The sequence below is a fragment of the Mesocricetus auratus genome, unplaced genomic scaffold, assembly GCF_017639785.1.
Source record: "Mesocricetus auratus isolate SY011 unplaced genomic scaffold, BCM_Maur_2.0 Super-Scaffold_100029, whole genome shotgun sequence".
Taxonomy (NCBI): domain Eukaryota; kingdom Metazoa; phylum Chordata; class Mammalia; order Rodentia; family Cricetidae; genus Mesocricetus; species Mesocricetus auratus.
Window position 1 is genome coordinate 7,385,852 of NW_024429210.1, and position 144,179 is coordinate 7,530,030.

At 41.5% G+C, this 144,179-nt stretch overlaps 3 protein-coding genes and 1 pseudogene across 4 annotated transcripts; 2 read left to right on the top strand and 2 right to left on the bottom strand.

Moving 5' to 3' along the window:
• The first annotated feature begins 253 nt into the window (after positions 1–253).
• On the top strand, positions 254–1,325 carry Fbxo48 (F-box protein 48). Its single transcript, XM_021227319.2, is given in 3 exon segments — positions 254–302; positions 305–558; positions 1,012–1,325. Coding segments are annotated over 3 exon segments (513 nt in total). The 3' UTR covers positions 1,222–1,325.
• A 22,274-nt stretch (positions 1,326–23,599) lies between these two features.
• Positions 23,600–66,486, bottom strand: Plek (pleckstrin). 2 transcript variants are annotated; one of them, XM_013113575.3, is made up of 10 exons: positions 66,305–66,481; positions 51,730–51,885; positions 51,225–51,406; positions 48,843–48,934; positions 44,834–45,018; positions 43,111–43,215; positions 40,258–40,341; positions 33,933–34,002; positions 32,335–32,467; positions 23,600–23,849 (listed from the first exon to the last, which is right to left on the bottom strand). In XM_013113575.3, exons 1-10 carry the CDS (start codon positions 66,344–66,346, stop codon positions 23,846–23,848), a joined length of 1,053 nt encoding a protein of 350 aa, XP_012969029.1. In that variant the 5' UTR covers positions 66,347–66,481; the 3' UTR covers positions 23,600–23,845. The 2 variants fall into 2 exon arrangements, with proteins under 2 accessions (XP_012969029.1, XP_005070462.1); XM_005070405.4 differs by lacking the exon at positions 23,600–23,849 and having other exon boundaries at positions 32,331–32,467; positions 66,305–66,486.
• Positions 34,009–39,152, bottom strand: LOC110340945 (annotated as a pseudogene).
• Positions 66,487–107,528: 41,042 nt separating the features above from the next.
• On the top strand, positions 107,529–132,297 carry Cnrip1 (cannabinoid receptor interacting protein 1). The gene is made up of 3 exons (XM_005070404.4): positions 107,529–108,039; positions 110,242–110,392; positions 131,326–132,297. Exons 1-3 carry the CDS (start codon positions 107,861–107,863, stop codon positions 131,488–131,490), a joined length of 495 nt encoding a protein of 164 aa, XP_005070461.1. The 5' UTR covers positions 107,529–107,860; the 3' UTR covers positions 131,491–132,297.
• The last annotated feature ends 11,882 nt before the right edge of the window (positions 132,298–144,179 follow it).

The following is a 144,179-nucleotide window of genomic DNA, read 5'->3' on the forward strand; positions in this document are numbered from 1 at the left end:
CACGTACAAGTCAGATGCGCAGCCATTTGTTTTATTCACTCCACCTGTCCGTCTTCACAAATACGTGAGACACACAGCAGTGCTTCCGTCTTGCAGACTGATAGGCTGAAGTCAAGAAATGTAAAGTTCTTTAAATCATATCTCAAAACTCTCTGACTCAGAATAGGATGCATGGTTTGGTCTAAAAAGGCTGAGTGTATTTAAACTTTGCCCTTAGGTTACATATGAAGACAGTTGACTAAAATATTGAACTATGACGGGCACTTCCATGAGGAACAGTACTTTGAAAGCTCCTAGTACAGAATGAATTCTGCAGATGCTGAATGCGGAAGTACAGAGAGTCGTAGTAACTTTGTTGAACTGCTGCCTCCAGAAGTCACTTGTAAGATTTTCAGCCATCTCGACATTCAGAGTTTGTGCAGAGCTTCCGAGACATGCTGGAGTTGGCATCGCGCAGTAAGAAACAATGATGCCTTATGGAAAGCTCACTGCTTCACCGCAAGAGCTGTGTGCCAAAGAGAAATAGACGATGACATAAGAAGTGGTTATACCTGGAGGGTAAGTTTAACCTTTGCAGTTTGTCGTGCTTTTGGCATGGTTGTTGTAGCACAGTTAAGAGAACTCTGTAGAGTGTTTTTACTATAGGGGAGTCAGAGTTGAATCGCTATTCTCTCTCTACTTGGTATCGTCTCCACACTTTCTCCCACCCAGCCTTGTATATCTCGTTGTCTCTCAGATCTTGAAGTCAAGAACATCCCTTGTTAATCAGAAGGGAGGTGAAAAGGTCCATTTCTTTTATTCCACCTTATGAAGGCAATACATACAATGGACTGCTCTCTGCATATACCTAACCCATACAACCACACGTGAATTGATTAGTGTGATTATATGTTTATGTCCTTGGCAGTAACCTCAGATCTCCGAATGACTTTCTCTGCTTTCAGACATGCTCACTAGCTAGCCACACTGCCAGAGTTTTGAACGATGATGATGTGTGTGTGTCCCTTTCAGGTAATACTCCTAAGAAATTACCAGAAGAGTAAACTGAAACACGAGTGGCTAAGTGGCAGATACAGCAACATACGTTCTCCTGCTAGCCTGCCAGAGAAACGAATGTGCCCCATGGATGCTGATACATGGGGGGAAATCCTAGACGCAGAACTGGAAAGAGAAGTTGAAAAAATCTCAGTAGGCCTCATGACTTTGATGGCACATAATTAAAATCACTCAGACTGCAAGAGACTTTTGAAAATATGGTAATGTTTTTCTCAGTTTTTAAAATATTGAGCATTTAAAAGAAAACAATTGAATATGAAACTACTTTATTTTGCACTTTAGTTTAAATTTTTCAGGTTTTATGCTGTGAGAAATCATGAAATGTTATTTTTATAAGAAATAATAGAGTGATAGAGTGATTTTGAAATGTTTCATGTGTTTGTGTTAGACTGTAGTATTACTTTAAGTAATACAATTTACTGCAATCTTCTATTTAATTGTCAAGAATTCAGGGGCTACCTGAAGAAACTTAAAGATTCATTATAAATAAGTATAGATGCACACTTATCTCACTTATATCCAGTGAGAATAGTTTGCAGCATATGTAAATTAATAATTAAAATTACATGTTAATAGCTACAGTTTTCACTTCAGTGAAACAGACTGAATTGTCAAACAATGAAAACTATTTCAAAATGTGTTTAACCTAAGGTTTATTTAAACTTGATCTGATCTTGGAGTTGAAACTCTCAGATTAAGATTTACATTATTTTTCTACAAACCTAAGAATAGCCTTAGAAGCTGAGACTGGGTGAAACGTTTGAGAACATCTAAGGACAGATAGAACCACCAAAGGCTGTTTGTTGCCCTAATCAACCGTGTGCCAACATCCTGATAGCACCACCTGGTGGACTCTTACTGCTTCTCCTTTCTTAAGAAAATGAGTTCTCCCAGCCCTATTTGATCTTGTTAAAGTGTATCTTTGAGGGAGGGGACCTCTTTTCAACTTTGTTTCCCTTTTTGCATAAAAGGAGATTATGCAGCAGGGTTCCCTCTACCAGGTTAGCCCACCTGAATCTGGAAACCATAGTAGAAAGTGTCTGCAAATGCGGTCATTTGTATGGGGTTTTCTATAGTTATTATTCCTTACCCTTCTGTTGCTGTGATAAAACATCATGACCAAAAACAGCTTATGGAAGAAAGAGTTTACTTAGCTAATAGTTCCAGAGCAGTAAGAGCCATCACTTCAAGGGAGCGCGGAGTCTAGAGCAGGAAGCTGAGAAATCACATCTTCAACCAAAAGCAGGAAGCAGAGAGCAAACTAGACCGGAGGTGGAGGTGAGGCTTTAAAAGCCTCAACTGTGACACATACTTCCTCCAGCAAGCTGCACCTCCTAAACCTCCCCAGACAGCACTACCAACCAGTATTCAAATACAGAAGCCCTATGGAGAATATCTCTTATCAAGCTACCACAGTTAAAAAAAAAATCTAGGAGGCCAATATTTACTAACTAGACAGCCATCAGAATGATGCCCCATCATATACAAATTCTCTTGTTGCATCACATGGATGATTATTATCTACTAATATCTTAGAGTTGGAAATGATCTTGAAAACCAGGCAGGGCAGTTTCCAAGACTATTCAGTAGTTTCTTGTGAGTACATTGAAGTCTCAGACACCCCGAGTTCAAAAACATCTATTATGGCAGGAGTTTCTCCATTATATTGTAAGACAGTACTCTCCTAGGATTGCTACAGTCCTTAGAAATGCTCCTCAAAACACAACATCCATAGCATTTGTCTGTCATCCTGTTTCTACTGCTAGGACTAGCCTGACTTAGTCCTTCTCTGGGTTTCTAGGTTTGCTATTTGAATGCTTCAAGATAGCCAGCCTGTTTCTTTCTACTGTCTCCTCCCTGTTCCTTCTGACAGTCACATGCCATATTTTCTGGGCCGAGCAGCACTGACTGCTGCTCATGCCCTCTTAGCAAATGTGTGATTGGGAAGGAAGATATCCTGCTGGTCTTATTTAGGAAGAGGTCGTTAAAAAGCACTTTGAAGTCTTGAAAACATGGAAGTGAAACAGTAAGGAGCTTACTGTATGACACCGCATGTATATGTGGGTGTTGTGGGCTGTGTCCCATAATGAGCATTCTCCCTGTCGCCTTTTCCCGCTAATGCAGATTGCCCTAATGAGGGGGAAGCGCCCTTCTCACTCATGACACCCTCTCTCTGTCGGCCTCTGTGTTGAGTCTAAGGGTGGAACGTGACTGAAACTGCCACTTTCTTAAGCTGGAAGGCAGAAGTGATGAAACTGTTTCCTGCTGCCAAGAGAAATAGATTCTCAGTCAGAGAATCCACATCCAACAGAAAAACAAAAGAAGCGGGAAAGAGGGTGTGGTGATAACTATTCAGTCAGTCTGCTTGTCTAAACCAGCACAAATTGCACTTAGAAACCCTACCCATGGGGCTTTCTTACTGTTTTACAAGTGTGTGACACTTGTGGTTTACATTAGTGTCTTAGCTTTGCACTAGGAACCCTACCTGTAGGGCTTCCTTTGCCTGTTTCTTAAGTTTGTGATACTTGTCGTTCACATTAGTGTATTTGTTGTAGAGGCATCTCTAGGAGGAAGCCTGTATGCTGCCATTAACCATGTGACTTACTAGAGGCGCATACAGATGAGGTAAGAGCGGTTTACCCTTGCTTTGGCTCCTCCCTTAGTCCTGCCAACCTTGTGTCCTAAAGGTAATCCCTTGCTTCAGATGCTCTCAGCTTGCATTTCTTCCTCCATCTTCTCTATAACTTGTTCTTCCCACTAAAACTGAAATTGCTGCTAAGACACAAGCATCTTACTTCCTAAGTGTCTTTGATACATTTTTGTTGTTGATTTGATTGACCCTCAGTTCTTGTAATTCTTAATTTGGAGGCAAGCATCTCATTTCTCGTTTAGCACTCTAACCAGTCTTCTGAATTTCCTTCAGAGACTCACTACCATGAAACTATCCATTATGTATGTTGCTGCTCATGGAGGTTCAGACTGTTTTTCTCTTATACTCTGAATGTCTACTCCCCTATTATCACTACCATTGTTGGTGTTTGTGGTGTCTGTATCCATGACTCCACATCACATTTGCCCATACTCTTTCAGAAACACCTCTGCCAACCTGTTGGAATCATAGCTAAGGCATTAATACCAAAACCAGAGCTCCTTAAAGCAAAAGACTAGTTATCCTTCCAGTCCCTACCCAGGAAAGTGTCCAGGGCTTCTAGGTAGTTAACAGTGTTTCTGCTTTTCCCATTCTGAGACCATCTAGCCAAGAATCAGTTCTTGCTGCTCTAGTTATCTAAATATCTGAGCAGTTCAACCCCTCTCCTTATTTTCTTTGCTTCATTACTTATTATCCTTGTTTGAAATTGACATGGCTAAGATAACATCCTAACTGATACTCCTTCTCTCACTGTTGATGGCTCAGTCTTCCTAATTAGCATGTCACCTGTAGCTTAGATCATCCTTTAATGATACACCCTGGCTTACCCCTGTAGCCTTTTCTCTCACAACTTTCCATTCTGTATCTTTCCATTCAGTCATATCGAATAGCATTTACAGTTGCCCAACCATGCTTGCCCCCTTACCTCTGCCCCTTTGTGCAGGTCATGTGATAGACACACTTCCTCTACCATCAGCTCCTGACTTGGGAAAAGCTTTCACCGCTAAACCATCCATAAGTGTATTATTCTGGGTTAAGTTATTCTTCTAAAGTTCATACATATCTTTCTTTGTAACATTCTCCTCAAAAGTTGTCACATTGTGTTGTCTGTTTGCCTGCCCCTATAGAGTGTGAATTTCTTAGTGACTGGAACCATGTTTTATTTTTCTTCTTTTTAAATCTGTCTTTAAATTATTTTTTTAATATCTTAGTAATTTATTGTATAATTTATTATTAGGAATCATAGTAGAATGTACAAAAAATGTATTGATGTGATACTATAAAATATGTATTATTATGGTAGCACATTTACTATTTGTTAGTGGATAATACTATATTGAAATGCAAAATATGATTGTGGGGTGTATGAGATGCTCAATTTTAATGTCAAAATATACATGGTTGTTATAGTCATCCTCAAAGGTGTAAGTGGAACTTAAAGTATTTTTGCTAAATTTTTAATAAATACTTGAAAATAAATTCAATTTTTAAAATGTCACATATTCATTATCTTCTGTTATTAGTCATCCCAGTCAATTTCTAGTATTAACCTTTGCAAGTAAATAAACCGTAAGCTGCTTTCTATCTTGTTAAAAAACAATTCTTTCTATAACAAGGAACACTTTGGAACATTGTTTTTAAGATGTTTTAAAATTATTTTGGGGAGTTTCAGTCACTGAACAATTATGTTTCTGAAAATTACACATCATAGTTACCCATGCTTCTTATACCTTATGATGTTAGTCAGGTTCTATATGTGCTCAGAGAAGAACTCAACATAGATATTTGATCTTCAACCACTTCAAAGACCTACAGAATATGGCCTTTAAATGTTTTAATAATTTAGAACTCCACTGATATGAGACACAATTGCTCCTGACAGCACCCAACTATCCCAGAGAGTATGATGGACACCAATGACCCTCCATCTGGAGTTCGTTCTCTTCTTAGCTACTGGCCTCTTGGGCAAAGAACTGCCCCCACGTCGACCACTGACTTTGGACACACTGTCCCAACTGGACTAGCAGGAGATAAACTTAGAGACTGCTGAACCTTGCCAAGTCAGTGTAAGACAGTCTTTCAATTTCCCTGCTTCTGTGTTGGTCTATCAGATACTCTAGACCTTAGCCAAAGCTGGTTGCCCCGATGTTACTGTGAGACCTTGGATGACTGTCCAGGTAGCTTGCTGTTTCTATCTTCCCCTGCATCTTTAGGAAGTCACATGCTTGTACTTCCTGCCTACCCTAGTAATGTTATTTTCCTTCTTAGGTCTTTGATGAGGTTGAAGACTAAACTGTCACAGCTAATATCCTCTCTTACCTTAGATGGAAAATACTAGGTGAAAGACTTAGACTTTTCCAGATTAGGGCAGCTATCGGAGTAATATCTGTTATATGCTTCTACCCTAAAACTGGACATGTAGAATGTGTCTATTGCCCATTGTTGCTCTTGCTGGTTGTAGGTCTTAATTTGTGTATGTTTTTACCTTTCCTTCTCCTGGAATATACTTGACATTTGTTATCATTATATATAGTTTTTGTATCAGACTTAAAACATTCTTTAGACAAAAAGGGGAATTGTAGTGGCATCTTGCCTTGCCAGTGAACTTGTAGTAGTGGCCACACCTTTTGGGCATGATTTCAAGTATGGATGTGACCCCTTTAAGGTAAAGGAGCTGCGGGTGTGCACTCTCTTGCATCATGGAGAGCATCAGAAGAGCAGAGACTGCATCTTCTGGAGCAGGAAGGTTGTGGTGGTTATTTACTCTTATCTGTGTAAATTCTTTCCCAATAAAACACCTGTTTATCATTTATCTTGGGTCTGGTGTACCCATTTAAACCCTGCCTTCAGATGAGTTACATAGTAAGGGCTTAAAAATAATACTCATTCATCAGACCAAACCATTTGAGAACATGAGTAGGTGACTACACATGCTGTGTAAGTGGGGAAGATTAGTAAAAAGAAGTTTTAAGTTTTTCTCAGTGTTTTTTAAAATTTTCATAATCATCTTGATTTACTATTTAAAAATAAACTTAGAAACCTTTCTTTTGTTATTTCTGGTAAACTAGTCTTAGAAAATTATCAATAGGAAAAAATTCATAGGAACTGTAGCCCCTAAGATACTTGTATATATGTAAACCTAATTTGAAAACTATAGCACATCCCCAACCATTTTGCTGAGATTTTGTGTTACCTATTCTCTAAGACTTAAAATGCTCTAACATTATTAGCAAAAATAAGTTGAGTAATGACATCAAGAGACAAATCGAGACCAGTACATAAGGTGGGCAATCACATATTTTTATTTAAAGTTAAGTCAAAATCCCTAAGATACCAAATAGGTGAAATGAGACCCATCATGAGCAAATTGACTGTTTATGGCAGCCTACATTCTTTGGATGCCTGCTGTGTGCCAGGCACTGAGCTCATGGGGTGGGCACCCTTCCTTCCCCTTCATTTTGTGAATGAAGAGCTGAAAGAAAATGACCTTGCAGCATACCACTGTGGGAGTGTGTAACGTGTGGTGAATGTCCAAACGAGTTTACGTATGTGTGTGGCTACTGCTCAAGTGGATTTTAAAACTTAGAATGAACAACTGATGAAAGAGCAAGCAAGAGTGTTGTAGTGCCTTTTTATTTTTAAAACATGCAAGCCCACACAAGAGCAAATATATAGGTATGTGTGCTCGTAGACATATATGTATATATAGACATACACATATATAAAGTCATCATCATATAGATATATGAGTTAACATTTTTCAAAACTGATATTTCTACCTAAATAGTTGAGCATGGATCTCTTGAGGATGCTATCTTATATACACTATCATTATATCTAAAAATACTGATTCTTACTATCTAATTTATAATCCATTTAAAAGTTCCCAGTGGTCCCCAAACTATCCTTTATGATATTTTTTAAATTTTATGTCCAAATAAGACTGTGCATCCTGATGTCTCTGTTATCTCTCAATCTCTCTCACCCTCCCTCTGTCTTTCCTCTCCCCCCTCTCTCTCTCACACACACACATCTTTATCTCTCTCACCCTTCCTCTGTCTCTCCTCCTGCTCCCAGTACTGTTTTGTTTTTCAAGATATTACCCTCTTTTTAAAGATGATTATATAATGGACCATTCCTTATCTGATGCTGTCTTTACGATTAGATTTGGATGAAAAATATATAGCAATATTTTTCTAGGAGTCTGAGAAAGTAAGTAAAGAACCCCTGTGAAGCAAGGGGGGTGTTTTGCAATCTCACAGTACTGAAGACACAGTGGTTACAGCTAAAAACATAGTAGAGAGAAAGGTTTGGGTAATGACTAAAGCTCAGTAAAACCTCTAGGGAGCTCCAACCAAAAGCTCCAACTTCCATTCAATAGGGTTCCTAATTTTATGAAGGCAAGCAAACCCACTGTTCCACAGATGACAGGGTAAGTCCTGGCTAAAAGATGATGTCACTTAGATCCTCTACAATTAGCCATGTACAGCACCTGTATTTAAAAAAATAAAAGCTAAGCATGAAAAGGCTGTAGTAGATAGTTAAAAGTAATAAGGAAACAAGAAATCAGATAATAGAGCCAGAGTCATGGGATTGAGCTACTGGAGTTTATTGGTGATTTGGAAATAATGGTAATAATATGTTCAGGCAAATAGGAGAAAGATAAATGAAGCTAGATCAAAACAGTCTTTTGCTAGAAAACTAAAGAGCTGGGAGGGTGTGGAGGACCAGAAATGGAAATGCCTGGACTGAAATCTACAGAGTAAGGCTGAGGCTTAGAAGAAAATTAGAATATTATAAAATTTATTTTAGTAAATTGAGAAATGGCATCTGTCTTGGCCCTGCCCGTGACCTTCCAGAGAGTACCATTGCTTCAAGGCCAACACCAGAATAAAGCAGGCCTCACATTTCTGTTTCACAAAGGAGCTATTGTTTTATTCTCTTCTTCTACCAGCCCTCTCAACCCCAACTTCTCTTTACCTCCCATAAAGTTCCTGTGTACCTCTATCCTACACACACACCACACACATGCATACATGCATACATACACAAACTCACACACAGTCACACATACGCACCACATACACACTCATACATATACTCACACACACTCATACACACACCACACATTCACACACACACATACTCATACCACACACACACACACAGACACACACACGCACACACGCACACCCATACACACTCATACCCAGTGGTCTATAGAGGACTTCTAGATGGTATCAGAGAACCCATAGTAGTAACTGGTCCTCTGAGAGATTCAGGGCCTCCTGAGGCCAGATGGGATTCAGGGAGAACAACCACACTGACTCTGCTCTTCAGAGACCCAGGAGTTGGGAGCTGTCCCCTCCACTGATACTTAGGCCTGGGGCATTCTATAAGCCAGTTAGTTGGCCTTGGCCATTGGAACGATAAACCACCTTTCTCTTCATGTGTTGCAACAAGCTCTCTCTCCTCTTTTTGGCCACAGCACTAGTAGATGGCAGGTTCTTATCCACTACTGAGACCCAGATCGTTATCTTCTGGACTAGCCTGCTGTCTCATTGCTGTCTGATTCCTTAGTAGCGATACACATCTATTGGATTGTGTTCTTGAACTGTTGGTCTCCCCACATACTCCAATAGTTTTCCACTGTAGAATTCCCCTGCCTCTTCCCTAACACAGACATTTGGGTGGGAGGTATTGGCTTTCCCTATCCAAGTCCCAGGGACCTAGGGTGGAGCACTGTCTCTGCCAGCACCCTTCCCTGCATAAACATGCCTAAAACAGGTAAAAGCCTTGGTCTTCTTTGTCTTCCTTTGTCTGCCTAGTTGACACCCAGGGTGATTTCTAGGGTACTAAGGCATCAAAATGCCAATGGCTGGAGAAGAAGTCCAACGTGGGTTTGTAACTTCTCTGCCTTGATGGGTTGTAACTCCCCACCCTCTACCTCAAAACTGCAGGACCCTTGAAATGGTGGAACTGAGATGTTTGCATCTTCCCAAGAGAGGCTCAGATTCTCCGGGTAGCATCATCCTGAGTTAGCCTACACTCCAGAGTAGGAGACAGCTGGTCACAGAGGCCATTCTATTCACCATGAGTTCTGATCCCACAGAACCGACAGCCCCTGCTTCTACACCCTCCTCAGGCTCCCATGAACAATGTCCCTTGACCCTTGCTCTTGCCTATTCTGAAAATGTCAGGGGATCCCCTCTCCCCATGAAGGGTCTCGCAGTGGCACTGGTATACTTGGGTCAGATGAGCCAATGGCTAGGCTCCTGTCTGGAACTGTGGGGAATATCAGGTTCAACTTATTAACTGTATAACTGTTTCTTTTTTTACTTTTTTCCCCTATGAGTCATTTTTTGTATTGCTGTATAGTTTAAATTAAAGAATCCCCCCACAAATCAATAATAATAGAAACTATAGAAATTAATGAATACATGGAAATAGGATCACCCACTCTAGAATGACAATGGATTGTTACAGAAATCATAGAGGTAACAAAAAATTCCTAGAAACAAATGAGAACAAAACTGTGGCACAAAAAATAAAACCCAGAGACAGACATTGTGGTTCGAACTGAAGATCAGAGAAGCAAAGCAGCCAAGTCGCCAGAGAGCTCTTACCTCTACCAAAGCTGGGGGATCCTGACCTAATGTGACAGGAGACTAATTACCCTCCAGTCCTCAACATGGCTGGAGAATGAATGCTAAGTATGAGACCCTGCTCCTATCCTATATACCTCTCTAGTGCTGGAATTAAAGACGTGAGCTCTGTTTCTCTTTTAGACTGATTCACTCTCATGTAGCCCTGGGTGGCCTTGAGTGTAAAGAGATCCAGCTGCCTCTGTCTTCTGAGTCCTGGGATTAAAGGTGTGTGCCACACTGCCCAACCTCTATGGCTGACTAGTGTGACTGGCTTTGAATTCTGATCTTCAGTGGCTTTATTAGATGATATACAATATATCACCACACAAAACTGCAACTTACCAGAACACTTGGTATAAAGCAGCCTTAAGAGGAGAGTTTATAGCTATGCATGATTGCATTTGCAAAATCAGACAAAACTGAATAATGTAAAGATATATGAAAAGGTCTCCAAGAAATAAGAACAAACCTCAAATCAAAAGTTAGACAGAGTTGGGACTGTACCGCAGTTGTAGACAGCCTACAGAATGGGAGAAAAAGTCTGAGGGCTGTATATTTGATAAGGTATTAACATCTCTGATATAGAGAACCCCAAAGATTGAAACCCAAAGATCAATAAATGCTGTGCTGTGAGTTAAACTTCTTGCTTCACCAGCATTCCAGGAAAAATGAAAAAGCAGATGTCCAAAGAGGGCGGCCAAATTTACAAAGAAGATATAGGTGTTTCAGATGAAAAAAAAAATCTATTAGGATGAGTATATCATGACAGACTTTAAAGATACCCCATGGAAGGCCTCACCCTCCCTGGGGAGCTGAAAGGGGATGGGATAAGGGATTGGTGGAGCACAGGGGAGGAGGGGAGGGAGAGGGAACTGGGATTGCCATGGAAAACAAGCTTGTTTCTAATTTAAATAAATAAAAAATAATGAATATAACAATAATGTTGTATGGGTGATATTACACTAAAATGTTCCTTTTTAATCTGAAATTTGACTTTAACTGGACCACCATATTTAACTTAGCAATCTCAACTCAAAAAGACAGTGATGTGCTGAGCCTAAATTAATGTAGAAATGTCAGGGATACTATTAAGTTTACATTTACAGTGTGCCCATCCTTCTCTCAACTCCACACTCCTTATGAAACGTAAAATGGCTACCTAAGTGGTGACATGGCAGCTTGGTCTCTTCCCTGACATACTCCACCTAATAGGACAGTGCTTCATCTTTTTGTTTTCATTCTTATTGGCATTTGTTAATCGTACAAACTGATGGGTTTCATGGACATTTCATGCATATGATAGACTCTGATGATCTTGAATCCCCTATTATATCCTATCCTGCCCCTCCCAGTTCACCTTCTTCTGCCTCTAAGACCTCCAGCTTTCATATATTATCTCTATTGTTCTTTTGATTATATTGTTACATGCATATAAATATATAAACACAACATGCTGAGTTCATTTAATGTTGCTTGAATGTATGTTTTGAGGGCTGACAATTTGGTATTGGAGAACCACTTAGTAGGCTCATCCCTAGGGAAGACTCGTTTTCTCTCTCTGTCTCTGTCTCTGTCTCTGTCTCTGTCTCTCTGTCTCTCTCTCTCTCTCTCTCTCTCTCTCTCTCTCAGCAGTCTTTAATGCCTGTAGTTCTTCACTTAGGGGTGGGCCTTGTGAAATTTTCCCCTTTCATGTTGGCATGTCAACCGGTGCTCTCATTGTTCAGGTCTTGTTTAGGCAGCCACATTGCTGAGATTTTACGGGTGCAGTTTACCTGCCCTGTATAGGAAATACAAACTCATACCAGATGCCCTGGTTCTCTGGATTTTACTGTCTTTCCATTCCCTCTTCCATGGTGTTCCCTGAGCCTTCAGTGTAGAGATTGTGTTTTAGATCTATCAACTGGTGTTGAGCACCCCTTGATCAGTTGCTCTTTGCATTTTGACGAATCGTAGTTTGCTTTAATAGTCTCCAGCTGCTGCAAAAATAAAATTCTTTGGAAAGGGGTGGGAGCTACACTTAATCTGGGGGTGTGAGGATATGTACTTAAAATGTAGTGAGGAATTATACCAGATTATACCAGTTTAGAAAAATGGAAGTGATAGACTTTCCTCTAGATCCCATGACACCACCAGCCATGGGTAAGTTGACTATGACGGCTGTACCAGATATGGATTGCCTCCTATTAAGCAAGCCATGAGTCCAATTGTGTTTGGTCCAAGATTTTAGTTACCACCAAGATAGGATACCTTGCTGTGCTGGTCATTGTGGCTATTGGTATCACACCTGGGTAGGACTTCTGAATGTTTTTCTTCCTTGGAAGCTTCCACAGCACTCTTAAGAGCTACTCCTGAGGGAAGAGGTTTCCAGGTCAGTTCCAGCTCAATTCTTCTGAATCCTCTGTCCAAATTATGAGATGTCTTCAGCAATAGGGACTTACCTTTACATTCTGGGAGGCCAACTAAGAATCTAAACAATGGAGACGATACCTTAAATGCCCTTCCCCTGTAATGAGATTGATGGCTACCTTATATGCCCTCACAGAGCTTTCATCCAGTATCTGATGGAAGCAGAAGAAGAGATTCACAGCCAAGCACTGAGCCGAACTCCTGGAGTCCACTTGTAGAGAGGGAGAGGGAATGAGCAAAGGGGTCAAGACCATGCTGGGGAAACCCATAGAAACAGCTGGCCTGAGCAAGTGGGAGCTCAAGGAACCCAGTCTGACAGCTAATAAGTCAGCATAGGACCAAACCAGGCCTGCTGAACATGGGTGTCAGTTGGGGGGCCTGGACAGTCTATGGGGCCTTTGGTTGTGGAACCAGTATTTATCCCTAGTGCAAGAATGGGCTTTGGGAGCCCATTCCCTATGGAAGGATACTCTCTCAGCCTAGATACACGGGGGAGGGCCTAGGCACTACCCCAAATGATAAGACAGACTTTGATGATCCCCCATGGGAGGTCTCACCCTCCCACCCAAGTGGATAGGGGGTGGCGTCGGGGTTAGGGGGGAATGGAAGGATGGGAGGGTGAAGGAACTGGGATTGGTATGTAAAATAAGATTCTTTTTAATTTAAATGAAAATTAGTTTTAAAAAAGCCTAGTCCTCCAGACTGGCTCTAAAAGCACATTGGGCATCATCTTTGAAAAGATATCCAATTAGCCACCAGCAGAGGGAACAATATTCAAATGAAACCCAGAGTGCTTGATTGAAAGCTTCAAGTTCATCATTCTAGCCACATCCACCGAATAAAATATCAGATACTTTAAAGTTTTCATTGCAGATTCCACAAGATGTATCATGAGGTAAAAGTGCTCACCACACATAAAGATGGCAGGAATGGCCCACTCCATGAAGCTGTCTTGTCCCCTGACCTCGGCACATGCCTGGTATATACACACACATTTGCATGCACGCGCACGCGCACACACACACACACACACACACACACAGGTTCACAGACACACATGTTGTCACACATACACACATGTACACACACACCTCCACAAAGTTGTCCTCTGACCTTGGCACATACCATGGTGCAAGCACATGTGTTCACACACACACACACAATAATAATAATAATAATATTTTTTCTTATTGTTTCGCTTTATTTTTATAATATGGATTGGCAATAGTATACTTTATTCAAAGACTGGTTTAAATATCTGTGGGAAAAACAGAAATAAAAACACTCATTTTCTTTCACCTAAATGAAAACAAGAAGTTTAGAGGGAGAGGCTGAGCATGCTGGGAAGTTGCCGATAGTGTTAGGACAACTGTAATACCCGAACATATCTTTGGTGAGGCAAAGATACATATTTAGACGTACAAATGTTTCTTAAACTTTATGGTAAACATTGAGAGACATTTTCTCAGAAGTGTGGATAACCTTTTTGTCCCAGACGATGGAAAGTTACCAAGGCATTGTGGGTGTAGTTATCAGGGGTAATATTTTGATATTAGTCCCAGAGACCTTCTCCTTTTTTAAAAGAGCAGACCTGATACTTGCTTTAGTTTTCTCACTTAATAGTAAAATATGTTTTGATTACTAAAAATTCATATTGTGACTTTGAACATTTATGCTATTGTAAACACACTGCAGTAACTTCACGTTGTCACAGAAATCTATGTCCAAAACTACACTTAAAAGTGGTTATGTGCCGACTTCCTCTTACCCACTCTGGGATCTCCTGGCCTGGAGACTGCAGGCAGAATGAATAGCCCCCAGAACACCAAGCAACCACTAGTATGCTGACAGCACAGTGCTAGTCCAATTCCCACCCACCTGGAGAGGGAGTGCCTCAGACCTGCCTGCACCCACTGTGAGACCATCAAAGTACTGGACCTGCTTGCACCCACTGGAAGAGAACCTTGGACCCATACCCACCAGGAGAGGAAGAGACCCCACCTGCAACCACGGGATTAAGGGATGAGAAGACAACAATATAAAAACACATTCAGCAAAAGAAAAACCAATATGATGTAACCAGTATCTAGGGACTCTCTACACAAGCAAGACCTGAACATCCCAACACAGATGAAACAAAAGAGAATGATCTTGAAAACAACTTCATGAAAATGATAGAGACCATAGAAGAGGAAATGAGAAAATCCTTTAAGGAAATGGAAGAAAAGACAAAACAAAAATTGCAATAAACAATTCAAACAGTACAAGGTTTGAAAGCTGAAATACAGAAAATAAAAAAACAGAGTCTGAGGGAATGCTAGAATTAGAAAAGATTAGTAAACGATCAGGGACTACAGATGCAAGCATAATCAACAGAATACAAGAGATGGAAGAGAGAATCTCAGGCATAGAAGATACACTAGGATAAATAGATTTATTAACCAAAGAAAATCTTAAGTCCAACAAATCCCTAACACAAAATATCCAGGAAATATGGGATACCATGAAAAGGCCAAACTTAAGAAAAATAGGTATAGAAGAAGTTGATGAAACCCAACTCAAAGGTGCAGAAAACATATTCAATAAAATCATAGAAGACAACTTTCCCAACCTAAAGAAAGACATGCCAATGAAAGTACAAGAAGCTTACAGAACCCCAAATAGAGTGGACCACAAAATGAAGTCACTTCATCACATAATAATTAAAACACCACACATACTGAATAAAGAAAGAATATTAAGAGCAGCAAAGGAAAAGGATCAAGTAACATACAAAGGCAAACCTATCAGAATCACACCTGACTTCTTCTTGGAAACTCTGAAAGCCAGAAGGTCCTGGATAGATATTCTACAAACACTAAGAGACTACGGGTGTGCCAGACCAGACTACTATATCCAGCAAAGCTTTCAATCATTATAATTGGATAAAACAAGATATTCCAAAACAAAACCATATTTAAACAATACATATCCACTAATCCAACCCTACAGAAAATACTGGAAGGAAAAACTCAAACCTTAGGAAGTAAACTACACTCACAAAAAACGTAGGCAATAGATAATACCACTTTACCAAAAGCCAACAGAAAAAGTGAGGTAAATCCACACACAATACCACAACCACCAACTAATCCAAAACAAACAGGAATTAACACTCAATGCTCCTTAATTTCCCTCAATATTAATGGCTTAATTTGCCTATAAAAAGACAAACTAATACAATAGATACAAAGACAGAATGTATCCTTCTGCTGCATACAAGAAATACACCTCACCTTCAAAGACAGACATTACCTCAGAGTAAACGTTTGGCATAAGATTTTCCAATCAAATGGGCACAAGAAACAAGATGGTGTAGCTATCGTAATATCTAACAAATTAGACTTCAAACTAAAATTAATCAAAAGAGATGAAGAAGGTCATTTCATATTCATCACAGGAAAAATCCATCAGGAAGAAGTCTCAATTCTGAACATCTATGCCCCCCAAAACAAAGGCAACCACATTTATAAAATAAACACTACTAAAGCTCAAATCACACATAAGACTTCACACAGCTATAGTGGGAGACATCAACACCCCATTCTCACTACTAGACAGAACACCAGACAGAAACTTAACAAAGAAACAAAGGAACTAACAGAAGTTATGACACAATTGGGTTTAACAAACATCTATAGAACATCTCATCCAAACACAAAAGAATATACCTTCTTCTAAGCACCACATGTGACCTTCTCTAAACTCGACCACATACTTGGCAACATAGCAAACTCAACAGATAAAAAAAAAGTTGGAATAACCCCTGTATCTTATCAGACCACCATGCTTTAAAGTTAGAATTCCACAACACGAATTGCAGAAACTCTACAAACTCATGGAAATTGAATAACGCACAATGGCAAGATTCCTGGGTCAAGGAAGAAAGGAAGGAAGGAAGAAAGAAAGAGAGAGAGAGAGAGGAAGGAAGGAAGGAATTCTTTCTAGAATTCAATGAAAATGAAGACACAACATACCCAAACTTATGGGACACTTTGAAATCAGCACTAAGAAGAAAGTTCATAGTACTAAGTGCTCACATGAAGAAACTGGAGAATAGTCACACAAGAGAATTAAGAGAACACCTGAGGCCGGGCAGTAGTGGTGCATGACTTTAATCCCAGCATTCGGGAGGCAGAGCGAGGCAGATCTCTGTGAGTTCGAGGCTGGGCTGGACCGACAGCCTCCAAAACAATACAGAGAAACCCTGTCTTGTAAAACCAGAGAGAGAGAGAGAGAGAGAGAGAGAGAGAGAGAGAGAGAGAGAGACAGACAGACAGACAGACAGACAGACAGACAGACAGACAGACAGACAGACAGAGACAGAGACAGAGACAGAGACAGAGACAGAGAGACAGCTGAAAACTGTAGAACAAAAAGAAGCAAACTTACCCCCATAGGAGTAGATGCCAGGAAATAATAAGTGAGGGACTGAGGGCTGAAATCAATAAAGTCAAAACAAAGAAAACAATACAAAGTATCAATGTAACAAAGAGATGGTTCTTCCAGAAAATCAACAAGATAGACAAACCTTTATCTAAACTAACCAAAAGGCAGAGAGAAAAATGCAAATTAACAAAATCAGAAATGAAAAGGGGGACCATAACAATGGACAATAAGGAAATCCAGAGAATCTTCAGGTCATACTTTGAAAACCCGTACTCCACAAAATCCGAAAATTTAAAGGAAATGGACAATTTTCTGGATAGATATCACTGGCCAAAATTAAATCAAGAACAGATGAGCAATTTAAACAGACCTATAACCCCTAAGGAAATAGAAGCAGTCATCAAAAGTCTCCCAACAACAACAACAAAAAGCCCAGGGCCAGATGGCTTCAGTGCAGAATTCCACCAGAAATCCAAAGAAGAGCTAATACCAGTACTCCTCAAAAAGTTCCACACAATAGAAGCAGAAGGGTTAGTGCCAAACTCTTTTTACGAGGCTATAATTACCTTAATAACCAAGCCACACAAGGACACAACTAAGAAAGAGAACTACAGATCAATATAAACAAACTGCAGAAGAAAAACCACATGATCATCTCCAAACAACCCTATACAATAAAGGAACTTGCGGAGGCATCACCATCCCTGACATCAAGTTCTATTAAAGAGCTATAGTCCAGAAAACAGCTTGGCATTGGCACAAAAATAGACAGGTAGACCAATGGAATTGAATTGAAAACCCTGATATTAACCCACACATCTATAAATACCTGGTTTTTGGCAAAGAAGCTAAAGTTATACTATGGAAAAAAAGAAAGCATTTTCAACAAATGGTGCTAGTATAACTGGATGCTGACATGTAGAAGACTGCAGATAGAGCAATATCTATCACCATGCACATAACTTAAGTCCAAATGTATCAAAGCCTCAACATAAATCCAGCCACAGTGAACCTCTTAGAAGAAAAAGTGGGTGGTACCCTTGAACAACTTGGTACAGGAGACTGCTTCCTGAACATAACACCAATAGCTCAGACACTGAGATCGACAATTAATAAATGGAACCCCCTGAAACTGAGAAGCTTCTGTAATGCTAAGGACACAGTCAACAAGACAAAAAAAAGCAGCCCCTGAATGGGAAAAGATCTTCACCATATCTGATACAGGTCTGATTTCCAAAATATACAATGAACTCAAGAAGCTAGTCACCAAAACACAAAATAATCCAGTTAAAAAGTGGGAGTACAGAACTAAGTAGATAATTCTCAATGGAGGAATCTAAAATAGCTGATAGACACTTAAGAAAGTGCTCAACATCCTTAGCCATCAGGGAAATGCAAATCAAAACAACTCTGACATACCATCTTACTCCTGTCAGAATGGCTAAAATCAAAAACACCAAAGACAGTTTATGCTGGAGAGGATGTGTAGATAGGGGAGCACTCCTCCACTGCTGGTGGGATTGCCAACTCTGCAGCCACTTTGGAAATCAGCATGGAGATTCCTCAGGAAAATGGGAATCAGTCTTCCTCAAGATCCAGCAATACCCAAAGAATGCACATTCATTCAACAAGGACATATATTCAACTATGTTCATAGCACCATTGTTTGTAATAGTCAGAACCTGGAAGCAACCTAGATGCCCCTCAAACAAAGCATGGATGGAGAAAATGTCGTACATTTACACAATGGAGGAAAAAAACAATGAAATCTTGAAATTTGCAGGCAAATGGATGGAACTGGAAGAAAACATCCTGAGAGAGGTAACTCAACCACAGAAAGACAGCAGAGTATGTACTCACTCATATATGGATATTAGACATAGAGCAAAAGACTACCAGCCTATAATCCACACCACCAGAGAAACTAGGAAACATTTGACCTGACCTAGTGAGAGCACAGAGGCCCTAGTCGTAAAGTTGGGGAACCGGCATTGGACCAAACCAAGCCCTCTGAATGTGGGTGTCAGCTAGGAGGCCTGGGCAGTCTATGGGACTTCTAACAGTGGAGCCAGTGATTATCCCTAGAGCACAAATGGACTCTGGGAACCCATTCCCTATGGGGGGGGATATTATTGCAGCCCAGATACATGAAAGAATGCCTAGGCACTCCCCCAAATGGTGTGATGGACTTTGATGGTCCACCGTGGAAGATCTCACCATCCTTGGGAAGTGGGTGAGGGGTGGGTTGGGGGGTGGTGGGAGGCATGGGAGAATGGGAGGGTGAGGGAAGGGGGAATTAATATGTAAAACAAGATTGTTTCTAAAATAAAATTTAAATATATATATTTAATTATATATATAATAGCTGGGCTAGTCAGCAAGCGTGAGGACAAGCAGGCAAAACTTTCCTTCTTCCATGTCCTTTTATCATCTGGGCTGCCTCTAGAAGGCGCCACCCACCTTTAGGGTGAATCTTACATTTCAAATAATTTTACTAAAAAAAAAGGTCCTTCCCAGCAGTGCCCAGAAGGTGGCATTTTAGTTGATTCCAGATCTAGTCAAGGTGACAAAGACTGGCCACCTTAGGGACCTTCTAGTCAGGGAATAAGGTTGTTTCTATAAACTTTTAAAAGAAAGTGGATTCTCCCCTCGCACTCCATCAAGGAATGAGGTCTTGCTCAACCTTGAGACCCAGTTCAGACTTACAGTCTCCAAAGCTATAACACAGTAGGTTCGTATCATCATAAGCCACAAACTGTGGTAATTTCTTAAAAGAGAAGAGAGGGGGCAGAACCAAGATGGCCATAGCACACAAGAGCTTCTCTGGCAGCCTAGAGGTGGAGGAGGAGTCAAGTCTCCCGTCATCCCTAGCTCTGGATGTCCTGCACCAGGCCGCAGCGATGACCTACGGGGGCCATTCAGGGCTCAGTGCATGAATGACACAGATGCCACTGCCAAGGCAGAGTCTCCTCCCACCCTCGAGAAACCCCTCCTGTGAGAAGGAGTCTATAGAGCCCTCGGTATCTCCGGAACAATATTGACAAAGGCAGGTCTGATAGGAAGATGTTTTTAAAAGAATGGTTCCATGAAAGTAGAAGGAAAGATGGTGGAGCAGATGCTCTCGGCTGAGGACAGTGAAACTAGAGGTGTGCTGCAGAAGGCTACGGGAGTGATATTGGAGAACACGGCCCCAGTGGACAAAGAACATGGCATTGACGAGTGCCAGCCTGTAGCATGGAGCCACTGCTGCTGTTCACCTGGCTGGAAGGAGAACACAGGCCACGTTGTACGCATTTCAACGAATCGGATGGAATGGACAGGGATGGATTATGGCGCTTGGGAGCCAAAGAATACTGAGTGTTACAGCCACAGGTCACGGTAAGCATAGCAGCTTACAGCCTTGCTTCAGGGAAAGGCTGCCCTGGTGTATCAGCCCTGCTCCTGCAGGAGAGGGCTTCCCCTGCGAAGTTGTTACAGTTCAACTCATTCCCCAGCAGAGTGCAACAAACTTCAGTTAGCCAGGGGAAGGTTTACCCCAGCGAAAAGTGTTACAGCCCTGCTCCACCCAGGGTGGTCTCTGCTCCAGGAAAAGAAGGTCTTACCCAAACCTTATTCAAGAGATTTATTGGGGTGGGGGGAGATCCAGGAGAGTGGCTGCCCCCTGCCAGGGTAGCAGAGGGCAGCTGGGCAGCCTGAACAGCCACAAGCTGAACAGACACAGGGTTTATATAGGGCTTCTTAGAGGGTGGAGTTTTCCAGGGAAAGGATTAGTCAGATTCCAAACCCTGAGTTTAGGATAACTGTATCTGCTCAGGGACTGGTTAGTTTTCTGCACAGGGTTAGGGTCAGATTTGGCTCTGGTTTCAGAGCCAAAGTGTGTTTCTTTCTCTGGTCCTTTTTAGTGGGAAAGCCAAACTGAGAGACCACTGGGAAGAAGGAGGGCAGAGTCGCCAGCCACACGCAGAGGAAGCAGGAGATGAATGTGCCAAGCTGAAAGAAAGGTACCACCACGTGGCAGGGTGTAGATAAGAAATACGAGTTAGTTTAACTTGTAAGAGTTAGTTACTGCCAGTCGGTGGCGGCGCACGCCTTTAATCGCAGCACTTGGAAGACAGAGACAGGTGGGTTTCTGTGAGTTCGAGACCAACCCTGGTCTATCAAGCGAGTTCCGGGACAGGCTCCAAAAACAATACAGAGAAACCCTGTCTTGAAAAACCAAAAAAAAAAAAAAAAAAAAAAAGAGTTAGTTACTAACAAGCCTGAGCCATCACCTGAGCAGTTATAATTGATAATAAGTCTCTGCATGTTTTTTGGGGGAGCTAGCAATCCTGTTGAAAAACTCCACCAACATAGGTGTGTGGTGGCCTGGAGCTGGAGGTGATCCTAACATCGGATGCCCTGCCCAACTGAAAGATCACCCTGACTCTGAGCAATAGCAGTCTACCCCAGAGGAGTCTGGGTAATGGTCCAGTATTTCTGGTGCTTCAGAAATAGAACCCTTGCACCAAACCAATGACTGATTGCAATGAGTATTTGCATATAAAGCTGAACAATAATAACATAAAATATACTGTGTGACATGCTGCAGTTTGCAATGCCACTTTGACAAATAAATATGCGGTGGAGAAGTGGGAAAGGTGGATGGAAGAAACAGCGGTGTGCAGTAGAGAGAGGCAGAACTAGAGATGCTGCAGAGGTAACAGGTGTAGGAGAGGCTGCGATGGATGGGAGAGCATGTCGCTGCCAAGTAGGACCAGCAGAATGGTGTGCAGCAGCCTAGAGCTTGCTCAGGCGCTGACCCTGAAGATGCTGCCCAGCCACGTAAGCCCCCTGGCTCTGAGCAAAGACAGGTTTGTTTGTTTGTTTGTTTGTTTGTTTTGAGATGGAGAACAGTTCCTTTTCAGGATTTGGTCTCCTCAACTCCAGGATGCATGCTTCTCCCAGAGGCCACGTTGGTTTCTGTGATCCATGCTAGTCAAGTTGACATTGGTAACATTACAGTTCACCAGCACTGGGTCCCATTGCGCAAGCAATGAAACAGTTGGAAGGGAGCTGAGGTTTGGAAGATTAGCAGCATTAGTTATTTAAGGAACCTTCATTTCACAGGGGGTTTAGGGCTAAAATATAAGAAGTAGATAGGGGTATGGTTGTGGGATAGGGAAGCCCATTTGTAAGCTCTTGAAATGATTCCAGACAATAAATGGTAGGGTTCGGACCTAAACACAGAAATACTAATCTATAAGAAAGATGATCTTACCATGCATTAAGGATGGATAATTAGTGAGTTTGGAGGAAGCCCAAGAAGATACTGTGATTGAAGGATGTGCTAGACTTAAAATTAAGTGCATTTTATTGGGTCTATTTCTTCGTTTTCTTTTCCCAACTATAACAACTTTTTAAATATGTGTTATAGTATGTGAACTCTTTGCCTACAGATTGAGCACCCTGAAAAAGAAAGAGAAATCTGTAGCTGGAATCACAGTCTGTTATTGTGAGGACAAAACATTCGGAATGAACTGTAGCCAACTTACCAAATGACTTATTGATCTCCTTGAAGACTGTCTCACAGCGCTCAGCACTGGTCTTCACTGCTCACATGCTGGACACTCCGAGGTGGCAATAGCTTAATCAGTCTTGTAAAGTAGAAGCCAGTGCTGTTGCCCCTGTGTGTGGCCCCTATATCCACCACTGTGGCCATCCCATTGCTGCATTCTTTGTGCTAGAACTGCAGTAATTGCAGACAAGGGACGACTCACACAACAGGACACGTGATTCGGGGGTGGAAGCTTCTGGAGATATTAGGATATGACACACACATCTTCACACTTTCCTCCCACTCCCAGACATCCATCCGTATGCTTCTTCCCTAGAACCCCTTGGCTCTGATCCTTCAGTCTGAACAGTAGACAGACCACTCACTACTCTTCATAATATATTATCTCCTTGGTTCACATCTCTCCCAAAGACCAAGCACCTGATATACTGCTCAGAGCTTTGCCAGGGGAAGGTAGCCCTTTGCTATTCTTTCTAGGGCAACTGCTACTGTATTTTCATTGGAGCTTCCTCACTCAGTCTCTACTTCCTTGTACACTTTTGTCTATTTTAGTAAAGTCCCTTTCACAATGAGTTTCTTTCACACCTTATCCTGCCTCAGGATCAGCTTCTCCAAGAACCCAGCCGACATTCTTGTACGTCTAGAGACGTGACATTGAGCAGAGGCTGCAAAGGCAAGGTGCACCTGTAGGCTGGGGCTTTGCATGGAATGTTGGGGTGACTGTTCTGTTCAGTGGGCAGGTGATAAGAAAACAGGAGCGGGAACTCAGAAAGCAGAGGAATGAAAGGGCTACCTCTCCTCTAAGCTTGAGAATTTGGGGGGAATTTGTGATGTCTCCAGACTTCCCATGGCAAGTTGTACAGACACGATATCATTTTATTTGAATGCTGGGGGGAAGAACAGCCCTATAAGACTGGCGAGTTCTTGATACAGGAAATATTAAATAAAGAGTAGATTAAAAGTATACACCCAGGAAGCTTGTGAGGAAAGTGAAGACAACACAAAATGCCAACTAAACATTCAGAATCAAGCCTTGAATTCCATCTGTTTTCCTGGTTGCAGAATCTCGGTCAGGCAGGTTCACCTTGATGATCCTCAGTGTCCTCACCTGTTCAATCATGACAAAGAAGGTCTAATGTGAGTTTGAAACAAAGCAACACTTATAACAACATATGTGGCATGGTTCCTGGTCCTATAAATAACAGGAAATGTGTCATTCATTAAGTAATAATAATAATGGGAATGTCCCCAAGAAGACTTGCCAGCAGTCCTGTGCCCACACAAACTATACCATCTTTACCCTTGCAAACAAACCATCCATCCCACAAGATAACTCAGGCACCTCATCAACCCCTCAGGAAAGACAAATGGTTCTTAAGAAGGCAGACTGGAAGCTGAGCATAGTGGCCCATATCTTTAATGCCAGCATTCCAGAGGCAGAGGTGGGCAGATCTCTGTGAGTTCGAGGCCAGCATGGTCTACAGAGCATGTGCCAGGACAGGATCCAAAGCTACAGTCTCAAAAAATAAAGCATAGATAGATAGATAGATAGATAGATAGATAGATAGATAGATAGATAGATAGGCAAATAAATAAGTATAGGCTGGGACCCTCGCTATTCTCTCACACATAGATACAGCATTGTTGTATTCAAGTACAACCTACAGATAAACTTTGAAAAAGGCATATTTACCAAATTCATAAATATGTAGTGTTTTTAATCCTACATGTGCCTACCTGACACGTGAATGATAAGCACTCAGGATCATATTCACCAGTGCTCATTTAAATCTGTGCCACAACCAGAATGTGGAGGGTCTCAAAGTTGTTTAGCTTCTATTCAAGTGCAGTTGGAAGAAACTTGCATTGACAGCCTTGGATTGGGGGCTTATTTTCACAACTGTGTTACAGCAACAGCAATCATATTGGAGATGTAAGCAGACATATGTAATAAACAGAAAAACTACACAAGTAAAAAGCATGATACTCCAATAGATTCTTGTGTTTTGCCCCAGAAGAACTTGAACTTTTTCCCCATTGCTTTCTAACTAGCCATGTCTAAGTATTTACATCTTATTCCCCTTTTCTAAGGTCTCAGCTTCCATTCTCCAAACAACGATTCAAGGTCAGGGGCATCTCTTACTGCCTTCAAACTCAGCATAGCCCTGCAATCAATCCACACACACTAAGTTCTCCACTAGGAGAGGTATCTTTCACCTGGCTCCTCCCATTTCCTTGAACCTGCCCTCTTACTTAATGCCATATGTAAGAAAGCAAACCCCCATTCCTATATGCTACCACTCTATATGGAAATATGATGAGAAGCTGATGAACAATTAGTTTAAGAAACAACAGTAACTTAAACCAGACAAAGTAGCCCTCTGTATGTGAGGAATATATATATCAGTCTTAATAGGATGTACTAAGTAATCCACATCTCTCCCTCTTCTTTCCTTAGCACATAGTTGCACTTCCTATCTGATACTCTGGGTAATAAGTAAGAATTACCCTCCATTTGTCTTTTTTCTTACTCATTCCTCCCAGATTCCCTAGTACATCCTGTTAATGATACTACCACCAATATGTATTCCAAATGGGATCCCCTTCTTACATATGCAGGACTACCTTGTCTGGCCTAAGTCGTGGCTGTTTCTTGAATGAATTATTCATCAGCTTCTCATCATATTTCCAGCTTCACCTTTTACCCTCTGCAGTCTATTCTTCATGCAGTGGCCAAAGAGAATTTGAAAGGCCACCTAGATAAGGGAAGAAGGCACACAGCCAACCATCTGGGTCAGTCACTGAGACAAGAAACAAATGAACAAACCAGGCCCTGGGTGTTCTGCTCTTACACTGCCTTGGGTGCAACCCACAAATAAAACAGTCCCAAAGTTATCTTCCTTGTATGGTAATACACTGACAATAAAGGAAACATGCCACTTCTGACATTCATCTGAACCTTTAACGGGATGGTAAAATAAGATTCTGTTTCTGGATGACCTGAACAAGGGGGAGCTCTTAGACACCAGACTGATGGCTGGGAGGTCAGCATGGGACTGATACAGACCCCTTGAATGTGGGTGTCAGTGAGGAAGCCTAGGCAATCTATGGGGCCTTGGGTAGTAAATCAGTATTTATTCCTGGCATATAGATGGACTTTGGGTGCCCATCCCACAATGAGGGATGCTCTCTCAGCCTGGACTCTGGGGGTAGGGCCTAGGCCCTGCCCTGAATGAAATAACAGACTCTGGAGATCCTCCATGGAGGGCCTCACCCTCCCTTGGGAACAAAGTGGGGATAGGTTGGGGGGTTGGGAGGCCTGGTGGAGGGCAGGGGAGGAGGGGAGGGAGAGGGAGCTGGGATTGACATGTGAAGCAAATTTGTTTCTAATTTAAATTTAAAAAAGAAAAAATATTCTGTTTCTGATAATTCTGTTTATATCTGTTGACCTTGAAGATGCAGAATCTAAAAAAGAAAAATGGGTGTTTAACAAGATGTCAAAGATTAAGGTTGTGGGTTCATTTCTGCTCCCTCACTTCTTACAAGGACACTGAATCGGCATAGTTAGGGTGATAATTATGCAACCATAACTGCAAACTACCTCATCATAAAATACAGCACTTGTCTCCTGCTCACTCTGTCTCCAGTGTGGGTTGGCTGCTTACACAGTTCACAATTTTCATATCCCCCAATTTAGGAAATCGCCAGACTAAGAGGGCAACGACTATGAGAACCAGCATTATTTTGTTTTTTGTACTTAATCCTCACATCATGATGCAATGTAGGTGTTGTTATCTTAATGTCACAGGTTCATATGCAGGGACCGGGAGATTTGGCCTGGTTGATGGCTCTAAATTACGAACTCCCTGCTATGGTGAAAATAGAAAAATTCAGAATCATTTAAAATCACTCTCCTTTCCAGTTGATGTGAATTCTCAATACAGGAGTCTAAAATGTCTCATAGACATTTAAGAAGGTGCTCAACATCCTTAGCCATCAGGGAAATGAAAATCAAAACAACTCTGAGATACCATCTTACTCCTGTCAGAATGGCAATCTGACAAACATGGTATGTACTCTCTCACATATGGATTTTAGACATAGAGCAAAGGATCACCAGCCTACAATCCACACTGCCAGAGAAGCTAGGAAACAAGGAGGACCCTAAGAGAGACATATATGGTCCCCTGGAGAAAGGGAAAGGGACAAGATCTCCCGAGCAAATTGGGAGCATTGAGGGAGGGCAGAGGGAGCTAGGAGAAAGAGAAGAGGATAAGAGGAGGGGAAAGGAGGACGTGAAGGAGCAGGAAGATTGAGTTGGGTGAAGAATAGAGGAGAGCAAGAAAAGAGATATCATAATAGAGGGAGCCATTATAGGTTTAAAGAGAAATCTGATACTAAGGAAATGTCCAGAGATCTACAAGGATGACCCCAACTAGGAATCTAAGCAATAGTGAAGAGGCTACCTTAAATGCCCTTCCCCAATAATGAATTTGATGACTATCCTATACGACGTCCTAGAGCCTTCATCCAGTGGTTGATGGAAGCAGAAGCAGACACCCACATCTAAACACTGAACTGAACTCTGTAATCCAATTGTAGAGAGGAAGAAGTGATGAGCAACGGGGTCAAGACCAGGCTGGTGAAACCCTCAGAAACAGCTGACCTGAACAAGGTGTTGCTCATGGACCCCAGACAGATAGCTGGAAAACCAGCATAGGGCTGATTCAGAACCCCTGAACATGCGTGTCAGTGAGGGGGCCTGGGCCATCTTTAGGGCCTCTGGTAGTAGATCAGTATTTATCCCTAGCATATGAATGGACTTTGGAAGTCCATTCCACATAAAAGGATACTCTCTCAGCTTAGACACCTGGGGGAGGGCATAGGCCCTGCTCCAGTTGATATGACAGACTTTGATGATCCCCCATGAAACACCTCATCCTCCCCACAGAGCTGAAAGGAGATAGGATAGGGGGTTGGTGGGCGGCAGGGGAGGAGGGGAGGGAGAGGGAATTGGGATTGACATGAAAACACGCTTGCTTCTAATTTAAATAAAAATAAAATAGGAAGAAATAAAACATTTTTAAGTATACACACAATGTATGTGTGTATAAACACACCTTAATCTGTCCAGAAAAAATATTGTTTTATGCAAGAACATGTCACAGAGTAGAAACCCAGGAACCTCAGAACCAGTGTTACCTCTGACCAGAAAGTTTTCCCTTTAGGCAGTGGAAGCCCAGAACCCAGAGTCAGGGTTGGCTATGTACTAACAGGAAATGCTGCTGTTACTGATAGGACAGGTGCCAGGGTTGAGTTAGTAGGGTTCCTTTGGAAACAAGATAGGTGCCCAAAGCTGGCCAGAGCCAAGTGTATCCTACTATAAGACAGGAGGTATATGTGCGTGTACTCAGAAGTCAGGCAAGCTGGACTTTGAATCTCCTCTGACTATAGGCCCAGGGATCTTGTTTCATGAGGTCCCATTTACTGTCAATCTCAGTGTCTGTGCTACTGGTGTTATGTTCAGGAAGCAGTCTCCTGTACCAATTCATTTAAGGGTACCTCGCACTTTCTCTTCTAAGAGGTTTATTGTGGCTGGATTATGTTGAGGCCTTTGCTTGTTTTGGACTTAAGTTTTGTGCATGGCGACAGATATGGATCTATTTGTAGTTTTCAACATGCCAGCATCCAGTTATGCCAACACCATTTGTTGAAGGAGGTCTTGTAGTCACTAGAAGCGCTTGGAGAGGACATGAGGGCCTCAGAACCTTCATCTGCATTTCTTTTCAGTTCCCAGCCACGCCCACAACCAGAACCTGCTCCCTGCTAGCATGAGATAGTCTGGCCAAAGACCCCAAACTAAACATCAGCCAAGTGTGGATGAGAACTATGAGCCAAAAGAAACCTTTCTGTCGCTAAGCCGATTTATCTGAGGCATTTGTTACAGTGACAAAATGCTGGCTAACACAGAACCTAATTCTAAGTGGGGATGTGGCCACAGTAAGTCATGGGCTTGTAGCTGAGCCCCAGGCTCTGTCAGTGCCTTCCCCAATACTACTAAGCCTTCCCACAAAAGCCCCTGTGTCTTCCCCCAGGACAGCTCCTCCCATCCACTTTGTCTGTTCTACATTTTGTTTCCTTTGCTCTGAAATTAGGCCAAACACAGTGAGGGTGTAATTTCACAGTTTATTTTTAAGCAACTCTTAACTGTTTTTGAACTTCCTCATTACTTTCTTTTTCCACTGCCCTTTCCTCTACTTCTCCTAAAACATCCTGCATGGTTTTTAAACCCTGTGTTTAGAGAACACAAAATAAAACCGGAAACATTGTGCAATTACTTTTTCCATTCTCTTTTTGCCCTAAAGGTCAAGGACAGAGGTGTTTCCTCACTCTTCAAAGAGTCCAAAGGCAGCACCCTAAACCTGTTTTCCTTCTTTTAGTGTCTTCTAACTAGCAATGACCAACTAGTGATGTCTTCATTCAAGTAAGTTCCTCATTCTGTTTTGAAAGTCACTCTCTGTGGTGCAGTAGTAGCCACTGAGTGTGTGTGTGTGTGTGTGTGTGTGTGTGTGTGTGTGTGTGTGTGTGTGTGTGTGTGTGTGTGTGTGTGTAACTAAACATTGATCCTGAATCAGTGCTGTGTTCTGTGCTGTAAGATTTAAACATTTTGTCTTGCAAAGCGTATTTTCGTTCTTTGGTGGATGTTTTATTTGTCTCTCTGTCAGATGAGAAGATGGTTACCTCCTTTCATTATCTTTTCTTTCTTTTCTTCTTTCTCTCCTTATTTCAGATGCTGTTAGACATGGTCTCACCATGTTGCCTAGGCTAACCCTAACTTCACAATCCTCCTGCCATGACCTCACAAGCTCTGGGTCTACACGTATATGCCACCATGCCTGGTTTATATGTTATTTCTTAATACATCTACAGTTGGTAATCAAACAACCTGATTTCCTCCCACTTTAAGTTGGAAAACTGAGTTTTAAAAGGGTGAGTCTTTCTTGCCAGCATAAGCTGCCCTGCAAGAAGAATCTTCAGCTTCCACACCCTTTACACACAGCGGGTGAAGGCAGTGGCTATCATGACAGAGTTCATGTCACGTCTGCTATCTTACTGTTGTGTCCAACAGGATCTGAGCTTTATCTGTAAGCCAAAAAGTTGTTCAGATATGAATAGCACATTTACCTATCCCACGGTTGGCTGTTTTATCAGGAGAGAGCTAGCTTCTCCCCCAGAAAAAGCAATTGCTTACTTTAGGAAGGCTTGACAATGCTACAGGCCTCTCTACACACTGGTATCACTGTGCAACTGGAATCCCATGGGAAAACAGTCACCAGGCTGCATCAGAGTTGAACTTGAAGAATGCTTAGCAGCCCAAAAGAAGGAAACCTTTATGTGGACTTAATGGGTCCCTTTATTTGTCTAAGGATTGGAGTTGAGGTGCTGTGAGTTAAAAACAAGAAGGACACAAGGACACTCTGCCTTATCCTTAAACCTCATCTTCAGTGTGGGCATGATTTTGTTATACACTACGGAAAGCTGACTTCTAAAAAAAGATTTATTTTTGCTTTGTGTGTATGAGTGCTTGCCTGTATGCACGAATGTATTTCATGTGTCTGCAGTTCCTTTGGAGGCCAGAAAACAGTGTCAGATCCTCTGGAATTGAAATTACAGACAGTTGTGAGCTACTGTGTGGACCTGGGAACTGAACCCCAGTCCTTTGCAAGAGCAGCAAGTGCTCTTAATTTCTGACCATGTCATCAGTCCCTGACTTCAGTTCTGTTTTAAATGACAAGTACATGCAAATGGTTTGAGAAATACAATACTACTCAGAAAATGAAAGTGAATTGCATAAAGAGAGAGCAGTTACAGAAAGGCAATCACACCCAAAAGAAACACTGAGCTAAATCATATAGATTTCAAAACATAAGGCTGACTCTATATTGATCATTATGTGAAGTCTGGCTATAAATAAACTATTGTGCGTATTCTGTAAAGACAGTGTGCTGAGGAGTCAAAGAAAAGGATAGTTCTTTGCCTTTTGGCCATCAACAAAATAACCTAGGAACAGGCAGAGCCTCATGACCAGTGCAGAGGAATGGACAGCATGAAAAAGAGGAACAAGAACGTTCTTTCTCTCCTTTCTATACTGCGACCACAGAACTAAACCTGGAGTTAGAGAAACAGTCTTGGGGCTAGCAATGTTTGAGAGCACTGACTGTTCTTCCAGAGAACCTGGGTTCAATTCCCAGCACCCACATGGGAGCTCAAGCATCCACAACTCCAGCACGAAGGGATCTGACATCCTCTGCTGGCCTTGAAAAGAACCAATCATGGCACATGGTGTACATTCATACCTGCAGATAAAACACCTATGAGTATTAATAATGATAATAATAAATAATTTTAAAAAGAAAGTACTCCTTTGCATGAAACCTTGTCTTATACTTTGGGACAAAGGTAATTAGTGATTAGTCAAAGTGAAAAACTGCAAACTAGTTTCTATTTCAAACAAGACCAGGAAGCTCTCAGAGCCCGCATGGATAAGGCTGGCACTTAAGGCTACAGAACTGTATGGTACTGAGGTCGGGAGAACTGAAGGAGCTCGATGACTTTGACAGTCTCCACCACAAACTCTGCATACATTCCAGGCCTTCAGCTTGCCTTGCTGTGCAGTCCTGTCCACTCTCTGAAGATGCAAGAGACACACTAGGCAGACAGATGCCCAGGCCTCTCTCACTTCCAAGGACCCAGCATGAACCACTTTTCTGTGGACTTCAAGGGAACCTTGGTGGCTTAAGGGCAGCCTTCTAGCTATAAGAAGTGGTGCATAAAACCCCAGAAAAGAACAAAGGGAGACTTTTCAGACCTTGATGTAAGCAGCTGCCGCTCCTGGAAAGACCCTCAGCTGCCCCTGGCTTCCTTGAGTCCATTTCTCAGGACTTAGAACAGCCAAGGCTATAGAAAGCCACCGAAGACAGAAAGCTGCTCTTGAGAAATGTCAGAGAGAAGACTGGACAGCAAGCATGCTATCTCATTACTTCACATAATCTCGGCAAAGAGCAACAGCTAAGTGACCAGGGCACAGAAGATCACTCTTAGTGTTCTCGGTACAGCTTGGTGCCAGCTTCAAAGACAAGCAATGTCTAAGACCTGCCACACATGATGAGAGCTGAGGACCACAACTTGGCCCCAAAAGGACACCCTCAGGACAATTGGAGGCATTTTCACTTCCATGGAAATTATAATCACAGGGCATTATGTATTTATTTGCTACTTGGCTTTTCTTTTTTAACCAGCAAGGATTTCAGAGATACCCTAGTCCATGCCTTCATTTTCCACGAGAGGCCCCAAAGGCCTGGAAGGTCTATGTAGCCACACAACTCGTCTTATGGCTTGTAGGACAGGCAGGGGTGGAGAGACTAGAGTGAATGGAGTGGTGTGGGTAACTTTAGGTGGCACATGCAGGCAAACTCTTCCCACTCTTAGTTCCTTCTGGCTGAACTGTCAGAGACGTGGACAAGTCATGGACTGTGCTTATCCACACAAGGGATTCCCTCTGCAGGCAATGAGGACTTTATTGTTGTCCTTACTTCCCAGTCCGTGAGGCCACTTGGATAGCTTTGATCCACTCAGTACGCTCCTTGGGAGTGGCTGCCTGCAGGTAGTAGTGAACTTCATCTGCTGTGATAATCTCAAAAAGGTTCTCATCATCGCTCTTCTTGCCTGGTGGGAGAGAGAGTAAAGTAACACGTGGGCCCCAGAAACTCTCCTGTCTACCTCCTCCCCCAAGCCATGAAATGACTGTTTCTAATTGTCTTGAGCAAAGTCTGCATTCATATTCATTGCCTAAGGATACATTCAGTATTTGTAAAGATAGCAATGTAGCATGATCATTAAGAGACTCATAAAATACTCAAGAAAACATTTATAAGTTTATAAGTAAGCTAAATTTCTTGCCTCTGTACACCAATTGTATCTCTTGAGTAACTTCTGATGGTGTTTAAAGAGTGCCTTTGGCCGGGCGTTGGTGGCGCACACCTTTAATCCCAGCACTTGGGATGCAGAGGCAGGCAGATCTCTGTGAGTTCGAGGTCAGCCTGGTCTACAGAGTGAGTTCCAGGACAGCCTCCAAAGCCACAGAGAAACCCTGTCTCGAAAAACAACAACAACAAAAAGAGTGCCTTTGTTTTACTCATATTATAAGCCAAGAACCAATCTCAATATATTAAAATGCACATATATTTATATCCACAAGCATGCATATATAATGAACCCAAGACACATCTAGCATTAGTCTTGTAAATATAGTCTAAATTAAGAACTAAGTCTAAGTTCTTAAAGAAGGATGAAAAAGCAAATAAAGCCAAAATGTCAAGATGAAGCCAGAGCAGTTAAATGACATGTCTTCATTTGATTCAAGATAAAGTATCAGACAGAGAAGCACACATCAAACAAATTAGTGTGTGGTGATAGCTGTTGAAATTTGGTAATTGTTGCATACTATTCTCTATAATTTTGTGTTCAAAATGTGATTTTTGTAACAACACACACAAAAAAATAGTCTGACAAGTGACGGGGGAAAAAACAGGGTTGGGTTGTGGAAACTGCATCTCCAGTGACTTGTATGTCCTCTGTACCTAACAGGGCAGTGACAGCCAAATGGCTAATCCATGTGTCAGTCACAGGCATATGAGTGCGGGGGAACAGAAATCACCTGGTGCATTCCCTTATCTTCAGAGCAGGAACTGAGACCCAGCAGGGTGGCATGCTCACAGTGGGCTATGTGGCAGAATGAGTTACACAGACCTAGCCTACTGTACCCAGGTATGCTTCCCACTAAGTATCTCACCTCACTGCATAGGTACTCTGTTTATTGCAGAACATTTCCTTATATAATAAGTACATGATCTCCTTCAAGGAAAACTGCTGCTGCCAAAGCTCTTCATGGAAGCCAGGATGGAGGTGATGGCTTTTTCTAGCATTGTTCAGTGACACACTCAAGGCATCCACAAAACCTGCTCCCGTTTCCCAAGAGCAGGCCAGTTCTTTGGGAGGAGTAACACTCCCTCCAAAGTTTCCCGACAGTAAATTTATGCATGCTTGTGCCTCATGACTGACTGATTAGCTCAATATGCACAGGTGTAGAGGAACAGTAAGCACATCCCCTCCCACAGAAATTCATCCTCACCGTCGTGATTGCTCTCCACGGATGTCACCACACAGCCTCTCAAGTGAATCGCTCCCAGGGGATCTTCACCCTAGAAGAGAGAGGGGCTGCTGTGTCTCCAGTGTACACAATGTGGACCTGCCTCATCCTGTTGCTTCAGGCATCACTCTGGCTCACTCAGGAACATGTCAGAACATCTTCCCTCCCCGGAAAGCTGCATGAGAAAATGCAAGCCAGTCTGGAACTCAGATCTGGAGGAAAGGAGCACAGGCAGAGATGCTCGGGTTATGACACCCCATTGAAGAACTGCCTGTTCCCGCCTTTGACACAGTATGTCAACGCTCACAGGAGTTAGTCAAGGAACAGCATGTGTTAGCAGGGAAAGGCCTCAGTCCTGACAGCTGACACGAGCCTCTTTACTTTCCAGTGAGATCTTTTTGTAGAGGAAAAAGCCTCTTCTTCGGCTAACAGCCAGGATTGCTGGACCTACAGGGATTGTCCAGTTGTCCTGGAAGACGAATTATTTACTCTTGCATATTAAACCATGAGTTGCCACAAAAATATCAAACTGGAGAGTACTTGGGAAAAAATGGCGAACTAACAGCTGCTTTCTTGTGACATGGTAAAGGAGAAAATTAGAATAAGAAAAAAGAGACATTGCTCTGATAGCAAAGGGAAGGGAGAGGTTTGAAAATTCACAATGGCGGTGATGGAACAGATGATAAGTGTAGAGAAAATACAGGATACACGGTGGATGAGGTGAAATCCAAGCCTCCCTCCAGGCTAGAGAGGTGGCTAGCAGCTAAGGGGGGTTCCTGCACTTGTTTGAGGACAAGGTTCTGATCTCAGCACCAATATAACACATGCCCCACACACCTATAACCCAAACCTGTGGAGAAAACAGGATGGATAGGGTTTGTCAGCTTCCAGCCTAGGCAGAAAATGACAAGAAAGCTAAACTCTAGTTTCCAGGAGAAAACTCACCTCAAAGAAATAAAGAGTGATAGAGGAACATCTGACATTATCCTCTGGTCTCCACACACGTTTACAATCATGCTCACCTGCATACATACACACACACACACATACACACACACACACACACACACACAGAGAGAGAGAGAGAGAGAGAGAGAGAGAGAGAGATTGTCCAAAAACACGTTGTTTTCTCCAATGTAAGCAGTAATGCCCTCAAATGCCTCCCAATTAGAGTATCCCCTAATAGGACCAATAGGTAAGCCAAGAGATGCACAGAAACACAGGAAACAAAGCAGTATGACTCCTCTAGGAGATCATAATAACCCCTCACTGGCTGAATTCGGAGATGCTGAATTCAGTAGGTACAATGTTGGAAAAAGGCTTACTAGTGAAATTATTAGTGACCCCAGATAGTTTACAAACAAGCAGATGAAGTCAATCTAAGACCTGGGGAGGAAAGTCAGCAGCTTAGAGGGAACAGCCAGAAAAAAAAAAGGAAAATCGACAATGTAGATTGAAAAGTGACACGGAAGAAAATCCATCAAAGATGACATGTTGAGAAACAACAACAACAAACAGAGATGTTGAAAACAAAAATTCCAATCAACTAAATAAAATATAGAGTACAAGATACCACCAATGTGTTTGACCAATCAAAATAAAAATATCAGGGATGGGGGAGAAGATTGGAGACTATAACATCCAAACATCAATTAATATACATAAATAAGTAAATGAACAAACAGAACACAGTGCCCAAGAATTCCAGGACACAGTCATAAGACCAAACCTAAGAATCCATGGGATAGGGGGAGGTGTGATAGGAAATGAAGCTAGATAATCTAGTTGATGAAATCATAGCAGAAAGTTGCACAAACCTGAAGAAAGGACATGCCTAGAGAAGAACTGTTTCACAACATATTGTAGTGCAATAGTAACAAAACAGAGCAGAGAAACAGTATTACAAACCGGGAGGGAGATGCATGTATATCCGTGGTGGCATGTAGAGTCCCGAGGGAAGTGATATAGCTGGGCTATATTGTAGTTCTCTTTTTGATTATTTGAGAATACTCTGTGCTGATCTCCATAATGGCTGGACTAGTTTGTACTCCTATCATCCCTGAATAAAATTCCTCTTCCCTCAGCCGTCGCTCTGAGAAGAGTGAGGCGGTGTCCCGACGGAGTTTTGTGACGACAGGGATGTTTAACACTTTTTAAAAACATTTATTGACCTTTTGTAATTATTCTTTTGAAAATTATCTGTTCATTTCTTTGACTTGTTGATTGGCAGAGATTTTTTTCAGTTCTTTGAAAATTCTGGATATCATCCCTCATCTGAAGTTTAGCTAGTTAAGTGCCTTCTTCCATTCTGCTGGCCATCTGTTTGCTTTGCTTATAGTTGCTTTTGCTGTGTAGGGTTTTTTATTTTAATTTAGTTCCATCTGTTGATTCTTGGATCTAGTCTCTGTGCTGTGGGAAATCGTCTCAGAAGGCCATGCCTAAACCTGTATCTTTACATAGATCCCCTCTGCTTTCCATGACTAATTCCAGTGTTTCAGGTTTTATATACAGTTAATTTTCTCACACAGGATGAAAGATGTGGCTCTGATTCCATTCTGCACATGGATAGCCAGTCTTGGCAGCATCATTTGTTAAATAAGTTGTCTTTTTTTCTACTGCATGTTTTTGTTCCTGTGTCAAAATTCGGATGGCTGTAGCTTTTTTGGTTTATTTCTGAGTTCTCTCTTCCATTCCATTGATATAACTGTCGGTTTTTATGCCAGTATCTGGCCGTCTTTCTCATTAGAGCTCTGTTGTATGATTTGAAGTGAGGTGTTATGGCATCTCCAGACATGTTCTTTCTCCATAGGACTACTTTGGCTATGTGTGGTCTTTGCGATTCCATATGAATTCTTGGATTACTTTTTTCTAGTTCTGTGAAGAACTACATCAGTGTTTTGATAGGAACGTCATAGAGTTTGTAGTTTACTTTTGGTAGTATAGCTATTTTTAAATATTAATCCTGCTGCTATATGTGTGGGAGGGTATAATAGAGAATAATCTGAGAGAGGTTAGGATAGGTAATGAGGAAGGATATAGGACTTCAAAAGAATACTACATGAAACAAGGAAGAAGAGTTGGAAGTAAGTTTACAACAGGGATCAAAGGTATGGAGTAAACATCTGAGGGATTAGGAGATGAATAAAGAAAGAAAATCTAGAAAAGGATCCATTATGTCCAGCACGGCCAGCCAGCAAGCCTATGATACTACTAAGGGTGAGAGAACATAACAAATACTAGTGTAACCAATAAGAAGGAAAGCCAACAAAATTACAGGAGTAACATCTCTCAAGAATAAATTTAATTGTAAATGGCTTCAGCTCACCTTTTGAGGCAGACTGGCTGGCTCTATTAACAAGAGTCACCTCTCTATTGTTCCTAAGAAACACATATTAGTAGCCAAGGCACCAACAGTGTCAAGCTCAAAGGATCAACTCAACCAATCAAGTGAATGCCAGCCCAGAATAAGTTGTTGTAGTTACTATAAGATCTGACAAAGAATTCAAGGCAAATTTATTTAGAAGAAATAACATATTAATAAAGAAAAATTCACCAAGAATATATAATAATTATAAATATATGTTTCAAATAATGGAGTTCCCAATTCTGCAAAACAAACACTACTGGTTAATAAAGGTTAATCATGATAAGCAACTTCAGTGCTCCCCCCTGTTCTGTAAAGATGTCACAAACACTAAACACCAGTGAAGACAATTCAGACTTGAAATTAGCTCATATGATCTTAACAATATATACAGAACGCTCCACCCCCCAGATAAAGAAGATACATCTTCTCTGTGAACCTCTATAGGGCTTTACAGGGCAGGCTGCCTCAGTACCCTCCTATTTACTCTGGTCTCTTCCCAACAGCCCTTCAGAGGCTTGTTTGCCATAAGGACAGAATACTGGGTGGCAAATTTGAGAAAACGTTGACACAGGTTTCTATTTTCTGGGATTTTTCAAAGCACAAATCAGAGCTCTGTGGCTTTCCCTGGAATGACCAAAAATGGAAAATATAAATGCCCTTTTGGGTCCACTGGAAAATTAGCATTTTTAACTTAGGGAAAGTGCCTCTGTTATGTAAGTGTACATTCTGTAATTAGTTTTCCAGGACCTTCAGGGGCATTCATGTGAAGCCCAGCCCCTGTGTCCCAGTCCCATCTGTCATCTTCTCTTTTGATATTGCAACCTGGAATCTGGAATTACTAGCTGGAATCTGGAGCAATAGCAACATGACATTAGTTGCTCCAGACTTTGAGAGGAACGTCCATCCTGTACAGGTTAGACCAGACAGCCAATACAGTGAGGACTCTTCGTGCTCACTGCCTTTGGTCGTAGGTGGACAGCTCGACACTGTCTTGGTCAAAAGCTTTCTGTGGTCCTCCAGAGTGCTTGGTGCTGGAAATCTGCCTCTGTGTCATCCTCCTAGTGAATCAATACTTCACCTTTTCTATGAACCAACACACAGGACATCCAGTCTTACCTCAGGCAACAGCAGTAGCAGGGAGACCAAACACACCAGAAGCTAAGGGTCCCAACATTATTCACAAGATGGGGGAGGGCTTAAAATTCACATGGAAAAAAAAGAGACTGAAAATCCTAAACAATTCTAGACAGAAACAGCAACAGTTGGAGGCATCAGGTTCTCTGATTCCACTAGAGCTATAATGACCAAGACAGGGTTAGCTCAAATAATGGAAACACAGACAGGGGATACAGAACAGTGAGCCAAGAAATGTACCTCAAAGCTGTAGTCAGAGAATCTCAAACAAAAATGCCAAAAACCTACATTAGAAAAAAGATGGTGTCATCAACAGTGTTGGGGAAGCTGGATGCCCATTAGAAAAAATAGTAAATCCACAGTTCTCACTGCACAAAATCAACTCAGAATGTATAAAAGATCTTAATGTAAATCCTGAAACAACATAGGTGAACCATTTCAAGGTACCACTTAGGAATATGATTCCTGAAAAGGATTCCAACAGCACAAAAAATACCTAGAACTGACAAATGGGGTGCAGGAAATTGAAAACCTTCCCCACATGAGAGGAATAAAATCAGCAGAGAAGAGACAGCGTGCAGAACAGAAGAAGCTCTGCCAGCTCTACACCAAACATGATACTAATATCTGGGATAGATGAAAAACCCCTAAATAAAATACCAAGGCAAGCAAATCATCAAATTAAAAATTGGGTTAGATGTTGGGAGTAGTGGATGGGGGTGGGCTGGGAGGGGAAGTGAGGGGGAGTGGGAAGAGGGGTGGGAGGGAGAACTGTGGTTGGAATGTGAAATGAGATTAAAAAAATAAATTAATTTTAAAAATAAATAAAAATTGGGCTAGTGACATGAATAGACAGTTCTCAAAAGAAGAAATACAAGCAGTCAATAAGTATGTGATAAAGTATCTGGTGTCCTTGGGCATCAGAAAAGGCAAATCAAAGTCATATTGAGATTCTATTTCACCCCAGTCAGAATGGCTGTCTTTTAAAAAAAAATAGTAAATACTGGCAAGGATATGGACGAAAACAAACATTTACACACTGTTAGTGGGAATGTAAACTGAGGTAGCCACTACTTAAATCAATGTGGAGGGTCCTCAAAAGATTAAAAGTAGAAAACACGCTATAATTCAACTTAGAAGTTGGAGTAAACGGATAGGTAATCAAAATGAGTTTCATACACAGCTATAAAAATAGCAAACCATTGATAGTTGTGGGAAAATGAAGAGAACTACAGACCATTTTGTTAAAGGAAGAATAGTTAGACGCAGAAGAAAGATAACAGCCCACGCGTTCTCTCCTATGAAGAAATTAGCAGGATGGGGACTACCAATGAGGAGGAAGCGGTACAGAGGGAAGGAGGGGAAGGGGTGTGACCGACTGTGTGTTACATGAAAGCGAAAGGACTGTTCAAAGAAGGAGCAGGCGTGGAAAAGAAGGAAGACTCGGGGGCAGTGGTGGAGGAATGACAACAAAGGAGGCAGATACAGTGTGAAAGTGTCACAAGGAAACCAATTATTTGAGAGAAACTAAAGTGATACTATGTATGTCAAAGGGGACAAAACGTTACACTGTGTTAGCAATATACACATACTGCACTGATATTTCCTTCCGCTGCTGAGTCTTTGCTGGTCTAAGAGTCATGAGAACTCAGACACTGCCGTGGGAGGTACTAGAACACAATAGAGGGGGGAGGGAAGAAACATGAGAGCGACAGTGAAAGCCATCATCACATTGGGGGCGTGGCCCCAGCTCCCAGACCCTGCAAAGCTTTCATGTGAATGGACTTATCAACCGTATAACCTCACCCCAGCAGGGTCATAGTAATGCAGATAGGCCGGGTCTTCTCTTAGAATGAACTTTCTCACTTTCCAGTTTTTCCTCCTGTGCCCCTGTGTCAGGAACAGAGAAAGGAAGGATGAGTTGCTAGTGTCACGCTGCACACACAGTGTCCCAGGTAAAAAAAAATCTGCTGAGATGCAGGATAAAAGAATGCCACGGTGGGTTACTAGGCCCTGGCCCATGTCTTTCTCAGGGAGATAGCATGAAGGCCAATTAACGAGACATGTTATTGAATCACATGGATAAATGATTTCTGCAGTCTTCAACTTTAGAATTATGTGAAATGGCACAACACATGTGACATGTTAGGCAGTGCTGGGCATATAACTTTGTTCAAGACATAGTTCTGTTTTTGTGGAGTTTATTATGGAAATAGACTGTGACAAAACCCAAATAAAATACTAAATACTAGATATGAATGATGGGTTTCAAAAGAATTAAATGAGAGATATGTAACTGTAGACATGAGCAATCAAACAAAGATATGGTGTGGGGGGGTGCATGTGTATGTACATATGTGTGTGAAAGTCAGCAGTGTTATTCCTCACTAGCTGTCCAACTTACTTTCTGATACAGTGTCTCTCATGAGGATCTGGAGGGTCTCAATAAAAGTTGGATAGATGGCCAACAAAGCCCCAGTGATTTGTCTGTCTAAACGGGGATTACAGATGAGTTCCACGCCAGATTTTTTACATGGGTTCTGGTGATAGAACACAGTTTCTCATTCGTACATGTATGTACGTGCATCACGTATGTGCTTGGTGCCTCCAGGTGCCCAAAGGCATTGGGTATCCTAGAACTGAAGTTAGGGATGTCTGTTGGCCTCCATGTGAGTGCTGGAAGCTGAACATCAGTTCTTTATAAGAGTAGTGAAGGTACTTAGGTGGTAAGCTATCTCTCTACCTCAGAACGACTTATGAGATCCATCAGCCTCACAAATATGGGTATTTCCTTTGCCTTAATAACAGTGCCCATGAGGTCTGAGCACTTAAGTTACCTCACACAATTTCTTCTTTGTTAGAAGAGGTGAAAGCCATGCTGTCTTACGTAATTACCAAGTTATCCTGAGCTGATGGGTCAGCCAACCTTGAGTAGCTGCCATGTTTTCTCGAAGCCTTCTCCAGCATCACAGTGTGGCTTAATGAAAAGTTTATAAGTGTTTGATCACCTTTCTGTAAGGATTATTTACTGAGGGATTTCAAGAACATATCCTTGCCTGAGTTTTCTAACAACTATTGTCTGATTATCAGATATCCATTGTATTTGATTTTGTTCATTTGACAAGTGCTTTTTGCTTATCACAGAGCAAAAAAGAGTGTTGAATTCTGTGGCACAAACAATAAAAGCATATGTAATACATTGTCTTTCCCCTCACAGACTCTGTATGTGGTGGTCAAGGATTAAACAGCAATGTATTTCGTTCATTGTTATAATAGAAAAATTATACAAAAGGGATTAGACTGAATATAACCCAGCCATTCATCCTTGTACTTGTTCCATTTATCAACTATGAGTTATTTCTCTTGACATAAAAGTGTGAAACAGAGGATGACATCAACTGGCAATCTAAGCAATAGTGGAGAGGCTACCTTAAATGCCCCTCCCCAATAATGAGATTGATGACTACCTTATATGCCATCCTAGAGCCTTCATCCAGTGGCTGATGGAAGCAGAGGCAGACACCCACAGCTAAACACTGAACTGAACTCCTGGAACCCAGTTGCAGAGAGGGAGAAGTGATGAGCAAATGGGTCAAGACCAGGGTGGTGAAACTCACAGAAACAGCTGACCTGAAAAAGGGGAATCTCATGGACCCCAGACTGACGGCTAAGAAGCCAGCATGGGTGAGACTGATCCAGACCCCCTAAATTTGGGTGTCAGTGAGGAGGCCTCAGCAATCTATGGGGCCTTGGGTAGCAGATCAGTTTTTATCTCTGGCATATGAATGGACTTTGGGAGCCCATTCCACATGGAGGGATGGTCTCCCAGCCTGGACACATGGGGGAGGACCTAGGCCCTGTCCCGGATGATATTACAAACTTTGAAGATCCCCATGGAGGGCCTCGTCCTCTCTGGGGAGCACGGTGGGGATTGGGTGGGGGGTTGGGTGGGCTGGTGAGGGCAGGGGGAGGAAGGGAAGGAGAAGGAGCTGGGATTGACATGTGAAGCAAGCTTGCTTCTAATTTTAATACAAAAATAAAAAAATTAAAAAATGGGAAACAGGAAGGGGGACACAGTTATCCAGTTAGAGCTACTTCTCACCTGTGGAGTGTGTAACACAGGTATCCTTTAGTCCTGGCAAACTCCCAGAAGCAATGGAAGGAAAGTTGATATTTTGAAGACCATAAAGACTTTTTAAATTTGCTCCCATGTAATTCTGATATGAACCAGGGTTATGTGCTAAAGATTGGGGCAGGCAAGCATAAAGACAACACATGATGACATTGGCAAAAGAAGCATTTCACTATTTCTAGGGGAATTTTGTGTCCTGCCTGTTCTAGTCATAACCTAACATTATGTTCATCATCTACTTAGCATTTTGTCTTTCATCCTCTGGGTTCCATTATCTGCTTGATTATTGGTTAAGGAAACTAAATTCTATTTAATAATACTGACTTTTTCGTTTTCATTTGTTTCTTTTGTCTTTTTGAGATAAACTCTTGATGTTTAGTCTAGCCAGGCCTTGAGCTCACAGCAATCCCTGTGGTTAAGCTTCATGAGTGCTAGGACCACAGATATGTACCAACATCCTCCATTCACATTGGTAATTTAGAAAAAGTTAGAAGGCTTGAAAGGGAGGGATAGTGGTGGACACTCACTTGCTTCAGTAAGCATCCCTGCTTGATGATAACCCCTCTGAATTCTTCCTTCAGAATCACATCTTCATCACTGGAATTCCCTTCGCAGAAGAACCCACTGTCCGGCTGTTGGAAAATCACAGAGCAGGTTCTTACCAGTCTCAAGCATGTTGCTATACCTACGTCCACAGACCCTCCTGCCAGCCACTTTTTCTTCATGCTGCTGTGTGTACCATGACACGAAGCTTCAAGCTTACTCTGGATTTCTTGTCTAAGCCTGCCCCATTTTCCTGCTCCTTTTGCGTCTCAATTCAAGTGTGATCTTGTCAAAAGCCCTTCATTTTCTACGATGCTCCAGGCTATAACCCAAATCTACCTCAGTCTTTCTTTACCAGGCACATTTCTCACTTCAGAGTATTCCTTCTCATGGGACTTGATGGTCACATGTTAGAAACCATACTGACCATACCCTGATGCAATGATCTCCACCATGACTTGTCCCTTAGCTCCATCTCTAGCCTTGAGAGAACCAAGAATACGTACATCATCTCAGGCTCTGAGGTCAGGAGGACTGGAGACTTTCTGACAAACCACACAGAGGAGGAGCTGCTGTGAGGAGTTAATTTAGCACCCTTAATTTAAATAGCTATAAAAAGATAGGCCAAGGGTTTGAAGCATGAAAAAGTGAAATGAAACGCTATCTGGGATTTTCTCATTTGTGTAAGGATGATGGTTCTTTGTGAAGCTTTCCTAACTTCTACATTCTGATCTAAAATAGAAACAAAATTGTCAAAAATCCCCCTAGAAATCCACAGTTGTTAAAATTATCATGTGATCACAAGTTAGGCTCATGTTACATAATATACAGTTTAGCAATCTCAGGAGACATAAAAAGCATGCAAGGTTATGGGAGGAAGTGTATACAGAAGCATGGTGCACATTATTTTACTGTATGTTTGAACACAAAGAGACAGCTCATCACATTTGTGATCTCATGGGCAGCTCCCTGAAAAGGACATCATACCAGGACTGACACTGTTGCCTTTCCACTGATGTGTTCCCTTTGTCTAGGACAACATGTGCCATGAAGAGGTACACAATACATGCTTATAAAGGAATTAATTGTTTAGAATAAGAATAAAGGTAGTAAGATCTCAAAAGTGAGTTTAGAGAAAACTATTTGAGTAAACCTAAACTGTTCACTTGGAGAAGGCAGTGTTTGAGAGAGCTGCTGCTAAGTCCACAAAGTGATGGTATAGTCAGAGCTTTACAGGCCTGTGCTTTCAGAGCTTGTAGTATTTGTCTTTAAAGTGTGTGTGTGTGTGTGTGTGTGTGTGTGTGTGTGTGTGTGAGAGAGAGAGAGAGAGAGAGAGAGAGAGAGAGAGAGAGAGATGAGGGGCTGTATATGTGTGTTTGAATATGTACGAGCATGTACATGCCATCCAGTGGGTATGAAGGTCAAAGGACAATCTGCAGGAGGTGGGTCTCCCTTTCCACCATGTAAGTTCTGGGGATTGAACTCAGGTCATCAGGCTTGGCAGCAAGCACCTGTATCCAGTGAGCCATCTCAGCAGCTTGTCATTAATTTTTTGTCTCTGGTTGGCTTCTTCTCTAGCTTTCTCTACCATCAGTTCTCCATAGGACCAGACATTCTGTTTGTATATGTGGCTATAAACCGTTGTCAACAGAAAATCTACCTTGATCCTATGACATGAAAATCAGGCGGGTGGTTTTTCATACTTACGAAGAAGTAGAAAGCATCAGGGTTGTCTAGAAAAGGGTTTTCAGCTGTCCCATCTGCTGCACTCTTAGAGAGATCGCCAGCGGGCTGCAGGTACCCTTCGCTGAGCAGTGATGCAGAGATCATAAGGCCTTCCTGGCGATTCCGAACTGACTTATTAGAAATCAGCCAGTCTATGACACTGCTACCTGGATGAGTATATCAGAGGGAAAGTTAACTCTTTCCCAAGTCACAAGCCACGACACTGACTGCCAACCACACACTGGCTCCAGTGCTGCCCTGCTATTCCATGAATGGAAAAGAAAATTAGTGACACAGATCCTTGGAAACGAAAGGAATCATGCAAAAGTTAAAGTACACACACTGACTCACACACACACACACACACACACACACACACACGTTTATACATACACACATGCTACTTTTAAGAGAAATACATGAACAAATCATTTTTACTAACTTGCACATTTATTGAGCTTGTCCAAGACCCTAGATGGGCAATGGGCAGGTTTTATAGTGAAAACATAAGCAATAAAGTTACAGAATTCTTAATTTCATCAGAAAAGAATTTATAGAGAAAGTAACTGGCTGAGAACTAAAATATAAGGTGTTTGCAAGCATTTGATATAGGAGCTCAGGGTCCAGCATAGGCAAGGATGCAGCAGTGTGGATGGACAAACTTACAAGCACGTTGAAGCCCATGAGAACAGAGATGGAGCTGATAAGGAAAAAAAGCAAGAGGAGTCAGGAGGAGGAAGATGTGATAGCACATTAAGAAATCTGTCATGGTCCCCTGGAGAAAGAGAAAGGGATAAGATCTCCTGAGAAAATTGTGAGCACAGCAGGAGGGGTGGGGATGTTAGGAGAAAGAGAAGGGGAGAAGAGGAGGGGAGAGGAAGATTGGGTCAGAAGAACAGAGTAGAGCAAGAAAAGAGATACCACAATGGATGGAGCCATTATAGGTTTAAAGAGAAATCTGGCACTAGGGAAATGTCCAGAGATCTACAAGGATGACCCCAACTAGGAATCTAAGCAATAGTGGAGAGGCTACCTTAAATGTCCTTCCCCAATAATGAAATTGATGACTACATTATATATCATCCTAGAGCCTTCATCCAGTAGCTGTTGGAAGCAGAAGCAGAGACCCACAACTAAGCACTGAGCCTGACTCCTGGAATCCAGTTGCAGAGAAGGAGGAGTGATGAGCAAAGGGGTCAAGACCAGGCTGGGGAAACCCACAGAAACAGCTGACCTGAACAAGGCGTTGCTCATGGACCCCAGACAGATAGCTGGGAAACCAGCATAGGACTAAACCAGGCCCCATGAATGTTGGTGTCAGTTAGGAGGCCTGGGCAGTCTATGGGGCCTGTAGTAGTGGATCAGTATTCATCCCTAGTGAATGAATGAACTTTGGGAGACCATTCCCCATAGAGAGATACTCTCTCAGCCTAGACACACAGTGGAGGGCCTAGGCCCTGCCCTAAATGATGTGGCAGACTTTGATGATCCCCCCCATGGAAGGCCTCACCTTTCCTGGGGACCAGAAGAAAGATGGGATAGGGGTTGGCTGGGGGGGGCACGGGAGGATGGGAGGGAGATGGAACGGGGTTGATATGTAAAATAAGATTGTTTCTAATTTAAATAAAAAAATAAATCTGTCAATCTGAGAAGGAGCAGACTGAGAGGAGAGCAAATAGGAAGCAGGGTGACATAGGAGGAATGAGAGGAGAGGAGGGGAGGAGGGAACGTGTGGTCTGTATGTAAAATAAATGAAAAATGGTATTTAAATAAAAGAAAAAAATAAATCTGTTAATAGCCAGGCATGGTGGCACAAGCCTTTAATTCCAGCACTTGGGAGACAGAGACACGCATGTCTCTGTGAGTTTGAGGTCAGCATGGTCTACAGAGCAAGTTCCAGGACATCTAGTCCTGTTACACAGAGAAACCAAGAAAAAAAAAAAGAGAGAGCAAGAGATCTATCAATGAAAAGACACTTGAAATTTTTAATTATAAAAATAACATCATGGGATGTGTGTCCTAAATTAAAATTTGATTACATTACTTATGTTTATATTGTTGTGCATTTTAAAGAGTCTGGTGGTTAGTCATTTTATTTCACTTTTGCTCAAGAGAAAAACAACACAGGGAACGAAAAAAAGAAACCATGTCAGTTGGGTCCTAGCAAGCTAAAAATGAAGGTTAGCATTCATACAGTGTGTTCTTTACAAGTTCATCCAGTGACAACCAACACAGCAGCCTGCTAGCCCTGAGTCACTGGAGCTGGTGCATTGGGTCTGGGACACCTGAAAGAGCCGTGGTCCCTTTCAGAGAGTCTCACGCATGAAGATTTTACCCACTTTTCTTTCTCTGCCAAGAAAACATTTCTGCTTTCAGAACTCCACAGAAGATTTGGCAGCTGCTCACCCCATTTGAAAAATAAGAGACTTATGACTCAGGCAGTTTCAATATCCTTGGGCCTCGGTAGTGCCTGTCCTGGGCCTAGACTGTGTGTGTTCTCACCCCTGAGTCTGTGCTTCTCGACTAGGTGTGCTGAAGCCTGAAAGACCTCACTCGGGTTTCTCTGCCCTGTGATAGTCAAGGTACTCCATTGCATGTGAACACTGACTGCTTCCTGGTCTCTGACACCACCTGACTCTCATGATGACTCCACTCATGGAGAGTTCTAGAATCCATTATGCCAGTCCATGGGAAGGACTTGAGTGTTGGTGAATGTTCTTGGACTTGGGGATGCATTCAACAGAAAATACGCCTGGGCTAGGTCTGGTGGCTGAATCTCTATAGGAACTTATTATTCCTTTGGCCTGGGGCTGTCTCATAGTGACCCCAAACCCACATCCTTAGTGTCTTGCCTTGCTTTTATTGTTTCCCTTGGTAGCTTGATGGCAAAGCTTAGTCCTGACTTGATGCTAAAGGATACTGCCTGCATTCTCTGAAACACACTCCTGTGAGATTCTTCCTCACGGTGCCAATCACACCCTTTCTCCTTCACCTTCCTGACTCTGACCTAAGCCGTTTTCATGGATTTTCTGTGGACTAACGTCTTCTCAGATGCTCACACCGTTATAGTTGCTCCAAATTGTATCCCTATGGCTTCCTACAAACAAGTTTACTATGCTGAGTGTCTGACACACTTACTCCCAAACTAACTTCCCATTTTTCTGTCTATAATGAGCCATCTTCCAGGTGATCCCTTTATTTTTCCAGACGCATGTTCTGCACATTTCCACTCACAACTCATCAGAAACCTTCCCCACAAACCCCCTCTACTTTGAGGTCCAACTGAGGCACCACTTCCTAATCACCTCAGCAGCTTGCTTAGTTCTTTCTCTTTCCTGAATTCATGGAGCTGTTACACAGACATAACCTCTTCCATCATAATAACTGTTTGAAAACTTAGAACTCTAAGTGCTTACTGTATGTCAGGGGCTATTCTACTACGAAACAACAAGTCTGGAAAATATGTGCCCTGCAATTTCCCATCATATAGACAGTAAAGCACAGAGACAGTTGTTGGCCTGAAATTTCGTGGCTGGTAAGTTGCAGATCCAGAGTTTGAAACCGGGCAGCATGCTTCCAGTGAATGGGCTTTCACACTGCTTACACTGGTGACACCTACTACCTTGCTGTGAATAGTGTCTGACACTCCCAACATTATTGTTTAAATTTGGTGCTACATATCTTAATTCTTGTTTACCATAGTGTGGGTTGCAGCATATTAAGCTGTTTCTATCCTTAATGCTTTTTCATCATAATGCCAAATATTGGAGGAAAGGGATGCTTGATTGATATAGCTGTGACTTCTGAAGCCTTATCTTGAACAAAACAGTCTACCTGGTTTCTGTTTTCACACAGGCAGAGATCTAACCTCTTGCTCCCTGGTCTGCATTCCACGATCATGTACGCCTACTATACACCACACTGCACCACATCAGAGAGCTGTGGGGGATGCCACTTTCCCTCCCCACTTTGGGAGTGCACGTCATTTTACCTGTGAAGCAGTGATTAAAAACCTTCTTTTCCTTCTCCAAATTCAGCTCCTTTATTCCTTTTTCAGGGTCTTTCATGCACAGATACAACGCCCTGTACAGAGACAAAGGCAGAGGTGAGCAAGAAGCATTTGGAATGGTGAACCACCTGAGAGCCCTCCAGGAGCTAAGTTTCCCCACTCCTTGGAGTAGCCCTAAGCCTAATCTCTCTGCCAGACCAGCAGTAGTTAAAGGGCAGCGGTCCAACTTGCACAATCAAGTGGCCTGCAAAGCATTTAGCAGATGCACTTAATATCTCTGAAATCCAATAATCTCTTTGTTGATTTAATCCTGGTGCCTAAGATGGAGAGTTGCCCTGCTATGTGCCAAAGGTTAAGAATTCCCTGGGCCAATTTTGCAGGAACAACGACCTTTAAAGTCTCTGCAATAGTTTGGATCTGGCATGTCCTGCAAATATCGGTGCCTTAAAGGCTTGTGACCCAGCTTGAGGTTGTTCAGAGGTGGTTGAAGCTTCAAAAAATGTGATCAGGGAGTCAGTGGCTCTTTTATAAAGTGCTTGCCAGGCAAACATGAGGACCTGTGTTCAGATCCCCAGCAGCCACAGAAAAAGCAGGCCACAGTAGCTTGCAATCCCAGCACTGTGGGGGTAGAGATAGGAGGATCCATCCCTGCAGCAGGCTGGTCAGCTAATCTCACCAAGTCATGAGCTGCAGGTTCAGTGAGAAACGTTGTCTCAAAAAGTAAGGTGGAAAGCAATTGAAAAAGACATCTGAAATCAGCCTCCAGCCTCCATATGTGCCTGCATACATATGCACACGGGCCCACATATAGGTGTAAACGTGCACTCGTACACACACACACACACACAAACACACACGCACGCACGCACACGAGCAGGCGAGCGAGTGAGTGAGTAGAGTGAGTGAGTAAGAAAATTTTCAAGTTATTGTGGGCATGCCCTTGAAGGAGATCTGGGAATACTAGTGCCTTCTTTCGTATTCCAATCACAAAATGAACAAATATGCTTTATTGTACATATATACCATGATATGTAGCCCCCAGCCACCATTGTGGGACTAAAAGAAATAGGTCAAACTAAGCACTTTGAGCCACAATAAATGCCCCCTTTCCTAAGTTGATTCTTCTAGATGTGTGTTAAATCTGTACAAAGATAACCATCTCCTGATTCTTACAGGGTTTTCAGGAGGCCATTTGTTACAGACAATTGCCTTAAAAAAAGTGATTTTGTTTTCTAAGCCCATCTTGTTTTCTGAAAACAATAAGGTGAAATAATGAGTTTTTGAATTTTTGTCTCTGGAATAATAAACTAAAAATAGCCTCTTCAGAATAATTCTAAGTCTCTGTGTTTCTTTGCATTTTGAGCATCATTCCCACTTAGTTCTGAAGGCCAGGAATGTGGTCATATGATGTCTGAAGCCAGCAGCTATGTCTAGACCAGATATCTCTTCTTGGGGCCTTACCCAAGTGAGAGAAGTTCTAGTTCTTATGCAGGTCAACATGATTCCATTCCTGTGTCATGCCAACCCTTACATTAGTTGTACTGAAAGCACGTCTCTCATGCCCTCTCAGAGACTGCATTGAACCCACCCTGTGTGAACTGAACTCTTGTCAGACATTGTAAGCAGCCAACAGGGTATTCCTTCTAATGAGTCTCTTGCTTAACACAAAAAGCAAATTTACCAAGAAGAATGACAGTCCTGGAGAAAGAAACACTTATGATTAGAGCAGATGTAAAGAACACTAGAAAGAAGCCCATTGCCAGCCCCAGCAGGCCTGGGATTACCTACTGCTCCCTGGCGACCTTTATATTACAAATGTCACCTGCATTTCCAGGTCATCAATAGTGTACCTCATAAGTCATTCATCAAGTCAAGAATGGCTTCCATCCAGGATGAGTGTTCACACTGGCTGGCCCTTCCTGACTTAGAGTGAAAGCATGAATCCAAACTTGAAACTTAGTCTGCATGGCCCCTGCTTTTCCCTTTCTACCTACAAACCCTGAAACACTCTTTCAAGACTAACTTTAGATGATGGTTCATAGATAAAAAACACTCTGCTGCCCTCTCTCACTTTCTTCATCCTCTCTCTCCTCCTCCTCTTATTCCTTCTCTCTCCTCTTTCCTCCCTCTTTACCCTCCTCCATTCTTTCTCTCACATCTTTTGTCTTCTCTCTCTCTCCTCTCTTCTTTGTCACCCCTATCTCTCTTCTCTCCTCTACAAACACCACAAGCCTTTCTGTTCAGTTCCTAGGCCTTGGAGGCCCTGTCATCAAAGATGGTCAAAGCAAGCTTTGAAGCAGGATTTGTCAGATCAAAATGGAAATGAAAATCAAAGGGTGGAGAGAGGCAAACTCAGAAAATTACCCCAAGTCAACGGTTTCTGGCAGACGAATGGACCGCCTTGTGGATTTTCTTGCAAACTTCTGGCCTCCTTCAATACATTTAATGGCCTTCTTGATGTCCCGAACCCAAGCATCTCTCTCCTCCAGGAAGGCTGCCTGGAAGAAGTGGTCTTGCTGTTTGGTTGTAGTGATCTTCAACACAAACTGAAAATCAAAACATATCCCATTAGAAATGACCCCCTTTCAAGGCCCCTCATGAAACACAGCAGTTGATACAAACTTGTTCCAACAAAGAGAAAGTGCAATGCCAGCATAAAATGTTGATGTTGACAAGAGGGGACTCTTGTCCAGAAAGCACTGCTAAAATGCAGATAGACTCCAACATCAGCAGGATGTGGCACAGCTAGGTCCATAAACTGAACCGTAAGGATGGAGAGGGGAGGAGAGAGCTAGGAAGCAGAATTTGAAAAGGGCATCCAAGGTCAGCAGGTGACACAGGGTCATTGTGGCTAGTGATATCAACTCACCATCCTTTTGCCAAAGTCCTGACAGGGGCTAGTGAGAGTGCTCCCTTTCAGAGGGATCATTCCCTTGGGGCTGTTGTCGATTTTCTTCTTATAAAACTCAATTCCATCTTCTAACAGCACAACCCACATGGGTTTCCAGGTGCTAAACAGGCTTCCCTGTAATGACAGGAAAGAACTAAAGAGATGAGGCAGACAGGACATTTGTGGTCTGTATTTTCCGATTAGCAGAAGAGATTCATACTTTCTTGGAGTTGACTTTCAAAGTGTTTTGTGACAATCTCTGTTGACTCAACATCAATCCTCCCAAAGTTATGACTTCTTGGGACACCATTAGATTTCCTACCAGTCGCTGTTTGCTTGAGCTGGCCATATTCTCTGAATGCCCTTTTGGACTCAGCAACTCTTAGACCTCCCCTCCCCCTCCATCCTTAAGGCTCAGTTTATGGCCTTTCCAAACTGTACTTTGTACCTTGGTCTGAAGGTCACCTCCCACTTTTCTCAAGGACTGTCCTTTGCATCCTGAAACTTCTTTGTATCCTTCCTTTTAGAGTCAGTTCCCGGTTAGGTTTCTGCTACTGTAATAAAACACTCGGCCCCAGAGCAACCCGACAAAGAAAGGGTTTGTTTCAGCCTATAGTTTCCAAGCCCTTGTGGAGAAAAGTCAGGCAGAAGCTCAAGGCAGGAGCCTGGAGACAGGACTTGAAGCGGGGACCATGGAGGTACCTGCCTGTTGGCTCACTTTCCTTGGGATGTTCTGCTGCCTTTCTTACATTCTCCCTTTCCAGACTGAGCCATCCCTTCTGTGTCAGTCACAGGCATGTCTAGGTTTGGGTTAAGTTGACAAAAGCTAATCAGCACCTTCAGTTAAAATGCCATAGCGTGGTTGTCTTCCTTACCAAAAATGGACATTAGCAGGTCCCTTCATTCATTCATGTTATTGAGCACAATTAAAACGATGACAAAACAGAGTATTTTCTAAGTTGCCAAATGCTAGTATCTAACAACTTCCCTGAGAAATGAGACTAGTCCTTCTCGTGGTCTACCTTGTCACCCAGAGACATTACCTTCCACTGCACTTTACCTGAAAACCACATTCTCTCCCTGCTGCTATGAGTAATAACTGTCAGCAAGCTTTCCTGTTTTATTTTTAAGTGTGTGTGTGTGTGTGTGTGTGTGTGTGTGTGTGTTGTTGTGTGCGAGCATGTAAGCTCATGGTGATTAGAGGACAACTTGTGGGGATTAGTTCTCTCAAAAATAAATATAAAACCTTTTCCCACCTCCCATCTTTCTGTCTTTCTCTCTCTGTACAGTCTGTTTCTCCCTCTGCTTCTCTGCCTGTCCCTCTGCCCCCCACCTTCTGCTGCTCCTATCCACACAGGACAGTCTCTCCCATCCCCTCCCCCCTTTCCTATTCCCTTTCCCCTAATTAAAAATAAAACTCCTCCACATGAAAAAAAAAATAAAAACCTTTTCAACAAAATATCCATGGTTGCCTCTTTTTCGTTTTCTTTTTTCTTCTCCACAAGGGAGGCAGATAAAGACTAAAGAGTAAGGCTTGTGGCATGGCTCTTGCTGCCTAACCTGATGACCAGAATTCATGCACATGGTAGAAGGAGGAAATCACCAACCACTGCCTGACTGGGCTTAAGTTACACTCCATGTCTGGTACGGTAAACATGACCAAGACATGGTTTCGGAGCTCACAGGCTCCAGGGTTGAACCTACTACTGTTACTCTACTAAATAGACTAAGTATCAAACAGCCTCTAAATGTGTGTCTCTCTTCCTGTTGATCAGTGAAGCTCTCAGACCTCATCAGAAGACTTTTTGGGTAGTGGACAGTGGTTAGTAAGAAACACAGAGTTGGTCAAAGTGCAGAGCATGGATGTCAGTGGGTGCCCAGCCACAGATGGAACATCTGTGTCACACCCTCTCCCCAAGGGACCACAGTAGGAAAGGAGGTGAAAAGATTCTAAGAACCTGAAGTCATGGAGGAGTCAAACAGTATCCTCTGAATATTACAGGGACACTGAACTCAAGGACTCAACGGTTGTGGTTGCCTGCGGAAGACCTTCGAGAGCTGAATTCAGTCACCATTCTGGCATACAGTGGGAAAAGTTCACAAGCCTCCACCCCTGACTGAGGAGCTACAGACCCTCGGTAACTTCTCTGGAAGGAACAGTTGGCTTTCATTAAAGGTGTGGACCCTGGTGAGTGAACCACACTATGGTGGATGGCTCCACATCTGAGAATAAATGGGGAAAGGAGGACAGGAAGTTGTGGAGAACAGGCACGGATGTGGAGATAGATCTGGGAGGGACCAAGGGGAAGAGTATGGGGTGCATACAATGAATACACATTGTATGAAATTATTGAAGATTTAGTAAAATTATGCTTTCTTTCTTTTTTTCTTTTTTAATTTAAATTAGAAACAAACTTCTTTAACGTGTCAACCCCAATTCCCTCTTCTTCCCCTGCTCCCCACCAATCCCCTATCCCATCCGATTTCTGCTCCCCAGGGAGGGTGAAGACTTCCATGGGGAATCTTCAAAGTCTGTCACATCATTTGGGGCAGGGCCTAAGCCCTCCCCCATGTGTCTAGGCTGAGAGAGCATCCCTCTATATGGATTGGGCCCTCAAAGTCCATTCCTATACTAGGGATAAATACTGATCTACTACCAGAGGCCTCATAGGTTAACCAGACCTCCAAACTGACATCCTTGTTCAGGGGGTCTGGAACAGTCCTGTGCTGGTTTCCCAGCTATCTATCTGGGGTCCATGAGCAACCCCTTGCTCAGGTCAGCTGTTTCTGTGGGTTTCCCCAGCCTGGTCTTGACCCCTTTGCTCATCAGTCCTCCTTCTCTGCAACTGGATTCTAGGAGTTTGGCTCAGTGTTTAGTTGTGGGTGTCTGCTTCTGCTTCCATCAGCTACTGGATGAAGGCTCTAGGATGATATATAAGGTAGTCATCAATTTCATTATTGGGGAAGGATATTTAAGGTAGCCTCTCCACTATTGCTTAGATTCCTAGTTGGGGTCATCCTTGTAGATCTCTGGACATTTCCCTAGTTCCAGATTTATCTTTAAACCTATAATGGCTCCCTCTATTATGGCATCTCTTTTCTTGCTCTCCTGTATTCTTCCCCCGACTCAATCTTCCTGCTCTCTCCTGTCCTCCTCACCCCTCCTCTTCTCACCCTCTCTTTCTCCTAAGTCCTGTCCCCCTCTCTCCCATGCTCCCAATTAACTCAGGAGATCTTGTCCCTTTCCCCTTCTTTGGGGGACCATGTATAACTCTCTTCGGGTCTTCCTTGTTTCCTAGGAAAGTGCTCAATATCCTTAGCCATCAGGGAAATGCAAATCAAAACAACTCTGAGATACCATCTTACTCCTGTCAGAATGGCTAAAATCAAAAATACCAAGGACAGTTTTTCCTGGAGAGGATGTGAGAAAGGGGAACACTCCTCCACTGCTGGTGGGAGTGCCAACTCATGCAGCCACTTTGGACATCAGTATGGAGATTCCTCAGGAACATGGGAATCAGTCTACCACAAGATCCAGCAATTCCACTCTTAGCCAAAAGATCCACATTCATACAACAAGGACATCTGTTCAACCATGTCCACAGCAGCATTGTTTATAATAGCCAGAACCTGGAAGCAACCTAGATGACCCTCAACTGAAGAATGGATGGAGAAAATTCGGAGTACTACTCAGAGGGAAAAAAAAAAACAAAAAACACTGGAATCTTGAAATTTGCAGGCAAATGGATGGAACTAGAAGAAACCATCCTGAGTGAGGTAACCCAGTCACAAAAAGACAAAAATGGTCATACTCACTCATAATGCATTTAGACCTAGAGCAAAGGAGTATCAGTCTATAATCCACATTGCTAAAATTATGTCTTTAAATTGACCGTTGTGTTAGACAAAGGAAGTCCTTTCTGGTCTCTAAGTTCAGACAGTTTAAAAAGGAAAAGGTAAGTTCTTGGCCTCTATCCTTTAACTCACAGTAACACCCTGTTGTAACTACCATAGATAAAATTATCAACCATTTCCCAGCAGATCCTGCTGTGTATCGTGGAACAAAAAGGCCCCCATATAAGAATCCAGTTGTCAAACGGAAAACTACTTATGCAAAGAGGATAAATGCATATAGGACTGTCATTTTGCTTATTCGAGTGATTCCTTTATTCTAGTCCTAAAATAATCTTTTTCTACTAAAATTCATTTTCTGCCCCAGAAGTAAAACTGGCCAGACTAACAATGATTAGCTTTTTCGAAAAATGAACAGTATTTGACAGTACATGAAATAATTTTAATTAAATTCTTTCCTAGTTCACAATGTCGATTATTTTCATTTACAATCTATAGATCCTGCAAACTAATAAGTAAAAACTGTACGATTGTTAAATGGACAGCAGCATGAAATGGGTATATTATTCAATAAGACACCCAAAATCCTACAATACAAAAAAAGGTTCAACATCATTATTCATCATGGAACAGAGACTCAGACCACAGTGAGATGCTCTTGTGCAACCAGTAGAATACCTAACATTTTGAAAGATCCCAAATTTATAGAAATAAAATATAAGCTTAAGCAGGGAGGGCACCCCACTAGAACTCGGGAAGTGAACAAAAGACCCCATCCCAGGAACTGGCCAAACCACAGAATGGAATGTATGGTTTAGCAACCTTAATTGCAGAAGGCTGTAAACCCACAAAAGGCCAATTCCGGGCTGCTGACCACCTGTGAAGAACTGACCAGGGCGTCAGAGATGGGCAAACAAGATGGAAACAAGGAGATGATAACTGCCATTTACTTAGGGAGAGATGATTAATTCATACCAAGGTTTGAGGAATTTACAACGTGTATTCAGGAAGACATCTACTTCCCCTGGTCAGTAGTCACGTACCCCCCGCCCATGTCACAAGATAGGGACCCCTCCCAAAGGCTTGTGGTTTTTATCTTTAAAAGCTGATTGTAACTGAACCTCGGGGCCAATCGGTCTAAAAGCTGACCGAGAGGCCCATCTGCAGATGCCTAATTAAAGCCTCTTGCGTGTTGCATAAATTGGCGCGTGGACTCTTGATTCTTGGGGCGATGAATCCAGCTTGGGGACCCCTCCTCAATTCGGGGTACCCCAACAATTTATGAAGGGGAAGAAGAGCCTCCCTGGACCAGGAGGTGGAACACTGGAATGCATGCGAGGTGCCCATAGATGAATGTCCAGCAGTTTGTGTGAAAGCTAATGCGGGGACATTATGACAAAGCCTCCTCTTTGTCATCGTTCCACATTCAAGCTTTGTACAAAAAAAGCTCTATTGCCACTCCAAGCTTGAATGTGGAACGATGACTTATGATGGCGTGATTTAGCTTAGCTCCTCTGTCCTTTATTTGACTGCCTGGAGACACTAGCTTGTTGCTCAGACAGTCTAATAGAGCTCCTACTCCGGTTGATACCTATATATTTCCCTTTCTGTCCTCAATCTTCTGGATGAATTTCTCAAAACAACTTAATGATAAATAGGGAGGGAGGGAGGGAGGGAGGGAGGGAGGGAGGGAGGGAGGGAGGGAGGGAGGGAGGGAAGGAGGTAAGTAGGTGGATGGATAGAGAGACAGACAGACAAGCAGACAAACAGACCTCTTCCAAAATGATGTCTGGGACCACCATTGCTCCAGATTTTTTTATTTTTTCAAGTTTTGGGATACATATAATATATTTTGAGAATGGAACCCAAGTCTAAACATGGAATTCATTTGTATGCCATATACATCTTATACACATAGCTAAATGATAATTTTATATAATATTTTAGTCATTCTGTACATAAAACAAAGTCTCTCACAATAGGTAGGTTTTAGGTTATGAGTCAGATTTAGAGTTCCCAGTGAGTAACAGTCATCCTCATGGTGCAAATTATCTTAGTACATTACATGCTAGCAAAAGAAACTACAAAGGATGAGACATGTGACCATATTTAAAATCAATTTCTGTATATTTTTGAAATACCTATAAAAACTGAAAACAAATTGAAAATGCATGATACTTATAATATACTATCATTGAGTGAAGGTTAATGTCCTTAACATGTACTATTAAAACTCTTTAGAATTAATAGAAGATATACACACACGTTCAAGTTTTTTTAAATAGAGAATAACATGAACAATTGATTTTCAAAAGCATTACCTAGGATCCAATAAACAGCATTACCTTGATAGCAACCCAAGGAATGCAGACTGAAATTAGGTAAGATAATCTTTTCCAGTAAGAATTTTTTAAAGATTCGTAAGATATATTGGTGAAGAGTTGTGATATGAAACCAAGAGAGCTCTTAGTCAGAAGCTTGATGTCATTTGTCAAAAAACACCACCCAAGTCCTGAGGTACAGAGGAGTATCTTTTTTGTAAATGTACAGAGACTGTCTCTAAACCATATGTTTTAGGTAAACGTAAGATGTGACAATGATGGCTCTAAGAAATTGTGTTTGTTAATGACTGCAGGCCCTGAACTGGTCTATCTCACACCAACACTTGCTAGAAATACCACTTAAGCACACTTATTTTTAAACCTCATTTTCTACATCTGGAAAAATGGAGATAATAATATCTACATCTTAGTGGTTTTTTGGACACTAAATAAAGCTACCCGTTGACATGGCTGGACATGATATCTGGCATCCAGAAACCACTGCTTAAAATACTGCCAATTCTGCTGCACAGTTTACAAAAGCCAAGCCAGAAAGAACCAGCCTAGATGTCCACCACCAGTTGAACAAATAAAGACATACACAATTTTACAAGGGTCTAACAAAAAGAAATTATGACATTACAAGAAAGTGAGTATAGCTAAAAATTATTGTGTTAAATGAAGTAAGCTAGACCCAAAGAGTAACATGTAGTAGCTAGATTTAAAATTATATGAATATGTATATATGTGCTTATGTCTGTATGTGTGTGTGTATGTGTCTATGTGAGCATGTGTATATACGTGTGTGTGTGTGTGTGTGTGTGTGTGTGTGTGTGTGTGTGTGTGTGTGAAACTAGAAAATAGACTGTGAGGGGGGGGAGAAATTGCTTGAGAGTTAGGAAATGAAGAGGGTAAGGTAAGCAGAATGGTGACCAGTTGGTGACAAAGGGAAGCAGCAGGAGGGTATGAGGGGGCCTGGGGAAGGAGATGGTGGAGGAAATGAGTAAGAGCAAAGTAGAATGAGTCATATGTATGAATGCCACTCATACTATTACTCTGTCTGCTGGACTTTAAAAAATCATTTAAAAGTACCTGAGCATGTAGTGTTCATTAATCTTGGACAATGGAATACTGGGTGAATAAGCTTTAAATCTCCAAAATAATGGAAAATAAGTCAAGAAAGGTTTCTAAACTAACAATCTAAGCAATAGTGGAGAGGCTACCTTAAATGCCCTTCCCTGAGAATGAGATTGATGACTACCATATATGCCATCCTAGAGCCTACATCCAGTAGCTGATGGAAGCAGAAAACAGAGGCTTACAGTTAAACACTGAAATGAACTCTGGAATCCAGTTTCACAGAGGGAGGAGTGATGAGCAAAGAGGCTGGAGAATCCCACAGAAACAGCTGACCTGAACAAGGGGACCAATCCAGACCCCCTGAATGGGGGTGTCAGTTAGGAGGCCTGGGCAATCTATGAGTCCTCTGATAGTGGATCAGTATTTATCCCTAGTGCACGATTGGGCTTTGGGAGCCCATTCCACATAGAGGAATACTCTCTCAGCCTAGACACACAGGGGAGGGCCTAGGCCCTGATCTAATGATATGACAGACTGAAGATTCCCTATGGAAGACCTCACCCTCCCTGGGGAGCAGAAATGGGATGGGATAGGAGGCTGGTGGGGGACAGGGGAGGAGGGGAGGAAGAGGGAACTGGTATTGAAATGTAAAACAAGCTTGTTTCTAATTTAAATGAAAAAAAAAAGAAAGGTTTCTAGAGCTGGAGAAATGAATCAGTGGTTAAGAGCACTTCTTCCAGAAGTCTTTCTGAACACTGAAAAGTGAATGAAAATGTCATTGCTTTGAAAAACACATAGAATGATGGATCATTGAAATTTTTATCTCTAATACTGGGGAAATAACATTAAAAAGTTCATGTCCTAACTGGGGCTGGTTCACAAGAGAATTCTGTGGTGGCATTATCTCTCCAGGAGAGCTGTTGGAGAAACTGAATAGTTTTAGACCAAGAAGATTCAGGAAAAAAATTGATAAGTATTGAGTGGATTTTGTTGTCGTTGTTGTTGTTGGTGGTGGTGATGGTAGTGATGGTGGTAGTGGTTGGTTTGGGTTTGGGTTTTAGTTTTGTTTTTTTTTGAGACACCCCAGTCTGGCCTCAAACTCACTATGTAGGTGAGGGTCACCTTGAACTTATCATTACACGCTTCATGTCCCTTTCTACCTGATTTCTACACACTTTTATTGCACTGCTAGCCCTTTAGACTTCTATTACCATGCTACCATGACAACCCCTGATCCTCTGCCTTGATACAAAAGGAATAGTAACTGCTAGGAACCTGTGTTATGTGATCACATAAGGAGTGCCTTAGCTAGGCTCTCTTCCCCTTTTCTGAGTGCCACTTCAGTGTGGAACCCTGATTCTCTGGTCTCTTTTACGTCTATTTAGCACTTTCTTCCATGAGAAAAGTTCAGAAATGACAGAACATTTCCTATGTTTTAGACATGAACCACGTGTTGAGAGTACAGAAATAAACACGATGCAGTCTCCATTCTCAGACTGGTCAGAATCTAACAGAAGGGAGTGTAACCTCTTGTTTACAGTGTCCTGCTACACAGACAGAAGCCAGGATGGGCGGCTTGGTGCCGAGGCAAGTAGACTGTAGTGTTTAGGGCCTTCTCAGACACTTCCTGAAATGAAGTCCTCTTTTAACTTCCCCTTTCCTCCAAACTTCTCTTTTACATGTCAATGCAGAGCTCAAATTCAAAGAATTCTACTATGACCAAAACTACATAAGAACTGGGCATCATTCAAAACTATGTAAGAACTGCATATTGTCGTACTACTCCCCCACACCTACGGGGTACCTAAATGATTATATTAAATCAGTCTTTCATTTCTGTTATGTTATAAATCATATCGTCTAGATTCCTACTTGTACAACTTCTTGGAAACTTGTTTTATATGTGTATAAACCCTTTGGATGCAAGGGAACAAACCTATCCATTGGTGTATTTTTATATGAGTAAATTCTACCGGAGTGGACTTTCCCTGACAAAAACACATTAAATAAGCTGGACAGAAGGTCAATGAGCTTAACAGTCTGATTTCCTGAATTTCAGATTTGTGCTCACTTGTCACCTTCGTCTTTTCCAGGCTCTGAGACCTTAAGCAAACTGTTCATTTTTTTTTTCTAAGCATCAGTACCTACTTCTCCTTATAAACACTAGGGGATATGATACACTTAAAATAAATTAGCCGGGCGCCTTTAATCCCAGCATTTGGGAGGCAGAGGCAGGCGGATTGATAGCCTCCAAAACAATACAGAGAAACCCTGTCTCGTAAAAACCAATAAATAAATAAATAAATAAATTAGCATACTATTAGCCTGTGGCAGGACTTCAAAAATGGCCACAATACAGACATATCAGAGCCCAATTTTTTAAGCAGTACCATCTGAATAATTCTGGCCTGAGAGTGTCCCAGATCCCATCTATCAGAGAAAAGAATTCTTTGAGAAAGAAGGTCTTTGTCATTTGAACCCATGAGGACCACATGAAAACTGGTTACAGTGGTTACACGAAGCACTGGATCATGCCAGTGCTATACCTCCTGGTTCCACATCAGCTGTGCTAAGCTTTATCCTGAGGCTCTTAAACAAGACCTTCTGCCTTTCTGTTCCTCAACTTCCTCATCTGCAAAGAATGGATCATTGTATCCATCCCCTAGGGTTATCCTCAGAATGGCCTATAAATACACCAGTGCACTAAATGCTTAGAGCTGTCCCTAACGTGGTGAGCACACATAGTAACAACCACCAGAGAGGAATGCAAGCTTCTAGGGGTCATTTCATTCTGTTCAGAAGACAACATGGCTGCAGAAAAGAATTCCTGGACAAAATCCCTACTCTGTTCTGTTCTGTTCTGTCTTTATACTAGGCTTGCCCACTTCTGGTTCATTTACTTAGTTACTTATTGTTTAACAATGTCTTACATATAATGTATTTTGATCAACACCCCTTCCCCAGTCAGCCTCTCGTATCTTACTCCTACGTCCACCAAATCCTTTCTTCCCAACATCAGCTCAACAATAGATACTTTACACTGGGCTAAACAATACATACCAGGTTCAACAACATACACATTCTGCCAAGTCTTTGGAAACCCACCTCCAGTCCCCTGTCCTTGTCTTTCTCACCAACCTGATTTCTGTACTGTCTGTCAACCTCATGGGACATTCACGTATTAAGCTGCTGTTTCAGTCTGTTCTTCAGTACCTAGTGATAGCTGGGTTGTTGTCATGGAAACTGGTTTTTGGCAATGAGAAACATAACATGAAGGGATTTTTCTCTTGTTTTAAAGCTATGGTTATAAGAACATCCAATGTGCCGGGTGTTGGTGGCACACGCCTTTAATCCCAGCATTCAGGAGGCAGAGGCAGGCAGATCTCTGTGAGTTCGAGGCCAGCCTGGTCTACAGAGCCAGTTCCAGGACAGCCTCCAAAACAATACAGAGAAACCTTGTCTTGAAAAAAAAAACCTAAGAACATCCAATTTATAGGTAATCAATAATAATCAAACTATTTATTTCTCAGAAACTAACCCTTAATCAGAAAGAAAGAGAACTGAAGTTACTAAGCCCAGTGCTGTTTGCAATACATCTGTGCCTTTTAGAGCACTCTGGGGTCATGAGACAGGGGCTTTGCCATTGCGCAAGCCTGGATTTGAACCCAGGTTATCCTCTTACAGGCGTTTGATAATGAGCAAGTTTTAGGAGTGGAGAGAGATCACACTGGTGATCTGTTCTACAGGGACACAGATGCTCCTTAAAATAATCACAAGTGACAAAGTCAGAGGCGAGGAGTGCTATTTAGAATGAAAGGGCTGAAAAATGACAGTCACATCCTTTTCTCCCGTCTTAACCACACTCTCTATTTAAGGATCTTAGCCAGGAGGCAAAAGAGGAAACACAAATTGTGAAATGAGGACAGTTATCTCTAACAGAACAAAAAGAGAAACATGGGTTCATGAGATGGCTCAGCAGGAAATGCACTGGCTGCCAAGCCAGATGACTTAAGTCTAATCTCAGGAACCACATGGTAGAAGGAGAAAACCGACCTCGGCAAGTTGTCCAGTGACCACAGCATACACACTGTGTACATGCTTCATACACACAGAGAGAAAGAGAGAGGAAACAAAGAAGAGACATATTACAGTTTATACCATTGGTCAACGACCCCAAGACTTGACAAAATTGCTACACCAGCATTTTCCAATGTTGTATTTTTTCCAACCAAAATACCCTAACCTGAAAATAATTGTTTCATAAGACATAGGAGAAAGGCTTGTGCAATTCCTATCCTGGAATTCTTTTATTATTACTTAGCATATCTTTATCTGAGCAGCCACACCCGTGACTCCTAAAGTCTCCAAAGAAGGAGATTCTCATGGTTCTTTCATCAGGATTGATTTGGAACCACCACACATCTCAAAAGTTGTCGAGTTTGTGTACTTGTTAATGTCCATCTTCATTTATGTGGTACCTACTTAGGTGGTTCCTAGATAGTTAGGTATGTAGGTAGGTAGGTAGGTAGGTAGGTAGGTAGGTAAGTAGGTAGGTAGGTAGGTAGATAGATAGATAGATATAGATAGACAGACAGATGATTGATAGATATTTTTTGGTTTTTCGAGACAGTATTTCTCTGTGTAGTTTTGTAGATCAGGCTGGCCTTGAACTCACAGAGATCCACCTGCTTCTGCCTCCCAAGTGCTACCTGACCAGATAGATAGATTTTTAACCCACATATTATATACCTGAAAGAAGCTTAAAATATAAGGAAGTCAAGAATTTTGATGTCTAATTGGAAATTCCCAGTTTCAGGTTTACATCTGCAAATGACAAACTATTTCTGAAACAAACAGTTTTATGAAATATCAAATTATACGGTTGGGGGTATAGCTCAGTGGTGAAGGACTTTTGCCCTGGATTTGAATTCCAACATTGAAATAAAACTCAAACAACAATAAAGTGCCAAATTATAAAAATCTTTGTATATTACAGGAGTGTGTAAATGTCCCTGAAGAAATGCGAAACAACATGAAAAGATGCATATTAGATTGAATATTATGTAAATTTTAGTGTACTATTGATGTGTATTTCCACAAGAACTATGAGCCTACATTGTGAAAATGTATATCAATGTGAACTTTTATTATGCTCCCTTCTATTATTTCCTAGATTGACACCCATTGGTAATAATCTCAGAGAATTACTGTGACTGATTAAAAACTATTAAATCTGGGTGCTTCACAGTCCTGAATCTGCCACCCCCACTTTCTAGGGAAACAACCCAATTGCAGATTGGGTCATCTATATTTTTGTGATACAGTGACTATAAAATATACACACACAAACTTTACAACGGCAATTTTGTCATTTTGTATTAAAACAAGGCCTGGCCTGTGACAGTGGCTCAGCAGATAAAGGTGCCTGCCAGCAATCAGAATGGCCTGAGTTAGATTCCCAGAACCTATATGGTGGATGAACAGAACTGATTCCTGCAAGTTATCCTCCGACCTTCATACACACACCATGCAAGATGTGCAACAGCACAAATGCACAGGCACACACACACACACACACACACACACAATGCGATGCTATTCAGTATGATCAGGGAGGAGATCAATTCAATCAAGCATGGTTCCTTTCAGTTCTCAGAGAGGGAAGGCATGGGTGCCAGTTACCCATAATCTATACCCGGCTGTTTAGTTTACATATTCTTTTTAGAAAAGATGTCTCAAAATTCATCCAGCCTAAGAGAAAACCACTAACGACCCACGTAGTCTCCAGCACCAACTCATAATTCTTGCCGCCACAGATACACTGAACACTAGTGGAGATTATCTTTGCTTCAGGAAAACCCAGCAGTGCTAAATAGAGAACTCAGTACCCAAAGTTAGAGAGGGAGTTTCTCCTGACTCTGTCACACCCCAAGCATTGACATCTTAGTCTCTTCAGTGTTTCTTTCTAACCCAAAGTAAATTGGAACCAGATCATAATGTATACCATTTAATGCCCATAGACTTAGGCTGCTTGAAACTAAAAAGGAACAAATGCAACTCTAAGATAAAGTTGCAGCTGGGTGGAGTTGTTCTTTCCTGTAATCCCAGCTTTTGGGAGCCTGAGTCAGGGGGCTTGCCACCAGTTCAGTGCTAGCCTCACAAACACATTAAGAGCTATAGAGTAAGACCCCATCTCAAAAAGTGATTAACCAAAGCAAGGAGTTGGTTGAACACACCTTTAATCCCAGCACTCAAGAGGCAGGAGCAGGCAGATCTCTGGGAGTTTGAGGCCAGCCTGGTCTACAGAGCAAGTTCCAGGCTCCAAAGCTACACAGAGAAACCCTGTCTCAAAAAGAAATTGATGAACCAGTAACTAATGAATTTAATTGAGTTTAAATTAAATTAATTGCCTTCTTATTTGGTTAGAAAGCTACTGATGCATTTAGTCAAAAGCAACATTTCTGAGCTGGTAAACCCACTTGGCTTCCCATCAGTGTGTTTATTCACAGCCTATTGCCCACAGGATGCCAGCAGCCCCTACGTGTGAATGCACCCTGCTGGGAACTTTCCTAACTCAGAGCACACACTGCTGCAAAAAAAGATGAGAAACATTAACAAAATTCAATTTCCCCTGACACAAGGCAATCTTTAGTGTTCGTACATCTCCACTTGTGTTCTTTAAGAGGATACATCTGCCACTTTGGTGATCTGTTATACAAATTCACTAAAGTTGTAAGAACTTGTAGCCCACACCCACCATCACCGCCTCAACCACCCTCACACTTGTGAAACAACACACATAGCATCTTTCAAGAAGCCGGAGAAACTAGCTACATTGTTTTGTCAGCTTTTTATCGTTACTCACCCCCATCCAGCCCACCCCTAATCCTTCCACCACCCTGTAGTGTGATTAAGAATTGAGCAGTCAGTCTTCCAGGTAACTTCTGTTAACAGAAGAATTTGAGGCGTTTTATCAAAAGTCTAAGTGTTTTAAGACATGAAAAAGTTAATCTGGATTTTTACCTTCCACACCCCTGCAGTCTGGAACTCTCAGGCTTGTAAGGGCAAACTTTGCTGGAGCCTGAGCTAGGTTAATTCACTTTTAGAACAAAAATGGTAGTGGAATATGGTGAGGGTGCCCCACTCCAGCACACTGTGGGAATGATGCAATGCTCTCTTATTTCACCCTAATAGAGCCAACATGGAACATCCCTGCAAGGGACGGGCAGAGTATGAAGCAAGCACTAATCCTCGGCAAGCCCCTCTCCAGGTCCACCCTTGTGAGTGGGTTCCCTGCTTACCTTTTTCACCAGGTAACCCTCCCTGATCCGCTTTGGTTCCATGCCTGCAGGACAGACACACAGGGCCACTCTTCAGACGCGTTCACTGAGGAGCGCAATCTCCTCTGAGAGCCGATGTGGTTGTGGGCTGCCTTTTCACAGTGTGGTCTCTTTTGAAATTTCTCTTCTGCTGGTGACTACATGATGACACCCTTTTCCCCTCACTGGGGTGACGAGTAAGAAAGAGGAACTGCACATGCTTTCCTAACGCTGGAAATTAAGTAGTGCAGCTGATTCAAATATTTCCCAGATGTAAACTTTTATTATCATATGTAAAATTCTCCTAAAGAGAAAAAAATGATATGAAATGAACAATAAAACTTTATTGAGTTAGAACTGCCATGCTTGGGAATTATTCTTGAGATTTTAAAAGCTTCCAAGAAGCTGCCTCCATCCCCACATTTCCATGAGCACCAGCCCAGTCAGGTGAGTGCCCAAACCCTTACAATGTCCCCACACTCTTAAGAGGCCCAGGTATAAAGAAAAATGAAATCATGAAACTTTCAGATAAATGAGTGAAAATGAAAAATATTATACTAAAGTAACCCAGTGCCAGAAAGACAGATGGCACATGTTCTCTCTAGAGCTTTAGATGTAAATATGCAACCTGAAGTAACCAGAGAAGCCAGGAAAGTAGAAAGAGATCATAGGAGGGAGGGGGACAATGCACTCCAGAGATGGGTTTAATAGGATATATGTATTGTGAACAGGGAAATGGGGTAGGAGAGGGGCTTTAACTGGGGACAGAAAAGGAGGGGTAACACAGAGGGAGAGGGAGGAAGGAAAGGCAAATAACACTGAGGACCTTTGGGGAAACAGTGTTTTATATGTTTATTTAAAATACATATATGAGGTAGGTGTGTGTGTGTGTGTGTGTGTGTGTGTGTGTGTGTTTGAAGTGGAGTTTTGCCACAAGAATTATAGACCATCTAACACAAACTGCAGTGTCAGTCAGGTATGGGAAACTTCCCTTCAAATTTCTGGTCAGAATGGTCAAGGAAACTCTCAAACCTCTCAAAAAAAATGGTGGCACACACCTTTAATCCCAGCACTCAGAAGGCTGAGGCAGAAGGATCTCTGTGAGTTTGAGGCAAGTTTGATCTATGTAATGAGTTCTAGGACAGCCAGAGCTACATAGTAAGACCCCTGTCTCAGATGGGAGGAAGGAAAAAATTATAGAGGTTAGTTGTCATTTCCCTTGGTTGACTCCAACATCCCAAAGATAGAATCCTATTGCTGAAGACAGCGCACTTCAGACACAGGACATGGAAGACTTGAGATGTAACTGACCTGGACGCCTCCTCCATGACTGCTTATCATAGCATCTGAAGCTGCTAGGCAAGCTGCCAAGGTAGAAAAACTAATCAACAATCCTATCTAGGTACAAAGCTATGAACCACAGCAATGACCTGCATAGCAAAATATTCCCAATGGTGACACTTACATTTTGGGGGTAACCAAAAGCTGTCTAGTTGGATTTAAGGCTCATTTTAAGGCAGGGGATTCATGCTGGGTACTATAAACTTAGCCAACTACCTCTGACTGGAGAGGCCTTAGATCCAGGAGGAGAACCTATTACTGCCATTTTTTAAGTCAAAATGGTATAGTTTCTAGATGTATTCTCGATACTCACACTCTCAATAAGTGTAGCTCTTGACCTTCATCAAAGATGCTTCTTTTTGCAGTACACCTGGTCAAATGTAAAGAACAACTGATCATAGGGTTGATACATGTACAACTCAGTCCCGACACAGAAATCTCAGGGGTCATTGTGAAAAGGAGGAAGAAAGATTATAAGACCCAAAAGACTAGGATGCCTACTGCTAGATAGTATCTTCTAGACAGAACAGGGAAGCTGCACCCATGGATCTCAACAATACAGTTGATTAAATATGACCTGTATAGTAACACCAGTTACTATAGTAACATGATGGGGGAAATCTCACAAGACCACGTCCCAAGATGAAGAGCTACAGCCCATAAACTGCTGCTGAGAGATGGAGAATCAGTTTTCTCCAGGGATGAGCCCCCTGATAGGTTATCCATACCAAGGGGTCAGACCTAAACAGGTGTTCATAAAAGCAACACCAACCCCTAACTGGATCCCATGGGATTTTATGGGGTTTTTGTTGTGGGGATGTTTTCTGGGAAGTAACAATAATGACACAGGGGAAGGCATCATTAAGTTGAGAGGACTGGGAAGAATATGGGAGGGGAGAAAGAGAGAAGTATAAATTATGTAAATAGTGCTCATACATAAAATTCTCTAAAAATAAACATTTTTAAAACTGCCAAGAATTTCTGAACCATCTGGCCAGCATAACAAAGTTGCCTACTCTTAAGTGCATACCTGTTTCTATGCCAGACCCTGTAGTGGATGTCGTTCAGCCAGACTCTTTTAATTTAGTCCCTCAAGAAACCCATGAGGGAAAGTATAGCATTGTTTCTTAGAAATAGGGAAACTCAGACTTGAGAGAGGAATGCTTGTCTCAAGTGACACAGCAGATAAAAACCAGAAGGAAGGGCACCTGCACTGGAGTTCTCCCAGTGGACCAAGAGCAGACTAGCAGAGTAACATTACTACATCCCAGCTTTTACTGGAGAAGCTCCCTTAATGGTGTGTCTCGAGCTTATTCAACTGAAGAATTCTTTTTGAGCAATCCTTAATAACTCTTAGTTGTAGATGAAACTAAAGAAAGAACTCTAACAACCCAGTACCTCAGGATACAATGTATTTGGAAATGGGTCACCATAGACACAACATGAATAGTTAAGGAAAATGAGGTCACACTTGAACAGAGGAGCACCAAATCCAGTTAACTGTTCATATAAGGAAAAGGGACACACAGAAAGGAAACTCCATTGTGATCACAGAGGCAGGATTGTAGTAATGAGTTTATAATCCAAGGGATGCCAAGGGAACCAGCTAGAAGACATAAGCAAGAATGTCTTTCAGAAAACATGGTGCTACAGACTTGTAGAAACATGAGATAAGATCTCTCTGTGTTTGAAGATACCCACTTGAAGATGCTTGATTATGACTGCTCTAAAAATATATAATGCAATTTTGAAAGGCTAATTAATATTCTATAGAATAAACTTTTATAGGACAACAGGAAAGTTACTTAGTCATTCACCCTCTGATTTATCATGTCTTATACAGGGTTAATAATACCTGTCCAACAAGGTCATTCTGAATATTAAATAAGATAATACAAGATAATGTTTAGGATATTGTGTAGAAGCTACACACTACTTTCATATGAATTACCATTATCCTGAGACCAGTACTTCTCAATGTTAAGTTTAACAGAGATTATGTAGAATTCGTTGGGATAGTTTCTTTTTTAACACATTTTTATTAAATATTTAAATTAGAAACAAGCTTGCTTCCCATGTCAGTCCCAGCTCCCTCTCCCAGCAGCCCCCTCAGCCCCCCACCCAATCCCCACTCCATCCCCCAGGAAGGGTAAGGCCCTCCATGGGGAATCTCTAGAGTCTGTCATTTCATTCCAGGGAGGGCCCAGGCCCCCCCCAAAGTTTCCAGATTGAGAGAGCATCCCTCATTGTGGGATGGGTCCCCAAAGTCCATTTGTGTGCCAGGGATAAGTATTCTTCTACTACCCAAAAACCCCAAAGATTGCCTTAGTCTCCTCATTGACACCCACATTCAGGGGGTCTGGATCAGTTCCATGCTGGCCTCTAAGCCATCAGTCTGGGGTCCAAGATCTCTCCCTTGTTCAGATTAGCTGTTTCTCTGGGTTTCACCAGCCTGGTCTTGACCCCTATGCTCATCACTCCTCCCTCTCTGTCACTGGGTTCCAGGAGTTCAGTTCAGTGTTTAGCTGTGAGTGTCTGCCTCTGCTTCTTTCTGTCACTGGATGGAGGTTCTAGGATGGTATCTAAGACAGTCGTCAAAATCATTATTAGGGAGGGGCATTTAATGTAGTCTCTCTACTATTGCTTAGTTTGCCAGTTAGTGTCATCCTTGTAGATCTCTGGAGATTTCACTAGTGCCAGATCTCCCCTCAAACCTAGAATGGCTCCCCCTATTATGGAATCTCTCATCCTGCTTTCCTCTATTCTTCACCCAACTCAACTTTCCTGCTCCCCCATGTCCTCCTCTCCCTTCCTCTTCTCTCCCTCTCTTTTTCCTGGCTCCCTTTCCCGCCCCCACCCTGTACTCCCAATCTGCTCAGGAGATCTTGCCTCATTCCACCTTCTCTGGGGTACCATTTATATTTCTCTTAGGGTCCTTCCTGTTTCCCTGCCTCTCTGGCACTGGGATTATAGCCTGGCACTCCCCTAACTCATGTCTAAAATCCATATATGAGTGAGTACATACCATGTTTGTCTTTTTGTTTGGGTTATCTCACTTAGTGCCATCCATTTACCTGCAAATTTCAAGATTCCATTGTTTTATTCTGCTGAATAGTATTCCATTGTGCAAATGTACCACATTTTCTCTATCCACTCTTCAGTTGAAGGGCATCTAGGTTGCTTCCAGGTTCTGGCTATTACAAATAGTGCTGCTATAAACATAGTGGAACAGATGACTTTGTTGTATGAATGTGCATCTTTTGGGTATATGCCTAAGAGTGGAATTGCTGGGTCTTGTGGTAGATTGATTCCCATTTTCCTGAGGAATCTCCATACTGCTTTCCATAGTGGCTGTACGAGTTGGCACTCCCATCAGCAATGGAGGAGTGTTCCCCTTTCTCCACATCCTCTCCAGCATAAACTGTCATTGGTGTTTTTGATTTTAGCCATTCTGACAGAAATAAGATGGTATCTCAGAGTTGTTTTGACTTGCATTTCCCTGATTGCTAGGGATGTTGAGCACTTTCTTAAGTGTCTCTCTGCCATTTTAGTATCCTCTATTGAGAATTCTCTATTTATTTCTGTAGCCCTCTTTTAAATTGGATCCTTTGGTGCTTTGGAGACTTTCTTCTTGAGCTCTTTGTAGATTTTGGAGATCAGCCCTCTGCCTATTGTGGGATTAGTGAATATCTTTTCCCATTCTGTGGGCTGCCTTTTTGTCTTGTTGACTGTGTCCTTTGCTTTGTAAAAGCTTCTCAGTTTCAGCAGGTCCCATTTATTAATTTTCAGTGTTTGTGCTACTGGTGTTATGCTCAGGAAGCAGTCTCCTGTACCAATTCATTCAAGGGTACCTCCAACTTTCTCTTCTAACAGGTTCAATGTGACTGGATTTATGTTGAGGTTTTTAATCCATTTGGACTTAAACTTTGTGCATGGCGATAGACATGGATCTATCTGCAGTCTTCTACATGCCAGCATCCAGTTATGCCAGCACCATTTGTTGAAGATGCCTTCTTTTTTCCATTGTATAATTTTAGCTTCTTTGTCAAAAACCAAGTGTTTGTATGTGTGTGGGTTGATATCAGGGTTTTCTATTCTATTCCATTGGTCTACCTGTCTATTTTTGTGCCAATATCACGCTGTTTTCAGCACTATAGCTCTATAATAGAGTTTGAAGTTGGGGATGGTGATGCCTCCGGACGTTGCCTTGTTGAACAGGGTGGTTTTGGCTATCCTGGGTCTTTTGTTTTTCCATATAAAGTTAAGAATTGTTCTTTCAAGGTCTGTGAAGAATTGTGCTGGGATTTCGATGAGGATTGCATTGAATCTGAAGACTGCTTTTGGCAAGATTGACATTTTTACTATTTTGATCCTACCTATCCAAGAGCATGGGAGATCTCTCCATTTTCTGGTATCTTCTTTAATTTCTTTCTTTAAAGACTCAAAGTTCTTGTGATACAGGTCTTTCACTTGTTTGGTTAGTGTTACCCCAAGGTATTTTATGTTGTTTGTGGCAATTGTAAAGGGTGATGTCTCTCTGATTTCTTGCTCAGTCCTTTTATTGTCTGTATATAGTAGGGCTACTGATTCTCTTGAGTTGATCTTGTATCCTGCCACATTGCTAAAGGTGTTTATCAGTTGCAAGAGTTCCCTGGTAGAGTTCTTTGTGTCGTTTATGTAAACTATCATATCATCTGCAAATAGTGAAAATTTGACCTCTTCCTTTCCAATTTGTATTCCCTTGATCTCCTTTTGTTGTCTTTTTGCTCTGGCTAGAACTTCAAGTACAATATTGAAGAGTTATGGAGAGAGTGGGCAGCCTTGTCTTGTTGCTAATTTTAGAGGAATAACTTTGAGTTTCTGTCCATTTAGTTTGATGTTGGCTGTTGGTTTGCTGTTGGTTTTATTATGTTTAGGTATATTCCTGTTATTCCTGATCTCTCCAAGACCTTTATCATGAAGGGTTGTTGGATTTTGTCAAAGGCTTTTTCAGCATCTAGTGAGATGATCATGTGATTTTTGTTTCTCAACTTGTTTATATGGTGGATTACATTGATGGATTTTCGTATGTTGAACCATCCCTGCATCCCTGGGATGAAACCTACTTGATCATGGTGGATGAGTTTTCTGATGTGTTCCTGGATCTGATTTGCCAGTATTTTATTGAGTATTTTTCTATCAATGTTCATGAGTGATATTGGTTTGAAGTTCTCTTTTTTAGTTGTGTCTTTGTGTGTCTTGGGGATCAAGGTTATTGAAACCTCATAAAAGGAGTTTGGCAAAGACCCTTCTGTTTCTATTACATGGAATATTTTGAGGAGAATGGGTATAAGCTGATCTTTGAATTTCTGGTAGAATTCTGCCCTGAGGCCATCTGGCTCTAGCCTTTTTTTGGTTGGGAGACTTTTGATGACTGTTTCTATTTCCATACGGGTTATAGGTCTATTTAAATTGCTTATCTGTTCTTGATTTAATTGTGGCTGGTGATATCTATTCAGAAAGTTGTCCATTTCCTTTAAATTTTCGAATTCTGTGGAGTACAGGTTTTCAAAGTATGACCTGTGATTCTCTGGATTTCCTCAGTGTCTGCTGTTATATCCCCTTTTTCATTTCTGACTATGTTAATTTGCATGTTCACATTCTGCCGTTTGGTAAGTTTGGATAAAGGTTTGTCTATCTTGTTGATTTTCTCAAAGAACCAACTCTTCATTACATTGATTCTTTGTATCATTTTCCTAGTTTCTACTTTACTGATTTCAGCCCTCAATTTGACTATTTCCTGGCGTCTACTTCTCCTGGGGGAGTTTTCTTCTTTTTGTTCTAGAGCTTTCAGTTGTGCTGTTAATTCTCTAGTGTAACTATCATCCAGTTTCTTCATGTGAGCACTTAGTGCTATGGACTTTCCTCTTAGCACTGCTTTCAAAGTGTCCCATAAATTTGGGTATGTTGTGTCTTCATTCTCATTGAATTCTAGGAATTCTTTAGTTTCTTTTTTTATTTCTTCTGTGACCCAGGAGTAGTGCAATTACACATTATTCAGTTTCCATGAGTTTGTAGGGTTTCTGCAATTTGTGTTGTTGTTGAATTTTAACTTTAAAGCATGGTGGCCTGATAAGATACATGGAGTTATTCCAATTTTTTGTACCTGTTGAGGTTTGATATGTTGCCAAGAATGTGGTAGATTTTTGAGAAGGTTCCATGTGGTGCTGAGAAGAAGGTGTATTCTTTTGTGTTTTGATGGAATGTTCTATAAATGTCAGTCAATCCCAATTAGGTCATAACTTCTATTAGGTCCTTTATTTCTTTGTTAAGTTTCTGTCTGGTAGTCCTGTCTAGTGGTGATAGTAGGGTGTTGAAATCTCCCACTGTAAGTGTGTGAGGTTTTATGTGTGGTTTGAGTTTTAGTAATGTCTCTTTGACGAATGTGGATGCCTTTGTGTTTGGGGCATAGATGTTCAGAATTGAGACTTCATCTTGGTGGATTTCTCCTGTGATGAATATGAAATGACCTTCTTCATCTCTTTTGATTGATTTCAGTTTAAAGTCTAGTTTGTTAGATATTAGGATTACTACCCCTGCTTGTTTCTTGTGTCCATTTTATTGGAAAATCTTTTCCCAACCATTAATTCTGAGGTAATGTCTGTCTTTGAAGTTGAGGTGTGTTTCTTGTGTGCAGCAGAAGGATGGATTCTGTCTTTGAATCCATTCTGTTAGCCTGTGCCAAAAAGTGGGAGAGTTAAGACCATTAATATTGAGGGATATTAATGACCTTTGATAGCTCATTCTTGCTTGTTTTGGAATGGCTGATGGTGTTGTGTGTAGATTCCCCCCCCCTTTTCTCTTTTGGCTGTTAGTAAAATGGGATTATCTATTACCTATGCTTATCTGGTTGTAGCTAACTTCCTTGGATTGGAGTTTTCCTTCCAGACCTTTCTGTAGGGCTAGGTTAATGGATATGTATTGTTTAAATCTGGTTTTGTCATGGAATATCTTGTTTTCTCCATCTATATTGATTGAAAGCTTTGCTGGGTATAGTCGTCTGGGCTGACATCCGTGGTCTCTTAGTATTGATAAAATATCTATTCAGGACCTTCTGGCTTTCAGAATTTCCATGGAAAAGTCAGATGTAATTCTGATAGGTTTGCCTTTATATGTTACTTGGCCTTTTTTCCTTAGCTGCTCTTAATATTCTTTGTTTATTCTGTATGCTTGGAGTCTGGATTATTATGTGGCAAGGGGACTTTTTTGTGGTCCATTCTATTTGGTGTTCTGTAAGCTTCTTATACCTTCATTGGCATGTCTTTCTTTAGGTTGGGAAAATTTTCTTCTATGATTTTGTTGAATATGTTTTCTGCTCCTTTGAGTTGGGTTTCTTCACCTTCTTCTATACCTATTATTCTTAGGTTTGGTCTTTTCACAGTGTCCCATATTTCCTAGATGTTTTGTGTTAGGGATTTGTTGGACTTAAGATTTTCTTTGTTCGATAAATCTATTTCTCCTAGTGTGTCTTCAACACCTGAGATTCTGTCTTCCATCTCTTGTATTCTGTTGGTTATGCTTGCATCTGTAGTATCTGACCATTTCCCAGTATTCTATTTACAGCATTCCTTCAGACTGTGTTTTTTTATTGTCTCCATGTCAGCTCTCAACCCTTGCACTGCGTGAATTGTTTCTTGTAATCTTGCTTCACGTTTTCCTCCCTTTCTTCCATTTGTTGGATTTTTTGGTTTGTTTTTTTCTTCCATTTCTTTAAGGGATTTTCTCATATCCTCTTTGAGGGCCTCTATCATTTTCATGAAGGTGTTTTTAGGATCATTCCTTTCTGCTTCATCTGCACTGGGGTATTTAGGTCTTGCTGGTGGAGAATCTCTAGATTCTAGTGGTGTCATTTTTGTTTTTTGGTTGCTGAGTGTGTTCTTATATTGTCTCTTTCCCATCACTTCTTCCAGTGGATGTATAAAGAGTCTCTTCCTCACCTGGTGGGTAGGAAACCAGGGTTCCCTTTCAGTGGGTGTAAGCAAATCCAATACTCTGTCCTCTGCCCTCTGCCCTGAGTGTGGATGGAAGTGGAACAGCTTCTGGGTGGTTTCTGAGGGTTTAAAATCTTTATCCCATAGAATAGTCCCGATCTGTTGGTTGCAATCAACAGACAGCTACTTAGACTATTCCTGGTGTGAAGGAGAATCACTGTGAAGACACATATCTGCAAAGGCTGATGTACTGATTCCAACTGCAGTGGTCTGGGTGGGTGGGAATGTTGCAAGTACAGAGAGTCTAATGACACCTCACTTGGATCACCTTTCACCCCATGAATATCCATGCTGTTGACCACCTCTGTGTGGGAACTAAAATCCTATGTCTAATAGATAAAAGCCTTCAGCAATTTAATAACTCAGCAGAACGTTATTTGCAACCAACCCAAAACTTAAAATGTCATCAGGGAACACCTGAGGACCATAAGAAAGATTCCCCAGTCTTAAGAAAGATTGCCCCATCTTGCTCTAACCTTTCTCTCTGATGTCCCCACAAAGGCATTTTTTAAAGACCTTGATGTTCTTTGTTCTGCTACTATAAAACTCCACAAAACTGCTTCCCTGTTGGAAAATTATAGTTATGGAGATCTAAATGTATGTTCCTGGACCATAGTCACTCTTATTTACTCAAGAACAAATCCTGTCTTTTGTTCTGTTGAGATGGGGGCTGTTTCTTTTTATATCAGAGGGAAATGGTGATTTGCTGAAGGGAAAGAAGATGATTCATAAACCTGAAGGAGCAGTGAAGATTGGCGTCTAAGGAAAGAAAGAATAATGGCAGTTGTGGGGTTCTAGAAAGCAAGAACTAGCAGAGTGCCATTTTACGATATCAAGAAGACAGTATACCCCTGATTTCCAAGTTCCACACAGTCTCCAAGCACCAAGCTTCTGATGAGCCCCACTTGACCTCAGACTTCCTCCCCTCTGTGGTCACTGAAGGGGCTGCCGGTGGACTGACCACACTCAATAGACCCTGAACGGTGTAGAGAATGGACTGCTTCCCAAAAGTGAGCCCCAGGTGCTATCACCAATGGGGGTGGGGGTAGGGGTGGGAGGAGCGGTTAATGGAGAGGAGTAAAAGGCCTGAGGAGCTCAGAAGGAGACAGTTCAGAAGCTGGGAGGCTTCCAGATCATTCCCTGCCATTTTCAGTCCTGTTTACAGCAAGCAGTTAATGTCTTTTTTATCTTCAATGTTTTATACAGGTACTCATCATATAAAATTATGAAGGGCTTCCTAACAGTTCCCCATTACACTGACATTGATTAGAAATTCTTAGAGAATATATGTGGGTGAAAGAATCAGCTTTTCACGGCACTTGCACAGACAGACACAGATAAAGACGATTTGTTGAGTCCATTTTCAGACGTTTTTCTATAGAGACGATGGAAACCACCATTCGAAAGTTTAACATTTACCCATCTCAGTTCATGATGGATTAGATGTTACCCCAACCTATCCCCCTCATGACTTCTTAGCAACACCTGCTGGTCAGTAAAGGAAATTTTCAATGTCATCATTCAGAATTTCTCTTTCTCAACAGAGTCTGAGCAAACGTCCTGCATCAGACCTCACCCCTAGACCAGATCTCTAGAGCCTCTTGCAGCATCTCTCTTATGTAGGTGTCCTGGCTTTTCTTCCTTGCTGATTCTCCCACACTCCCACACTTCACCAATAACCTTGGGAAGTACATAGGACTTAATATTGGTGTAATGAAAGTTTAAAGCTTTGGAATGAAGGAGAAAGAAGATTACTATGGGTGTGGATGCACGGATCGAGATTCGCTGGACTAGTCTCAAGATAGGTTAATGTAACTTTATTCTGGGAGAATGCACTTACACAAAAAGAGGGTGACCACCACAAGTTCAAGCTCCAAGGATTCACCCAGACTTCCCTCTGTGACCCACCGGAAGCAAGAGAGAGCCACTTGTACCGACCCCAGACCTAAAACCCACTCTCTGTCACTTCTGAACCAAATGGGCATGGATATCTCTCTACACTATGGGTCTCGAGCATAACACTATCATTTTCAGTAAATCTTCTGGATTATGTGTTTCTATAAATGTGTGTGCCTCTCCTTGTATAGGGGATTTTCCATAACTGTACGATGTGGATAACTGATGACAACACAAATCCTAACAAGAACAGAACTGTATTTCAAGAGACCATATCAAACCCTGCTTTTCCACTGTGCTTCCCATTGTAAAGTTAGGTTTTTGTTCATTGATGAGTGGATTTCAACAGTCCTTTACTCTGTATACTTTTGTCTTTGAACTCTAGTTTAAACAAGTTGTGATGTTGAATTGCAAATATTTTTATTTATTCTACATGAGAGTTGCAATAGTATCCCTCTTTGAAATTTTCAATTAGCATTAGTTACTCAAAATGGCCTCAAATTTACCTGAGAAATATCACAAAATTGCTAGTATTAATCCTAAATTGAAAGGAAAGTATCCAAAGCCTGACAAGTCAGGGATTTTACCCTGCTGCAAGCAGTCTCATGCCTGACAGTCACGACTTCTGGACCTTTGTGTGAGACAAAGGACTTTGTTACTTATATCCTAGTAAAGCAGAGTGAGACAAATGTTTGTATGGGAACTATTTGCCCTCAAATTCTGGAAAGAGCAAAGAGATCAGCACCAATGGATATTGGGCATTGCACTTAAGGAACCTTTAGCTCAAGAAGACTAAATCATTTATAATAAGCCACAAGCAAAACTGCCCAAATTTTGCCTCATAGGGAGATAATCTTTGTTGTTCTGAATATAAACAAATCTGCCACCTTTTCTGAAAGGACTCTGTCTCTCTAATAGATTGTCACTGTCATTATGCAAATGTCAAAAAAGAGAGTGCCTCTGTTTGCCAAGAACTTACCTAAGATATTCATGAAAATAAACACATAGTTAAAAATGATCCAGTTTCCTAACTCATTTAAACATAATAAAGGGTACAAAAGGAAACAGGTTTCCAGTTCAACAGACAGGAAAATTCACATGGAATTTTTTAATATGTATGTATAGGCATGTCCATTTTTCTCAAAAGCCAAGTTTTCACGTAGTAGGAAGTTTCTCTTTCTTTATCATTTGCGAGAAACCATTGCTGACACTCTGGGATTAATAACAAGTACATTTGGATCTCAGATTTTGATTTCTGATAATTATCTCCAGTAAAAAGGACTGGAGATCTTTGGAGAAATGAATGATCTTAGGATTCTAGTGTGAAATACACAAGGTGACCCAGGATCATCTTGTCCTATCAAATGTAAAGTGCTTCTAAGCAGTATTTAATTTGGAGCTGGAGAGGTGGCTCAGAGGCTAAGAACTCTGCATATTCTTCCAGAGGACCTAGTTCAAGTCCCAGAATCTATATGACGTCTCTTGGCTGTCTATAATTTCAATTCCAGTGGATACAGGTAGCATCATAGGCACATACACTCTTGTAGGCAAAACATTAACATACACAAAGTAAAAATGAATTTAAAATATTTCAGAGAAGTATTTAATTTGAAATATTAATAGATGGAGCCACAATTATTGTTCAAGACAAAAAAATCTAAAAGAGCACCCAGTGGTCAAAGCTGAAGCCCTTTGAGTAACAAAACACAAACTCTACATCTACAGATGCAAACAATCATCGATTGAAAATATTCACAAAATCATACCTGTGTGAAATATGACAGAATTTTTGTAATTTACATAAGTATCATAGCATTTCAAATGTTTGCACAACAGTTATTGTTTTATAGTCTTTTGGCTAAGATCAAGTGTAGCACACAACATTCACATTGAGTCAAGTTTTATAATCAATCTAAAGACAATTTTAAATATATAAGAATACACACACACACACACACACACACACACGCATGCGCTGGGCAGTGGTGGTGCTCACCTTTAATCCTAGCACTCTGGAGGCAGAGGCAGGTGGATCTCTGTGAGGTTCAAGACCAGGCAGGTGTACAAAGTGAGTTCCAGGACAGCCAGAACTGTTACAGAGAGAAATTCTGTCTCAAAAAAACAAAAACAAAAAGGTGTGTGTGTGTGTGTGTGTGTGTGTGTGATATGCAATCACTGTGAAATGTTACATAAGAAACCTGAACAACCTGAAGCTAATCCCCTGTAGGTGCCCGAGGGTGACTAAATTAGATTATAAATCAAAGTATAAAGTTGAATGATAAGGAGTACATAAAGGAAAAAGACATCAATTCCAAGAATTTCAAATAATTTATGTAGCTAGACTACCCATGAAAATGAAGTAAAATTCCTCCCTTAATATTAGGACTGAATATAGTGACTTCTGTAACGTGTAGATTTTCCTGCCTGTTGCCTGGGCCCTGCCAAGCTGTCTGAACCCCCAAATAACACACAGGACACTATATTAATTATGAAGTTGTTGGCCATTTGTTATTGTTTTCTATTGGCTAGCTCTGGCTTAATTATTGATCCATAATCACCAATATATGTTTTTATAAGGACTTATCTTTCCAAGAACACAGACTTGCATCCCCTCTTCCCAGGAATCAAATGGCAACAGCTCCCCTCACTACATTTCCCAGAATCCTTCTAGACTCCTAGTCTCACCTATCTTGCTTCCCTATTGGCCAACAGTGCTTTATTGACATATACACAGGACTTCCCCATCAGACTTCCTTTCACCAAATAGAGAGGAAAAGAAAATAACTTTATTAGGGAGAAATCTGATAAACACTTTCTCAGCCAGAGCCCAGTGCCAAAGATTTTGTTTTTACTTAAATTTTTCCATATAAACCCCAGTTCCCCCTCCCTCATCTTCTCCTGCCCCCTTTTCTCCCCATTCCACCCTCTGTCCACTCCCCAGAGGGGGTAAGGCCTCCCTTGGGGGAGTCAACGAAGTCTGGCATACCAAGTTGAGGCAGGACCCAGCTCCTGCCCGCTGCATCAAGGCTGAGCAAGGTATCCCACCATAGGAATTGGGCTCCAAAAAGCCAGTTCATGCACCCGGGATAGGTCCTGGTCCCACTGCCAGCTCCTCCCACATAATTATCACCCGCATTCAAAAGGCCTAGTTCAGTCCCACACAGGTTCATCAGCTGTCAGTCCAGAATCCGTGAGTTCCCATGAGCTCAGGTCAGCTGTCTCTGTGGTTTTCCCAGTCATGATCTTGACCCCTTCCCATATGATTCCCTCCTCCCTCTCTTCAGCTGAACTCCAGGAGCTCAGCCCAATGCTTGGTTATGGGTCACCGCGTCTATTCCCATCAGTTACTGGATATGATGACAATCAGGGTAATCACTAATATGACTACAGGTGAAGGCAAGTTCAGACACCCTTTCCACTGCTGCTAGGAGTCTTAGCTTCGGTCATCCTTGTGGATTCCTGGGAGTTTCCCTACCACCAGATTTCTCCCTAATTCCATAATGGCTCCCTCTATCACAGTATCTCTTTCATTGCTCGTGGAGAAGGTTTTAATAATGGTGACTCAAGTTGGTGATGGTAAATATTTTGATATCTAGTGATGAATAAGCAATTAGGAAATCCCCAATTGAGTTATATTCTACAAAAAAACATCTGACTAAATTCCTCAAAAGTGTCAAGGTTGTAAAAAAGAACAAGGCACTTCTAAAAAACCACCAGAGCAAAAGGAGACCAAAATGTAGTGTAAGAGAAAGGACATGCTTACCTCGTAAAGAAAGCTTATCAACAGTATCTATCTAGTAATGACAAATGTGGCGTATTAATGCAAATGTTAACAATAGAAAAAATGGTATGAGAACTCTACCATTTAATTGTCTATGAATATAAACTGCTCTATAATTAAAGGTTCGTTTTCATTAAAAGAAAGCATGTACAATCCATATCCAACTCTATTTGATCGTGTATAATAGGAGGTTTTCATTCAAGCATTTGTATATTGTTCCCTTTACAATATATCTGTTCAGGAAGGTTTGTGATTAAGTGAATCTGATTTTTCAATAGGACAGCACTTCCTCAATACATAAGAGTGCTGAGACACAGATGAGACTTTAATAACTGAGCCTTTGCCAAGTTCAAATTTTTAACTTAGAAAAAATTTAAACCAGATCTAACCCCTGTCTGTCACAGAAAAGAGCATCCAGATTCTAAACTGAATGCAGAGTTACTCTTTGACTCTGGTCTGATAGTTCTGATTATAATGACAGACAGCATGGCATCCCAATGGGAATTAATTGCAAGTGGCATCCTGGAAAAGAATAATTAGAATGAGATTATTGATGACATTGAGAACATGAATTTAAGGGGGTCTGTTTTTGAGACAGTCTCACATAATGCAAAGGATTAAATCTATGAGAGTTTTCAAAAAATTAAATATGAGTATTTAAATTTTATTGCTTCCTTCCACAGTACCAACTGACATTTTGGAAGTAATGACAACAAAAACAGGCATCCAATTTGAATTCTGACAAAGAAGGAAGAAGTAATCCTTGAATTCTCAATTCAGGGCACTAAGTGGACTGGTTTACTCAGATACTGTAGAGAAAAGCCTTCCCGCCAGCCTGGTTCCAGAGCCGCATCAGTCCCAAATTAACACACGGGAGGCTATATTACTTATGAAGCTGTTGGCAGTTTGGTTTTTTACTGGCTATCTCTGACTTAAGTATTTACTCCATAATTGTTAATCTAAGTATTTCCTTACCAGAGAAAGGGTCTGGACTTCTTACCCCTATTGCAGCTATATGGTGACTCCCTGTGTTTCTCCTTCCCAGAGTCCTCCTCAACTCCTAGTCCCACCTATCTTGCTTCCCTATTAGCCAACAGTGCTTTATTCAACAACAAATAAGGGACAGATTTACAAAATGGCATCTCCCATCAAGATACCTTTCTTATACACCCGAGGCTTGCTTTCCCAGTGATGGCACCACCCACAATGAGTTGGGGCCACCTATTAGTAGTCAAGTAAATGCCCTACAGACATGTTCAAAGACCAATCTGATGGGGCCTTTACTGACTGCTTTTGTGTGTCCACTTGACACAAGCTAGAGTTATCAAAGAGGAAGAAAAATTCATACCAACATAGTGGTATAATGCTGTAACAGGCCTGGCCATGTTTTGGGGAGGACTGTGTAAAGAATTTGGGACTTTGGGCTAGAAGAGCCATTAAATGTTAAGAACTCTGTGAGACATTCTGTGGGAACTTGGAAGATAAGAGTGTTAAGAGCAGTGCAGAGGATGGCAGCCTGGTTTGTGAAGTGTCAAAGGGAAGTTTAAAGACACTATCAGGGCCATTTGTTATTTTGAATTAATATTCTGAGGTTCTGGTTAGCTGGGGCTGAAGAATAAGCTGCAATTAACAAGATACCAGAATGACTAAAGTGAATTTTGCTTTGCTGGGATGCTTGATGCTGGTTGGCTAGAGCTAAGAAATTAGTGGTGATTAAGGAGAGACCAGCATCACTAAGGTGAAATCTTCGGAAAGTGATTCCTGGGAGCCATCCTGAACTCACAGCAATTGTTACCTGCACAAGACATGCACAAGATGAGGCCCCTCCACATGCTACTACATGTGAATGCTACATTCATGAGGTCCTACCCCTCCCTGAGGAACTAAAGGCAGTTATTTATTGCTGGAGCAGAGAAAATCATCTTTTTTCTGTTTTTCCCTATAAAGTTGATTACTGTTCTTTCAAGGTCTGTGAAGAATTGTGCTGGGATTTTGATGGGGATTGCATTGAATCTGTAGATTTCTTTTGGCAAGATTGTCATTTTTTACTACTGTTTTTGGCAAGATTGCCATTTTTACTACTGCTTTTGGCAAGATTGCCATTTTTACTACATTGAGCCTACCTATCCAAGAGCATGGGAGATATTTCCATTTTCTGGTATCTTCTTTAATTTCTTTCTTTAAAGACCCAAAGTTCTTATTATACAAGTCTTTCACTTGTTTGGTTAGCATTACCCCAAGCTATTTTATGTTGTTTGTGGCTATTGTAAAAGGTGATGTTTCTCTGATTTCTTTCTCAGCCCATTTATACAGTAGGGCTACTGATTTTTTTTAGTTGATCTTGTATCCTGCCACTTTGCTGAAGGTGTTTGTCAGCTGTAGGAGTTCCCTGGTAGAGTTTTTGGGGTCACTTAAGAATACTATCATATCATCTGCAAATAGTGAAAGTTTGACTTCTTCTTTTCTCACTTGTATCCCCCTTGATCTTCTTTGTTGTCTTATTGCTCTAGCTAGAACTTCAAGTACAATATTGAAGAGATATGGAGAGAGTGGACAGCCTTGTCTTGTTCCTGATTTTAGAGGAATCATGTTGAGTTTCTCTCCATTTAGTTTGATGTTGGCTGTTGGTTTACTGTATATTGCTTTTATTATGCTCATGTATGTTCCTGTCTCTCCAGGACCTTTATCATGAAGGGGTCCCCCAGAGAAGAGGAAAGGGACAAGATCTCCTGAGCAAATTGGGAGCATGAGGGGAGGGGAAAGGGAGTTAGGAGAAAGTGAAGGGGAGAAGAGGAGGGGAGAGGAGGAGGACATGAGGGAGCAGGAAAAGAGGAGAGCAAGAAAAGAGATACCATAATAGTGAGAGCCATTACAGGTTTAATGAGAAATCTGGCACTAGGGAAATGTCCAGAGATCCACAATGGTGACCCCAGCTAACAATCTAAGCAAGAGTGGAGAGGCTACCTTAAATGCCCTTCCCTGATAATGAGAGATTGATGACTACCTTACATGTCTTCCTAAAACCTCCATCTAGTAGCTGATGGAAGCAGACACCCACAGCTAAACACTGAACTGAACTCCTGGAATTCAGTTGCAGAGAGGGAGGACTGATGAGTAAAGAGGTCAAGACCAGGCTGGCGAAACCTACAGAAACAGCTGACCTGAACAAGGAGGAGCTCATAAACCCTAGACTGATATCTGGGAAAACAGCATAGGACTGATCAGACCCTTTGAACGTAGGTATCAGTGAGGAGGCCTCAGCAATCTATGGGACCTCTGATAGTAGATCAGTATTTATCCCTAGTATAGGAGTAGACTTTGGGAGCCCATTCCACATAGAGGAATACTCTCTCAGTAGACACATGATGGAGGACCTAGGCCCTGCTCCAATTGATATGACAGACTTTGAAGATTCCCCCATGGAAGGCCTCACCCTCCCTGGGGAGCAGAAAGAGGATAGGATAGGGGGTTAGAGGGGAGGAAAGGAGGGAGAGAAAACTTGGATTGACATGTAAAATGAGCTTGTTTCTAATTTAAATGTAAAAATCTGGAAAAATGACTCTAGTTGTAATAAATAATTACTTAAAAATATTTTATGAGCTCTCTAAGGATTTCATACAAGTTTTTTATCATATTCAATGCAAACAGGTACAACCTTTATAGAAATCAGTGAAGGTATTCCTCAAAAAGCTTATACTAGATCTACTAGTGGATCCAGCTATCCCACTCTTGGGTGTATACCCATGTGACTTCATATCCTACTCTAGAGATACCTGCTCATCCACGTTAATTTCTTCTTTGTTTACCATAGCCAAGAAATGGATGCACCCTAGCTATCCATCAGCTGATGAATGGATAATGAAAATTTGGTAATGTTTACATAGTGGGATATTATTCAGCTACTAAGAAAAACAAAATTATAAAATCCACAACTAAGTTTATGGAGCTGGAAACAATCATTTTGAGTGTGGTAACCCAGTCCAGAAAGAAAAAGATCACATTTTCTCCCTTTTGTGTATTTTACCTTTGAATCTTCAGATAGGTGTGTTTCATTTGGAATACCCACAGAGATCAGAAAATTATTACAGGGATGTGTGGAGGGGCTTCAATGGAGGGGAGATAAAATATACCGGTATTAAGGGTTAAAGGGGAATAACGGAACAGGAAGGTTTAAACTGGGTTTGGGCACTGAACAGCAAGGTTGAGTAAGCTATTTCCAAAGCCACTAACATCATCAAATCAGGGCTGGTATTGCTGGATCAGCACCTCCTCCTCCTTGAAGCAACAGTCATAGATTTAGCTTATTATTGTCTGGCTACACAGTACCATGGAGAGCTGGGTGTGGTCACTAAGCACTGGACAGCCTCCTAGCATCTATCAGTGCCGCTCTCACAGAGATTGATAAAAGTTTCTTCCAATGAAGTGAAACACCGGAATATGAGTTGTTATGAAAATACTAGGATACTAAAATGTAAATCCTGTGTGCATAATTCATTCTGAATCAAGTCACTTCCTGATTCTTTTCTTTTTTCTTTCTTTCTTTTTTTTTTTTTTTTTTTTTTTTTTGGTTTTGGCTTTGGTTTTTTTCAAAACAGGGTTTCTCTGTGAAACATTCTGGGCCATCCTGGAACTCACTCTGTAGACTAGACTGGCCTCGAACTCAAAAAGATCTAGTTGCCTCTGCTTCTCAACTCTGGGATTAATTCAAGGCGTGTGCCACCACCACCCAGCCACTTCCTGTTTCTTTGAAGGATACTTTTATCACACATATAAGAGAAAGTTAATTCTGGATTTATTTAGATAGTTATCAAATAAGTTTGCAAAGACTCCACTGAATAACCTGTAAATCTCTTTCCCATACTTCAGATTTTGCAAGTTCAGTGAAATGATACTCCCTTGTTTTAACCTTATCTAGTCCTCTCAATTTAATGAGGCAACTATTATCACCATCACTATTATTATTACTATTATTGTTGTTATTATTATTATTATTATTGTCTTATAGTTGAGGCAGCAAGATCAGAGAAGGTAAGCAGTTTGTCAATAGCAAAACAATTTGTAAGGATGTAAGTTGGGACTTGGCTGAGATCTGCCTCACTCCAGAAATTGAAAGCTCTACGCAATGCCTGGCATAATGTATACTTGATTATAAATGCTGCTGAATTAATCCAACTGATATATTTTGAAAATGCCTTGACTTCAAAATTTAAGTATAAGGACAGGTTACTTGGGAAAAGAGTTTTTGTTTATGTTTCCACAGAAAATGGAAAGCTGTGGATTCCTTCCAGACTTCTATGGTTTGATGAAGCAAGGCATCCTGAAGCAATGTCCCAGGCAGTCCAGCAAGTGAAACAGCTGGGACAACACAGCCGTGCAGACTACAAAAACAAGGACCAGGTTTCTGTGTTTTGCTATGTTCCCCCTGATATGGACAGCACCCCCATCCAGCAGGAAGAAGTTTGGAAAGAACAACGTCCAAATTCCCAAATATTGTTTAAATGTTTGTTTTCATTTATTTGGGGTTGCTTATAAATGGTAATGATCACAGTCAATCTCTTTCTAAAGGGAAAAAAGGGAATATGATATAGAAATGAATACTTTGTCTTGGAATGTATTTTAATTTATTGATACAAATTTAAGATCAATTTTGTGATATGTATATTTCTCCACTTGTTTAAGTGTTGTGTTTATACTGATCTTTTGAAAATATGATGTATAATTAAGTACATGTTATGAATAGTTACCTATAATAGTCAAAACTTATAGTTAGGTTAGTTAGGTTTTCTAGGTATACAGAGATGTATTTAAGATAGATAGATACTTTTCAAACCTTTCAAAGACCTACAGAAAATGGCATTTAAATGGTTTAGGGCTTTTCATGATAGTGAGACACAACTGCTCCTGACACACCAATTATGTCTGAGAGGAAGATGGGCATCAAAGAAACTTTTTATGGAGTTTGCGTTCAACATGGCAAGATTAGCCATTTGAGCAAGAATGTGTTCTTGCCTGGATTGTTTGACTGTTGCTGTATAAACCTGACATGCAGTATTCACAGGAAAGTGATTGCTGAACTTGAACAGTCCTACAGGGTTCCTGCTTCATGGAAGAGTCTGCCAGACTTTCTGCAGGACACAGAAAAATGATTGATAAACTGCCAATGCAGATGGACAGTTTAAAACTTCATGCTTTGCTAAGAAGTCTGTCAGACACACACTGTGGCTTATGGGCTGAAGATGGATGCCCCAACATTACAGAGGAACTTTGGGTGACTGTCCAGGTAGCCAGATGTCTCTGTCAATTCTAGTGTTTATATATTATCCTTCTGTGGTCTTTGATGGAGTTGAAAACAGTTATAGTTATAGTTTTCCTTAGTTATGATAAAGGATAAGCTACATATAAGACTTTAGACTCACACAGATAGGATAGATGATAAAATACTTTCTTTAAATCTTACTAAATGTTAATGGATAAAATATTGTTACTATAGTTCTTGCTTGATAACTGTTCTGTTGTATATAATTTGACTATGTTAAAGTTAAAACCTTACTTTTTATTTAGACAGGAAAGAGGAGATGTTGGAGAATTCCTGTGTATATGTAAATAAAGCACTGTTGGTCAATAGGGAAGCACGTTAGGTGGGACTAGGAGTAGAAGAGGATTCTGGTAAATGTTGTTAAGGGTGAGTCATTGCCATGTGATCACAGGAAGAGGACACATAAGGCTATGTATGTCCTTGGAAAGGTAAGTCCTTATAAAATATTTATTAGTAATTATGGGTTAATAACTAAGTCAGAAATAGCCGATTAGAAACCATAGCAAACAGCAAACAGCTTCATAATTAATGTAGTGTCTCGTGTGTTATTTGGGGGCTAAGTGGCAATTGGACCCTGGCGACTGACTGGAAGAATACACATTACAACAGAGCTTGTGCATGTTGTAACAACTGCTATGTGTTCATGAGTGTAACTGCCTATTGTGTCTGGAAAGCAACCTCTCAGTAGTTATCCACTACCTCTGGCTCTTTTAGTCTGTCCTTTTTCCCCCTCTTCCAAAATGACCCCACGGTCTTGGGAGGAGAGATATGCATGATACAGATGTCCCATTTAGGACTGAGAATTCTGCAGTCACTTATTCAATACATCTTGACCAGTTGTGGATCTCTTCTGCAAATAGAAACTTCTCTGGTGAGAGTTGAAGAATGCATTAATCTGAGTATAACAAAAAGTCATTAGGAGTTGGTTAAATGCTATGTCTCATTACCAGAGTAATAATAGTAGGTTATACCCTAGGGCTAATGACCCTCTCATATATTCTTGGCCTTGATAACTATGGCAGGGATAGGTTCCATCTTGTAGATTGGGTCTTAAATCCAAAAGTAATTGGTTAGACCTATCATAATACTCATGTCACTCTTGTTCCAGTGAACATATTTTTCCAGGAAGAATGTCATTATAGCTTACTATGCAAATTCTGTTTTGTTTTTCTGTGTGTGTGTGTGTGTGTGTGTGTGTGTGTGTGTGTGTGTGTGTACATACATGCCATGGTGTTCATGTAAAATGAGATGCATTTCTCTTTTGACCATTTGAGTTCTGAGGATCAACTCAAGTTTTCAAGCTTGACAGCAAGTATCTTTATCTACTGAGGCACCTGGATGACCCACCCAATGCCTTTCAAATTCTTAACAATCTGCTTTAATCTCTAATATTGGTTTCATCAGCTCAGTGGTCAGATAGATCTGGTTTCACTTTTTCCTGCTTTGTGCCAAGGAAAGACCTCCCAACAGTAAGCAGAGACCATCACAGAGCTCACCGTTTTTGTTTTTGGTGTCGCTAGCCTCACTACATAGCTCTGGCTGGGCTGAATCTATCTATGTAGACCACAACAGCCTCAAACTAACAGAGACGCACTTGCATCTACACCCCAAGTGCTGAGATCAAGGATGTGTGTCACTATTCCCAGCCCCACACAGGATTAATATTAATGATGTCCCTTTGTCAATTTGAGTGAATGTGTGTGATTTTCTTTTTTCATTTTTTCCCCTCTTCTTACGTAACATGTTCTGATTACACTATCCCCACCTTCACTCCTCCCAGTTCCTCCCCACCTCCCTTCACATCTGGATCCACTCCCTTTCTGTCTCTCATTAGAAAACAAACAGGCACCAGGCAGTGGTGGCACACACCTTTAATCCCAGCACTCGGGAGGCAGTGGCAGAGACAGATGGATCTCTGTGAGTTTGAGGCCAGCCTGGTCTACAAAGCAAGTTCCAGGACAGGGTCCAAAGCCACAGAGAAATCCTGTCTTGAAAAAAAAGCAATATAAATTCCATACTAAGTACAAAAGACTATATGTAGCCAATGCAGCCCTGAGTTCAAAAAGAAATAGTACTAGAGATACCTTACCTGATACCTTACACTACAGAACCTTAGTAAAAAGAATAGTATGCATGATAATGACATAAAAATAGATAAGTTGAATCAACAGAAGGTCCAGATGTAAGCCCATGTAAGTACACCTACCTGGTTTGGGGCAAATACATCAAAATGCACATAGGGAAAAAAGTATGTCTTCCACAAGCAGTTCTGGGGAAACTGGGCATCCTTATGTAGAAGAATGAAAGCAGATTGTTATCTCTCACACTGCATAACACTTAACTCCAAATGGATCAAAGTTCTCAACAGAAGGTCACAATTTCTAAAACTGATAAGGAACAAGTAGCAAGTACACTTCAAGACATGGGAATAGGTAAGGACAGTCTACATAGGACTACATTATTCAGTAAGGCCAACAATTTAAAATGATACATCATGCATTAAAAGTCTTCAGTACTCCATGAAGACAGTTAGTTACTCAGGTGAAGAGGCAGTCTACATAATGGGATAAAATGTTTTTTAGCTATCCAGAGGTTTAATATCTTTCATATTTTTGGTTGTGAGCCTAGCCTTTAATGGCTAAGCTATCCCTCCAGCCCTTAGGTTTAATATCTTTAAAAAACAAACAATTCACAAAAATAATCATTTAAGAAAACAAAGAACCCAATTAAAAAGTAGCCTATGGAACTGAATGGAGTCTTAAAAAGAAGAAAATACAAATAAATATTTTTAAAGTGTTCAACATCTTTAGTCATCAGGGAAATGAAAATTAAAAGTACATTGAGTTTCTTTCTCACCCTAGAATGGTTATCATCAAGAAGAAATGACAACAAATGCTGGCAGTATATTGGGAAAAGGGAATCCTTATTTAGTGTTGGTGGAAGTGTAAATCAGTTTGGTTGCGACAGAGTTCTGTGTAGAGGTTTCTCATAAAAGCAAAAAATAGAAATACAATATGATCTAGATATTCCACTCCTAGTCATAAACCCAATGTATTCTACATCCTAATACAGAGGTACTTGCAAATCCATGTTCATTGATGCACCATTCATAATAGCTAGAAAATTGAATCAGCTTAGATGTCCACAAACTGAAGAACAGATAAAGAAAATGTGGTACAAACATATATACAATGAAACTCTATTCAGCTGTAAAGAAAAATGAAGCCGCAAAACTTACAATAAAAAGGACAGAACTGAAAATACCATACTGAGATAACCTGGGCTCAGAAAGATAAATGCTACATGCATTCTCATATGAGGATACTAGCTTCAAAGTTTTAAATTTTTAAACTTGACTTGGAGTGTCTGTAGAGGCCAAGAAGCTAGTAAGAGGTCATGAAGCAACTAGAAAAACACATTAAAAATGGGTAATGAAGAACACAGGTGATGAAAGGATCGGGGAAGACTCAGAAAGAGTTCATTAGGGATCAGGGCAGGAGATGGTAAGAAGACGAACTGTGGACAGGTTAACACTTAGGAGATATGAAAATGCCATACGAAAGCCTACTTTATAAGCTAACTAAAAATATGACATTTAAAATATATGAGTGGAGGCACCCTGCATGGATAGATAATGTAGCTCCCAGAAGCCATGAGTCTGCAAATGAAAATTGCAGTACCAAGTGTAGGTGCTTTCCTGTGCATTGTTGGCCAGGAAAAGCCTGGAAGCATCCCAAATAGATTACTGCTGAACTGAATACTAAGACACTACTGCTGAAGACACCGCATAATTGTCGGCAGGACAAAGAAAAATCTAACTGCAACTGAGCTTGAAGCTTTCTCTTTGAGGGTGAGCTTTCATAGTGCTGGGGGGCAGAGCAGGCTGCTGGCAGAGGAAGGTCTTCAAAGGTCTTGCCCAGCTGTGAACCCTGTGCCCAGTGGTATTGACTCACCAGGAATATGTGCCCACTGGTACAATAGTGACAAGACCTTTATGGGAGCAACGAAGTGCTTTATGGTTGGAATTTAGGGTCATTTCTAAGAGGAAATTCATGCCTGAAACTTACTGTAAAGCCCCAGGGCCTGGCTGGAAAGGTTGTAATTCCTGAGGGGGTGAAGAGATAGACTCCTGTTGCTTTGCTGAAGGGACAATGGTGTCAAACTGTCATCTAAGTACTTGTTTATACCTACAAATTGACTGTTCTCTCCCTTGCTGTGAGGAGCTTCTACTTGCATTTGACAACAGCTGAAGCAGACTCTCAACTATGGAAGTGTCAAGAATAAGTAGTTGGTGAGTGTTCAGCCCTATCTAACACAACTCTGTCACCTTCTCAGAGGCTCTGAGAGCATCACAGACGATGAAGCAGAAAGAATGTAAGAGCTGGAGGACGATGGGCGTTGGTGGCACACACCTTTAATCCCAGCACTCGGGAGGCAGAGGCAGGCGGACCTCTGTGAGTTCAAGGCCAGCCTGGTCTACAGAGTGAGTTCCAGGACAGCCTCCAAAACAATACAGAGAAACTCTGTCTTGAAAAACCAAAAAAAAAAAAAAAAAAAAAGAGGGAGTGAAATATTATCTATGGACATGATATGGCTGTTGCATCATTCAATCACAATAACTATAGTTACCTATACAAAATCTGCACAATATTAGACCCATTAATACTCCATCATGGGGGTATAGAGAGATTTCTCAATGGTTAAGAGCACTGACTGATCTTCCAAAGTACCCAGGTTCAATTCCCAGCACCCACATGGCAGCTCACAGCTGCTTGTAATCCCAGTTCCAGGGAACCTGACACTCAATGGCAAAACACCATGATAAATACTCCATCATGGAAAGGATGCTCTTAAGATCCTACCCCTCATGCTCTCTCAGCCTGGACTCTTAGGGAAGTGCCTGGACCCTACCCTGAGTGAAATGACAGACTCTAGATATCCCCTATGTGGAAGGAATTGGCAATAGGGTGGGAGGCTGGGGGGGGAGTGCGGGAGGAGGGGAGGGAGAGGGAACTGGGATTGACATGTAAAACAAGCTATTTAAAATTAAAATAAAAAATGATAAAAAATAAAAAAGGTCCTACCCCTCCCTGAGGAGGCATTGTAAGTTAACTGTTGCTGGGAGAGGAGGAGTAATATTTTTCATTGGTATAGCATCTGGTTACTTGCATATGCTTTGGTAAATAATCCCAAACTCATGCTCATACAACAACCCTAATTAAACCCAGCAGGTCACAAAAGAAGATACAGAAATAAGAGAGAAACGTGTACAATGGGAGTAGGAAGAATAGAAGGGAAAGCAATGGATATGTATGATGAATACGTATCATATAGATGTATGAAATTCTTGGAGAATAATTTTAAAAAGAAAGAAATACAAACAAGTTAAAATTGAAAGGGGATTATATGTTAACAAGAAATTGAAACCTATTGTAGTTGGATAATGAATAAATACAGCCTACTTTTTCATATTTGAAATTTTCTTAAACAGTATATAGGAATCATCCCGTGTTTAGCACCCATTAAATTATTTCTGTGTCTATGTAGTAAGAATTAATAGCCCAGTAACAGATGTTTGATGGTAAAAAGGAGCAGAACAGGAGGGATGACAGGAAGCATGTAAGAAATCAAAAGAGAAAGAAATACCACAGTTGGTGGCACTTTCATGACTTACCACTTGCACAATTGTTCCCTGATAAACCTGGAGACTCAAAATCTGGCAGCATACCAAGCTAACCACGGGTTTTCTGATTCTGTGTTGCTGAGAGATGTTGCCCATCCTCCCATTGTCAGTATCACTGTGACTTCCTAGTCCTTATTTTTAGAGTGTGAGATTTCACAATTCTTAAGACCAATCTGTCCTGTCACTCCTTCTAAAATGAACCTGGATCACCATGGTAACAGCAAAGGCAGTAAGTGAGGTGTTCATGTGTTAACACTACAAAAAAAGCAGGTAGAAAGCAAAAGTCCGAGAAAGTTCCCTCTGTGGCCTAGGATCCAGTCCAGCCACTCATCAGTAAATGCCAGTGGGGTGTAGATATTGTCTCCAGTGGCGCCTGTAGTACTACTCCTGAGAGTTCTGTTTATAGTGCTCAGTCCACACATCCAAGGAAACCACCATCATCTACATTTTACAGAAGGGTAAAATGAAGCTTGAGATGACAAGAACCTCTCTAAAGTCTAGTAACTGGCAAAATGGGGATTGAAGCCTGGATCCACCTGGTGCCAAGACCCAATTTCTCTTTGATGCTAAGGCATTAAGGTTATAATTGAAAAAGTGGGCTGTATTCATTGTCTGTGCAATCTTTTATGTCACAGAATAAACACAGCACACAACCTAAAGAAGCCAAAAGTGATCATAAGTGTAAATTGTAAATCTATTTCCAGAGGGTCCAAGTGTGTTCCCAGTGCCCAAATTAGGTGGCTAACATTGCCAGTAACTCCATCTTGCAGGGGACCTGATACTCTTTTCTGATCTCCATAGACATTCATGCACACACACACACCATATATTCATACAAAGGTATGTGCATACACATAAAATAAATCTAAAAAGATCTAGGTGGTACTTTGCTAAGACAGACTCCTCAGGCTAACATAATATCTTCAGTGCAATGTCTGGAGCATGATCCTGGGTTTCTAACATATTTCTCTAAATTCTCTGAAGATGAGAACCACAGCCAGCTATGAATGGAAATCATAGAATCCGTGTCAAAAGAGCCAGAATGACTGTCCATAAAATGATGGATAAAACAACCATCTTTCTGCAAGAGTGACAAGGCTATCACAAATAGCCAAAGGCATATCAAAAGAAAAATGTCACATCAAAAACCAGCTCAGACACACAGTGCTTGCCTGGAGTCAGCTTCTACCACAGTGTCTGCAAGTCCTATGTCCCTTATGCCTTATTCCCCACCTCATCTTCAAATCCAGTCCTCTCAGTCTGAACCACAGCCAATTTCAGCCTGACTGCCGTTCTTGTTGTGTAATTTAAAATGTGATCATTGACAGTACCCACCATGTTCCAGTAACAATGAAACACAGCAACAAATCTCTGTGAGGGGAAAAGCCTGCATTAAATAAATAGGAGATAGAAAAGAGAGTCGCATCTAGTTTTCTCATTCCACACTCGTCTGATTTTTATATGGCTCTTTCAATTGTGGTATGCATGGTCACATGCATAAAATATATATATGTATTAAGAGTAATAAAATGTTATTCATTTTGTTTAAGTATTCTTCTAGAGAGGTGACAGAATTAGAAAAGCATTTGCTTGCTGTCCTTGAATAGATGGTCTTCCAATTTTCAAAAGGTTGTTACTGAGGTCTGAACAAAGATACACTGTAAAAGTCCATGTTTCTTTTGTGATGACAAACAAGGCTGAGCAACCTCAGGGTATCACTTGTGAATCTCAGTTCTATCCCCTGCTAACTGCAATTATGGTCAGTTGTTAGGCTCTAAACTTCGGGCTCTTCCTCTGTCTTAGCAGCTCCCTGCTAAGGGTTTTATGAGGACTAAATGAAAGATCTGATACAAAAAAATAGTTCTGTGGTAGAAAAAGGTGTACTGAACATGGTGTAACAGTTTCAAGGAATGTGTTTTCTTCTTTCTGTTATTTGTGGTTTCTAACTATTTAGGAATTTTTTAAAATGTTTAGTTGAACATAAACAAAGGGTTTTTCCTCAATATAACTGTGATCAGAAAAAAATGTTCTATTATACAATAGTTTGACTATCCATCAACTCTGCCCACCAAAAGGGAGTTGTCTTCTATAGCAAGTAAAGCCTCAGTGGATGCCAACTACCTGACCACTAATTCAATTCAGTTCTGACAGGCTCTGTCTAGCATTGGAGTCAGATCCCACAAGTTACCATTTCAGTCCAACAAAAAATGACTACTGTTTGAAGGAGTTTCCCACAACTTCAGTCCAACTTGGCTCCCACATCTCACTTTGAACTCTACTAATTTTCTAATTTCTTAGGGAATACAGAAAATGGGTTACATATGGTGGCACACACCTTTGATCCAACACTTGGGAGGCAGAGGAAAGGAGATCTCTGTGAGTTCAAGGCCAGCTTGGTCTACATGGTGAGTTCCAGGACAGCCAGAACTATGCAGGCAGACCCTATCTCAAAACTTCAACCAAAGACAGTACAGAGAAATGCTTACATTTACTGGTTTATTATCTAGTGCATAACAAGGCATATAGTAAGTTATCAGATGGTAGCGAGCTACAGAAGAACAAGAAACAAAGCTTCCAGACCGTCTTCAGGTGCCACAACCTCCCATGTTAAACAATCCAAAAATATTCCAAACCTTACATTGTGGAGATTTTTATTAGGGTTTCATCATGAAGACATAATCAATGGTTAATGGTGGCTAATGCAATTTATATGGGTAAAGAGCTGACATTTTCAAGTTTTAGTCTTAGTTGAGTCCTTCTGGTAACCAGGAATCATTAAGCATCCCACAAAGAGTCATCCCCTTTGGGAAAAAATTACCAGTAAAGAAATTTTAAAGGAGTTGAGATTTCTCTGTTAGATGTAACTGTTACTCTGAACCTAAGAAAGACCTTAGGATTTCCATTCCAGGAATGAGGGACAATCAAAAGAAAGAAATGTATATTTCTTAAAATGCTTTACAATTCCATATAGGCACAACCAGAGCAGAACTTCACTGACACACATCATTATCAAAATGTCCAAAGTCCAAAACAAATACTTTTCAGAGTTACCTGTCTATACTTTAGTTTTTTATTTCCAAGCTTAGGAATTTCAAAACTTATGCTGTCATTTCATGAGTTCTCTTCTCAACCTTTCCCTTTTAAAGGGAGGATTCAGAGACCCAAGACTTATTGGATTTGTTTGTTTGTATCATTACTTTGAAAATTTCCCAATTCCTGTGGCAGAAGCAATACGATAAAAAATGTGTTTTGTGTAGGCTTGAGTGTTTTGGACAAGGTGAAAGGTCTTTTAAAACTATATAGTCTAGCTGGGCAGTGGTGGTGCATACCTTTAATCCTAGCACTCAGGAGGCAGAGGCAGACAGATCTCTGTGAGTTCGAGGTCAGCCTGGTCTACAAAGCTACACTAAGAAACAAAGAAATCCTGCCTTAAAAAACCCCTATATAATCTAACATTACTTCCATAGCAGAAGTTCTTTAGGGATACTGTTATAGGTTGGTGTGCTTGATAGTTTTTGTCTTCTTGACACAGCTAGAATCACACGGGAAGAGGGAACCTCAATTGAGGAATTGCCTCTATCACATTGGTCTGTGGGTGTGTCTGTGGAACATTTTCTTGATTAGTGATTGATGTGGGAGGGCCCAGGCTACTGTGGGGGGGGGGTACCACCCCTGCACAGTTGGTCTTGGGATATATAGAGGACAAACTGAGAAAGTCAATAATCACCATTCCTCTGTGTTCTCTGTTTCAGTTCCTGCCTCTGGGTTTCTACCTTGAATTCTTGCTTTGGCTCTTAACCCTTTCTTCCCCAAGCTGATTTTGTACATGGTGTTTATCACAACAACAGAAAAATGACCTAAGACAAAGAGGAAAGTGAAGTCAGAGTTTCTTTCCCACCAGGTCCCGCAGCTCTTTGGGCCCAAATAAATAAACAGAGGCTTATATTTATTATAAACTGTTTGGCTTATGGCTTAGGCTTCTTACTGGCTAGCTCTCTCTTAATTATTAACTTGTAACTACTAATCTGTGTATTTCCACGTGGCTTTATCTTACCGTAAAATGCCCAGGTGTCTACCTTCCCAGTAACTACACGGTGTCTCCCTAGTGGCTCCTCTCTGCATTCCTCTTCCCAGAATTCTCTTGGTATCTCTGCCTATTCTTCCTGCCTAGCTTTGTCCTGCCTGTCTACTTGCAGAAACAGCTTTATTCATCAACCAATAAGAGAAACATATATACAGAAGAGCATCCTCCATCAGGAAAGCATGAAGGCCTTTAAGAAGCTGTTTCCTTTATTTTTTTGAGATTAAAATATAATTATATCTCTATTTCCCCCTTTCCTTTCCTCCCTCTAAACCTTATAAATACCCCCTGCTCCCTTCCAATTCATTAGCTCTATTTCCATTCATTGTTGTTACATGACCGTATGTATACGCATAGATATTCCTAAATGCACAAACACAACCTGCTCAGTTTGTATAAAGTTACTGTCAGGTATGTTTTCAGGACTGATTATTTGGTGTTGAACGACCAATTGCCAAAAAAATTAGAAATTATGCACCCAGCAAAACCAGACTTTTTCATTGTTTAATAAGGAAGGAACAAGATTAATTCTACTCAGTTGAGGACAAGAGATGAACGTGGATATCAAGGAGGTCACAGAAATTTAGGGAAGAAAGGGGAGCTAAGAAAAGAAAATGTATACTCACTTGAAGCAGTTTAGTTGAACTTCTCACATTTCACCAGGAATATGAATTACAAATAAAACCACAAAGGCATCCACTTTGTACCAATAACGTTGTGAACTTGAATCTCCTTTGTGAGAAAGAATGCTTTAAGGTGGGTGGGAGGACAGGGAGAATTGACTTACATTTGCTTGGTATCTAAAGAATGAAGCTTACCTTGATCTCATTCTGGACTCTTACAGAAATATCTTTACTATATTAAGACTTAGTATTAGTCTCTTAGTTTTATATGTGTTAATGTGGTTGAGAGGCTGGAGAGATGGTTCGGTGGTTAAGAGCACTAAGTGTGGATCCAGAACTGATGCCCACCATCCATACGGCAGCTCACAGTCACCTGTAACTCCCCTTCCAGAGGATCTGACACCCTCTTCTCACCATTCAGACATGTGCGCAAAACACACACAATCATAAGATAGTAGAATGAGTAACATTTAAATGCTTTTGAAGAAATTTCATCTGCAAAATCATATTTCAAGATATATATTGAATCATTCAGTGTACTTTATTTAAGTACCTCCTTGTGCTAGTTAGTTTTTTTTTTCAACTTGACATAGATTAGGTCATCTGGGTAGAGGGACCCTCACTTGAGGGAATTCCTTGAGGACAAGGCTACTGAGTATTTTATTGATTAATGATTGGCGTGGAATGGGCAGCACCATCTCTGGCCAGGTGGTTCTGGGGTGTGTAAAAAAAAAAAAGCAAACTGAGCAATCCTTGAGGAGCATAAGCCAGTGAGCAGCACTCTTCCGTGGGCTCTGCTTCAGTTCCTGCCTCCAGGGGCCTGCCTGAGTCCCTGTACTGTAGCGTGAATTCTAATTGGTCCGATACAGGGATTAATGCTGAAAAATCAGAGAAACAGTGCAGCCAGTTCTTACCTCTACTGAATCCTTAGGCCAAAGGGTGATCGTGTTCCTACAAATCCCCAGACTAAATGCCATGAGTTCCTGTCTCCTCCCATTTTATATCCCTCTCTCTGCCCAGCCTTATCACTCCCCTCTCTACCTCCTTTGCGCTGGGATTAAAGGCATGTGACTCCCAACAATTGGGATTAAAGGTGTGAGCCACCGTCGCCTGGCTCTGTTTCTCTTTTAGACTGGATCAATCTCATATAGCTCAGATTGTTCTTGAACTCACAGAGATCTGCCTGCCTTTGCCTCCCATGTGCTAGGATTATGTCCTCTATGGTTGGCCTCTGTGGCTAACTAGTGACTAGCTCACATTCTGACCTTCAGGCATGCTTTATTTTTTAGATCATAAACAAAATATTACCACACTGTACAGACTTCCTTCCGATGATGAGCCAAACTGAAATAAATCCTTTCCTCCCCAACTTGCTTTTGGTCATAGTATTTTATCAAAGCAATAAAAACTCTGACTGAGATTATCCTGGCAAGATTTCTCCTTAAATTCAGTGACAGGAACAACTTCAGTTCCTTAGAAAAATGTCTGTTTCTTTGTGTCATATCAAAGAACTCATTTCCTGTTTCTGCATTTTTTTCATAATTCTCAGGAAAGTCAGGACTGAACTGAACTCAAGGCCCAATTTTGTTAGCCAACAATTTACAAGTGCTTGGGTTTCTCTGTGTGTGTGTCTCTCTGTCTCTGTGTGTGTGTGTCTGTCTCTCTCTCTGGTTTTGCTTTATCAAAAGTACCCTTATTACCTAAATATTATATTATGGAATCAATACATGTTCATTATTCATTGTGTAAATATAGACAAAAAAATTAAAAATGGGAAGAGAACAATTATTTATGTTTAAAGACTTGAAAGTATACTCTGATCACACTGATATGCAATACCAAATCTCTATCTAGCTATTTGCTAGAAAGGAAATGTTAGCCTTTAATTCCTAAGCAATATAAAGTATTTATCAGACAGATGCTAAGAATCCAGCATCATTCATGAAGAACACACAGACCTCAGAAGGCTCATGCAGCTTGGTGATCCATAGGTATCTCCCACCAATAGAAACCATGACTACCTTCTTAGGTTCCTGCCATTGGCTAAGGTATATCCAGAGTATTTATTTTCTTAAATGGCAATCAGCATAGAGATGTATTTATGACATTCCAATAATATATGAGATGTGCTGGGTCAACTATCAATGTAGGATAATGAAGAATAGTTATGTTATCATTTTTTAAAAACTGTCTAATAAAAGGTGTTGCATATCACAGAACAGGAAAATATCTGGATCTTGAAACACCCTTTTTAACTTAAATTTCTAAATTTTTGAGAATTTTACACATGAATGATGGGAGATGTAATTCTGTAAATCTGTCTCTTAGTAGTTGTTGAATAAAGCGCTGTTGACCAATAGGGAAGCAAGATAGGTGGGACTAGGAGTCAAGGAGGATTCTGGGAAAGAGAGGAAGAGTCAGACACAATGTAGCCTGCCAGAGGAGTAAGAGGTCTGGACCCTTTTCTCCAGTAAGAGAAATACTTAACAATTATGGGTTAAATACTTAAGTCAGAGCCAGCCAGTAAGAAACAAGCAAATGGCCAACAGCTTAATAATTAATATAGCCTCCTGTGTGTTCATTTGGGACTGATGAGGCTCTGGAACCAGGCTAGCGGGAAGACAACACTCTACACATGAATACTTGTATTTGCACCATTGCAAACCCCATTTTCCCCCCAAACTCCTCTCATGTCCCCACATTCCCTCTCAAAATCATGACCTCTTCTTTAATTGGTAGTGGTGATGGTGTGAATGTGGAGGGGGGGTGTAAATACAACCTTCATTTAGAGCCCATTAGTATTGCTCATGTGTCTATATGTTTAGAGTTGACCACTTAAGGATGGATAACCTATCAGGGCACTCATTCCTAAAACAGACTGACTCTTCTTCTCTCTGCAGCCATTAATTGACTGTACCTCTTCATCAATGGGTGGAGCCTTGTGAGATTCCCCATCCATATTACAATGTCAGTTGGTGTTGTCATTGCACAGGTCTTGTTTTGGTGACCATGTTGTTAAGATTTCATGAGTTATATGTCCCTGATATATACGCGCGCACGCGCGTGTGTGTGTGTGTGTGTGTGTGTGTGTGTGTGTGTGTATGTTTCTGTCACATTCTCTATCTGTTGCAAAAAAAATCTTCTTTTGATGAAGGATGAGAGCTCACTCATCTGTGGATTTAAAGGTAAGTATTTAGAATGCAGTTAGATTTTGCATTGGCTTAGGGAAGTGTCAGTAATACATTCTCCTCTCAGGTCCATGTCCTTACTAGCCACAGCTGGTTGGCTAGTTTTACAATACTAAGAATGATTTACTTCTTATTTAGCATGCCTTAAGTCTAATTAAACAGCTGTTGGTTACCCTCAGGATGTAAGTGCCACTACTACATTCTTGGGGATTCTTACTGAGATTCACAGGCTTTACAGTTGTGTTCACTCATGACAACATGCATAACCCTTTACAATACTATGCGATCTATTCCTCATGGAAGGGGTTTCCAGGTAGATTCCAACATGTCAACACTATTCCTCCAAGACCTGTGTCCAAAGCATATGGCACCATCAGCAATAGCACCCTTTTTGTTTATTTTAAATTGTATTTAAATTTAATTATGTTTCTTCTTTTCCTTTCGTCCCTCTGAGCCCTCCCACATATTCGTCTCACTCTCCTTTCAGAAGCTATACTCAAACTCTCACCAATGTGACCACAATGGGAGCTGAATAAGGATACCTGTTGTACAACAGTTTCCTCTGAAAACTGAAACAATCCACCCTGTAGAACACTTCTTAGACAGGTAGGTCAACAACTCAAAATAGCTTCAGTGGGCCCCTCCCTGCCAGAGTAAGCAATAAAAGCTGAGAATCCCTCCTATGCTAATGGAACTGGGCTGTAAAAAACACTCTCAGAGGGAAAAAGCTACAAGGAAGACTGAGACCAGATCAGCTGCTGGGAAGGAGGAACCAACAAAGCTGCCTGGAAGAGGGTTAGACCAGAGTGACTTGGAAAGGATACTCTCCAGTCTACTGAGCTGCCTGCAGGCTGTGCTCAAGACCCACTCTGATGCAAAAACAAGAGTCTTAATTTGTGAGTTAAATGGGGTCTCTTCTCTGTCTGAAGCTGCAGCAGCAGGGACAGCAGCAGCAGCAGAGCAGAGAGACCCAGAGCAGGGATGAAAGGGGGTTTATACAGTAGCCAGACAGGAGAGAGGGGCTTGGGGAACTCCAAACCAGCCTAACTACAAGCTTGTGATTGGTTCAAGCCCTCCAAGACTGCATAGTTACAGCTATGGAATTGGCTCTAGCGTGGACTGAGCTGATTGGCTGCCCTGAGCCTAGAGACAGTCCTAGTCCTCTGGATGGTGATTGACTGCCCCCATGAAGTGGTGGGAATTCCCAGTCCAGGAAAATCTCCGACCTGAGGAGATTCCAAACCCAGTGAAAATTCCAAGGCCGGTGGCCTGGAATTGGTCTGTTTTTCTAGTTCAGGGATTGGCTAGCTTTGAGTCAGGGGCAGAGATGGTTCCGATTCCAGGGCCAAACTGTGTTTCTTTCTATGGTTCTATTTGGCTTCAATTCTAGGGTCTGGGCAAATTTCTTTTACATGTCCTGAATCTAGGGGCCAAGTGTTTTATTGGTGCTAGTTTCTGAGTTAGGGTGGTTTTCCCTGGCTCTAGGCTTAGGAATAAAGTGTCTCTTTCACTGGCTCAAGACCCCAATCCAGAGTGTTTCTGTCACTGAGTTGGGACTTGGGCCCAAACCATTCAGGGTCTGTGTAGGGTCTGCAGGCCAGGAATTCTCTGGGGCCTGGGTCTCTCAAAGTATACTCCAGGTTTCCCAGAATTTGTGTCATCCATGCTGGGGTGGGCCTTGGTGATTCAACTGTCTCTGAGTCATTTTTGTTCCTGTAGGTAACTCTTTACCCATATTCCTGTAAGTAACCCCAATAAAGCTGTTTGGTTCCCCAAATTGGACACTGGTGGTATCCATACTTTGATCTTTGGTGGTTTCCCTCTCTGGGGTGAGAAGATGTATGTGTTGTGTCTCCCCAGGGAAGATTTGTCACATAACAACACCAACGGGCATGCCAAACTGGATGGGAAAAAGCCCACGAAGCCCCAACCCCACACCACAAAGAACTACAGACAGCTGAGAAAAGCAGGGAGCAGGGGAGGTGGGCTTTCCCAGGGAAGAGCACACCACGGAGCGTAAAGGCCAATGATAAACGGTCATCCCTGGAAACACACACGCAAGGAAAATGCCCTCTCTCAATCCTTCACCCACGGTCACAGCAAAGAGTCCATAAGTTTATGGGACCCTGCAGGTATCACCACCACTGTCAGAAAGAACGCTTTGACTCTTGGCAGGTTTCCCACACAGGCCTCAGCTGCTGGGGACCACAGCGATCCGCTGACTCCGTTTTTCTTCCCACCGTTTTCTTCACTGACGATGGCTGAATAATTGGAGGAGGGAGAAGTTCGTATGGGGTGGAGGCTGCGATCCCCCTCAGTTCATTATGCATTGTCCTAGTTGCTGTTCTGTTGATGAGAAGAGACACAATAAGCAAGGCAACTCTTACAAAGGGAGGTCCTTAACTGGGGACTGCTTATCATTTCAGAGAGTTAGCCCATGATCATCATGGCAGGGAGCAGACAGGCACGGCACTGGGGAAGTAGCTGACAGCTTTACATCTAATCTTTAGGTAGCTGGCAGAGAAGAAGAGACACTGAGCCTGGCATGGGCGTTTGAAGCTGAAAGCCCACCTCTACTTCCTCCCACAAAGACACCCTTCTTAATCCTTCCCAAACAGTTCCACTAACTGAGTACTAAGCGTTCAAATATATGAGCCTGTGGAGGCCATTCTCATTCAAACTACCACACATATAATTAGAGAAAACATAAAGGTTCATTCTTTTAAATCTAAAAGTGAGTGCTGGATGGTCTAATTCTGCTTCGTACTTTCAATAAGAAATCTTAGGTATATCCTGTTACTTACCAAATGTTGTTTCTCAACACTTATGTGAATTGTAGTTCATGAACTACTAATTCCCTCAGTGATAATAATATTAGGGTTTTTTTTTTTCTTAAAGTGGTTTGGACAGATGAAAAACTTGTGAAGCACTACATGTTGTATTATGGTTTTGGCAATGGAAAAAAATCACTTTATCAAACTAAAATCTCTGAAACAATCAATGGTTTTCTAAGTATTGTGTATGTATATGCACAAAAATACATCCCAGTATTTTTGAATTATGATGTTTCCTTAGTTTATTATGACAGTTTTCCACCCAATAGCCAATAATTCTTATGGAACTGGTATTCTATGTAAATACATGAAACAATATTTTAGAGATACTTAATAGTTCCCAAATTAGCATTACTATAATGTGCATTTTAACTGAAGGGTTGACACAGAACTTATAATCAACATTACTAAAAGTTAATGCCCACATTTTTATGGCTAGTGTTCAGGACTTCTTCAAAAATAATGCAGATATCACATGTAACCTGTTAACATCATACACAAGCTGTTATTCTCCTCCTCAAGTTATTTCTTTAACATCTTCATTACTGCCCAGTCCAGCTCATTCTGCCCCTTCAGCTACAATGCATGGATAGTATTAAATGAGTCTTAATATATTCATACCCACTGAATAATTCATAAAGTAAAAATCATCTTTTATCCCATAATAATTTCAACACTTAAAAAAGAATAATACTCAGTATTGTGACAATGTCAAGATGACTCAAAAGTGTTACAACGTTTATGGGGAGCAGTTTGACATGAAAGAGCTCTTGAGGCAACTCATGTAAACCTCAAAGGGCAGGAAATATTTTAAATTGTCCTTTGCTCTTGCTTCTCCTGGTCCTCAGCCTATGGCCTGTGATACCAATAACTCTTGCCTTTCCTGACACTAATCAAGGACTTGTCTTCCTCGCTATACTTGGCTGTTAACATGAATGGAACTATCTATATGCTTTCAGTGTTCCCTAGGAAGTCCCAATGAAGGAATATCTCAGCCACCACATTCAGTGACCCCATTCAGCTCTAGGAAGCCATAGAAAGATTGATGCCTCAGTTCCCTAGATAGCAGTTAGGGTTACCATTTGATGGGTGGGGGCTGGACATGAGAACAGGAGGTACAAAATGTTTAACCTTACTTGGGAAAGAGATGCCCCAAAATCAGCAGTTCCAGAAATGTTCTTTTCTCTGGCAGAGCTCGGGTTTCTCGCCTCCTCTTAAATGAGTAGCCCCCACCTACAGCCTAAATTCAAAGGTGAGGACAAAAACTACCATCCAAACAAATATCCCTTCTGGTGAACAGTTTTGGAACAGAACCTCTAGTTTTTTGGTGAAGATGGGTTGTATTCAGTTCCCAGTTCCAGCATATTGCCTAACTGAGTTTGAGTCACTGCTTCAGAGGGGAAATGGGGCAGTAAAGAATGGGATCTGTCTCTAAGTGGAGAGTTGTGGTTGTCCCCTCCCTTGAGAGTTAATCCAACCTGGCAGGTCAATAGCTTGGCTAAGGGATCTCATACACACACACACACACACACACACACACACACACACACACCCGGGAAGGTGGATCCACATGAATTCATGCTAAAGAGATAGAAGGAATAACCATTTCTTTAACAGGACAATCTACTTTTCCTTCCAATGTCCCTGTCTGCCTGTGTCGTTGCTCTACACTCACTATTAGGTTCCGTTGGGTCTGTCTACCTCTCCAAGTGAAGAAAGGCATCATTTTCCCTTCTCTTCTTTTTCTGATGGATGCTTGCCAAAGCCTAAGCATGCTTTCTCCGTTATTTTGGGCTTCTCTCTTTCTCTAAAGCTCCTCTTCCCATCCGTGTACCTACTTGCCTACTATGTAGCTGACTTCCATGGCAGCTTAACTGGAACAGCATGGATTTTTTTTCTCTTCTCCACCTTCCTCATGCAGACAGCTGCCAGCATTACATCTAGTCTGCACTAGCGTTTTTTCTTTTAAACTAATAAAGTTTTCCTGAACTTCAAGACAAGTAATAAAATTATATAGATAATTTTTACAATTGGATTTGTATCCCTTTGCCCTCATCCTAGGTGAATCATTGTGAAACTAATTACATTTAGATGTGGAGGAATTTTCATATGACCTTGGTTAAAACACAGCAATAATTCAAGTCAGTCAACATCTGGGGGAATGTAAAATACGTCAGGTACTCTTTGTGCATGTTGAGTATCCAATAATAAGTAAAACAGAGAAAAACTCTCACCCTCAAGTTTCCACTGCCCATCACCCATCCACTCTTGTAATTAAGTTTTAGCAAGTGTTAATCAATGTAACATATGGTATATCTTTTAAATAGTTTATAGCAATCTGTACTATACACACACATATATATACATACATATATATATATATGAGAATTTATTCAACCATTCGTTGTGTTGTTGGGTCTTTTTTCAACCATTCTTTATGGACTGACAGTCCATTTAGATTCTGTTTTGATTTTTGCAACCACAGTTACAATAAACACCAATACATGTATGTATCATGTATCCCATATATAGCTTATTATTTCTAAGGAAAAAGTCTAACCTGGATGAGTACAAAGTTACAAACAAGCCTATTTTTCCCAATTGGATGCAGTAGTTGGAGCCTGCTTTTAATTCCCAGGTATTGCGGAGGAGGCTATGGTACTATCCACCTGTGTGGTGCTGAACAAGGAATTCATTTTCTCCATCCGAACTCAGTTCCATACACCTGGTCTCCGTTTGCTGCTGGGAGCTTTCAGCCGTCAACCAATGTCTGTGAGAAGTCCTTTCAAAACAATGTCTAACTTGCAATGTCATACGAAGTGCTCTGCCGCAGTCCTTCTGGCTCATCCTTCCTCTCGGAAGCTGTCACCACCTACACCTGAAGTGCCACACTAGCTTACCTTTTACAGAGCTGATTAGCTCCCCCTTACAGATTTGTGTAAATATATGTGATTAAAATGTCATTTTTGAAACGATATGTACAGTGAAAATGAACATATAGGACTCTCTCAGCCTCTCCCCCACCCCTTTCTCCCTAATCCGCATCTGTCTTTCTACCCTCAGCTTACTTAATGTAGCTTCCACTCCACAGGAGAAGGAACTCTGCCTTCCCGGGTCATTTGCCCTAAGCCCTCATTTCCTGGAATTTAAATCACTAGTTAGCCGTTTCCTACCCCGTTTCCCGTCACTTGCCTTTGTTTCCCCTCTCAGCCTCTTCACACTAAACCGCAGCTCAGACCCTCTAGAAAGGGAATCCACATCTCTTGGAGTCCAGACTCTGGGGTCTCCGCTCCTTGGTGTAAAATTAATCTTTGCCCAGTGCCTCCCGCCCCATCCTCCTAGCATCCGGTGCTGTTCTAGGAGGAGCCTAAACGTCAGTCCTGCTGAAGGGGATTGTGGTGCGTAAACAGGATTAACTCTCTAGCCCCCAGCTGTGCTGATTTGCGGGGCAGCCTGCCAGTCCAGTCACCGCGAGCCTTCGCGTGCGTGCAGGGCCTAGCGCGTGGAGCGGGGGATGGGGCGGCCAGCTGCCTCGGTGCTGTCTCTGGGGCTGGCTCCGTGGCTGAGTGCGGTGGAGAACCACAGCCTCACCAGCTGCTGCTCAAAATCTGGGGTGGACGGAGGCAACCGCTGCTAGCTGTGGCCCTGCATCCATCTGCTCCCTCTTCCTCCCTGCGTGTCCCCTCCGCCCATCGCGCTGCCACAGCTCCTTCCAGCCCGCACTGTCCATCACCACGGCCAAGGTTGCCAGCCCCTCTGCCAGCTATGGGGGACCTTCCCGGGCTCGTGCGCCTTTCCATCGCGCTACGCATCCAGCCCAATGACGGCCCTGTTTTCTTCAAGGTAGACGGCCAGCGCTTCGGTCAGAACCGCACAATCAAGCTGCTCACCGGCTCCTCCTACAAGGTGGAGGTGAAGATTAAGCCCACAACACTGCAGGTCGAGTGAGTGTGGGGAGCGCGGGGTGGCAGGGCGTTAATACCCCGGCATGGGAGGAGCGCAGAGGCCCTAGGATATCTCTAGCCTCCACTTGGTTCCCCTAGTCTCTCCATTGCTCAGCGAGATCTGGGGTGAGGGCAGGAGGTGAACGCCCTGTCCCCAAGCTACTTTCCTGCCCTGAGCATTCCAGCTTCCTTCCACCCATCTCAGCGAGTGCCTTTAAATCTGCGACAAGAAGCCAAGCCCGGGTCTGGGTTTTTGTTGTTTGGGGGTTTGCTTTGTTTTGATTTCTTGTGAATTTCTCTTCTGCCCAGCTACAATGGGAAAACCACACACAGATAGGGTGGGGCAGAGAGATGGTAGAAGACATGTAGGGGTTCAGCAACCGCAATCCCATCCCATCTTTCCTAGGTCCTAGGATCACTCCAGCTTCTGCTGAGGAGACTGAGGGGGGTGGGGAGGACTGAGGAGTGAGGAACCTCAGCTGACAGATGGTCATTGGGTTCCCTGAGGGATGCTCTCCACTGCTCCTTTTTAGAGGACCCTCCCTTTATGGTTTTCTATGCTCTGTGCCTTTTCTTTCCTTCCTGGCTGAATTTTTCGGTCAGCCTGATGATGTTACCTGTGAGGTTAACAACATCTTTCACAAGACAGGTGTGAGGCAGTGCAGTGAGGTATGGAAAATAATTCATATATGGGTCTTAGTTTAGTTTCCTGTTGCTGTGATACAATTCCCTGGCGAAATCAACTTAGGAAAGATAGGTTTTGTTTGGCTCACAATTTGAGGTTACCGTGCATCTTGTGGAAAAGTCAAGGCAGCTGGAAGTTTAAGAAGCTGGTCATAATTATATCCATGTCAAGAACAGAGAGCAGCGACTTGATGCATGCATGCCAGTGCTCAACTGGTCCCTCCTTCTCCTTAGGTCCAGGGCCCAGCTCCTGAGATGGTACCCTCCACTTTTAGGGTGGGTCTTCCCATCACCATTAAACTGAATAAGAAAATCCCACACAGACATGGCCACAGGCCAAGCCATCGAGACAATTCCTCATTAAGACCTTCCCAGGTGGTTCTAGATTGTGTCAAGGTGACAACTGAAACTAGCCATCACAGTGTCCTTTAACGCCTTTCGCCTAAGCATGGTAGGAAGTCTAGTTTGTAAGAAAGAACAAAACAAAACTTCCATACCTGACATGTGCCCGAGGGCAAAGGGGGCTTTGTATCCATCACATACCTTTAGTTAGTTTGAACTCAGTAAACTTATTTTATTTAACCTTCTGGACACAAAGATCTGTAGGCAAACTTGAATGGTTTCTGGTATTCCCAGTCCACTTACTCATCAGCATCCCCAAAACCTCCACCTCACAGGTCCCTGTACCATTGTCCTCACACTGCCAGTTGCCAGACTTGTCCTTTCTCATCTACCCTGACAACATTTGCCCTTATAAATGTTATTTTCCCTCCCTCTGGGAGTAGTTCTCTAGATTTTGAGTTAATCTAAAAGCAAATTTGGTGATCCTAAACTCTATAACATTTAAGTTTTATTAAGGATTTCTTCAGTGCCCTAATCCAGTGACTCCCAAATTGAGGGCTTGTTGAACTGGTCAATTTTGGCTCACCAGAGTTTCTAGTTTGGTATTTCCATGGTGAAGCCTAAATGTTTATATGCTGATAGGTCATCAGTTGATACTAGGACTTTACATTGAGAAAATTATTTGGATAAAGGATACCAGAGATGGTACCACTGAGAATTTCTAGAATGAGACAAACCTGAAGGAAAATATTTGATTGTTGGAACAAACAATAAAAAACAAATAGAGAGTTAGGTCAGAAGTCTTTGAAACTACCTACATATATACATCACCCAGATTTACCAGTGCCAAATTACATCCCAGACCAGTGGAATCCTGATCTCCAGAGTTTGGAGTCGGACTGAACATAGGTGGAATTTTAATTCCATAGATGCTTTCAATGAGAATAGAGCTCTAGTACATGAGAATACTGAAGTCAGTCCAGAGACTGGAAGTAGTTGGTCTATGATCATAATACTGCTTAGTTGGACCACTGTAACCTCCTGAGCTTTCAGAAGTTTCCACCATGTCTTCCTTAGCCAAACCCTATGAGTTTCCTCACTAGGAGTTTGGTTCATACTAGAACAGGATACCTAAGCTAATTCCTACCATCTATGCTCAACTCAAGTCCATTGCAGGAACATTTCCATTGGTGGCGTGCTTGTCCCACTGGAGCTGAAGTGCAAAGAGCCTGATGGGGACAGAGTTGTCTACACAGGCATATATGATACAGAAGGCGTAGCTCCTACCAAAAGTGGAGAGCGACAACCAATCCAGATCACCATGCCGGTAAGTCCAAGTTGGGGGTGTGGGGTGTGGTTTCAGAACAATAGAAACTACAAGGGGGAAATCACTACCTCTTTAAGAATAAGAAAATATGCTCTAGAGGGTTCCATTTCCTTCATAGATCTTTAGAGAAAGAATAATGTAATTGATACTCTTTTGCACTACAGCCTGAACTTTCAAACATTAAAGGTGCCAGGTAAATGGTTCTGGGAGAGATAGTAGTAGCTATGTTACCATTTTCTCTGTTGTGTTCTACACAATGGCTTGTTAAAAGATTGTTTTTCTACATAGTTCAGTCCTTTGGATGTGACAGGAACTCTTTACATAAATAATATTTTGCTATTTAAATGTACCCTAACTAAAGGAACCTAAAAAGTGACTGCTACGGTAAACAATTAAGTCCTGCCATATCCAGTGCAGTCATCCCTCTGTATCCATGAGAGATTCATTCCATTCATAGATGCAGAACCCACAGATGGCTCAGAATTTGCAGATAACCCATGCATGCCATCGCACACACTTTACAGCATCCTTAGAGTGTGACTGTTATGTGAATAGTTCTCGTGTTGTATTTTTTAGGGAATGATGACAAAAAAGTCAATGCTTGTTGAATACATACACAGTTTTCTTCTGAGTGTTTTTAGTTCAAGGTTGATTAATCCATGGACATAGAGTCTATTAACATAGAATGCATGTGTATATTGTAAGAAAATATCAGGGGATATTGACATCAAATAGATTAAAGGATAGAGTTGATAAGTAGACTCAGTTAATTGTATGTGCACACACAACAGATGATGCAAGAAGCTTGCTAAACTATAAGAGAGGGGCAGATCACCTAGTGGAATACTATAAAAACTTTGGTCTTTCTCCTCACAAAGAGCAGCTTTGCGCTGTGTGCTCTCTGCCTTTATAGAGGAGATCACAGCGGTTCCCATGTCCACAGAAGTAAAACTATGCTCTGAAGGTTACTTACGATGTCAGTCCCAGTTCCCATATCCAGTGTTTTGATTGTTTGTTTGTTTGTTTTTGTTTTTATTTAATTTAATGGTAGGTAAGTTAAGACCAAAGAAACTGACACACCTACAGAGAATCAACCCTGATGATGCTGGCCTGTGGAATCCCCTTCTAGAGACACTGCTCTAAGATCTTTTCAATCCTATCTGATAAAACCTTAAGGCCTCACACTGTCCAATACTTTTAAAACAGCTGCAATGGTAACATAAGGAAATAATCTAAGAACCCATTCTTTTTGTTTGTTTGTTTTTTGTTTTTCAAGACAAAGTGTCTCTGAGTAGCTCTGGCTGCCCTGGAACTCACTCTGTAGAACAGGCTGGCCGCAAACTCACAGAGATTCACCTGTCTCTATCTCCCTGAGTGTTGGGATTAAAGGTGTATACCACCACCACTCAGCATGGGAGCCCATTCTTTTTGAGAGAGATATTTGAACTTCTTTTGTAAGAAATTCTATTTCCACCAGAGGTTCAACGGAGGAAAATATAAAACTGTGGAAAATGCTAATTTATCTCAGAAACAACTGTTGTCAATATTTTAGTCCATGTTCCTTGGAAGCTGCTTCTCCTATGTCTTTTGCATAAGTGATAGGTTTTTTTTCTTATATACAAATACATCTAAAGATGTAAATATGGAATGTGACTTTGAAGTCCATTATGTGAGTGTATCAGTATCTCCACTTGCCTACTGGTGATTTCCATTTCTCACTACTATAAAGAAAACTATTTTAAGTTTTACTCACTTGTACAAAGTTATTGTTTACTTGGGGTAAATTTCCAGAAGAAATGTGCATGCTAGAGGATTTTTATAAATATTGATCTCTAGGAATGCAATAAGAGTTTGGATAGATGGCTCAGTAGCTTGCCACCAGCCCCCCACACACATACAAATTAGAATAATAAAAATGAAAGTTTTAATGGAGAGTGCACATGTAATGCTCTTATAGAGGACAAACCACCTGGCTCACCACTGTCTGTAACTCCAGATCCAGGGGATTTGACACCGTCTTCTGACCTCCACATGCACCTGTACTTATGTGCACACCATGGCATGTATGTACACACACACACACACACACACACACACACACACACACATGCAAATTTAAAAATAAATGTTTTTTAAATGTTCAGACTGTTTTAAATTTTTCTTGCTACCAGAAGTGTTGTGTGAATCCTGGTTACTTTAGATCCTCAGTGGATGTCCACCTTTAAATTGGAAATGAAAAAGACCTAGATATCCAACAAAATTCTGTTTTGCAATTTATACTGATTTCTTACTTTAGAACTCCAAGATTATATTTAAAACTTCGAATTATTCTTCTGGGTCCTTTTTATTTTTATATTTTAAAATTAGCTTGTATATTTATTCAGTAATTGGACTGCCATATTTGTATCAAATCTATAGGCCAGCCAGATGTGATAGCATACATCTGCTAATTGTAGCTACTCACTCAGAGTCTCACACAAGAGGATAGCTGTGCACAAGAGTTCAAGGTGAGGCTGTGAAATATCTGAGATACCATGTCGAAGGAGAGGAAAAGAGGAGGAGGAAGAAAGAGGTATGTTACGATAACTCCTTCCCACCAGCCCGGACCCACTGTCACGTCAGCCACAAATAAACACTCAGAGACTTATATTAATTATGAAATTCTTGGTTAATGACTAGGGCTTCTTATTGACTAGCTCTGTCTTAATTACTAACCCATTTCTATTAATCTAAGTATTTCCACGTGGTCTTATCTTACTGGAGAAAGGTCTGGGGACCTGTTACTCCTCTGGCTTCCTACATGGCAACTATTCTCTGCCTGTACCTCCCAGAATCCTCCTCATCTCTTAGACCCACCTATCTTGCTGCCCTATTGACCATGGTGTTTTATTCATCAACCAATAAGATAAACATATTTACAGAATGACATCTCCCATCAGGGGTAGTCTATACATGTAGTCACAGCAATTTGAAGGCCACTTTCTTTTATTTATGGCTTGATTATAATAGCTAGAAACTTCAGTATAAATGGAGATGGTGAGAGTCATTATCCTTGTCTGCCTGTCTTCAGGAGAAGGAGTTCAATTTTTTAACAGTATGTTAGCTACATAGTTTTTAATATAAACTTTGGTATTAAAGAGATTCCCTTCTGCTTTAGTGAGCATTTTCATTATGATGTTGCAGAATGTTTTCAAGATTTTTGTGTTTTCTCAGAGTTTATCATTAGGTATCTTCTTTGGTTTGTTTGTAATATAGTACCTTTTTTAATGTTGAAATAAGCTTGAGCCGGGCGGTGGTGGCGCACGCCTTTAATCCCAGCACTCGGGAGGCAGAGGCAGGCGGATCTCTGTGAGTTCGAGGCCAGGCTGGACCGACAGCCTCGAAAACAATACAGAGAAACCCTGTCTCGAAAAACCAAAAAAAAAAAAAAAAAAAAGAAATAAGTTTGAATTCCAAGATAAATAGTAATTGATTATGGTATGTTTTCTATGAGTAGCTGGACTTTTCTTATAAATATCTTACTAATGATTCTTCTATCTATGTTTCTTCAGGTGATTAGTCTAGACTTTTTCTTGTTATGTGTTTGTCTGTTCTCACTATCAAGATAGTCGTAGCTGAATGAAATGATTTGCAGAGCATTCACACCTTTCAGATCTCATAATTTATTGGATTGAATTCACCAAAAATTTTCCATAAAAATTTGGTTTTGTCAGGTTAGTCACATTTACAGACTTTGCCTTGGCAGTAATTAATTGTATTGTTGTTTTGTTTGCTTTGATTAAAAACTGTTCATGCTAATTCCTCTTGTAATATTTTATTAATCCATGCATCTGTTAATGGAAATCCAAGTGTGTCCCGTTGCCTACCTCTGTAGCTATGAACATGGATATACAAGTATTTCTACAGTATGTTGGTTTAAAGTCCTTCAGACATATGCCCAAAAATGCTATGCCTGGGTCTTATAATCGATCTATTTAGAGTATTTAGAGAAACCTTCTTGCTATTTCCTCAGTGGCTGTATAAATTTACACATCCATTAACAGTGGCTAAGGGTTCCTCTTTCCCCACATTCTGGCCAGCTATGTTATCATCTGTTTTCTTGATGATAGCCATTCTGACTGTGGTGAGGCAGAATCTCAATGCAGTTTTAACTGACTTCCCTGGTAGCTAAGGATACTGAGCAATTTGTCTAGGAATTATTTGCCATATGAATGTCTTCTTTTGAAGACTATCTATTCAGTTCATTAGCTCATCTTTTGATAGGAGAGGTTCGATTTGGAGTGTTTCATTTTTGCAGTTCTTGTGTATCTGGATATTAATACCCTTGGCTGTGCAGAAGCATCATAATCTCATAGACTACCACCTGCCAACTCTTGTGTTCACTCTATGTGCTACTGGAATCCTGTTTAGGGATTCTCTGCCTGTGTCTACACCTTGAAGTGTTCTACCTGTGTTTTTCTCTATCAGTTTAGAAGTTTCTGGTCTTATAAAGTGTGATGGTTTGAATGAAAATGACCCCCATAGGGAGTGTCATTATTAGGAGGTGTGACATTTTTAGATTAGGTGTGGTGTTGTTGGAAAAGGTGTGTCACGTGGTGAAATATGGAGTTTCTGATGCTCAAGCCAGGCCCATTGTCTCTCTTTCTTCCTGCCACCTGCTGATTTGGGTGTAGAACTCTCAGCTACCCCTCCAGCACCATGACTACCTGCCTGTTTCCATGTTTCCCACCCTGAATATAATGGACTAAACCTCTGAACTGTAAGCCAGCCCCAATTAAATGTTTTCCTTTATAAGAGCTGCCATGGTCGTGAAGTCTCTTAACCGTAATAGAAATCTAAGGCACAGAGTTTCAGGGGTAGGGGTTCTTTTATCCATTTTGAGTTTGTTTTCATGTATAGTGGGAGATCTGTTTCCAGTTTAATCCTCGCCCTGTGGAACACCATTTGTTCTTCCCAGCATCCTTTTTAGGTTAGGTTTCTGTTGCTATGATAAACACCATTAACAAAAAACAAAAGTTTTATTTCATCTTACAGTTGTAGTCCATCATGAAAGGAAGTCAGGGAAAGAACTCAAGGCAGGATCTGGAGTTAGGAAATGAAGTAGAAGAACACTGCTTACTGGCTTGTTGTTTGGAACCTGGTTACCCTGCTTTCTTGTGCAATCCAGAACCACCTTGTCCAAGAGTGGGGCCACCCACAATGAGCTGGAACCTTGCACATAAATAATCAAGAAATTCCCCCACAGACTTGCCTCCAGGGCAATGTGATGGAGGCAATTCCTCAGTTGAGATATCGGGGGAGGGGTGTGTGTGCAAACACCACAGTCAGCAGAGTGTAAACCCATGAGAGGCAAGAAGGGAACAAGACTCTGGTGTTGGTTCAAGCTTCAGGAGTCTGACACCAGGTGGTTTATTTGGGGCATATTTAAGCACAGCAAAATTTGGGGAGGGGGAAAAGCTTCCTGGTGATAATTAACTCAATCCCATGTGCAAAACAAATCCTCGATATGACTATATCAAAACTCCTGTAACATACAAGTGACAGCTTCCCTAAAGATGGGTTCTATAGATTAACTGAGAAAACAGGAAGGGTCTGGGGAAGCCAGATGTGCCCTGGCCCCTACAGATAGCACAGAGGTCACCAGGCTATGAACCACATCCATCCCCAGCCTTGTGGGTGGAAAACAGATTCTATATCTCCCCTTTGAAAAGACAACCTTGTGTGTTTAACACTCCGGGTTCCCACAGTGCTTGTCTGTAAGCACAAGGGCATTCCTCCTACTGGTTCTCTCCCACATGTATGTCTTAAGTTTGTGTCAGCTTGACAAAACTCAACCAGCACAATTTGTTAAAGAAGCTGTCTTGTCTATGTAAAGTCAGCATTTCCAACATCATTTTAAAGAGTCTGTGCTTTCCCCAAAGAATGCTTTTGGACCTGGATTAATTAACTTTTCTTGTTACTATGACAAACTACCTGATTAAAGCAAATCAAGGAAGAAAGGGTTTGTTTTGTCTTAGAGATGAGTTACACAGCTCATTGTGGCAGGGGCAGGAGCCAGCTGGTGGCAAAGCGTCCCAAGTTAAGTCTCAAACAAAGATGAACGCTGGTTCTCAGCTCATTTTCTCATTTTTACTTGGTCTGGGACCCCAACTCATGTAATGGTGCCACCCACATTTAGGGTGACAAGTCCTATCTCATAGACAGACACAAAGATTTGTTTCCATGGTAATTGTAAATTCCACAAGTGACAAAAAAGTTAATCATCCCAAGCACCTTTATCAAAATTTAGGAGACTGTAGCATGTGGGTATATTTTTGTATCTTCGAATCTGTTTCATATTGCTTTGTGTCTGTTTTTCTGCCAATATAATACTATCTGTGTCACTATGACTATGACTCTGTGGCAGTGTTTCTCAACCTTCCTGATGCTACGGCCCTTTAATACAGTTCCTCATGTTGTGGTGACCCCAAACCAGCAAAGTATTTCATTGCTACTTTGTAACTGTAATTTTGCTACTGTTATGAATCGTGATACACGTATCTGATATACAGGATATCTGATGTGCAAGCCCAAACGGGTTGCAACCCTGAGGTTGAAAAGTACTACTCCACAGTACAATTACATGATTAGGTATTGCTATGCGTGCAGCAGTGTTCTCAGGGTGGCTCTGGCTCCTCAGGATCTTATGTCTTTCTTTGTGAATTTTAGGTTTGTCCTCTTCAATGGAAAGAATGTCACTGGAATTTTTTATAGAGATTATATTAAATCTGTGCGTTGCTTTTGGCAATATTGCCATTTTCATAGTATTCATTAAACCTATCTATTGGTATGAAAAGATTTTCTATCTTCTAGTATCTACAAGTTATTTCTTTAGTGTCTTAATGTTTTCATTTTAGAAGTCTTTAATATCCTTAGTTAGGTTTATATATTTAGTGTTTGCCCCTCCCTCTCCCTCTCTCTCTCTCTCTCTCTCTCTCTCTCTCTCTCTCTCTCTCTCTCTCTCAATCTCTCTCTCTCTCTGTGTGTGTGTGTGTGTGTGTGTGTGCACGCGTGCATACATGTAGGTACCTGTCGGTATGCATGTGAAGGCCAGACATTAGGGTCTGGTATCTTCCACTGTCATTCCCCATCTTGATTTTTGAAGCACGGTCTCTCACTGAATACAGTGCAGTATTATTGATTGACTAGACTGGCTGGCTTGCAGTCTCCCAGGACTTATCTGTCTCTCCCATTCAACCCCCAGGCACTAGGGTTACAGATATGCATGACCGTGTCCAGCTTTTGCGTAGGCGCTCAAAAACTTACATCTCCATGCTTTTGCAGTGGGCATTTTACCGACAGGGCTATCTATCCAGCCTGTAGGCGATGTTTCTGGAATTTTATTTATTCATGTATTTGTATTGTCAGGGAATGCCACAGCATACATGTGGAGGTCAGAGGACAGCTTGATGGAAGTTGCTTCTCTCCTTCCACCAGGTGGGTCCCAGGAATTGAACTCAGGGTGTCATGGTTGAGGTACAGTGCCTTTACCCACTGAGCCAACTCAGCATCCTGATTTAAGGGATTTAAAAATTTCATCCCTGATTTATTCAACGACTCACTCTCAATGTATTTACATACTTTCTGTACTTTTTTCTATTAATTTCTAGTTTATTTTACTACAATCTAGTAAGATACAAGGGATTAATTTGATTCTTTTTTATTTGGTAAATCTTGACTTGTGGCCTCCAATGTGATCTATTTTTAGGGAAGGTTTCATTGGCTGCTGAGAAAAAATCTGTTTCTGATAAATGGACTATTCTGTAGATATCTGCTAAGTCAAATTACTCTGTAATATAGTTTAACTCTGGGGTTTATTTATTAGTTTTTCGCTTAGAGGACCTATCCAGAGATGAGGCTGGGCTGTCAAAATAATCCACCCTTGTCATACAATGATGAAGCAGATATTTTAAGTCCATTGGTATTTATTTTGTGAGATAGTCTCCTGCACTAAGTGAAGAAACACACATTCCCCTGCTTAGGTCTATCTACAATACCTGAAAACCTCATATACCATTTGAGAAACCTCCCACTTCCCCTGTTTAGGTCTGCCTAAGCCAAGTGGAAACCTCACTCTATGTGCCCAGACTCCTGTACCAGCCCCATCTACGCCACCCAGGAATTTTTCTCCAGGAACCCAACCTATACAGTTTCCTGTACCAGTTGAGGGACCATGGTTTTCCCTCCTTAGGACCACCTATGTATGAAGATTTCACTCTAAACCAGTGGTTCTCAACTTTACTAATGCTGCTTTCTCATGTTATGGTGACCCCAACCGTAAAATTATTTTCAATGCCACTTCATAACTGTTATGAATCATAATGTAAATACTAGTATTTCCCAATGGTCTTAGGCGATCCCTATGAAAGGGTCATTAGATCCCCAAAGGGGTCACAACCCACAGGTTGAAAAGTAAGCAGAAATGATGCTGGGAATGAAAATCCTCAATAAAACAATTTTAAAAATCCCCACCAACATAATGGACCATGTAGAGCTCAAAGTGTCACGGCTGCAAGACAAGGTACAGGGACAGGATCATGCATTAAGTCGATGACAAATTGTTAAAAATATATTTATGGAGAGATTTGGGATACCACTAAAAGGTCTAGCCTTAGGATGGTGTGCACAGAAGAATAAAAATAATATCCTACCATAGGCATAGAGAATATTTTCAGTAAAAACATAAAAGTTTGCAAACCCAGAGAAAGAAATTCCCATCCAGGTACAAGAGGCCAACAGAGCACCACCTAGACAGGACCAGAAATGAAATCCCAATAGCATTATAGTTAAGAAAATAAAAACACAGAATAAAGAAAGAGTATTGAAAGCTGAATGAGAGAACGACCAAGTTACTTATAAAGGCAGTGTCAGAATAACAGATGACTGATGATTCAAAGAAATTTTTAAAGTGAGAAGTGTCCACAAAGATCTCCTCCAAGCTCCAAAGGATGACAACTGACAACTTGGACATTATAGCTACAACAAATTATCTATTAAAATTGAAGGAGGAGTAAAAAGAAAACTTTGTTTGACAAAAACTGATGAAAGGAATTCATGATTGCTAAGATAGCTCTACAAAGGACACTGAAAGAAACACTTGGCCTGAGGAAAATGATAAACACTCTAAAGAGGACACAGGGAATAAATAAATAAATAAATAAATAAATACCAGGACAGTTAAGTAAAGAAATCTTGGAAAGTCCCATAATAAAATGACAGGAATTAGTACCTATCTTTTATCAATGACTGGGTATTAACAGTTTCAACTTCCTGATAAAATATACAAATCAGCAAATTGAGTCAGAGAACAGGAGCCATCATTTTTCTGCCTCCAAAAAACAATGCACCTCACTGTTAATGATGGACAGCACCTTAGGGTAAAAATACATAAAGGTATTCCAGACAAATAGAACCAGAGAAGCAAATAGTCATAGCTATTTTAATATCTGACAAAATAGACTTCATACCACAGCAAATCAAAAAAGATGCCAAAGGTCCCTTTAAATTCTTTAAAAGAGCAATATGCTAAGAAAATATTACAGTCCTGAACAGACACACATCAAATACAAGTGCACCCAATTTAGTAAAACAAATACACTAGATGTAAAATCACACATTGACCTCAACACAGTGTCAGTGAGTGACTTAAGTACCTCATTCTCACCAGTAGACATACCATCTGAACATGTGTGTGTGGGGGATACATTGGAGTTAGATGTTGTCACAAATCAAATGTGCCATTACATTTACAGAACATTCCACCTAAACAAAAAAGAATGAGCATACTTTCGGCAGCCTTTTGTGGAGTTTTCTTCTAAACTGACTCATCATATGTTAGGAGAATTCAAATGACATCCTCTATTCTATTTGACCACAGTGGAATAAATACATATATCAAAAGTAATAGAAACTACAGAAAGTACATAAACTCATGGAAACATAACTACACACTATTGGATGATTAACTGTGACAAGGAAGAACTAAAGAAGTAGCTTTTAAAATCTCTAGGATTTAATGAAAATGAAAACACAGCCAACCAAAATCTATGGGACAATGAAGGCAGTCCTAAAATGAACATTTGCAGTACTAAATGCCTACGTCAAAAATCTGAGAGATCTCATATTAATGGCTTAATGATATGCCTTATGACCTTAGGAAAATAAGAACAAACCAACCTTCAAACATGTCTCGCTGTGTCTTGGTTACTTTTCTGTGATGTACTTCCTCCAACAAAGACACACCTCCCAATCCTTACCCAAAAGTTCCATCAACTTGGGAACAAGTATATAAACATATGAGCCTATGAGGGCCATTCTCATTCAAACTAGCATACTATGTATCTCAGGCTCATGATCTTCCTGCTTCTGAAGCCTCTCTCCTTTAGCCCTTCCTGGGAGACCATGCACACAGACATGCTGTCTGCCTGAATCTTCATAATGTCCCTTTGTTGGCTTTTGGGTCAGTAGCAATTGGGAGGAATAAGGTGGAGAAGATGAGGTGGTTATGAAGCTAATGTGTGATGAGGAAGGTGACCTTACACATGCACTACCAGATATAAAATTTGTCACCCCTATCATTTGGTCTAAGTTTGACAAGAGCTGTCATGTTGATGCACACACAAAATTTAGCCACCAGTTGGGAAGAAGTAATATTAGGATCTGAAAATGGAAAAGTGAGCTGAAAAATGTAAGTGGGCAGCTCGCAGGAGAAGAACAATTGTCCCATAAATATATATTATTTTGCTTTCACTATTAATAAAAAATATGAATATATCAATACCAAAGCTCAGGCATAAAATAGCAAGAATTTTTGTATCCTGTACCCACCAAATTCACTCATCTTAGCAGGTTTGCGTTAGATTGCTTAGCATTTTCTACAAGACAGTTTTCATCTGAGAACAGAAACATTTTGACTTCGCACAGCTCTCTTTTGTTGTTGCCGATGTTGTTTCTTGGCCATCTACTAGAACTTCCAGCATAGTTCTGGACAGTGGAGTTAAGAGTTTATACCTTTGCTGGAGCCGGGCAGTGGTGGCGCACGCCTTTAATCCCAGCACTCGGGAGGCAGAGGCAGGCGGATCTCTGTGAGTTCGAGGCCGGGCTGTACTGACAGCCTCCAAAACAATACAGAGAAACCCTGTGTCGTAAAACAAAAAATAAATAAATAAATAAAAACGAGTTTATACCTTTGTTTTCTAATTTCATGAGCAAAGGATTCACTCTCACCCTTTAGGATGTCTTTTGCTATAGACTTTTTTGTCAGTTCCCCTTAGTAAGTTTGAGGACAGAGTCAATACTACATTGTCAAAGTTCTTTCTTGTAGCTGTTGACATTATTAAAGTTGTGGCTCACTTAATAATGGAGATATATTTTAAGAAGTGTTTCATTGATCTGAAGATTGAGAGACACATGTTTGATTCCAAGCACCCACATTGAGCTTCTTGTAACTCCAAGTCCAGATGATTCAGCTCCCTTTTTTGCCTTCCACATAGGCACCCAAATTCATGTACACAAACAAATTATTTTTTAAGAAGGAAATACAAAAAAGGGAAAATGCATCATTTGTCAATTTCATTGTGAAAATATCACAATATGTACTCACACTTGTGGAGATGGTTGTGATGTCACAATTCAGTACATATCAGGTCCATTATCACCTAAAACAGTTATCGAACACACATACGTATAGACTTTTCACCCTTTATTCCTTTTTTTAAAAAATAAAACTTTCTAGGTGTTGACATCCTCAATATTGTTTATATTCAAAAATATAAACAATACACAAATTTACTCATAAGGCCCTGACATTTTCTATATAAGCCTCCTTTATTTATAATTTACTTATCAGTTCAGGTTGTTAGAGTAAATTACTGCCTAGTTTTGTGTGTCAACTTGACTCAAGCTAGAGTCATCAGAGGATGGAGCCTGGGTAAGAGAAATATGTCAATGAGATCCAGCTGTAAGGCATTTTCTCATTTAGTGATCAATGGAGGAGGGCCCAGCCCATGGTGCATGGTTCCATCTCTGGGCTGTTGATCCTGGGTTCTAGAAGAAGGTGAGCTGAACAAGGCAGGAGAAGCAAGCCAGGAAGCACCTCCCCTCTATGGCCTCTGCATCAGCTCCTGCCTCCAGGATCCTGCCCTGTTTGAGTTCCTAGCTTCCTTCAGTGATGAACAGAAATGCTGAAGTGTAAATCACATAAACCCTTTCCTCCCAACTTGCTTTTTGGTTGGGGTGTTTAATTGCAGCAATAGAAACCCTAAATAGCCAGATAGTGGTGGTACCACAATCTCTTTCCCCCTCTCCTCTCTCTCTCCCCATCTCTCTGTGATGTTTCCATTCACGTAGGTATGTCTACATATCTCTCCAGAAGTGAACATCAGATGCCTCCCTCCATCTTTCGCCACCTTATTTTTTGAGATGGAGTATCTCACTAAACCTGTAGCTTATCCCTTTGACTAGGCTAGCTGCCCAGTGAGTCCCAAGGATCTTCCTGACTCCACCCTCACTGCACTGGACATAGGAATCTGTACCCATCGTTTTTTCATAAGAACTGTGGACCCAAGCTTAGGTCCTTGTGCTTGTGCAGTAGACACCAACCAGTGGAGCCTTCTCCTCAGTCCAATTCCTTTAGGAACTATGGCTCTACTTGAAGTTTGTGTCTAGGGGAAACTTGTCGACTTTCTTCTCTCTCTCTCTCTCTCTCTCTCTCTCTCTCTCTCTCTCTCTCTCTCTCTGTGTGTGTGTGTGTGTGTGTGTGTGTGTTTCAACACAGGGTTTTTCTCTTTGTAACAGCCCTAGCCGTCCTGGAACTAGCTCTGTAGACCAGGCTAGTCTCTGCCTCCCATGCTAGGATTAAGCGGGTTGCTTGTGGCGCACGCCTTTAATCCTAGCACTTGGGAGGCAGAGGCAGGTGAATATCTGAGAGTTCAAGGTCAGCCTGGTACAGAGAAACGCTGTATCAGAAAACGAATAAATAAATAAATAAATAAATAAATAAATAATAAATAATAAATAAATAAATAGAAGTGCTAGGATTAAAGGCATGCACCGCTACTGCCTGGGCTTTTTCTAATTTCCACTTCAAGTGTGGGAGGGTGTGTGGGTGTTGGGGGAAGTGTGTATTGATGTGCACACCATGGTATATGTATGGAAACCAGGTTGTTAAGAGAAGCTTTTTCTTGAGAGAAGCCTTCCCGCCCGCCCGGTTCCAGATCCGCATCAGTCCCAAATAAACACACAGGAGGCTATATTCATTATGAAGCTGTTGGCCTTGCTTGTTTCTTACTGGCTAGCTCTTACTTAAGTAATTACCCCATAATTGTTAATCTAAGTATTTCTCTTACCGGAGAATAGTTCCAGGCTTCCTACCCGATGGCGTTACATGTCGACTCTCTTGTGTTTCTCCTTCCCAGAGTCCTCCTGGACTCCTAGTCCCTCCTATCTAGATTTCTATTGGCTCAACAGTACTTTATTAACAAATGTACAGGACTTCCCCCATCATCTCCTCTTTTCTGTTTAAACAAAAAGGAAGGTCTTAACTTTAACATAGTCAAATTATATATAACAGAACAGTTACCAAATAAGAAGATAGTTACAATATTTTAGCAAGATTTAAAGAAAATATCATCCATCCCATCCTTGTGAGTCCAAAGTTCTATATGTAGCTTATCTTTTATCATAACTAAGGAAAACTATAATTATAGCTATCTGTCTTCAACTCTATCAAAGACCACAGAAGGATAATATATAAACACTAGGATTGACAGAGATATCTGTCTGGACAGTCACCCGAAGTTCCTCTGTAACGTTGGGGCATCCATCTTCAGCCCATAGGCCACAATGTGTCTGGAACACTTCTCAGCAAAGCAGGAAATTTCAAACTGTCCATATGCATTGACCGTCTGTCAGTCATTTTTCTGTGTCCTGCAGAATGTCCCGTAGACTCTTCCATGAAGCAGGAACCCTGTAAGACTGAGTTCAGCAGTCACTTTCCTGTGGGTCCTGCATGTCCAGATTATACAACAACAGTCAAACAGTCTAGGTAAGAGCAGTTTCTTGCCCAAATGGCTAATCTTGCCATGTTGAAAGCAAACTCGTTATGAGTTTCTTCGATGCCCATCTCAGACGTAATTGGTGCTGCCAGGAGCAGACATTTCTCATTGTCAAGAAAACCCTAAACCATTTTAAATGCCATTTTCTGAAGGTCTTTGAAAGGTTTGAAGACTATCTATCTCAAATATATTTCTGTATATCTAGAAAACCTAACTTACCTAACTATAAATTTTATTATCATTAACTATCTATAGTCTGTATTCAATTATGCATTATGTTTTAAAAGATCAGTATAAGCACAATACTTAATCAAGAGGAGGAATATACACATCACAAAATTGACCTTGAATTTGTCTCAATAAATGAAAAACAATACCCATACCATAATTCCCCTTTTTACCATTAAAAAAATACTGGCTGTGATCATTAGCCAATTATAAACAACCCCATTTAAATGAAAACAAAGATTTATAAACAAGATGGGAATTGGGACGTCGCTCATTCCAAACTGCTTCCTGCTGGAAGGGGGCACTGTTCATACCATGGGGATCATGACAAAACTCAGAAACCTGTATAAGTCCTTATTTTCAGGGTCTGTAAAGCTGCATCATCTTAGCTGTTTCAATTTTTGGAACATCTGGTCCACTGCTTCCGGGGGTCTTGGTTCGTCAAACCACAGAAGCCTGGAAGGAATCCTCAGCTTTTCATTTTCTGTGGAAACATAAGTAAAATCTCCTTTTCCAAGTAACATATCCTTATACTTAAATTTTGAGGTCAAGGCATTTTCAAAAGATGTAAGTTGAATTAATTCAGCAGCATTTATAATCAAGTGTACTTCAGTAGTTGTTCCTTCCTTAGCAATGAAAAAACTGAAAAACATAATAGCGTACAGTATCCAGACTCTCTGTGTATTTTCCATCTTTACGTGGCTTATTTATTAATCTATTATTATTATTACTCAATTTCTTTCACTTTTATTTATTTTTCTCTGAGACAGGGTTTCTCTTGGAAATCTGCCTGCCTCTGCCTCTGGAGCAATTCCTACTGGCGTGTGCCACCACAGCCAGCTTTTGTATTTATTTACCACTTTGCCGTTTCATTTTCTCTCTCAATCTCACGTATATTTTTAAACACACTGTAAACCTTTAGAGGTTTTGTTCATCCAAGTCTGACTTTACTGTAAAGCTTTATGTTTTTCTGGCCACGTGTCTTATCTGTAAAACGGCGGCTGTTTTAAACTGCCGTTTCAAGATGGCGGGCGTAAGCGTGACTCCAGCTTACCGCCTCAGTCCATGCTGACATCCAGCAAAAGCTGCCTCTTCCAGCTGTACGTACACACCTTTCAATCGTTAGCAGAGTCTCTTAAAAGAACCTTGTTGGTTTCTTTTTCTTTTTCTTTTTCTTTTTCTTTTTATGCCGAGTCAGGAAGACTCCAGTAAGCGAGCCGCATGAATCTCGGCTTGTCGCTAGCAAAACAGAGCACACCTGAGAAAAATGCTGCTACCAAAATCTGTGCTTCTCTCCGTTCTTCTGTTTCTAAAATTCCTTTAAAGCTTTTGTTGTTTTGCGTGGAAATTCAATCCCACTCCTGACAACCATTCTGTTAAGAGAAGCTTTTTCTTGAGAGAAGCCTTCCCGCCCGCCTGGTTCCAGATCTGCATCAGTCCCAAATAAACACACAGGAGGCTATATTCATTATGAAGCTGTTGGCCTTGCTTGTTTCTTACTGGCTAGCTCTTACTTAAGTAATTACCCCATAATTGTTAATCTAAGTATTTCTCTTACCGGAGAATAGTTCCAGGCTTCCTACCCGATGGCGTTACATGTCGACTCTCTTGTGTTTCTCCTTCCCAGAGTCCTCCTGGACTCCTAGTCCCTCCTATCTAGATTTCTATTGGCTCAACAGTACTTTATTAACAAATGTACAGGACTTCCCCCATCACCAGGTGACAACTGTGTACAGTCATTTCTTTCCATCTATCTTTATGTGGGTTCCAGGAATAAAAATCAAGTGGCTAAGCTGGCATACTACTACTTACTTTTTTCTACTCACTGAATGATTCTGCCAGGCCAAGCTATCCGTCTTTATGGAAATGATTGATATAAATATTTCACAGCTTAAGATCTATGCAATGTATAATCATGCTGTGGCCCCTGATATGTCAACCATGCTCCAATGCACACACATTCAGGCATATACAGATAACTCAAACTGCACATGGTGGGTTAAAAAAAATAAAGAAAGAACTCAAGTTGGGTGGGTAGAAGGGGGTATATCTGAGATAAGTGGAGAGACGTGTGAATATAATCAAAATACATTGTTCAGAATTCTCAAAAAAACTAATAAAATGAGAAAAAGTTTACCAATTTAGATGTTTTCAAAACACTAGATTTTTTTAAATAATTATTTTTCCTCATAAGAGACAGAGGAGTGAGGAGGGAGAGATGCAAGCCTATGTGGTTGCTTCTGTTCTCAGATAGATGAGAAAATAGCCTGAGCTAGATAGTGAAAGGACCAGAAAGTGTAACTCCAGAAAATTGGTGGGAAGAATGAAAATCTAAAGACTGGGAGAGAGGAAGATGTGGAGACTTAACAGCCGTGTCTTTGAACTTAACAGCATGACTGTGGACTTAGCAGTAATCAGGAGAAGCCAAATGAAGACAATAAATTAACATCTTGTGTATTTGCTATGACCACTGACATCAGAATATTGCTATTTTGGTCTCTTGTGTTACTGAATATTATGGAATATTCTTAGATTAAGACTTCCAGGGACTGGAGAGACAACTCAGTGGTTAAGAACACCCTCTGTTCCTCCAGAAGACCCAGGTTCCATCCCCAACACCTCCATGGAAGTTCACAACCACCTCTAACTCCAGTTCCAGGGGATCCAACGCCCCTTTCTAGGCACTGTGGGCACTGAATGCACATGCTACACAAACATATATGCAGGCAAAACACACTTACACATAAACCAAAAATAAATGTTTAAGAAAGACTTTCCTAGTTGAAATTTTTTTCAAGTAAGGTAATAATACTGAAGTTTTCTATTATGTGTGGTTACACTATCCATTTTTTTGTTTTTGTTTTGTTATTTTATATCCAGTTCTTTCTTATTTAAAAAAAAAACTTAGCTGGCACATGGCTTCAGGCTGCCACTCCTCTCAGATGATTAGCTTTATTTGAATTTATTTTCATAATAAAATGGTTTACTACTAAATATGTAGTTTATAAAATACCTTTACTGGCCAGAGATAGATGTCAGCCCTCAGAAAACAGAGGCAGGAGGATTGTTGTGATTTCAAGGCCAGCCAGATTTACATAGCAAGCTTCCAATAAATGGAGCCTCAGAGTGAGCCCTTATCTCAAAATAGGGTAGCCATTATAATTTAGAATTCGAATTCCAGTTAAATTTTATAATTCAGTTGTACCTACCCATTGGAAATGCATTCTGTCAGCTAAAGCTAATAATACTACATCTTTAAAGGTGAGTTATTAAATGAGATCGCAATTTGTACTCTGTTATTTTGGACAAAGCTGTAACATGTCAGTTTTAACTTTAGATGTAGCAAAAGTCATTTCATTTTGAAAATAGTTCTTTTTCACAGAAAAAAATCTATATGAAAAAACAGAAAAGCTCGATGACTTAGAAGTTAAAAACTCTTCTTCTATATACTTTAGATTTCCCATATTTGAGTTCATGTGTATTAGTGGTTCTAATCTCTTTCTGGTTAAGATTGTTCTGTGCATTCTCACATCATATTAATAACCTGAGTTACTCCATGAAGACTGCAAATCCACCATGCCAATACACCTCCATTTTCATAATATTTTCTTAACAGATGCCTAGAACAGTACTTCTGGAACTTAGGAAGTTAAAGTAATTGAATAGATAACAGGCATCTCTGTAAAACATTTGTATTTGCTTAACTGATAATATTGTGTTTGAATATTTTTCAAATGTTAATCATAGTTTTCTGTTTTAATTTTTATTTTTTATTTTTTTTTTATTTTTTTGGTTTTTACAAGACAGGGTTTCTCTGTATTGTTTCGGAGGCTGTCAGTCCCGCCCGGCCTCGAACTCACAGAGATCCGCCTGCCTCTGCCTCCCGAGTGCTGGGATTAAAGGCGTGCGCCACCACCGCCCAGCTCTGTTTTAATTTTTAAATGTTTATTAATTTTATTTTATCCTAACAGTCTTAGCAACACCTAAAATTAATGTAATATTCAATTTACTTATTACATATTTTATATTAGTGTTTGTTCAAAAACTGCCAATACTTAATTTGAGTCTGGGGTTTTTTCTCATTGAATTTTTAAAAATAGAAATAAACACATAAGAAAATAAATGTATTCCATCAGTTTCCAACATTAAGTTGGAATTGAGTATGATTAAATTGGACATTAGAATAATACAATCCTATATTTTATTTTATTTTTTTTACTCAGAATCATCCTAGAGTCTTTCATGTTTTCTGAGCATATACTCTACCACTGAACTATATCCCTGTCCCAATACTATGCATTCATTATTGTACTTGACTTGTGTAGGAATAAAAAATAGAAAAATAGCTTATATTAAAATTTCTATATAATACTATAAATGAGTATTCCGTGTTCCATTTCCACTGCTCTGAAATTTCCGGCATTCTTATAGGAAGAATGATTTCTGAGCCCACACTCACTCACACCTTTAACCTGACTGTCAAAGGATTCCTTGACAGACTCAGTAGCCTGCCTTGCTGTGGCTTACTGCAAATGGACACTGATTTAAAAAGCAATCAACCATGTGAAATCATCTACAAATAAGAAACAAACCAGTACACAGTTCAGTGTGTTTTGGCCACATCAACCAAGATATGCAATATTTGTTTCGTTGTCCTCTAAAAATTCTGTCATACATCTTCACCAATCTCACCACTCTGTTAGTATAGCTTATATTTTACCATATAGTAATTGAAACGACATGGATATATTCTCTGGAATCTAGATTATTTTGCTTACAGTGTCTTAAAATCTATCGCTGTTAAAAAAAAAAAAAAAAAGGCCGACTGTTGGTGGCGCACACCTTTAATCCCAGCACTCTGGAGGCAGAGGCAGGTGGAGCTCTGGTCCACAGAGGGAGTGCCAGGACAGGCTCCAAAGCTACATAGAGAAACCCTGTCTCAAAGGAAGAAAAAAAATCTATCGCTGTTCTTACCTTAATCTATGTGTCCTATTGATAGGCCAGTCACTTGTCATTTTACACATATACCAAAACTTGCTTCCCATCAAGTCAATAGTGAGGTGCTCTGAGTTTATCCCAGCCTGGAATTATAAACAAGCTGCTGTAGGCTCATAGATCTTTAGGTCATGACTCTCCAAAGAGAGATAGATACTTCTGGTTCGTACCCGGGACAACTCTAATGGTATCATCCCGTGTTTCACATTGGTCACATTTCCCAAAGGAAAACCCAGATCCTGATTTGGGACCAAGTTAGTGGGACGAGGCAGCAGTGTAGGAGCTAAGTCCTGAGCACCTGGGAAAGCTCTCTGAGAAGCACTTGATCACCCTCCTCCTGTATCAACTGCACAGCAGCAAAGCTCGCCCTGTTCACTGCCCTTCTCTCTATGTCTTCTGGCTCTAAGAGAGTCTAAGATTCCTGCCAAGTCAGTCCCTGCCCCTTCCCATCATGGGAGGATCATCGGAGAAAATAACTACAGGCAGAATGCTGTTTAATGCCAGATCCTCTAAATAGCTGCAGAAGGCAGTAACCCCAGGCCACTTGAGGATCTGCATTCTACCCCCTCTTTGTGGCTACAAGACATTCATCCTTATGGTTCAGAATTCTGTACAGTGATTTCTATTGAGCCTGCCTTCCAACCTCCTAGTAGAGCAATAACTTTCATTTGCATGGTGGTTCAAGCTGGCCTCGAACTCAGGGCAGTCTTCTCTCATCCTCCCTTATGCTGGGATTTCAGTGTAACACAACATACCTGGCTGGAATGCAAACATTGTAAAAGCAATAATCACACCTTTCACAACTTTCATATGTACAAGGTACATAATAGGCACTCATAATTTGGATGGTGCAATACCTAAACTTGAGACAGTGTCACATAACATCTGAGTCACACACCCTTGATATTTGACAATTAAAGTAAATGTTTATGAATCCAGTACTTTGAAGCAAAACATTTGTGGTTGTCAGCTTCAGTCAATATCATCCCCTGAGTTGAAATTAATAATAAAAGAACAATTATTAATTCCTTATGTTTAGATGTGTAATATAGACATTTTCCTGTACTGCTGTCTTTTGAAACAGAACCCAAAAGATGACCAGTCAACACTATTACCCTTCTCCTCTTTCCAATTCCCTTCTGTGGCAAGGGGGAGTTTTTTTTAAGTACTGAAATTGTGAGAGTCTAAGGTTGGCTTTTCAGAAAACTAAACTTGGAAAACATGATAAATTCATGAGATAGTCCAATGCCAAAGAGATTTGGGTAAAATGTCTCTTAGGAATGTAATTCCTAAATAGAAATGTGTGAGCTTTGCAGACTACGAGATGTGGTTACTGAGACCTGATTATCAGGGGTTGTGTCACTGACATTAGCAGACATCCACTGCTTGTATGTGTCACTGATGTTAGCTGTGTGTGTGTGTGTGTGTGTGAGAGAGAGAGAGAGAGAGAGAGAGAGAGAGAGAGAGAGAGAGAGAGTCTGATGTGAGTGGGTATCCACTGCTTTCGAGTGTGTGTGTGTGTGTGTGTGTGTGTATGTATGTGTGTGTGTGATGTTATCGGGTATCCACTGCTTGTGGCAGGATGGCATTCTTATGGGTGTCTCTCTCTTCCTTCAGTTCACAGACATTGGGACCTTCGAGACAGTGTGGCAAGTCAAGTTCTACAATTACCACAAGCGAGACCACTGCCAGTGGGGAAGCCCGTTCTCTGTCATTGAATATGAGTGCAAGCCCAATGAGACGCGAAGCCTCATGTGGGTGAACAAGGAGTCCTTCCTCTGAAGACAGCTCCTTCTCATGTTGCTAGACAATCTCCAGAAACCGACGTTTAGAGAAACCAGCACAAGCCTTAACCAAGGCACACCACACCATGGCTGTTTCCCAGTGACCTCTTAACCCCAGTTACTTCGTGTGATTCCTCTCTGGCACAATAGCCGTGACATAAAAGATGATGTCACATCCCTGAAAGTTCTCCCAATACTGTTCTATGCTGGTGTTCCTGCATCGATCCACATTCAGTCACACTGTCTGCCAGTGTGACTGGAGCTCAGTGGGACTAGCAGATTTGTCCTATACCCAAAAGTTCCACAGAAGGACTCATGGTGTTTTGTTTCCAAAACAAGCAATTCCTCCCTTTTGTGTTCGTTGTCAAATTAGAATGACAATGTGCTTGAGTCCCCCGTGTGTGATATTGTAACATGTAGCATGCAGTGTTTGTGAGCATCCAAAGCAGACTCTGAAAGTGTAACACAGTCACCAGTAAACCAAACTCGATTGCTGTCCTTCCCAGCAACTGCTCAGCTTTCTCAGAGAAAGAAAGATAATGATAGAATTAAAAAATTGAATCTATACAGAAACATGTATTAATAGTCTTTCAAGTAGCAAGGCATTATGCTGTGGCTTGGTAGAAACAGGGAAAAGACATTGTTGTGGAGTTGGGACTTTGGCTCACCCTTTTGGCAAACTACCATAGATGAAACACACATAGAGATGGCATCCCTACATACCATTTCATTTGAACTTTGTACAACCGTGTATGGAATGGTAATCAACTTTTGATATTTCTTAATAAAGACATTGAAAATCCTGCCCCAACTTGAACTCTGATTGTGCAGCAATTGTCAGTCAGGTCAGTCCCTTTGTCAGGTCAGTCTCTTTTTCTAGAACAGTGCACTCGAATCTCTATGCTGAAGGGTAAGGGGAGTGTGCCGAGGATAAGAGCACTGTACCTGTCTAACAGGTGACCTCCAGCAAGGTCTAACATGGCAGCAGGAGTCTAAGCACCTACTAAGCAATCAGAAGAAGCTTGCCATTATCTCTATTCCTTCCTCTGTAGTAACTACTCCACTGGTTAGCTATTTAACTCAATAGCGAGAGAGCCTTGTGCTGTCTCAGAACATGAACACCAGCACTGAGACTTCATTGCCCCTCTCACGATTCTTAAAGGGACAAGGCACAAAGTCTGTGTGCCACATAATTCCATAAGAAGGAATCACCTCTTAAAATATAATATTCATGGCTGGGCAGTGGTGGACCAGGCCTTTAATCCCACACTCGGGAGGCAGAGGCAAGCAGATCTCTGTGAGTTTGAGGTCAACCCGGTCTACAGAGCGAGTTCCAGGACAAGCTACAGAGAAACCCTGTCTCAAAAAAACAATAATAATAATAGTAATGACAATAATATTCTACCTTCTGTATTACCATTCGCTTGTCCAGCAAAACTCCTATCATGTGGGGAGAAAGTCGGCTGAGTGTTCCATTTCTTTCTCTCTACCTGTAAACCCTTCTTATGAAAATATGATGGTCCACACCTGCAATCCCAGAACATAGGAGGATGAGGCAAGAGGATTTTAAGTTCAAGGCAGCCTGTACTGAATTAACCAGATACTGTCTCAAAACAGCAACAGCATGCAAGGTTAATGGAAGTATTTTAAAGGGTTGATTTTTTTTTACAGAACTTAGTTTGGAAACCTTTCTTCCATCAGTAAGTAGCTAGCCTGCAATGAGTCCGTGCTGCCACCAGGGAACAGCAATTCCCTGGCTTTCGGCTAATAAATTTTTAAAGAGCTCAACATGTTTCTCAGTTACTTGTTCAAAAATAATAGCATCTATTACATTTGCCAAGTTAAAGCACAAGCCTGTTTCTAATTACCATATTTTAAAAGTTTAACTTCAATTACTGGCTAGACATTCAGCTATTTTTAAAAGTGGGTTTATTGTAGGGGCTTCAGTTTTACTCCAGAATGTGGGGCAATTTGCATGCAACAAAAGGAGAGAAACAACTGCACAATTCAATCTTTATAAATACTTGATTCATAAATTTTGTGTTTATGAAATATAAGTTTCAAGCCAGTAAGTGATCTCAGAGCCTTAGCATTTGTTTGGAGATTGTAAATGGTGTCATGATGTTTGCAAATAGTCTGTGCTTCTGAAGCAAAAGGTTTCATTGCAAATTGGAGACCAGTCAACACAAGAGTGGAGGAAATGTTGCTGCTCTAACTGCAGGAGCCTCGCACAGACGTGTTGCAAGCTGGGTCTGAATGATGAGCCAGGGTGTGAGTCCCATTAAGGCTCTTTCTGAGTCCATGGTCACCTCAGCTTGTTCTTTTCTAGAGTTTTTCTAAAATCCTTTAAACTCTATGGCTTTCACCTCTATTCAGTATTTTTTTTAAAGTGTGAGTGACGTGTGTGTATGTGTTTTATTCCTGCAGGTCCAGAGGTGAGAAAGACTCAAAGAGGTGGGCCAGTGATAGGAATGAAGCAATAGGAAATCCTAACAACTAATCTGCATGTTAAGTGATGGCTTCTGGCATCTTCTGTTCTATTTAGGAGTGGACTCCAGCTCAGACTCTCTGGCTACTTGTCTCTGGTTCTCCTCCTACTTCAAAATGTAAGTACTCAGCTATATCAAGCCGCTGAGTTGTAACTTTGTCCCGCAACCACCTGGGAGAGCTATTTTTATACAAGTTGTTAGCCTCTCTCTTTACTTCCAGCATCAGATGGCTCCCCAGAAGCCTGAGGGATGAGGCCATCCCTTTAATTGGGGTGATGATGAAAACACTCAGAATCAAGCAGAAGGGTAGAAATGACTTGGATTTATGCTGTGTGACATCTTGTTTCTTGAGAAGTCATCTATCGAGCCATGTAAAGTATACAGATCACAAATGAGAGCATAAAAGATGACAAAAATACAGATCCTGCCACAGATGTCACAAAAACCTGTTCACTACACACTGTGTTTTCTGCAGTGGCCTGTGACTCCCAGGTTAGGCACAGCTCCACCATGTGCAGTGATCCAGTTTCTGGCTCTTAGCAAATTAAAAACAGAACAATTAGAGGAAAGAGGACAATTTATAGAGATTAGTTAATATGGAGAATAATTTTTCCACAGGAAAAAAAAGGCAAATATCATGTATACTAGAACCCTCCATCTATACTAGAGACATAACCCATCCTAAATCAAGGAGTGGTACCAAATAAAAAATGATGTACATAATCATGTCTCAGATTCATTTAAGGAAACTGGTCCACTGTTTTTATTAGTGTATGGTTCATGGTTCAGTGCTTGGGAGCTCCAATTCTAGAGCCAATTATCTCAATTCAAATCCTCATCCAGGGCTGGAGACTGAGAATGTAGATCCTCCTGCCTTTGCCTCCCAGTGCTGAAGGCGTAAGCCATGACACCTGATAAAATTTGGTTTTTAATCAAATGCAAAATCAGGACAGAATCAAAGCATCTCAATTCAGTAAAGATCAAGAGTTATGTCACAATTTCTATTTATGATTTCTTTCAATTATCTTGTCCCTGTGAGGTAGGCAGTGTACGTCCTGTTTCCATTTCTCACAGAAAAAAATAGTCTCAGAGGGTGAAAAATAAAACTCGAGTTTGTTTGGTTAGAAGAAACCCCTTTATTTGACTTCCGTTTTTGCCAATTGTGAGTTAGTAAAATAATACCTACCTCACAAACTGGTTAAGAGCAAGCCTTTCTTCTCCCCTTGAAATATGTTCTTATATACTCACATCCCTACACTGTTAAAAAAAATGTTGGGATTGTGATTGCTTTGGTTTGGTTTGTTTTAGCCTAGTAGATCATCTGCTGCTCCCAGAGAAACTGTGTGTGTGTGTGTGTGTGTGTGTGTGTGTGTGTGTGTGTGTACATGTGTGTGTGTGTGTGTTATAATACCTATACCCTTTCAAATTCAAGAACAGAAGCATTCTTTTACTGGGAGGTCATTTAAGATAATGCCAATGCCCCCTCTTATCTACATGGGATATTTTCTAAGAACTTTAGTGGAAACCCAAAAATTTAGCACCAAAACCTATATATTCTATCTATTTCCTTGCTATGCCTATTCATGTGGTAAAGCTTAATTCAGCTCAATAAAATATTAATAACATCAATGACAAAATAGCATAACTAAATAGAGGATTCTCAATAGAGGAGGCTAAAATGGCTGAGAGGCACTTGAGAAAGTGCTCAACATCCTTAGCCATCAGGGAAATGCAAATCAAAACAACTTTGAGATACCATCTTACTCCTGTCAGAATGGCTAAAATCAATAACACCGAAGACAATTTATGCTGGAGAGGATGTGGAGAGAGGGAATACTCCTCCACTGCTGGTGGGAGTGCCAACTCGTACAGCCTCTTTGGAAATCAGTATGGAGATTCCTCAGGAAAATGGGAATCAATCTACCACAAGACCCAGCAATTCCACTCTTAGACATATATCCAAAAGATGCAAATTCATACAACAAGGACATCTGCTCCACTATGTTCATAGCAGCATTATTTGTAATAGCCAGAACCTGGAAGCAACCTAGATGCCCCTCAACTGAAGAGTGGATAGAGAAAATGTGGTACATTTACACAATGTAGTATTACTCAGCAGAAAAAACAATGGAATCTTGAAATTTGAAGGTAAATTGATGGCACTAGAAGAAACCATCCTGAGTGAAGTAACCCAGTCACAAAAAGAGAAACATGGTATGTACTCACTCATATATGGATTTTAGACATGGATCAGGATAGTGCCAGTCTGCTTTTCTACTGACAGAGAGTCTGGGAAACAGGAAAGAACCTAAGAGAGATATGCATGATACCCAAGAGAAGAGGAATGAGGCAAGATCGTCTGAACAGACTGGGAACACGGCGAGGGGTGGGGGGTGAGTGGGACCTGGGAAGAAGAGAGGGGGAGAAGAGGAAGAGAGAGTAGGTCATGGGGGAACAGGAAGGTTGAGTGGGGGGTAGAATAGGGGGAAGAGGGAATCATAGGTTAGAAGACAGATCTGGCACCAGTGAGACCTCTGATTATCTAAAGGGATGACACCAATTGGCAAGCTAAGCAATAGTAGAGAGACCACCTCGAATGCCCATTCCTGATAATGAACTTGATGTCTATAACAATCCTGGAGCCTTCATCCAGTGACTGATGGAAGCAGAGGCAAACACCCACAGTTAAACACTGAACTGAACCCAAGGAACCCAGTGACAGAAAGAGAGGAGCGATGAGCAAATTGGCAAAGAATGGGCTGGCAAATCCAGCAGAGACACCTCATCTGAACAAGGGAGAGCTCTTGGACCCCAGACTGACAGCTGGGAGTCCAGCATGGGACTGATCCAGACCCCCTGAATGTGAGAGTCAGTGAGGAGGCCTGGGCAACCTATGGGGCCCTGGGCAGTAGATCATTGTGTTTATCCCTGGCATACAAACGGACTTCGTGTGCCCATAACACAAAGAGGGATGCTCTCTCAGACTGGACTCTTAGGGGAGTGCCTGGACCCTGCCCTGAGTGAAATGACAGACTCTAGATATCCCCTATATGGAAGGAATTGGCGATAGGGTGGGAGGCTGGGGGGGGATGGTTGGGGGTGCAGGAGGAGGGGAGGGAGAGGGAACTAGGATTGACATGTGAAGCAAGCTATTTAAAATTAAAATAATAAAGTAAAAAGTTAAAAAAAATAGCATAATAGTAAAAGCAAAACCTAATGTCACAAGAGAGATTATATCATGCTCAGAACTGCATGTGTGAGCTGTTTATTTCTGGAATGGCCTATTTGATGTTTTTGACCACCATTGGCCATGGGTATGACACTGTGGAGAGCAAAAGTTAGAATAAACAAACACCATTACACCTCCTACAACAAATTACATGACAGTGGTCTTTACTAGTGCTAGCTATGGTGAAGTAAACATTTTATTTAGCAAATAAGGCACCTCACCCCCTGTCTCTTAACAAATACAAATGCTTGACCCTGCTCTAGAATTGTTGGTCCTACGTTAGAATTTCAGTGTAGTCTTTGGATACTGTAAGTCCAGTAGTTTTCTGATCACACAGCCTGCCCACCGCTAGGAGTGACCCACCTAGCAAATGCCTTTACCTGACAGCGTGTCCTTCCTAACTACCATAAACGGTTGAGTCAAGAAAAGTTCAAATTTTAGTTTATTCAGAAGTTTGGTTTTCTTATTTCATTTCTTAAATGGTTTGTCAGCCTCCCTCTGCCTAACTTCTGCTTTTCTCACTCTCGTGACAGCTTCCCCGTCTCCTTCCTTACTCACTAAAAACTAGCTGACTCAATAAAAAGATGTTGAGGCTCTAGAAAGAGCTGACTGACCAGCCAGCTGGCGGGATCATTGGCTAAAGCACCAGCCAGCAAGAAATTTGGAACAGATTAGCCCTTGGCTGGCTTCAACTGGTCCATTTGAAAGAGACTTTAGAAAGAAAGTGGGTGTGGGTTTGGGGGGTGTCTGGATTCTCTTATTGAAACCACTTCTGGTAGCCTACTTTTTCCATGATAATGAGTTCTTTGAGGAAATTTCTGTATTAACTCTTGTCAAGATAAGGTCACTGAACAAATGCTTCTAGCTCTCTCCAACCAAGCATGGGACAGGGTTTGTGATGGAGCACAGCCAGTAGCTCAGCCCAGTGAGTTAGGAGCGGACATAGTATGAGTCATTGGGGTGAATCTTCAGTGCTCAGGGGCGATCCAGTTGGTCTCTTCATGACAACCATGGATACCTGTCGCCCTGGGTCCTGGTGTTATTATAGTGCATGTGGGGGAACCTTAGCGGATTCCATGGCAGGTGAGGGTGACCGAGGTGAGGTCAAACATGCCAGGCAGACAGAGCTTAAGCAAGAAGTTTTATTAGAAAGGGGAGGAAAGGGGGAAGAAACGAGAAGAGGTAAAAAGACACAGAGAGAGGGAGAAGGGGAGGGGAGAGGGAGAGGGAGCGAGGAAGGGAGAGAGAGAGAGAGAGAGGGAGGGAGGGAGGGAGGGAGGGAGGGAGGGAGGGAGGGAGGGAGAGAGGGAAGAGGGAGACAGGAAAACTCCTGTCTGCCCCAGAGGAATAGCAGGAAAGAGAGTGTAAGTGGGCAGGGGTCTTTCTTTTAAAATGTCCTTTGCACCTGCATTCAGACTACATAGCCACGGAACCCAGGGCTGACCAGGGTGCTTACTGCCTGAGTGCATTCTGCCAGGTGACAGGGGCAGGCCAGCATAATGCCTGAATCCTTACACCTGGAATGGAAGAAGTGGCTCCCCAGCCAACCTTTGTTGGACCTACAGCATAAATGAAAAATAAACTTCTCTCCCCAACATGTTTAGTGTGTGTGTGAGAGCGGACCTGGATGGCACAGACCTAGGAGAGCTGTCTCTACCCCTCCCTCACCTGAGGGTGGACAGGTCCCAGCTACACAGACTCACCTACTGGCTCAGCTACCACCCAGACCGGAATCCTAGACCTTGGGCTGGGACGTTGATGGTGCATACCTTAGCCCCAGCACTCGGAAGGCAGAAGCAGGTGGATCTCTGTGAGTTCAAGGCCAGGCTGGTCTACACAGCGAGTTCCAGGACAGCCTCCAAAACAATACAGAGAAACCCTGTCTCGAAAAAAGCAAAGCAAATAAATAAGTTTCCATTTTTACGGCTAAGGATCTTGAACATTAATTTATTTAATCCACCCTGATATCTCCCCCATCTGAGACCTAATGGAGTGCGTGAAGGGACTGATCCTGAGGAACCATAGCTGCAGTATCTCCGTGACTCCGTGCAGGACATTGGAGAGGAGTTTCTGTGAGGATCTAGTGATGATGGTATGCCTGAGGCCACAGGCCTTGAACGTTTGTGGGTGGGTTGGTTGGACAAAAGAGTATACTGTGGGGTATACTGCGGCTCCCAATTTCACTGCCGCAAACCAAGAGGTGTGGGAGAGGCAAGAAAGGAGGAGGAGCCAAGCGGGGTTTTCTGTTTGTTTTCTTTTTAATTACTTTGAGGGGTTTCTTTTCAGGGGAATGCTTCAGGGGTGAGGGGAGAATAGTGGAGAGACTAGGAGGTGAGCGGGATTGGGGTGCAGGGTGTGAAATTCCCAACGAATTGTTATAAAATTTTAATTATATTAAATTAAAATGGAAACTTGCTTTAACAACAACAAAAAAACTTCTCTCCCAACATGTTTACTGTGATAAATGTTAAACTATGTAGAAAAACTGAAACACCTGCACAGACATCCCATGGACTTCCCAAGTGACACATTGTCATCTTTGCTTTACCCCGTGCCTGCTGCTCTTTGCAGCCTTTCCCTCCTTTCCATCACAGGATTTTTAAAGGCCTTTGAGGCAGACTCACTCTACATCTCTAATGGAATACCTCCCGGGTGGAGGTGTGATCCTCTGACCTGCTGCAAAGATCATAATGTGTGCCATTTTCTTCTCGCTTAAAGGGCCCTGCAGCCCAGGGGTGCAGCTTGAAGACACCCAAGTGATGCCTCAGAGAGTGTGTGATAGATGAGGAAGATGGAGGATCTGGTGGTGAGATGGGAGAGAAAGTGAAATGGAATGGTTCATGACCTGTGGAGAAAGGCAGGACACGATGGCAGTGAGGAACAGGAGGATATGAGGAGCCTGCCCAACCTCCTGAGACGTGGTCATGCCTGGGATGGGCTCTTGCCAAGAGCCATGCCTAGGTCCATGATCCTGCTGCAGCCAGACTTTGAGTTGATGTCCATGGATGGTGTTAACACCAAAGACTATGTGGATGCCCGTAGTCCCAGCTGCCACCTGAGTCCATTTGGACATCTGAGAGAAGTGCTGCTGCCAGGGGCTATGCTCCTCTGAGTAGCAGATGCTGCCACCTGAGGCCATGGTGATATCCATGCCCGTCTGCTGTCAAAGGTCATGTCTGTGTCCGTGGTCCTACCACAGCTGGAATCTGTGTTGATGTCCAAGGCATTTCCAACAAAAGCTGTAATATGATAAATAAAAGACCCAGAGACTAATATTGGGGTTTAAGCTTCAAGCTGAAGATCAGAAAAGCAAATCAGCCAAGCCAGTAGATTTTACCTCTACCCAACTGAAATGGCAATCCTATCTCCACAAGCTCTCACCAACCCTCAGACTGCTGCCTCTCCTCAGTGTGGCTGGAGAATCCAATGCCTTCCTATCCTCAGTACGGCTGGAGAATGAATGCCTTTGCACCCTTAATGTAGCTACAGAATGAATGCCAGCTCTGAGACCCTCTTCCTGTCTTAAATACCTCTCATGAGCCCTGGGATTAAAGGAGTGAGCTGTTTCTCTTTTAGACTGATTCAATCTCATGTAGCCCTGGGTGGCCTTGAACTCAAAGAGATTCATCTGCTCTTGTTTCTTTAGTCCTGAGGTTAAAGGTGTGTGCCACCACTGCCCAGCTTCTATGGCTAACTAGTATGGCTGCTTTGCTATTTTGTTTTCCAGGGGCTTTAATAAATCATAAACAATTTATCACCACAAAAAGCCATACGGATGTTTGTGATCTGGGCTGGTGCCTGAGGCCATGTTGATGCCCAAACATCTTGCTTAGCTGGCCCTGTCCCTTGATGCCCACAGCACAGGGGGAGGGGAAGCTCAGCAGACATCCAGCCTGACCAACTCAGCCAGTACTCAGGCCGAGATCCAGGGCACACCCCAATATCTACCTCATCTATGAGCTGCTGAAGCATGTGAAGGGGTTGGTCCTGCAGAACCATAGCCAAAGGATCTCCAGGACTCTGGGCAACTGCAGGATATCAGAGAGGAGTCTTGATGAGGGTCCAGTATCAATAGTGTAGCAGAAGTCAGAGATTCTGAATCAGACCAAGGACTCATTGCAATGAAAGCTGTTTGGGGGAAAGGGTCTATGGGGTAACACCAAAGCGCCCAATGCCAACGGGTATGTGAAGGATAGGCGGGAAAGATGGAGGAGCAGAGTGATACAAGTACGTTGTTGGCAGCTGTGACTGGCGTGAGAGGAGGCTGTGACTGACGGAAGAGCAGGTCATTGCCCAGAGGGGCTGGTGAAGTGTGGCTTTTCTTTTTATCTTAATTTTTATTCTTTGTTGTATTTGCAGGAGGGGGGATTACAAGGATAGAGGGTGGAAAGACTAGGAAATGAGTGGGATTGGGGTACATGATGTGAAATTCCCAAAGAATCAATTAAAAAATGTTTAAATAAATAGATCTTTTAAACAAACAAAAAGAAAATTAATCCACCGGGCCTGGCTAAGAGACCCACCCTCGGGAAGGCTGACTCACCTAAAGCTTTGCTAAAGAGGTGAAAGGAATAGTTCTCCTCTAAATGAGATAGTGTGCTTTTCCTTCCCAGACCTAGTCCCGGCTGTTTGTGGGACTGTGGCCACACACCTCAGGTAGGCCTGCATCCTAGCTCGGGAAGTGGGACTTCTCCTTTTCCTTCTTCTCTGCCTCGTCTGTTCCTTTCTGTCTCTTAGCCAAAGCCTGAGCATGCTTCTCTGTCCCCTTGGGCTTTCTTACTCTTTCCCTGCAGTGACCCCTCTTGTACCAGGCAGCTTACAGCCAGTGCTGCTGGTCACCTCTGCTGAATGTTCCAGCCGAACCCCAAAGGTATGGCTTTCTCTCCTCCTTTTCCCCATGCCCCTCCTTCCGCTGGCCGAGATTTGCAGCTTGCTCGCCCCTGTGTTTTCTCACAGACTCTAATAAAATTGTCCTACTGACTCCATTTTTAAATTAATTTACTAGCAAGAATAAGAACTTGCTGGACCATGGTGGTGCATGCCTTTAATCCCACCCAGCACTTGGAAGGCAGAGGCAGTCAGCCTGGTCCATAGAGTTCCAGAACAGCCAGGACTACATGGAGAAACCCTGTCTCAAAAAAAAAAAAAAAAAAAAAAAGACTAAGAATTCAAAGAGGGAAGACCAACTTCCCCAGTCACATATGATTCCCAATGTGAGTCCTGTCCTCCGTTCTTTCTTTCTCCAACATTTATATCTTTATATCATTTTATATCTTTACCACAGGACTGCCTGCTCTTCTTTTCTGTTGAAAGTGGAATTACTCAAAAAAAGAAAGAGGAAAAAGTTAATTAAAATTTTTTTCTAAAAGAATAAACATAGGTTTATTAGAGAGAGGTGGGACAGAACTCATGAGAATTTGAAGGTGATACCAAGAATGAATAAGGGGAAAAGATATTTTTAAGTCAGCTCTAAATCATTTTCTTCCATATAAAGTCAAATTGGGAAATAAGCTGGATACAGTGACTTGTGACTCTAAGCAAACACTTGAGGGACAGAGGCAATAGGATCTCAGTGTAGGGGGCTGCCTGGGATACATAGCCAAACCCTGTCTCTAAAGCCAAGTACTAGGGTGGGTTAAGAGAGTGATTACTCATTTTTCTCTCTCACAGTCTTCAAGTGTCCTATTTCGGGTTAGGAGAATGGATTAAACTGAGAAAGAAAAGGTAAAACTGGCATGCTTTGGGGTGTACTCTTCCTGTGAGTCTGCGCTCATCCACAGTGTGTACATGATTTGCATTTTAAAGATGAAGCTATTGGGCTGGGGAGATGACTCTCCCACAGGACCCCAGCTCATTTCCCAGCGCCCTCATTGGGTGATTCAGAACCGCCTGTGACTCCATCTCCAGAGCATCCGATGCCTCTGCCTCTGGGTGTCTGCACTCATGTGCACATGCCCACAGACACACACACACATACACACAATTAAAAATAGTAACAAATCTCTAAGAGAGTGGAGCTATTAAGCCTAGAGTGGTGATGGTGCCTGCCCTCATAGCTAATGTGAATGAAGGCTGCAGATCCGGGACTCAAATCAGAGCGAGTCCGAGACACTTGCCCTTCTTTCTCCAGAGCTTGCCAAGCCCTGGGTCTCTGGAAAAGCTAGCAGCTGATGATCCTTCACCCTAAGACAGCCGTTCCCGTGAAGCCATGGACTGAGAGGTACCAGTAGTATTAGAAGAGACCTCTCTCCTGCTTGAAGCCAAACTTAAAATGTCAAAATTACTTAACAAGAAGAGTTTCTGCCTGCTCAGGAAAGAGCCACAAGGGACTAAATACAGAAGCATGTGAGTTTTCCAAAGCTCACGCGGCCGCCTTGCTCTTCGACTTCCTCATAGTCACTACCTCTAACAGAACAATTTAAAATACTACTTTCTGGGTGTGTATGTGTTCATGTCTATATGAACATGTACACGTGTGGAGGCCAGAGGCCATCAATAGTCTAGTGCCTTTCTCTGTCGGTCTCAGCCTTTTGTTGTCGCTGTTGTTTTTGAGACGGGGGTCAAACGACGTAGTTAGTCCTGGTTGTCTTGGAATGCACTGCACTGGCCTCGAACTCACATAGATCCTCCTGCTTCGACCTCCTAAGTGCAGATATTAAAGGCGTGCACACCTCCATCTCTAGCTCTTCACCTTCTTTTGGGACAAGGCCTCCCGCTGAGCCATGAGGTTACCAAGTCCCAACATGAACCTTTCTCTGCCGCCCCCGTGCCCAGCACTGCACCCGGCTTTTTCAATGTGTATGTGTGTGTGTGTTGGGGGTCAAGCTCCAGTCTTCACCGCTACGCAGCAAGTGCTTTACCAGCAGGCCCTTCTCCCAGAATTCATTCTGTTTTTGTTGAGACAAGATAACCCTATATGGTCCATGCTGGCCTGAAACTCCCCATGTTCCCTAGGCTAGCCTCAAATCC

Coding starts and splice junctions, on each gene's coding strand:
- Cnrip1 (XM_005070404.4), top strand. CDS start 107,861: ATGGGGGACCTTCCCGGGCTCGTGCGCCTTTCCATCGCGCTACGCATC. Junction 108,040..110,241: donor CCCACAACACTGCAGGTCGA/GTGAGTGTGGGG, acceptor AGTCCATTGCAG/GAACATTTCCATTGGTGGCG. Junction 110,393..131,325: donor CAATCCAGATCACCATGCCG/GTAAGTCCAAGT, acceptor CTCTTCCTTCAG/TTCACAGACATTGGGACCTT.
- Plek (XM_013113575.3), bottom strand. CDS start 66,346: ATGGAACCAAAGCGGATCAGGGAGGGTTACCTGGTGAAAAAG. Junction 51,886..66,304: donor AGGGTTACCTGGTGAAAAAG/GTAAGCAGGGAA, acceptor CTGTCATTACAG/GGAAGCCTGTTTAGCACCTG. Junction 48,935..51,224: donor CCAGAAACCGTTGACTTGGG/GTAATTTTCTGA, acceptor GTCTCTGTACAG/GGCGTTGTATCTGTGCATGA.